The sequence below is a fragment of the Microtus oregoni genome, unplaced genomic scaffold (genome assembly GCF_018167655.1).
Source record: "Microtus oregoni isolate MIOR12 unplaced genomic scaffold, Mior012 000080F_ref0000499, whole genome shotgun sequence".
Taxonomy (NCBI): domain Eukaryota; kingdom Metazoa; phylum Chordata; class Mammalia; order Rodentia; family Cricetidae; genus Microtus; species Microtus oregoni.
Genome location: NW_024544538.1, coordinates 5865750 through 6009928, shown reverse-complemented (window position 1 = coordinate 6009928; position 144179 = coordinate 5865750). Strand labels below are relative to the sequence as shown.

At 43.6% G+C, this 144179-nt stretch overlaps 2 protein-coding genes, 1 long non-coding RNA gene and 1 other non-coding gene across 4 annotated transcripts; 1 reads left to right on the top strand and 3 right to left on the bottom strand.

The window, feature by feature from the left end:
• Positions 1-10459: 10459 nt before the first annotated feature.
• On the bottom strand, positions 10460-13948 carry LOC121441648 (ADP/ATP translocase 2). The gene is made up of 4 exons (XM_041642857.1): positions 13744-13948; positions 12264-12750; positions 11349-11489; positions 10460-10880 (listed from the first exon to the last, which is right to left on the bottom strand). The coding sequence occupies exons 1-4, from the start codon at positions 13852-13854 to the stop codon at positions 10723-10725; spliced, it is 897 nt and encodes a 298-aa protein (XP_041498791.1). The 5' UTR covers positions 13855-13948; the 3' UTR covers positions 10460-10722.
• Positions 13949-29675: 15727 nt separating this feature from the next.
• LOC121441649 (solute carrier family 25 member 43) lies at positions 29676-66893 on the bottom strand. The gene is made up of 5 exons (XM_041642858.1): positions 66619-66893; positions 60026-60267; positions 54646-54818; positions 32340-32474; positions 29676-31132 (listed from the first exon to the last, which is right to left on the bottom strand). The coding sequence occupies exons 1-5, from the start codon at positions 66891-66893 to the stop codon at positions 30932-30934; spliced, it is 1026 nt and encodes a 341-aa protein (XP_041498792.1). The 3' UTR covers positions 29676-30931.
• LOC121441712 lies at positions 31594-31725 on the bottom strand. Its single transcript, XR_005973492.1, has one exon. It is a non-coding gene; the product is annotated as a small nucleolar RNA SNORA36 family (small nucleolar RNA).
• LOC121441651 lies at positions 39024-143148 on the top strand. Its single transcript, XR_005973488.1, has 3 exons — positions 39024-39126; positions 88651-88735; positions 143074-143148. It is a non-coding gene; the product is annotated as an uncharacterized LOC121441651 (long non-coding RNA).
• The last annotated feature ends 1031 nt before the right edge of the window (positions 143149-144179 follow it).

The following is a 144179-nucleotide window of genomic DNA, read 5'->3' as shown; positions in this document are numbered from 1 at the left end:
TTTGTGAGGGTTTAGGAGAGCAAGCGAATGGCTGGAGCAGTGCTGGGAGGCCTCATGGAGGAGGTGGTCGGACGGCAATAGCTGGCAGGCAGCCCTCGTGGGGAACGGGCTGCGTGGCGAAGAAGCGCGCCCTCTGCAGGTAGCTTCGGAAAGGGCGGCTAGGATTCCGCCCGGAGGCGGCCGAAGGGAGGCGGAAGTGACAGGTATTCCGCTGCCGCCGCTGCCGCCGCTCCCACCGGTGCACCACGCTGTGCTGCCGCCCCTTTCTCTGTTCTCTTGTCCTATCCGGCGCTAAGCGGCTTCCAATCCCCACGAGGCCAGAAGCACTTGCGATTTCCGCTCGGGGAGTTCCCAGCCTTCTCCCCTATTCGTCCTTGGTTCTAGGCGTGGCGAGCGGGGCGTTTCCTTCCACTGCTCGCCACTTTCCCAGCGGCGATTGTGTCCGCCACCACGCTGAAAGCTCCCTGACAAAGTCCCCGTTTCTGAAGAGACCAGATGGGCGGATACTGAAGGAACACTTAAGCACTTCGTCTTTTAACAGGCTTCTGGCAAAATACTAACTCGCTTAATCTTGACCACTACACTAGACAGGTGGCAATCGCCATTTTACAACAGAACAAACGAAGTGCTGCTGAGAGTTTAGTGTCTTGTCCAGTGTCTCACATCTGGAAAGGGGCAGAACCACTGCACAAGCACCTCGCCATAGGCAATCCTGATGTATGTTTGGTACCCAAACAGGCCCATGTTTCCTGGTCTGAGCCACTCACTTCTAAGTCCTGGTCATTTTCCAGACACCACCCGATCTCTGTTGAAGTGGACATCTGTGATGATTAGGGTTTTTGTTTATTTGTTTGTTTGTTTTACAAGCTAGGATCATTGGAGAAGGGGAAACCTCAGTTGAGAAAATGCTTTTATCAGATGGGCCTTGTACGTAAACCAGTGGGGCGGTTTTTAAATTGGTGGTTGATGTGGAAGGGCCTAGCCACCTGGTGCCATCCCTGGGCAGTGATCCTAAGGTGTAGAAGAATGTAAACTGAGCAAGCCAGTAAACAGTGTTCCTCAGTAACCTCCTGCATCAGCTTCTGCCTCCAGGTTCCTGCCTTGAGTTCCTAACTCTGACTTCCCTTCTCCGTGGACTTAAACTGTAAACTGAAATAAACCCTGTCTGAAGGTTTTGTTGTTGTTATTTTTGTCATGATTTTTTTTTATTGTAGTGCAATCCTAAATAAAAACCCGGAGTCAAATATCAGGGTGAAAGCGGAAGGATCAGAGAAGCAGAGCAGCAGCCGCTTCTAATGGCTCTAGACTTCTCAGCTCTGCAAATCCTCCGACTGAGCCGGGCGGTGGTGGCACACGCCTTTAATCCCAGCACTTGGGAGGCAGAGACAGGCGGATCTCTGTGAGTTCGAGACCAGCCTGGTCTACAAGAGCTAGTTCCAGGACAGGCTCCAAAACCACAGAGAAACCCTGTCTCGAAAAAGAAAAAAAAACCAAAAAAAAAAAAAATCCTCCCACTGAAAGGCCTGAGCTCCTGGGTACTCCCACCTTACTGTCCTCTCCCCTTCCTGTCTCCACCTCCCCGGGGCAGGGACTGGAGGGATTTTAGACTCGATCAAGGTCGTGTGGCCCAGGGTGACCTTGATCTGAGGTCGCGCTACCTAGAGTGCTGGGATTAAAGGTGTGCACCACCACTGCCTGGCCTCTCTGGCTAACTAATGGCTTAGCTCTGCAATCTGATCTTCAGGCAAGCTTTATTTGTTAGATCACAAACAAAGTATCACCACACTTTATCGCAACAACAAACCTGGCTGATAAACAGTTTGCTTTACCAGCTACCTCAGTTTCCCAATCTGGGAAATGGTGATCACAGAACCTGTATTGTAAGGCTGTGTATGGGGGGATTAAATAGAAGCCACTTCCAATTAGAGGAAGGTTTGTCTTACAGCAAAAACTGAAGAAATGACAAGGCGTGTCATTGCTAGAGGGGACAGCATACAAGAAAGGTCAGCCACAGAGAAACCCTGTCTCGAAAAACCAAAAAAATAAAAAGAAAGAAAGGTCAGACTCTCATGGCTTTTTAAGTAGGTCAGAGCCTCCTATCCACTCTAGGTTTTCATCTGCTTTCTGTGGCTGGGTTTAAGAGTAGGGCACTTTAGGTTCAAGCCTAGGAACATGCCTGCTCTAATAAGGCCTCATCAGTCACATGGGTGTGCATTTGGTATAGCTCTAATGGTCATGTCCTCAGGTGCTTCAATAATATGATTGCTCTTCTCCTCTTGGAGTGGCTTGAATCATCTTATGTGACAGCCCGTGTTCATTACTGTAGCCATCACAACCAGATGCCCATCAAGTCCCACAGGGAGGGCTCTGCGTTAGGAGCTCAGGAAGGAATAGCCAGCATATGTTTAGAGGGTGGTAAAAGCATTTGAAGTGGAGTCATCTGTGGTTCACAGAAGGTATGGGAGGAGGCCGCTTCATCCTCCCGCCTCTCAGATTATCTAGCTTACACAATGCAACAACAGGCCAGAAGCCATGACATTTCCAAACTCCTATTGTACCCAGATCTTCCCGCTAAGCAATCGGCTTAAAAATAGGAGATGCAAGTCAGAAAGGTTCTGAACATTTCCTTGCAGCAGAATTGTTTCCAAATATCAAGGGGCTGGATACTACCGAAACTCATTCATGCCAATCAATAACCAAGGGAACAAAGCACATAGCAATCCATCCATCCATTCATTTATTCATCCATCCATTCTTTCTTTTCTTTCTCCAGGGGACATTTACCACACAGCTACTGTGTGTATTAAGTTCAATGAACATAAAGAGGAACAAGGCAGAACATCTAATGGGGATAGACAAGGAACTATTGTTACCATACAATGAAACAGTTCCAATAATTAATTAGTTGAACAAATGTTTCTTAAATATTTACTACTTGCTAAGTACTGTACTTCCTAGGCATCGAGGATACAACCATGAATGAAACAGACAAAATTCCTACCCTCAAAAGCAAATGCATTCACATATACATGCATACATACATGCTTTAAAAAAAAGAGCTACAGTCAGAGAAAATAGTCCAAAGCCAAAGCCTTAGCATTTTGTTGAGTGTCACCCTGGCTAAAAGGGAAGGGTACCCAAAGTCCTTTGCTCAGTTGCTTACGCTTCTTAATTCGGGCCTCACCCAACAGGCTAATCACTCCTGCCTCAGGCTTGTCTCCAGTCCGCCCTCCAAGAGGTGTTTAGCATTCTGGGTTAAGACCCTTCATTTACAAAGCAAGCCTGGGCCTCTACCTGCTGATGGGTAAAGGTGTTTATCAGCCAAGTCTGCTGACCTGAGTTTCATCCTGGGGACTTGCACACATACAAACAGATAATTTTGAAAGAAAAACCTGTTTGGGAGAAGCTGAAGACATCTGAATAAAATAAAACTTAAATCTAGAGTTCGATGTTTGAGGCGGGCAGTGGTGGTGCACGCCTTTAATCCCAGCACTTGGGAGGCAGAGGCAGGCAGATCTCTGTGAGTTCGAGACCAGCCTGGTCTACAGAGCTAGTTCCAGGACAGGCTCCAAAGCCACAAAGAAACCCTGTCTCGAAAAAAAACAAAAAACAAAACAAAGAAAAAAAAACAAATTAACCCGGGGTGTTAAATTGAGAGTGTAGCCCCCAGGCCTGGGAGTTGTATTGGTCTGGACTCCAAATCCCAGCATGCCAGGGTATTTAGTAAGCTTCCAACTCCTCCCTCCACCCCATTGTTTGCTGCCTCCCAGTTCCCCCTCGAGCGCAGGAATCCCATTAAACCTGGATATTTCTTAATTTGGCTTGTTGTGATTTGGCTTGATTGGGATTTTTGTGTCAGCAGAGACTTTGCATTAGGAAAAGTTCCTAACATGGGGTACATAGCAAGACCCTGCCTCAACCAACCAACTAATAAATCAATCAACCAATATAAAATTTGCCTTCCTGGAAAAAAGTTGCTTTCTTGGGTGTAAACACCACGCACACGCACACGCATGCGTACAAAGCTGGGCTTCCAATTCTCTTGTCAGAAAAACTGATGGAATGTGACCTGACTCAAGACAGACACGGCACCAAGGTAGGATTTTAATTTCTGTGCCTAACTGTCTAACTGGCAAGGAGGGTGCTTTTACCCACACGGCCAAACGACTTTTATCCAGACCTTCATTAGTAGCCTGAAGCTACTTACTACAAGGCTTTTTTAAAAAAAAAAAAAAATATTTTGCAGTGCTGAGGATGGAACCCCAGCCTTGGGCTACCAGGGCCAGAACTCTCCCCTCCGAGCTCCATTGCCACCTCTCCCAGCATTTCGGCTCCTCCAGAGAAAGGACTCCTGAACCCTGAGCTTGCTTGCAAAAGTGAAAGGAGATTATTGCCTTTAAAGGTCCCAGGGGCGGGCTCTGCGCAGTGGCTTCTTTCTCTGGGGAGTGAAATCACACAGGCTTGGGCAATCAGGTGCAGACCTCACAGATTCCTTGAAATACTCTGAGGGCAAAGAGTTCCAAGGGCTCTGGTTGATGGCACTGGGTTGGCCGGTTGAGCAGCACAGCCTGCTTGGACAGCAGGCCGGATATAATTTTGGCCTTTGCTCCCTTTCGTAATCAGTGTTGTAAAAGAAAACCACATGGGCCCCGCTGTTCAGTCCATTCCAGGAATGGCGCTTCTTTCTTTGCAACCTTTGTCTGATTCACTTTCTATCCAACACATGTGGAATTTTCTTGAGACTGGTCTTACAAATGTGCAAATCTGGCTGGGGATGTAGCGTAGCAGAAGAATTCTTGCCTAGCATGGACAAAAACCCTAAGTTCATCTTCGGTACGGCAGGAAAAGAAAAATGTACAGATAAGGATGCATCATTTACACTAGCTTCCCATCAGTGATATGAAAGTAAAATATCTCTTCTTTTTGACACAAAGTTTCTCTGTGGCTTTGGCGCCTGTCCTGGAACTAGCTCTTGTAGGCCAGGCTGGCCTCAAACTCACAGAGATCTGCCTGCCTCTGCCTCCCCAGTGCTGGGATTAAAGGCGTGTGCCACCACCGCCTGTTGAAAATAAAATATCTTGATAAAGCAATTAACAGTTATAATAATACTAAAATTGTACAGAAGCTTACAAGTATAGCCTAGTTAGGTAGCCCGTGTCTAGCATAAGGGAGACCTTGGTTCTGATCCCCAGCATAAATAAACAAACAAACACATACATACACACACACACACACACACACACACACACACACACACACCTAAATAAGACAAATGAATGACCACAAAAATAAAACAAGTTGTTAAACAAGTTGTTCAAAAAATATTTCTCTAGCATTGTTCTAATTACTTTATACATGTTAATTTCTTTAAATCTAAGTTACATATTTTTCCCTAGGTAAGATCTACCATCATTCTTGAATTCCACATGGAGAAACTGAGGTAAACAAGCCCCTAGGTAAAAGCTGAAAAGCAAGTGAAACCCTGTAGCCTTTGAAAAGCCCACAAGTTTGTGAGCAGTCATGAGCAGGAAGCCTAGGAGTGGTATTGGGCTCTGGGAAAGATCAACAAGGAAGTCCCAAGCCTAGATCTGCCACTGCCCGGGTATACCGTGCTGGCTCTAAACCCCTTCATCTCCTCCAACTCTGCAGCAACAATGGATCCAGGTTTTACAGAAATATTATGTCATGGGATTTGACAGCCTCTTTAAAAGAAAATTATGAATATTTTACCAAACCATCTGAGCAAGTGAATGCATTGCCGGTCCTTTTCTAGGGCTTGGAAGGGGACCCTGTAAGGGATGCCTGTGGGGGCGGGGAATGCATCCTTAGCATCCTTAGTACATGCCTGTGGCGCTAACATGTCTTCCTTCTCCACTGCCAGGCATTGACGCTCACTCAGACAGAAGAGTTTTCTTTCCACTCCCAAACGTGGGGCCCTTGGAAGTTAACCTCTCAAGAGCTATTTAGAACAGACTTTGTTTTGGGTATATCCATTCTGGAAGTAAAAGAAGAGGCAGTGAAATGCTTTTAATATGATCAGGTTCTAAATCTAACTAAATGTCTTTCCTGGATTGGCAAATGGCCTAAGGGATCAACTCCTCTGCCCCAACCCCAGGATGGATGTTCAAGACCTGTTTCCATTGTCCATGAGGAAAACCACAGATTAATAGGCTTCTTTAATTCAACTCAGTTTTGTCTCTGAAAAGGGTCCAGTAAAAGCGACTGCCCAATCTGTCTCTTGAATGGTGTTTATAACTGTTGCTGGGATACCGAAGGCTCTTTTGAGCCTTTGGCTAAGAGGGGCACTGTGCCTCTGACCTTGTTCACCTGCGCACACACAGCAAATAATGGCCAGCATGATAGAAAAGCGCCTCCAAACATTTGGAGTGTAACACAAGGCATTCCCAAATTGCAGCATCCAGTATTTGTTGTTTAAATACATTTCAACCTGAATACAGAAGTGAGCATTACACATAATAAGACAAGGCTTTGAAAAGACAGATGTTAATTATTTGGCAGTAAATCGGATCACCTCTGACCTGCATCCCTGAGCTGTAATTCTGTGGGCTCTGCTTCTTGGTCCCGAAATTGATGTAAATCTTTACATTTGTAATTTTGCTTACCCACCCACACAGTCTGTAAAGGACTGCTGTGAGCCAGAAACGATGCAGCTACAATTGTGTTAGGCATTTTCAACTGTGCTCTGCGAGGATTAAATCACCTAACCCAAGTCCTTTCATTGCCTCTGCGTTTTATGTAAAAATGATGGCACGGGAGGACGTCTAAACTAGAAGGGACTTTAGAGTTTGTCTCCTCCCCAGACTCTTTCTCTCATGGATGACAAACTAAGGCGCTGATGTTAGACATGATTTGGTGATTTGCCCCCAGGTTCCTCAGTGATCGTGGTTAAAGCCCCAAAGGAAAGGACTGACTGGACGGGGGTCACACTCAGCAAACAGAACTCAGAGTCTAGAAGCTACCTCTTCCCTGCCCTCTTGCCTCCGACAACTTCTGGGAGTCTTGGCTCTAACTGAATGACACTCTTCTAAAAAAATAAAAAATAAATAAAAAAACAACCCCCAAACTCATGGCATTTTAAAATCTAACTGGTGAGACTATGGTTCCGATAAATCAATTACTGTTGTAAGAATTGGCATCAATTTGGTGAGGATGGATAGACAGACCAGAAACTGCCAATAATGGTGATTTTAAAGGAAGACGCTAGGCATGGAAGAGGCAGATGGATGGAGAGAGGAAGAGGCAGATGGATGGAGAAAGCTTTACTTTGCATTTTATAAGTTGTCTTTACGGTTTGGCTTTGATTACGACGTGCAAACATTAACTACACTGAAAAACTAAAGAGCAACTTACAAACCCATACCCACAAATGTCAAAGGAAAAATAGAATACACTTTAGTAACACTGACGCTTGAAAAGCCATTGCTCGGTCCGTCAAGACTTTGAAAATATTTTTTTTTTTCTCTCTCCCAAAGTATCCGTGACAGCAGAGGAGACTGAATGGACTCCCCCCCAGGAGTCTGGGGAAGAGCCAGCAACGGTCCTTGTTTACAAGAACTCACTTCGCAGTTTAGGTTTACAAAATACTTCCTAATTAATAAACCCTTAGTCTGCATCTCTTTTAATACATCCACATCTCTTTTTTAAAACATCTGCATCTCTTTTAATACAAAAATAATGGCTTAAATGACTTACCCTGCACGAAAGCAGTCCCTCTGGGAAACCAGCCCTTGTCTTCCCCGGCGGTCTGGAGCACCCGCAGCAGCACACCGCTTCCAGAGACTGACTGAGTGGAGAGGCCCTCTGGAATAGGCAGCGCGCTGTTCACGAGCTGACCTGTATTCTGGCTCTCTCACCTGGAATCAGGCTCCACAGATCCTGTTATGCATTGAATAGTAACAAAACAACAGCATAAATTAGGGTGTTGCTAAGATTGTGTACCACCAATGTTTGCATGAGGATAATGGACGTAATGAATTCTATAGCACTAGCCTGCACAGCTTGGAGAGATTAAAATCACTTTGTCTTTAAATTAAATTTCAAAAATCATTGAACAACCAGAATTGCAAGAACAACAACAGAAACCTCCCACCTCATCTGTGTCAGCCACCCCGTGACAGGAGGCAGCACTTCTTGCTTCCTCATCATTAGTGCACGGTCCTACGTTTATTTTAATAGCTAGTAGCTCAGTGAGTACACATCTATTGTAATAACCATAAAGGGGGCTTGGGTCCTCTTGTATTGTGCTTGCAACCCTAAGTGGAGAGCCTCTTATTCCCTTTCAGGAACAAAATTTATAACCGAAAGACCCGGGTTGAAGTTTATTTTCTATCAGTGCTACACAATATGGTATGTCTGGTTTTGTTTTTAAAGGTGAGCTTGGATTTATAACACTGCTCTACTTTGTTCAATAGAAATGGGGGCTGAATGGCAAAAAAGAACTTCATATTGGGATGTTGATTCGACGCCATGTATTATACCTATTACTCAACAGGGCTCTTCGTCCTCCAAGAAATATGGCTAACATCAATATCTGGCCATTTTACTGGTGAGGTAACTGAGGCTCCATCGGGAGCTTAACTGACTTGCCTGAGTTCATACAGTATGAAAATCCAGCTACTTCTGATCATAGAACTCTGGAAGCTCAACTTCCTTCTGATGATCCCAGGTACTATTGGGGGGTGCTTATTACATATGTTCTGGGGCATCTGGTTCACCTTGGCAACTACCCCCTGAAACAGGTGTCATTATCCACATCTTATGTATAAGGAAACGGGGCTTAGAAAAATAAAAGTGCGGGCAGTGGTGGCGCACGCCTTTAATCCCAGCACTCAAGAGGCAGAGGCAGGCGGATCTTTGTGAGTTCGAGGCCAGCCTGGTCTACAAGAGCTAGTTCCAGGACAGGCTCCAAAGTTACAGAGAAACCCTGTCTCGAAAAACTGAAAAAAAAAAAAAGAAAGAAAGAAAAAGAAAAGTAACTTGTCAAACCTAGAGTCCAGATTTTAGCCCGGGCCTCAGTGATCCCAGAACAGCATTTCCTTTAAAATACTTCCCTCTAGAAATGTCTCAGATGACGTTCTTTTTATCTTGTGCCTAAACAAAGAACGACCACTGGAGAGGAATGAATTGAGGCAAAGCAACACCAAGTTCCAGCTTTACACGGGAGAGAACCCTGTCGCCTCCTTGTCATCAATACAGAGCTCTTAACTGAGTTACATTGTGACTCAGGTGCTTGGCCAGTAGGTGCACTGCAAAAGCCCTACTGTCTCCCAGGGACTATTAGTAGGTTCCATTATTGATCTGTGAACAGCCGTAGCACACACCAGTGAGCGGAGTTCACGTTTCTGTGCTTTGTGCACCCATCTTACTTCCCGTACTTGTTGAGACTTAACGGGTTAGGATACTTTATTCTTCCTTTAAATCTCATGGTATCGGCAAAATCCACAATTCCTGAGCCCTAATGAAGAGCTCCTGAAGTTGCTCCCCTGCGGACCCCAAATAAGAGCTTATTCCATAGAAACAAGAACATCTCCCCCCAACCCCCCTGGGGAGAGGCTGTAAGCATGGCAGGCAAGATGCAGTTGCTGGTTCTCTTTTGTAAAAGGAGTTCCGAAGCCGGGCGATGGTGGTGCACGCCTTTAATCCCAGCACTCGGGAGGCAGAGGTAGGCGGATCTCTGTGAGTTCGAGACCAGCCTGGTCTACAGAGCTAGTTCCAGGACAGGCTCCAAAGCCACAGAGAAACCCTGTCTCGAAAAACCAAAAAAAAAAAGGAGTTCCGAAGTTGTGGCTTGCCGTCATCTTGAAGAGCACTGCGATCTCAGCACTACCAGCCTTAATCCTCTGCTTTGAATGGGATTAAATCAAAACGGCTTGAGCCAGGTGAAGAAGAAGGCAATTGGACAAACTGAGAACTGGGATTACCTTAGCTTAAAAAAATTATTAAAATGAGGTGATATTCATTTGACAGTCATTTGAAAGCAAATTTGGCTATGGTTCTTGTTTAATAACCACAGGAGTAGGAAAAGCAGGTACATGATACTTTTGGGAAGAAAACTCAGGCAGCTATGCCAGGCTACAGGCAAGACCCAAGTTTTTGGATACACTGGTCCCAATTTTATTTTGCTAATGAATTGGGAATATTGACAAGTACATGTCCAAGGTATTCCTTGAAAAATTGATTGACAATTTATTTTAGAAGTTATCCAGCTCATCTTAGCTGGGCAGTGGTGGCACACCTTTAATTCCAGCACTTGGGAGGCAGAGGCAGGCAGATCTCAAGAGTTCGAGGCCAGCCTGGTCTACATAGTGAGTTCTAGGACAGCCAGGGCTAGTCTCAACAAAAGATTTCCTCACCTTGGGAGATACTGAACTCTATTCAAATATAGTGCCTATCCACACACAAAGCAGATTTTTATATGGAAAGAGACCACAAACAAAACTGTCTTTAGATATTTTTTATTTCTTCAATTTTTATTATCAGGAGTGACTGAAATAAAAAATATAATTGAGTCCCATCATTATTGTCACTATGGAAATAGCTTTAAGAGAAAACTGGTCAGATGAATATTATTGCTTCCCACTTTTCAACTGGTAAATAGTTGCCACTGATAAAACAGACAAGCCCAGAGAATCTGTCCAGAATGTTCAAGATATGGTGTATTATACAACATGCCTGTTCTCGGGGAGAACACCTACGACATAATTATGTGTACTTCTTAATCTCATCATACAAGACAAGCACAAAGGCACCACCCATGCCCCTGAGAACGTTGGACCATGCACCCTTGAAAAAGGCCTTGCTTCCTTCGTCACGAGCAATCTTCCTCCAGCAGTCGATTGTGCCTGTGTACATGATGTCAGCTGCGAAGAATAAAGACACGGAGTTGATGATTACAGACCAACGAACGCCCCCATGTTCAGAACACTAAAGAAAAACAGCCCCACTTTTAAAAAGCAATTTCAGGCTTTTTTTGGGGGGGAGGGGCATCATGAGGATGGAATTCTGCGCCTTGTGCATACTAGGAAAGCTCTCTACTTTGAGCCATTCCAAGCACTCAGCACCAGTTTTAAACCCAGAATTTCTATAACAGCACAGGCAATGCTTAAGTATTAATGTTGTGACTGGAGAACAGGGATGACCTCTTAATATAATTTAAGCACCCCACGTGACAGGCATCTAAAGGGTTGCTTGCTCCCAAGGCAGTTGTGCAGCCAACATGGCTATTACCTCCATCCCTTCTACACCATCTACAGTGTTTTATGGCACTGGAGATTGAATCCAGGGCAGCCATCACCTGTTTGTGGCCACAACTTTTAATCAGAACTTACTTCCTTTGCGTCCTGACTGCATCATCATACGACGGCGAACCGTGTCAAAGGGATAGGAAGTCAAGCCAGCGACAGCAGTGACAGACTGTGCAATCATCCAGCTGATGAAGATGTGAGTGTTCTTGGGATCTGGAAGCATTCCTGAAAAGATAAATATATATATAGTTAATCAAAATGTAGTTTTGCCGACCTTTTTTACACTCAAACAACACTATTCATCAGAAATTTTATATTGGAAGAATTTGGCTTCTTTCAGGAATTAATAAAAAATATTAGCCTTCTGGAATGTTAGGTAGATGCAATGATCTTTCAAATTATCTCTTAACAGCTTCAGGTCGGGTGGTGGTGGCAGCACATGCCTTAATTCCCAGCACTTGGGAGGCAGAAGCAGGGGGAATCTCTGAGTTTGAGACCAGTCTGGTCTACAAAAGCTAGTTCCAGGACAGCCAGAGCTGTACAGAGAAGCTGTTTCAAAAAAAAAAAAAAAAAAAAAAACCAAACCAATAAATAAATAAATAAGACAATCCCACCTCCAAACAGCTTTATAGCTTAGTGTGATTGTACAACAGTGTAAGCCTGAAATCGGAGGTACTTGGGAAGCTGAGGCAGGAGGACCTTATCAAAGAAACAAATCAGGAGCTAGGTGTGGTAGCCTGCACCCTTTAATCCTAGCACTCAGGAGTCAGAGGCAGGTGGATGCCTGTGAGGTGGAAGCCAGCCTGGTCTACATAGTGAGCTCCAGGCCAGCCAGGGCTACAGTGAGACACCTCAAAGAAAAAAAAGAGAACAAAAGAAACTAGGGCTTGGGGATACAGCTCAGTACTGGATTAGTGTGCACAAGGCCCTTAGGTGGAGTTCCCAGCACTGCAAACATATCCAAAGCTCTCACAACGTCTAAGCATATAGCATACTTACCCTTTGCAGTGTCATAGATGCCAAAGTAGGCAGCTCGGTAGATGATAATGCCCTGGACTGACACATTAAAGCCTTGGTACAGGCCCCTAATCCCATCAGATTTGTAGATCTTAACCAGGCAGTCACCAAGGCCTTTGAATTCCCTTTCAGCTCCAGCTTTGCCCACATCAGCTGCTAGACGGGTACGGGCAAAATCAAGGGGGTACACAAAGCACAAGGATGTGGCCCCAGCGGCACCACCTGATGCCAGGTTCCCTGCAAAGTAGCGCCAAAACTGGGTCCTCTTGTCCACACCACCCAAAAAGATCTGCTTGTATTTATCTTTGAAGGCAAAGTTGAGAGCCTGGGTGGGGAAGTATCTGATGACATTGGCCAGGTTACCACGCCAGAAGGACAGGACTCCCTGTTCCTTGGGGATACGAACCACGCAGTCTATAATGCCCTTGTATTGCTTATCTGCCGTGATTTGCTTGCTGGCATGCTGCACCTGATGGACAGGAAGAAGGCAATAGGGACAGTTACAACCACAGAGAAGGGACAAGGGAAGAACACACACACATAATCTTTAAGGTTGGTTCCCCTTTCCCCAAATCCAGCTTTCAGAATCCTAAGTGCTGACACCATCACAGGGGTAAGCCTCCACCTCTGTGAGTGAGGCGCCCTCAAGCGGACCTATGACCTTTAGACCTGGAAGAAAGGTCATTCCCTCCACGTGAGGTTCAGAGGCACTAGGGTGGGACCTACATAGGACACGTTCACCTTGGTGACCACGGTCAACTTCTCAGGTCTCCTGAGCTGCTTCCTTTCCGCCCCACCCCCACTTTTGTTCTGGGAGGGGGGGGGAGGGTGATTAAATTGCACTCGCGAGTGCCCTCTAGAGGCACAGCTCGGCGAGCGCGCGGCAGGAAGGCCGGCGGCGAGGGGCTGCGCGGGGGCGGACGTAGCAGGCACATGCTCTTCCCGGCGTCCACTTCCGGCCCGCCGGCCGGCGAGGTTAGACCGCGTTGTTCGCAGGCGGCGGCACGGCCGCCGAACCGGTCCGCGTGACCTGCGCCCCGAGCTGTAATCTCCTTGCCGTGACCTTGAGGTTCTCGGTAAGGCCAGGTGTTGTTTGCCAGCGCTTGCTTTCAGGCCTACTGCCCTTCCCCAGAAAGCCGGGGTGGACGGTGTCTCTCGGGCTGCCCTAGCCTAGTTCTCGGTGCCGGGGTGGACGGTGTCTCTCGGGCTGCCCTAGCCTAGTTCTCGGTGCCGGGGACGGCCCCAAGCGCCTCCGCTCCCTCTGGCCCCGACCACTTGCTACACTCAAACTCCCAAGTCCTTATAGACGCCTTCTCCCAGTTTGCTTTTCGGGCTCTGTGGCCAGGCCCGGCCTTCACCTCGCCCCAAGCCTACTGATTGAACCCCACTCTCCCGCTAGGGTACCCCCCTTTCTGTGCAGATCCCCCACTTCCTGCCTGGGCCCCTCGATCTCAGGACGTACCTGCAGCAGCAGCTTGACCCGCTCGATGGGCGCTACCGCCGTCTTGGAGATGGCCGCGGCCACTCCACCTGCCAAGAAGTCCTTGGCGAAGGACACAGCAGCATCTGTCATGTTGAAAGAGAAAGAAAAGGCAGGGGAGCACGGAACGGGACTGGCTTGACAACCGGCTTCGACTCCCGGACTCTGGGGCGGAGCAAAGCAAATGGCCGATTTATATAGTGGCAGCCAGGCGCTGAGCTGCCGGCGTAAGGGGCGGGTCGAGGCAGGCGCCCAGCACAGGCGCGCAGAATGGCTGAGCTGCTGAGTGGCTGGGGACCTGCGGGAGGAGCCCGGGGAGGTCGCCCTCCCAGCCTCGCCTGCCCTTGGCACCTGATCAGGCCCGAGTATGGGGCGGCTGCCGGCAGAACCTACAACTTGGGTGTTCGACCCTGAGAAGGGTCAGGGAAAGGTGAGGAAGGCTGAAGATAATTTTGTATCCAAAGGGGAAAAAACAAACAAACAAAAAAACAAACAAAACCCAAAACCCAGGCCTAGGGCCAGGCCTAGGGTGAAGACGCTCCAGACAGACAAAACTTCCCCAACCTCAGGAATCAAGATAAATATCTAATGGAATATTAAAAGATTTCATTTTGACAAACTAAGGACTGCAGGTCACTCATCCACTTTTGTGGAGAAAATTATTTGGGGACCCAGGACTGGAATTACAGTGAGGCTCCTGATTCAAGGTCATCCTAGTACAGAATGAGAGCCTGTCTTTGTAGAGTTCTGAGCATTCATAACCTAAGGATCTTGCATTGTTTTGTGTTTTAAAACCATTGCACTGAGATTCATTTATCTTGGTTGCTGAGTTGTCCTGTGTCAAGCTCTGTGAATTTCACCTTAGACCTGGCACTACCCTGAAGCTTTGTCCTCGAAGCCAGAGAAAACCTAAGTACCAGCAGGGTGTGATCCTGTCAGCATGCCCCAGACTACAAATAGTGTGACAAAGATCTTTCAGGGAATTGACCTAAGAGAATCCAAAGCACCGGACTCGAGGGGAGGAAATGATTCTAACCGAAAGCCAAATACAGTATCCAGAAGGGTAAGAGGCTTTAAAAGGTTAAGAATGCAGTTGGCATTTGACTCTGGACTCCAGGTAGAAGCGCTCTTGGATTGACTAGACTGCTGAACTCCATCTGTAGTTCCAATGGACCTGCGTTCCCTGAGCCCCTTAATCCACGAACTGAGTAAATATTTGCCACAAATGACCTCAAGATCAGGAGTGCTCCCTCAGGTTCCGAACGGCAACAGGTAATGCGATCACAACCCTGCTTCTAAGTAATCCCTACTGATAGAAATGAAGGTGACAGTTGAAAATTTCACTGCATCTGAGCCTTAGGTGCCCAACCTTCAGAATTTCCACAGCAAAATGCCAACAGGCCTGTCTACACTAAGACATAGTGGGCGTTTTAGTTAGAGTTTCTATTTCTGTGACAAAACACTGTGACCAAAAGCAATTTGAGGAGGAAGTGTTTATTTCATCTTACAGCTTGGAAGTCGGGACAGGAGCTGATGTGCAGAGGCCATGGAGGGGAGCTGCTTACTGGTTTGTGCCTAATGGCTGGCTCAACCTGCTTTCTTATAGAATCTGGGACCACTGGCCCAGGCGTAGCCCCACCCACTATGGGCTGGGCCCTTCCTCATCAATCATCAAACAAGAAAGCACCACAGGCTTGCCTTCAGGCCAGTCTTGTGCGGGCATTTTCTCAGCTAAGGCTTCCTTTTCTCAGATGACTCTGGCTTGGGTCAAGTTGCCTGGAAAGTAGTCAGCATAATGGGTATGTCACTCCCTTTCATGCCTTCTCCCACATCTTCCATGTCTGTGTGGTGCAGCCTCCTCCAGGGGTTTTAGGCCTTTCTCTAAGTAGAGTGTGTTCATTCTTAGCTCCCAAGAAGCCCAGCAATGCAAAATGCTGGGCACAAACTGTAGGCATTTGAAGGAGCGTTGTGGTTTTTTCTTAAAAGATCAGTGATTTCCCTTACTTGAACCCAGTATAGCTACCATATGCATCTGAGACATGTTTTATCACACCATTTGTTGAAGAAACTATCTTTCCTCAAGGTTTGCTTATGGTGCCTGTTTTTTTAAACATCACTTGGCTGTAGCTGTTTGTGCTTCCTTTCGGGTCCTCTATTCTATTCCATTGGTAGATGCACATGCTTTTGTACCATTCTTATGGAGGTTTTGTTACTGTGGCTCTGTAGTTAGCTTAAAATGTAGTATTGTGATCACTCCAGCATTTAGGTTGCTGCTTAGGATTGCTTTGGGCACTTGGAATCTTTTTGGCACTCGTATAAATTTTAGGATTCTTGGAAGAAATGCCACTTTAATCTTTATAGGGCTTGCTTTGACTCTGTGGGTTAGTTTTGTGATATAGCTGTCTTTACAGTGTTAATCCTGGTGATCTTTAGCTTGGGATGGCTTTCTGTGTCTTTTGTTATTGTTGCTTTTGTTTTTCAAGACAGGGTTTCTCGGTAGCTTTGGAGCCTGTCCTGAAACTAGCTCTTGTACGCCAAACTGGCCTCGAACTCAGAGAGATTCCCCCTCCCTCTGCCTCTCGAGTGCTGGGATTAAAAGCGTGCGCCACACCACCCGGCTGATTTCCACCTTTTATATTGAGGCAGAGTCTGAACCAAGAGCTCACTGGTTTGGTTCCCTACTTAGTCCATCTCCTGTCTCCGTTTCCTGAGCACTACATTGCTGTGGGTCGTGGTGATCCTGACTCTAGCCCTTAGGCTTGTTTGGGAAGCATTTTACCCACTGAGCTAGCTACCTAGCCTTCTATTTTTGAGGCTATTGCCAGTGGGATCCCTGGCCCCCAGAGTTCTTACGAAGCTTGCTATTGCTATTTAGAAAAACTTTCTTCTTTTTCTCTGTCTCTGTCTCTCGTGTGTGTGATGTGTGTGTACCCGTGTGTGTGAAGGTACATGTATGTGCACATGCATTTGGCACCCTGAGGTTGATGCTGTGCATCTTCCTCGGTTGCTTATATATCGAGGCAGAGTCTCTTGAACCCTGAGCTCCCTGACCTGGCTAGTCTAGCTGGCCAGATTGGTCTAGGGCAATGATTCTCAACCGTGGGCTGTGGACCCTTTGGGGTCGCATATCAGATAACCTCTATCAGATATTTACATTATGATTCATAGTAGTAACAAAATTACAGTTATGAAGTAGCAATGAAACAATTTCATGGTTGGGGTCACCACAGCAGGAGGAGCTGTATTAAAGGGTAACAGCATTAGGAAGGTTGAGAACCACTGCTCTAGAGATTCCATGGTCTCTGCCTCCTGCAAGGTACAGGTGGGTTGCCACACTGACTACACTCCAGTCCTCATGTACAGTGGACCAAAAGGTACTAATTGACTTTGTGTCCTGAAACTTTGTTGCAAGTGTTTATCCTATGTCAGAATTTTCTGGTGGGGTCTTTAGGTCTTTTAAGAATGGGGCACTATCATCAACAAATAAAGAGATAAATTGACCTCTCCAAAGGGACAATTTTTTTTTGTTTTGTTTTTTGGTTTTTTGAGACAGGGTTTCTCTGTGGCTTTGGAGCCTGTACTGGAACTAGCTCTGTAGACCAGGCTGGTCTCGAACTCACAGAGATCCCCCTGCCTCTGCCTCCCGAGTGCTGGGATTAAAGGCGTGCGCCACCATCGCCCAGCATTGTTGTTTTTTGAGACACGGTTTCTCTGTGTATCTCTGGCTGTTCTGGAATTTACTCTGTAGATGAGGCTGGCCTCGAACTCACAGGCCTCAAACTCACAGAGATCCGACTGCCTCTGCCTCCCTGATGCTGGGATTAAAGGAGTGTGTCACCATTACCCAGGCCAAAGGGGCTATTTTGGATCCAGCTTTGTCCATCCTAAGGAAAATCTGCCATCCTTGTGTGAGATGGGTGCTACAGTGTTTCTTTACTAGCTGACTGTATCCATGTGTGAGACGGGCACTACAGTGTTTCTTTACTAGCTGACTGGATCGTTGATTCAGGTTTAGAAATGAGCATCTTATACTTGTCAAATAATGGTAAGGCAAGTCTTCTGAAAACCATAGTCACCCCTCTGCTGAAACAACAGGTAAAACGGGGTTTAGCTGGTTAAAAATTATTGCTGTGCTGGGGATCAGTGCATACTAGGCAATATAGAGAATTTTATTTCAAGAGTGTGGGTTTTGTTGATGTTCCCCCCCCCCCCCCTCTCTCTCTCTCAGACAGGGTCTCACCATGTAACTCTACTGGTCTGGTAGTTAGTTACCATGTAGGTCAGGCTGGCCTGAATTCACAGATTCATCTGCCCCTGCTTCCTGGGTGCTAGAGTTAAAGATATATACCACTACATCCAGCTAACAATTTTTTAAAAAGACTTATTTATTTATCATTATGTGTATATCTGTGTACCACATATGTGCAGGTGCCCGCAGAGTTCAGAAGAGGATGTCAGATTTCCTGGAACTGGGGTTATAGGCGGTGTGAACTGCCTGAAATGGGTGCTGGGAGCTGAACCTAGGTCTTCTGTAACAGCTGCTAGTGCTCCTAACCACTGGGCAACCTCTGTAGCTCCAGTTCTTGTTTTTTTTCTGTAGTGCTGGGGCTGGAATTCAAGGCCCTGTAGATATTAGACCAGCATTCCACTGTGCAGCTACATTCCTAACCTTTGTTTAGTTTTATTTTTTGTTATTGCAAATGCCAGGATTTCATCATTTGGTTAGCTGAGTAGCATTCTGTTGTGTATATGGTCCACATTTTCTTTGCCTCCTTGTCAGGTGATGGACATCCAGGCTGCGTCTACTTTGGGGTTCTTGTGAATAGTGCAGAAATGAACATGGGAAAGAAGATGTCTCTTCAACATGCCAGACTGCATCTCTTTTGATATATACCTACCAGTGAGATTGCTGAGTTATACAAAACACATACCTTTTGAGGAATCTCCAGAGTACTTCAGGGTGGCATTGTGAATTTGATCCTGACCAATGACATGCAAGGATTCCCTTCTCTCCACTCCCTCACCAGTGCTCCTTCTCTTTTGTCTTTGTGATATGAGCACTTAACACCTCGCTGTGGTTTTCATTTGTACTTCCTTAATAACTAGTGATGTAGGACATCTTTTTTTATGATGATTGACCAATTTACATATCTTTTTTTAGGAAATGTCTGATTAGGTTTATTGCTATCGCTTCTTAGCCTTTTGGCTGAGATCGAGTGTAGGTTAATTGCTCACTTTTAAATTGGGTTATTACAGCGTTTCTGTTGATATTAGGAGTTCCTTGCATTGTGCGCGTCAACCCACTCTCAGGTGGATGCTTTTTGCAAAGTTGGGAATTGAGCCTAGGGACTCATGCTTGCTTGGCAAGCTCTGTACCACTGAACTATATTCCCAGCCCCCTTGTACTATTTTTGCAACATTTTTTTGTTTGTTTTTTGAGACAGGGTTTTTCTGTGTAACAGCCTTGGCTGTCCTGGAACTCACTCTGTAGACCAGGCTGGCCTCACAGAGATCACCTGCCTCAGCCTCCCAAGTGCTGGGATGAAAGGCGCCACTATGACTCAGACTGCAACATTTTTTCTAAGTCGGAAAGTTAAAAATTATCAAAAGAGCCGGGCGGTGGTGGCGCATGCCTTTAATCCCAGCACTCGGGAGGCAGAGGCAGGTGGATCTCTGTGAGTTCGAGACCAGCCTGGTCTACAAGAGCTAGTTCCAGGACAGGCTCCAAAGCTACAGAGAAACCCTGTCTCGAAAAAAACCAAAAAAAAAAAAAAATTATCAAAAGAAAAAAAAAACAGGAACAAGAGGTCAGGAGAACAGAGAATAATATCAGTGATGATGAGTATATTGACGATCTATATTTGGTCAGTTCATTAAAAACTCACTTCTCCAGTGAGACACGGTGGGGTCTATGTTAGTGACTGTTGTGTCTCTGGCAGCTATGGAAAACATAAGTGTGATAAACAGGAACTGAAGCTAAGGCACTGTCTAGTAGTTCTGAAGAAAGGAAAAAGCTCAAGCAATACCGAGCGTGTTGGATTTCTATGTACCAATGCCTAGAAGGCAGGTAATAAAATGAACTTTATACAAACAGAAAACACAATACTATACGCATTGTTCAGACACTGTGGGATGGGGCTTCTGGCTGACGTGGTCAAGGAAAGGGAAACCTGGCTGAGAGATGCCACAGGGAAGTGAAGCACAATGATTTATCAAGAAGGGAGTCATTAGTAATTTAGTGGCTGGAATGTGCAGAGCATTCATCAAGAGGAAGCTGGACGTGGGGTATGTACCTGGAATCCCAGCACTCTGGAGGGTGAGGCAGTAAGCCTGGGAGTCTGAAGCCCGCTGGGACTGCACTGTGAGAAACTCTCAAAATAACTAAACAAGGGCAAGTAAGATGGGGTAGTGGTGTAAACAGACTCCAGTAAGTTATCCTCTGACTTTTATACGTGCACCATGGCACGTATGTCCTTCTATTCACTCTCACACATGATGTGCATACACACACACACAAAGTAATAAAACAAGTTCTTTTTGTTAAGGGGTCCTCACTATGTAGATAAGGCTGGCCTTGAACTCAGAGAGATCCAACTGACTCTGCCTTCCGAGTTCTGGAAGTGTGCCTCTGAATCCAACTAAAATTAATTCTTGAAAAAAGCTACTAAGAAACAGCCCCCCCCCCCCCAGGGGTGGTGGCAATACCAGGTAATCTCAGCATTCAGAAGGCCAAAGAAGGAAGATGGAAGTTTCAGGCTACCTTATGGTAAATAGTAAACTTCAGGCCAGCATGGGCTATACTGGGAGACCCTCCACCTCCAAAATCTGCTGCAAAAATAGAACCAAAGAATGAAAGGGAGATACAAATATGTAGTTGTAGATATGTATAAGACACTGGTCAGCTAGATAAAATATATGAATAATACTGCATATGGCTAGCTGTCAGAGGTAAGACATTGCAACAACAGACAAAGACATCCAAATATTTGATGGATATTTCATTATTTAGATAGCAACATATCTGATAAGTTCTTTTCAGAATTTTGTTACGTTTATTTATTCATTATATGTATGTGCGTATGTTTGTGGGCATATATGTGCTATGATGTATGTGTGTGTAGAGCTCAGAGGACAGCTTGCTGAAGGCTCTTTCCTCCACCATGTTCATCCCAGTGGTTAAAGTCAGATCTGGCTTGGCAGCAAGTGCCTTCACAAGGTCCCACACCTACTAAATTCTTGGCCCATTCCCAGATTACTAATAGTTCTCATACTAATGAGAAGCAACGAGGCATGTTGCTAGGCTGGACTCAATGCTGCCAATGAGTAAAGAAGAGCTGCTGAGTAAGGTGTGAGCTGCAAGGATCTGGAAGAACGCGACTGTGCCATCTGTCTCTCCTAAACAAACAGAGCATGGTCACATAGGCTAGGTAAAATGTGTGCACACGCGTGCGTCTGTGCTTAAGGTAGATTTTAGAGAAAAGATGATGGGATGTCCTGGTCAGATACCAAAAGAGAAAGACAACTCATGAGGGAGAGGAGCCCAAAGAGAAAATTCACATCTGTACAATTTTGAGAAGTTCTGATGAGAAAATACAATGTCCACATAGATTGTTTTCTTCTGATCACAGTTGGACAAAGACCAACGTACCATAGACTTCTGGGAGTTGACTCACAAAAGGCAAAGTTAGGGATAGACACAGGCTTATAAAGTGGGAAGGACCATAATAAAGGATTCTAATATTCTATTTAGAGCAAGACATTTAAGGGTGCAGAGGTAGGCCTTAATGGAAGCGTGTGCAAGAGAGGACTGGGAGTGCTGTATTCAATGCTTCAGCAGTTAAATGCACTTAAGAGCACTTGCTGCTCTTGCAGAGGACCCAGGTTTGATTCGCAACACCCACATGGTGGCTCACAATCACCTGTAGCTCCAGTCCCAGGGGACCCAACACTCATTGTTTTATGTGTCTGGGGGGATGTAGTTCAATTGGAAGGGTACGGGTTAGCATGCACAAAAGCCTGGGTTCAGATCTCAACACTGCATGAGGTAGACTGATGATATATGCCTATCATCCCAGCACTTAAATTGTAAAGGCAGGATCAGATGTTCAATGGTAGCCTAGCCTACATAGTTTGAGGCAAACAAAAGGAAAAGAAGAAATCCATTACTTTTGCACACTAAAATGAATTGAAATACAGAAAGAAATTGCTTTCTAAAATATGAATGAGGCCGGTGGTGATGGCTCACGCCTTTAATCCCAGCACTCGGAGGCAGAGGCAGGTGGATCTCTGTGAGTTCAAGGCCAGCCTGGTCTACAGAGCTAGTTCCAGGACACGCTCCAAAGTTACAGAGAAACCCTGAAAATATTGTTTGATTGCTGATGATGGAACCCAAACCCTGGGCATGCTAGGCAAACACAGCATCACAGAGCTATACCCTTAGCCCTCCAAATTGGAATTTTAGCAAACATTCCAACTTTGCTTAACCAAGGTACTGGTAATGTATTTAATCCAGTTAGTAATAATGTGTAAGATCACATAGCTAGGATTTGAATTGCTAGTTGGCACCCAGAAAAGATGCTGTTCATTTTCAGATCTGGTCACATTTCCAGTGGGAGTGACTGTCACTGTTATGTTTGCAGTGTAATTACTGAGGAAGAATCTCCTTCTGCCTAGTTAGTTGGCATATGGCCTTCTAGAATATTCTTGCTTTTTGCCTAGTTTTGCTCATTTATTATTATTATTTTGAAACAGGATTTCATGTAGCCTAGGCTGGCCTGGAACTTACTATATAGCCGAGGTTGGCTTTGAACTCCTGATCCTCCTGCCCCCATCTGGGATTACTGGCATGTGCCACTATGCCTGGCTTGTATAGTATTTATTTTTTAATATCACATATGCTGCTCCTAAATCTCCTGACTCCCCTTTGCTTATTGGATGAAACCTAAACTCAGATTAGCATTTGAATCCCTTGTTTTCTTTTTCTTCTTCTACCCCAGTAGATTTTGGTTTCTGGAAGGTTGAGCAAGCATTTCATGGATTTCAGCCATGGATGACTGCTCCAGATTAAGCAAATCAAATAAAGTGGGCAAGTTTTACTGCAGTGCTGCTGTCAAACAGTGGAACTGCACATTCTTTTCTTGTTGCATGGCTCAAGCCTACTGCATTCTGCCTACAAGGCGAACAGTGAGCTGCGGCTTCCCAACCTCTGTTTGTCATTGAGACAGGATCCTACTAGGTAGCTCAGGCTTGCCTCGCACTCCTGACTCTCCTGCTTCAGCCTCCCAAATACTGAGATTCCAGGCTTGGGCCATTATATCCATTAAAAATGTGCATATTTGAAGGGCACAATTTGATAATATTTTTGCGTATGTGTACACTTAAGAAACCCCGGCAGTTAACACAGTGAACTGATCCATTACTAAAATTTTTCATGTGTCCCTTGGTAGCCCCTCCGTCCAAGCGAACAGTTTTCAGCATACTGTCACTTTAGCTTAGATTACATTCCCTAGAATTTTGAATAAACGGAACCATGCAGCATATATGCTTTCCTTTGCCCTGGCTTCTCTTGTCATATTATCAGTTGGTAAATATTTGGGTCATTTCTGCTTTTTGCTTATTTTAAGAATAGGTTTCCTCCCTCCCTCCCTCCTTCCCTCCCTCCTTCCCTCCCTCTCTCCCTCCCTCCCTCCCTCCCTCCCTCCCTCCCTCCCTCCCTCCCTCCCTCCCTCCCTTCCTGTCTTAAATCTTCCCCCTTAGAGTTACTGCACCATGCATTATATATCCCTAATAGCAGGGCACATAAATTTCATTTTCTCCATATCTTCAGCTTCTGCCTTCTCAGTTTCATTTTTTGCTTCTTTCCCACTCCAGGAGTTCCTTCCTGTCTCATCTTTTAGTGGTCTTGTTTGATCCCCCTGTTTTAATTTTTAAATTAAATTATCTTAAATGAGCCGGGCGGTGGTGGCGCACGCCTTTAATCCCAGCACTCAGGAGGCAGAGGCTGGCGGATCTCTGTGACTTCGAGGCCAGCCTGGTCTACAAGAGCTAGTTCCAGGACAGGCTCCAAAACCACAGAGAAACCCTGTCTCGAAAAACCAAAAAAAAAAATTATCTTAAATGTTTGAGTATTTTACTTGCATGTGTGTCTGTGCCCTATATGCATGCCTGGTACCTGGAGAGGCCAGAAGTCATCAGATCCCCGGAACCTGAGGTATAGATGGTTGTGAGCCACCATGTGGGTGCTGGGAGCTGAACCTGAACCTGTGTACTCTCAAAGAGCAGCTAGTGCTTTTAACCATTGAGCCAAATCTCCATCCCCTCCCTCTCCCCCTCTTTTTGTTTTTTGAGACAGGGTTCCTCTGTGTAGCTTTGGAGCCTGTCCTGGAACTAGCTCTTGTAGACCAGGCTGGCCTCGAACTCACAGAGATCCTCCTGCCTCTACCTCCTGATGTTTAAAGGTGTGTGCCACCACTGCCTGGTGCAGTCCTGGCTGTCCTGGAAAAGCCCTGAAGACCAGGCTGGCCTTGAACTCAGAGATTTGCTTGCCTCGGCCTCCAGAGTGCTAGATTAAAGGTATCTGCCACCAGAACCAGGCCATCTCTGTTTTAAATGCCCTTTGTTTGTTGACAACAAGCAAGTTTCTGTCTTTTACCATCCTTCTTCTCTGAACTTTTGATCTGTCCCTTTTATCTTAAAACAAATATCATTAGAGTTCTGTTAGTTTCCTGTTGCTGTTGTAATGACTTGCCACAGGCACAGTGTGCTAAACAACGCAGACTTTCTATGCTACAGTTCTGGAAGTCACTACTCTGTTGAACATCTCCATTTTGTAGCTCATTAAAGTTACTGACAAATTTTAGCCCTTTTTGCTTCTAGGACTGAGGTTCTTGTTTCCCTATTGGCTGTCAGCTGAGGGTCATTCGGTCATTCTTAACTTCTTTTTTTTTCTTTTTTTTTTTTTTTTTTTTTTTTTTTGAGACAGGGTTTCTTTGTGGTTTTGGAGCCTGTACTGGAACTAGCTCTGTAGACCAGGTTGGTCTCGAACTCACAGAGATCCGCCTGCCTCTGCCTCCCGAGTGCTGGGATTAAAGGCGTGTGCCACCACCGTCCGGCTCATTCTTAACTTCTAGAAGCCATCTGTTCTTTGGCTCCTGGGCACCTTTGTGTTCAGAGTTAGTCCTTGTCATGTCTCTCTTGTTCTTGCATTTCTAGTTTCCTCCCCACACTCTGAGTCCATCTCCTCAGTATTTGAGGACTCTGAAGAGACTGGGAAGACCCAGACAAGCCAGAACTATCTGTCTCACTGTAGTCACTTGTTCAAGATCTTTTTGTCTCTGGGAATGATGCCTGTAATCACACTACTTGAGAAGCTGAGGCAGGAGGGTTGGTATGGGCTATAATAGGAAGGCCCTGCCTCAAAAAAACAAAATAAAACAAAATAAGCCCAACCCCCAAGTTTATTGTGTTGTGTAGGGGAATACATTAAAAGGTTCTGGGAATTAGTGTATGGGTACTTTGGGGTTATTATTCCCTCTACTACAAATTGGGCAATTATAGGGACAATTTAGGCTCTAGTCAACTATCTATTTCTTCACTTGGATTTATTTTGGGAAGTTTGAATTTAACATATTAGCAATGGAACTTTTCATTTCTTCTCTGGCAAAACTCCTGCCCTCCTCCATTGTTCCTATGTCCACAAATGACAACATCATCTGCTTTGTTAAATTAAAAGCTAAAACCTTAGGTCCCAGCCTCAATGTCCCCATTCTACTTCTTGCATGCAGTTGTTCCGCAAGTCTTTTTAAGTTCAATTGCAAAATATGTCTTAACATTTTTCTTTTTACAAGTATTATTTTTTATGTCTGTACACCACGTGCACGCTGTGCTCAAGGAGGCCAGAAGAGGGCATCAGATTTCCCTGGGGACAGCATTCCAAATGATTTTGAACCACCCTATGGGTGCTGGGAATGGAACCTGGGCCCATGCTCTTAACCACTGAGCAATCTCCCCATCACCTATTTTTGTTATTTTCAACTTGTTTGTGTGTGTGGCCTGTGGGTGTGTGCATGTGAGTGCAGATTCTCTCGGAAGCTAGAAGTGCCAGTTCCCTCTGGAGCTGGAGTTACAGGCAGTTGTGAGCCGCCCAGAGTGGGTGCTAGGGATTATACTCCAACCCTTTATCAGGGCAGCATGTGCGTTAACCATTGAGCCATCTCTCCAGTCCTTGAACCCAGTTTTGTTTCTGCCACCAGTCTAGGCCAAGCTGGCATTTCTTGCTCATAACTCTGGAGTCAACTCTTTCTTGGTCTTCTCCTTTCTAACTATGCCTCCTTGTACTCTGTCCTCCCCATAACAACTAGCATTGTATGTTAAATTGAAAACCAGATCGTGTTGTTTCTTTTTAAAAATCTTCAGTACTTCTCGTAATACATGGCCTATGTGACCATATGAGATTGGGCTTTTAGAGCGGAGGATGTAGCTCAGCGGCAGAGGGCCTGCCTGACATGTGCAAGGCACTGGATTCTGTCTCCAGAGCTGCAATCAAACAGATGCAGATGATGTGCCCCTCTAGTCAAGCTCATCTCATCCCACTCCTTCACCCAGGGACCACACTCTGGCTGCATCCCCTTCCTCTCTGTTCACTAAGTTGTTTTTGGACAACTGGACATTTGCACTTGCTCTTTCCATTTGTTGGAGATGTTCTTCCTGCTTCTCTCTGTGGTTGGCTCATTCTCTTCTTTTAGGTTGTATCTCCAATGTCACCTCTCAGAATGGCCTTCCCTGGACCCCCAATTGAAAGATTTTACCTTTCCCCCACAGAATTCTTTAATTAAAGCACCCTGTTATTCCTCTTCCAACATTACTACCTAGCTTTCTGATCCGTTGGCTTGTCTATTGATCTCTCTGATCACTAGAATGTGATGTCCGGGGTCACATTTGCCTTTCGTATCACTGCATTCACAGTGCCTAATAGTTGTTGAACAAATGGACAAATGCCAGTCTTCTCTCTCTGCCTCCAGCCCTCTTCGCTTGCCTTCATCCCTGTGATCCTGCCTATGTCCTTGTATGAGTTACTGTTTTGTCGCTGTGATAGACACCATGACCAGAAGCAGCTTATAGAAGAGTCTATTTTGCCTTATAGTTCCAGACAGAGGGTCCACGAAGGCAGAGACAGCATGGCAGCAGGTGGGAGGTAGCCAAGAAGCTGAGACTTGGTCTCTTCAACCACGTGCAGAAATCCGAGTGCAAGCGGGACAAAACTACACTTTCCAACTCTGCCCCCAGGGAGGCGCACCCTCCAGCAAGGTTGCTCCTCCTAACGGTTCCATAACATCCTGACCAGCACCATCAGTGCGTAGTGATATATCATTCATATTTTAATAAATAAAACCCTGTCTCAGAAAAAAAAAACATACTCACACTTTTTTGGGGGGGGTGTTCAACCTGAAGATCAGAAAAGCAAAGCACTTGCTCTTACCTCCACCTCAGACCAAAATGGTGAAGCTGTCTCCACAAATTCTCAGAATGAGACTGAGCTGAGACCTGTCTCCTCCCATTTTATATTCCTCTCTAGGGCTGGGATTAAAGGCGTGTACCACTACTACCTGTTTCTATGGCAACTAGTGTGGCTACTGGGATTAAAGGTGTGTGTCACCACTGCCTGGTCTGTGTGGCTGACCAGTGTGGGTGTACTCGCTGATCTTCAGGCAAACTTCATTTATTAAAATACAAATGAAATATCACTAAAGTCAGTGGCAACTGAATATCCAAGTATATGCACCTAATAGGGACATATCCATTCAAATTATTACAGTCCTTTCTTCAAAACGGAGTTCAGAGCCAGGCATGTAAGGGGAAACCTGTCATTTTGTCTATTACAGGAACCTAAGTAAGGTAGATTATGAGTTCAAAGCCAGCCTGGGCTACACAGTGAGATACTTTAAAGTATCAAAACCTAGCAGGCTATGTGGCCCCATACCTTTAATTCCAACAGTCACCAGGCTATGGCAAGAGAATTGTCATGAGTTTGAGGCCACCCTGGAATACACAGTTTCATCCCTGCCCAAATGGATTGCAGAGTGAAATCCTGTCTCAAAACAACTCCTGTGAAAAAGAAAATAAAACAGCAATATAATGAAAGTTTACAAAAAATAAATCCGTTCAAAACTAGGCACAGTATAAAACAAGCGGAATTCTAGCACTCGGCAAACAGAGGTAGGAGAATTGTGAGTTCTAGGCCAGTCTGGGTTACATACTGAATGGCATTCTAGGAAACCCTGTTAACAAAACCCAAACAACCTAAGCCTAATTCAAGACTCATTACCTCAGAGTCCCTACTCATTACTAGCCCCATGGCCGCCCTGTTGGTAGGAGATGCCACTCTGTCATGCTGTGCTTGGCTTTGCTCTGTAGCCCTAGACATTCATGGGTGCAGGTATGTTTTCTTCTTAAGTTCCTCCTGGGTGACTAGCACACCGCACTTCTTTATGATTCTTCTGAGGTTCTTAGTGCTGGGAGGTGCACACTGGCAACCAGAAGTTAGGAAGGCAGAACATCTTGTTTCACCTCTAAGGAAATAAAAATAGCTCTAAGTTCATTTTAGAAACAGAACTAGAATTTTAAGGAGTTGTTCTGAAACTACAGGAAAATGAGACATATTCTTGATTTTATTGAAAAAAAAAACCACAATTCAGTGAGGCTGGAGAGATGGCTCAACTAGTAAGAGCACATACTGATCTAGAAGAGGACCTGAATCTGGTTCCCAGCAACCATGGCCAGCAGCATACAACCACCTGGAAGTCCAGATCCGAGGGATCTGGGCCTCTACAGCACCCGTGCTCACACACACACCCCCTCACTCCATCACACAAATAACTAAGAGTAACTCTTAAAAAACAAGCCAAATCAAAACAACAATGTCCCCCTCAGCTCAAAGAATATCTCTGTGCCAAGTAGCATTTATGTGACATTTGCGGAAGACTGCACGGAAGAAACACTAAGATGAGAACAATCTGAGGCTAGATGGTAACTCTTGTCAAAAACACACTTATAGAATTCAACATTTTCTGAAAGTTTGTTTTGTTGCTTTAAAGAAAATAACAATAAACAAACATGGATTATTGACTGAATGCAGTATTTGCCTTTCCGCAAATACTAACAGATCAGGTAACACATGTCAGCTTCATTCTCAGTAAAACAGACTGCTACAGACGTGGGAAAAATGAGTTATTTTGTAAATTTAAATACGACAAAGGTCTGAGAACTTAAACATAGTTTTATAACTTAGATTAGAAATAAATAACTGATTTTTTCCCTTTTAAAAAATTAAAGAAAAAATTTCAGAGTTATTTCTGTATGTGGGTGTTTTTCTGCATGTATGAATGTGCACCATGTGTGTGTCTGGTGCTTGTGGAGTTCAGAAGAGGGTGTTAGATCCCCTGGGGCTGGAGTTACAGATGGTTGTGAACCATCGTGCAGGTAGGTGCAGGGAATTGAACTCGGGTCCTCTGCGAAGCAAAAGTGTTCTTAACTGCTGAGCCAACTCTCCAGTCACATTTTTTTTCCTTTAGAAAATAAGTTTAATATGGAAAAATACTTTCTTTTTTTTTTCTTTTCTTTTTTTTTTTTTTTTTTTTTTTTGGTTTTTCGAGACAGGGTTTCTCTGTGGTTTTGGAGCCTGTCCTGGAACTAGCTCTTGTAGACCAGGCTGGTCTCGAACTCACAGAGATCCGCCTGCCTCTGCCTCCCGAGTGCTGGGATTAAAGGCATGTGCCACCACCGCCCGGCTGGAAAAATACTTTCAAAATTCTGAAAACCTTCATGTATATGGCAGGGAAGGAACAGAAAACATACGTGAATTCATGTCAGAAATACATTTATTTATTTACTTATTGTTTCCTAAGATAAGATTTTACTATGCACAAGAACAACTTAAACTTACCTACATAGCTAAGGCTGATCTTGAACTCATGATCTTCCTGCCTTAGCCTCCCAAGGGCTATGACTGCAGTGGGCACCAGCACATCGTGTTAACATATTAATGTGTTTAAAATACATGATTGGTACTATTTGGAAAGTACAGCTATATGAATTTTACATGGAATCCTCATTTGATTACATTAAAACAAACAAAAAACAAACAAGCAAAAGTTTCTCCAATGGGTGATTAGCCTAAAAGATTTTTATTTTATGCCAATTAGGGCATCTTGTGAGAATAACAGAAAATGATTGAATAATTTATTTTCAGGGTCGGCTTATAAAAGAAGTTAAAAAGGCAGATAATCAAGGCTGCTGGAACTGTGCATGACGTCAGTCAGGAATGTCAGTGCATCCTTAAGAAGTCATGGGGAAAACTGCCTTCTTGAAATAGAAGCTTCTAGGCTTGGGGTGCTTGAGTTTTCAATAAAGAATAAGGGTTCCGGGGCTGGAGAGATGGCTCAGAGGGTAAGAGCACTGGCTGCTCTTCCAAAGGTCCTGAGTTCAATTCCCAGTAACCACATGGTAGCTCACAGCCATCTGTAATGAGACCTGGTGCCCTCTTCTGGCCGGCAGTACATTGTATGCTTAATAAATAAATCTTAAAAAAAAAGAATTAGGGTTCCAAGGATGAGCATTGCAGTGTACACCTGAAATCTCAGGTGTCTGGGAGTCTAGGCAGGAAGATCATGAATGAGGGCAGCCTGCACTTCATAGCAAGATCATTTGAAAAAAAAAAACACCAAAAACTTTTCATTTAGGATTTTTGCTAAGGCCTAACCTACATGGTGGTTTGTGCTCTCAGAAGCTCACAAAGGTCTAAGTTTAAGGAGGTCTATATGGGGAAGCCACAGGTCACAGTTAGAGAAACTTGGATTACTTCACCTGGACTCTGGGGACTGGGCTTGTGACATGGTCTCTGCTCTGCTACTTCAGCTGCAAGATGCCATATCCTGTGCATCTGATTGCCACTAGGCTTCCGTACAGTCTGGTGGAGCGCCATGTGACAGAGCAGTGTCACAAAAGCTTCTCAAGGCACAGGTATTCACAGGGAAAATTTGGGGTTCTGATGTGATGTATGGCCTCGTGGTCACATCTCCAAGAGCAGCAGGCAGAAGGACCCTCTCATTCCTCCCAATGTGCACAGCTAGGAGGGCATAGTCACTTGCGACTGCTGCACGCCGTCCATTCAGCTCTACAGAGTTGGTTTCTTAGATTCCAGTTTTCTGGGCTTGAAGAACTTCTTTAGTTCCCGTAACTCCTGGGGCTGCAAACTTTGGTCCACCCCTGGGGTCAGTTTGTAGGTCAGTGGGGACAGGATGTAACCATTTTGATAAAGAAAAATTCTTTTGCAGAACTCAAACATGCTAAACATAACTCCAAAATATGGAACGACCTGTTGAACAGAAAATGAAAATTGTGTTAAATTCTTTTTTCAAAAAGACTTACTTTTATTCACCTATCTGTGTGTGTGTGGCTCGGCACCCATGGGGGCCAGAAGAGGGTACTGGGTCACTAGGACATGGAGTTATATGTGGTGTGAGCATCTCAACATGGGTGTGGGGAACTGAGCTCAGGTTCTCTGGAAGATCAGCAAACACTCTTCCTCACTGAGCTATCCCTCCAGCCTACATGTTAAAACAACTTTTTGAAATTACAAAATGAATTTTAATTTAATTTATTGTTTGGTTTTTGGACACAGGGTTTCCCTGTGTAGCCCTGGCTGTCATGGAGTCCTGGAACTTGCTCTGTAGACCAGACTGGCCTTGAACTCATAGAGATCCACCTGCCTCTGTCTCTGAGTGCTGGGATCAAAGGCGTGCGCCACCACTGCCTGGCTAATTTTTATTTTTTTATTGGTGTGCACTAGGAAGTATGGGGAGTAAGAAATGACTCTATTCAGTCATTTCCCTTTAGCCAATTTCAGTGTCTCAAGGTTTAATTAACAGAACAGGGAAGCTGTCCTGAGCTGAACCCAACCCTTTGGAGCCATGAAGTAAGTTATTAAGAAAAGGTGTTTCTGCGGTGGAGCTGCACCAGGGTCAGCTAAGATAATAGCTGTGGACAGCACTACATGGTGATTCTTTTTGGAATCAAAGAACGTAGAAAGAGGAAATCTGGTACAGTGCGGGAGGGGAAGAAGGATGGCAGAGCCCCTTAAGGGCATGCCCTGGGCTAGCACTGGGTCTACATGAATATGCATGTCGTTGATTAGCACTGTTCATCACTATATGCTGGGCTTGACTGCATATTTACATGTGAGCTAGCTAGTTCAGAGTTCTTGTTCTTAATTCTGGTGACAGAAGTCTATGGAAATATAATTCATTTGTGGATTGTATTTGTATTTCTGCAAACAATTTTAGATGGGGACTGTATTCTCCTTAGGGGTCCATGTGTCCGACTGTTGGAAAATTCTAGATCAGACTAAATGCTCAGCTCTTCTAGGATTGGGTGTTAGATTCTCCCCCATTGTATCCATCAGGGTCGATGGGCTGTGTCCATTAGTGGTAGATGGGGTGTTTTCATGTGAATCCTACTAGCATGATAAGGAAGGGAAAGAAGCGGAAGAAGCAGAGAAGCAGGAGACAGGCCACCCTCCTCACCTTCAGTAAGTTAGCTGTCAGTCCGCTCCAGAGGCCCAGGACCCCTTGGGTCTTCACTATCTGCTGGAAGCAGTCCACTGCTCCTGAGAAATGGACATCTACTCCTCCATGATGGGGAAGATAAGGACTCTGAGCCTGGCAGGAAAAGAAAGGTATTAGGGAGTGGTTGAAGTACTCGAAATTTAATATCTGACACAAAATGAGCAGGGTCTCGGGTATGGATCTGTGTCTAGATGGTGGCAAAAAATAGTAACTTCAGAGTTCATCTTCTTCCATGGTCTTAGAATGATGTTGGTGGGTCTTATGTCAATGTGTTATTTTATTGGTTAATAAAGAAACTGCCTTGGCCTTTGATAGGACAGAAAATTAGATAGGCAGAGTAGACAGAAGAGAATGCTGGGAAGAAGGGAAGTGAGACACAGACGCTATAGCTCTCCTCTCTAAGATGGACGCAGGTTAAGATCCTTCCTGGTAAGACATCACCTCGTGGTGCTTCACAGATTATTAGAAATGGGTGAATCTAGATGTGAGAATTAGCCAGTAAGAGGCTAGAGCTAATGGGTCAAGCAGTGTTTAAATGAATACAGTTTCCATGTAATTATTTTGGGTAAGCTAGCTGGGAGCCAGGCAGCGGGAAGCGGCCCGCCACTCCTATTTCTACATTAGAAGGAAAAAAAAAACATTTTTTTGAGATAAGGTTCTCTGTGTAGCCCTGGCTGTCTGCTGTCCTGGAACTTGTTCTGTAGACCAAGCTGGTCTCGAACTCACAGAGATCTGCCTGCCTCTGCCTCCCAAGTGCTGGGGTTAAAGCCACCACCACCTGGCTAGAATAAAAGTTTTTTGAAACAAAGCCTTTCTTATGTAACCCAGTTTGGCTGGGAGTCACCACACTTCTGTTTCAGCCTCTTAAATGCTGAGATCACAGGTATGAGCCACCATGCCTAATTTAGAACAAATAATTGATTTGCTATAGAACCATGATGCCTTGCTCACATATTTGTGGTGTATTTTGCTTAAAAGAAAGCAGGTATTTTGGATAGACTCAATTTTATACCTGCATTCCATCCCAGCCTATGTCCAATGGACCTGTTACATACTTCTATGCCTCTAACCTTTTTGAGATTTATTTATATTTATTTTACCTATATGGGAGATTTGCCTGCATGTATGTCTGCGTACCATGTACATGTGAGGGCATCAGACCCTCTTAGAACTGGAGTTATAGATGGTTGCTAGCTGCAAAGTGAGTACTAGGAATTGAACCTGGGTCCTCGGGAAGAGCAGTCAGTGCTCTTAACCACTGAGCCATCTCCCCAGCCCCAGACTGTAATCTTCTTTTGGTGTCGTCTTGACTCCTTATCTAAACTGATTCCTCTTCTGGGAAGCCACCAAGTAGGGGCTTTTTCCCACAGCACAAACGTCACAGGGTTGAGAACAGGGGGACTGTGGCATTCTTCCGGTTGTCTATTGCTGTCCGCTTCACTCTCATGACAAAAGTGCCCATCTGGGGCCCAGGCTACTCTACATCCTTTTCCTGCTGTCATCTCTGGACCTCCTGGCCATCCTTCTACTTTTACTAGAGACTGGCACCTGGTGGTCAGGTTTAGCCCAGCCTCACCATCATCTTAGGTAACTTTAAGAAGAAAAGGGAAAAAGAAGATGTTGAGTGGGGAAGGGGAGAGATGCTGTGGGGATGGTCCAGGGAGAGTTGGAAGGAGGGAGGGAGGGGTGGATGTGACCACTATACTTGTATATGTGTATAAACTTTTCAAAGAATAAGAGAATGCAAAAAGGACAGTCTATGCCAATTTCAGTCTGGCCCTCATTCTCAGTTTGGTCATCTTTTCTTCGGGCACTCCATGAATTGCATCCCCCCCCCCCCCCCCCGAACTACTCATAAAATTCTGTCCTCATCAAAATTGCTCAATTCCTGAAAGGAACGCTCTTGTCTCTTTAATCATGGTACTTGTGAGGCTGAGGCAAGCTTCCCCCACAGGTGGATATACCCAGCCCCATGTACATAATTTAAATGAAAACAAATCTATAGAAAAAAATAAAGAACAGGCTGGAGGCTGGAGAGATAGCTCAGTGGTTGAGAGCACTTGCTGCTCTTGCAGAGGGCTAAGTTCAGTTCCCAGAACCTTACATCGGGTAGCTCAGAACTGCCTGTAACTCCAGCTCCAGGGAAATCTAATATCTTCTTCTGATCTCCGTAGGCATCCACACTCATGGGTACATAGCCACACGCAGACATACACACACGCATAGAATTAAATAGAAATCCTAAAGCTATCACTGAATACAACAGCATGTATAACTCCAGAGGCACGACACAGAGTGCACTATTTTCAGAAGATAACACCACAGGGATAGAGAATGTTGAAGGAGCTGTGGGCTATGTTCCTGCCATCCAACTCCCGACTGCCTGGCTAGCTTATGCCCCGAAATAACAACACACAAACTGTATTCATTTAAACACTGCCTGGCCCATTTGCTCTGGCTTCTTACTGGCTAATTCTTACATCTTAATTTCCCATTTCTATTAATGTGTGTAGCATCCCACGGGGAAGATTCTAGCCTACATCCAGCCTGGGTTGGAGTTTCATCGTGTCTGCCGGGGAGAGGGGAGCATGGCATCTGAACTCACTTCCTCTCCCAGCATTCTGTTCTGTTTACTCCACCCACCTAAGGGCTGGCCTATCAAATGGGCCAAGGCACTTTCTTTATTAGCCAATGATCTTCCTCCATCAGGAGAACACACGGAATCTTACCATCTTAGGGGTGCTCCTGGAGGCCTTGACTGTAAAGGGAGTGCACGAGAATTTGGGGATTGACTGAACAGTTCTATGTCTTCATTGTGGTGGCAGTCACACAAATCTTTACATCCATCCAAAACTCCGAGAACGCCACACCAAAATAAGCTAATTTGACTGTTTGGGAATAAGGGAGGGGGCAACGCTCTGAAAGGTCAAGTTAGGATTGGAGGAAGAAATTGTGTTTCCCGTGGATGGGACTTGAATGTATTCATCTGTTAAGGAGGAAAGATGCCCAAGAGGAACGTGAGGTGTGACGCCCAGGGCACCACCAGGAAGGAGGGAATAGCACGTAAAGAAGCAAAAGGTTGAGTTTCTTTATCACTCCACTTTCCCCATGAAAGAGCAAACCAGGTTATCTGCCTAGGGAGGAGGTGACAGGTGCGCAGGGAGGAGAGCAGTGCCAGGTTATCCGCGTAGAGAGAAGGTGGCGGGTGCGCAGTGAGGAGTCTGGTAAGATTTGGAAAAGCTGTTATGAAGATGTGCCAAGGACACTTGAAGACTAGCGGTGCAGATTTGAGGCTATGAACTTTCTGTGCACCCCCAGCTGCTCTCCCAGGCATCCATCTTGAGCAGTGTGAATCAGAGGGAGTTTGTGGGGTTGAGGATAAGCTCAGGGGACAAGTGGCATGGATTTCAGAATGGGAGTCAGAAAGCCACAAGAATGAAAACCAGGGGCTGGAGAGATGGCTCAGTGGTTAAGAGCATTGCCTGCTCTTCCAAAGGTCCTGAGTTCAATTCCCAGCAACCACATGGTGGCTCACAACCATCTGTAATGAGGTCTGGTGCCCTCTTCTGGTCTGCAGGCATACACACAGACAGAATATTGTATACATAATAAATAAATAAATAAATAAATATTTTTTTAAAAAAAGAATGAAAACCAAGGGGCCTGGAGTTGTGGCTTAGTTGGTAGAGTCCTTGCTTGGCACTCTAACAATGCTGTGGGCTCCATCTCCGGCACCACATGAACTGGGCATGGGGATACACATCCATAATTCCAGCACTGGGGAGCTGAAGGTAGCAATGTCAAAACTTTAAGGTCATTCCCAGCTAATATCAAGTTCAAAGACCCTGTCAAAGAAAAGAATGATAAGGGGATAGAGATAAGTACAGTCAGTAAGATGCCTGTTGTACAAAGTCTGGTTTCAGTTCCCAGCACCCATAGAAAACGATGGGTGTGGTGATGCATGTTCTTCTAGCACAGCCTACTTGCCTAGTGCAAAGTCCCAGAGAGACTCTCACAGAAAACAAGGTGGATGGCTTCAGAGGAGCAACACCCAACATTGACCTCTGGCCTCCACACACATGGGCCAACATGTGACATGTACCAACACAGACAAACTCACAGAGTGGGGGAAGAGGGAGGGAGGAAGAGACACAGAGAACCTGGGAACAAGGAACCTGAAGCCAACAGGATGCTGGTGGCCTGTACATAAAGGAGCAGGCAAGTGAGCAGAGGCATTAACGATCCGAGGGACTGTGATGAACAGGACCATAAGGCATCTTGGTCCTTGATGTGGTCTTATGCTGATTCTTTGGTACCTTTTTTTCCTGTAGTGCTGGGGATTGATTTCAGGACCTTGTATACACTAAGCAAGTCCTCTTCTGGATTCCTTCAGTCCTTTGCTGTGTTTCCGGTAAATAGCCCCTTCCTTGATTTCATTCAGCTTTCCTGTCCCATCCATCTCCTCATCTACATCCTGACTGTGCCTCCCGACAGGGCTTGCTACCTTCATGTCACACACAAAGCACTGGAGCTAGACAGCTTGCAACAGCTCACTAGCCTATGACCTCCAGCAAATGCCTTGATCTGTCTGAGCCCCCCTCTTTCCCCTGTAAAATGGAGTAATAATAACATGTACCTTATAGGATTGTTATTCATATCAAATAATTTAGCACATGCAAAGTGCTTAGAACTGGACTTGATATAGAGCAGGCACTAAATAAGTAACCACCATCATTAAGGTCATTATTACCATTTCTAAACTTGGAGAAGAGACAAGTATGCTGAAGACCAAACCAACCTGCTAGACTGGAATGCTAGATTGCCTTGTTCTTAAATTATATCCTACTAGCAAAGAGAACAGAACGTAGTAGATGGCTAGTCACAAGGGCCTGAACTTAAGGTTTCTTCTACACAGACCCAGGCAACTCTCTAGGCTAAGTAAGATGTAGCCACCGGCTTCAGGTCCCCAGCCCTCAGGGGGAGCACGCTGGATCCTGCACTATAACATCACCTAAAGAGATCAGGAGAACTAGGCCCTGCTGGCCACTAGTGGTATAACCTTGATAAGTCAGTGACATCTTTGGACCTTAATTTCCTCCTGTGGCTACTAAGGAGACTGAAATGAAATGACCCTGAAGACCCTTTCCAGTTTATGTAATCCTTGCAGCAGGACCAACTCCATGTGTCTTCCTGCCATTTTTCTCTGTCTCATCAAGTTTGTCATAGGGATCAGAAGAACTAGCATTTTCTCAGGGAAATCTCAGATACCTAGACTGAGCTTATCAAACGCTTTTTGGTCACCATGTTCTTCAAGGCACTTGGTAAGGATTTGTAATGATCTGTTGTGTATAATTATTTCTTGTGTTCTCTCGGTAGCTCCCTATCCTGCTGGGACTGCAAATACCACATGGCCAGTGACCACATCTTTCTTGACATGGGTCTTTCCCAAAGTCTACCAACATTTCTTTCACACTGTAGGTACTTACTATATATTGGAAAAAAAGGAAAAAAAAAACCCAAACACTTCAAAGCTAAGCATTTGAAAGTTTCTAAACTTTCTAGACCTTTCAGAAGAGGTAGCACTGGCTAAATATTCTTTCCATGAATACTGAAATGGTTAAGCAATACTTACAAAGATACTGCCTTAGTTAGTGTTCTATTGCTGTGAAGAGACACCATGACCCTGGCAACTCTTATAAAGGAAAACATTTAGTTGGGGCTGGCTTACAGTTACAGAGGTTTAGTCCTTTATCATCAAGGTAGGAAGCATGGTGGCACGCGGGCAGACATGGTGCTGGAGAAGGAGCCGAGTTCTACATTTGAATCCACAGGCAGCAGAAAGTGATAATGAGCCACACTAGGCCTAGTTTGACCTTCTGAGACCTCAAAGCCAACTCCCTAGTGACACTCTTCCTCCAACAAAGCCACACCTACTCCAACAAGGCCACACCTGCTAATAGTGTCACTCTCTAAAGCCTATGGGGGCCATTTTCTTTCAAACCACCACATATACTTGCATGATTTTTGATGACAGGGACTCATGTAACCCAAGCTGGTCTTGAGCTCACTACGTAGTTGAGGATGACCTTGAACTTCTGATTCTCCTGTCTCTATTTCGCGAGTGCTGGGATGGAACCTAGGGCTTTGTGCATGTCAAAGACTCTACAAAATGACTATCTATACCCAGCCCACTATGAACCCTTTTGGCCAAAATACTACTATCTTAAGGAATATATCTGCATATATATGGAACAATGTATGTTACAAGGATATTCGCTACTGCGGTGTTAGTAAGAGCAAAAGACTAGAGATAAGTCTGGATGTTCCCCAGTAGGAAATAAGACATCATGCTATAGAATACTATGCCATAATTAAGAATATGTGGCTGCTCCATCTGGATGGAGAGGCTGTCACTCTTAAGACATATTTTTTAGTGAAAAAGAAAGGGTGTAGATCAGTGGTTCTCAACCTCCCTAATGCTGCAACTCTTTCATCCAGTTCCTCATGTTGTGCTGACCCCCAACCATAAAATCATCATCATTACTGCTTCATAAGTGTAATTCTGCTGCTCTTATGAATTGTAATGTAAGCATCTAATATGCAGGATATCTGCTATGCAACCCGTGTAAGGGTTGTTTGGTGGAGAAGACTACGCACAGTATACTGCTGATTCCCTACAACCAAAAAGACCACAAATCTTCACATTAATGCGACTTTTGCATAAATCATCTTTGGAAAGATACAGGTAAGGACACGGGAACTGTGGTGCTGTGTCTGGGAGGGAACTAGATGGGGAGGGCACAGGGTGAGGATACTTGGTTTCCATTGTGTGTTTATGCTTCCTTTGGATTTTGTGTGCATGCATTTACCTGCTGAAAAGAGAACGTTTCGTGGGCTGGAGAGATGGCTCAGAGGTTAAGAGCACTAACTGCTCTTACAGAGGTCCTGAGTTCAATTCCCAGCAACCACATGGTGGCTCACAGCCATCTTTAATGAGATCTGGTGCCCTTTTCTGGCATGCAAGCATACAGGGAAGGAATGTTGTATACATAATAAATAAATAAATCTTTAAAAAAAAAGAGAGAAAGTTTGGTTGTAGGAGTTTTAAGATAGCAAGACCAAGATATAGTCCCAGCTACTTGGGGGAATGTGGGCAGGAGGATCACTTGAAGCTAGGAGTTCAAGATCAGTGGGTCAGGGAAGAGAAGGGGAAAATAAGTAGGAAAAAGACGGTTTGTCGGTGTAGCAAACAGGAGCTCAGAACTTTTTCACTTGTCACTTGGAAATGCCCTTTGTTTTCTGGAGATGTGTAGGCTCAGCTTGAACGCAAAGCTGTGCAGTTGCATGTGGAAGGCAGTTAATGGTAAAGAGGCCTGAGTCCTTTGGCGAGCAGCACTGTGCTGCTTGGTTTTCACTGGCATTTTGATAGAAACGAGAATCACCTGGGAAGAGAGTCTTACTGAAGCCTTATCTGGGTTACACTGGCCTGTGGGCATCTCTGCAGGGGACTGTCCTGATTGTTGACTGATGTCAGAAGAACCACCCCACCGTGGGCAGCACTATTCCCTAGGCCTGGCCCTGAACTGCACAGAGGTAAAGAAAGCTATCTGACCTCAAATGGAAGGAAGGGAGGGAGGACTGATGGGTTTATCCTCTATGCTCTTGACTGTAGATATGATGCTTGAAGTTCCTGCCTTAGTGTCCTCACAATAACAGACTGGAACTTGGAATTGTAAGCTGAATAATATTCCTGTTCTTCTGAGTTAGTTTTTGTCTGAATATTTTATTATCATTACAAAAATGAAACGAGAATCAATAATTAATCAACAGCAGTAATAGCAAGGCAACCATACTGCAGCAAACGGATCTTTCTGCCTTGTGACCCACATGACTCATATCCCTGTTGGTGTAGCCAGGCTCCATATCATTGTCCTATAGCTGGGAAGCCCTTGCTCTGCAGTAAAGGGAGTCACACAGTGGGCATGGGCAGCTGCCCTGCAGTGTTGTGTCTATGGGCTCATCTCGATTCTGCCAGTATACCTGCCTTGCATTTCAGCATCAGGCCTGAGGGACGATGAGCTGCCCAGAAAGCCTGCCATCATTTTAGGAAAGGCGACAAACACAGCGGATTAGTTTTGTGCTTGGGAAGAGAGGAGAGAAACAGTCAGTGCCCATGTGGCTACTGAGGGCTTGGGATGGGGAAGCCCAGAGCACAGCTGAGCCTCCAAGAGAAAGCATTTGAGATGCGGGCAAGCAGCTTGTGAGAAAGCATGGGTAGACTGTGCAGAGGCCCAGGGGCTTGGGCCAGAGAGGCCCCCACCCCCATCCCAACCAGTAGCTATGGCTTAATTTTCTTTTTTTTTTTAAATATTTATTTATTTATTATGTATACAATGTTCTGTCTGTGTGTCTGCAGGCCAGAAGAGAGCACCAGACCCCATCACAGATGGTTGTGAGCCACCATGTGGTTGCTGGGAATTGAACTCAGGACCTTTGGAAGCGCAGGCAATGCTCTTAACCTCTGAGCCATCTCTCCAGCCCCATGGCTTAATTTTCTAAGAGCAAACTTTGACAGTGACATCCTGCCTGGGAGGGAGAATGTACATGAAAAAGCCAAATTTGGGAGATGGCAATTTCTAGGAGGCTGAGGGGATACAGTTACATGCAGGACTGGCGCTTGGTGGCCTCTCACTTAATGTCTGCTTTTCTGGGGATGGAAATCGGAGCCTTGTGCATGTCAGGCAAGCACTTTTCTACCGAGCTGTATCCCTGACCCCTTTTATTTTGCTTTAAAACCTGATGAGATGGCCCAGCCAGTTAGGGCACAGGACACCCAGCCTAACGGCCTGGAGCCTACATGGTGGAAGGAGAGAACTGAATCCTGTGGGTTGTCCTCTGAGCACCACATGAATGACGTGGTATACACACACACACACACACACACACACACACACACACACACACACAGAGAGAGAGAGAGAGAGAGAGAGAGAGAGAGAGAGAGAGAGAGACAGACAGACAGACAGACAGACAGACAGAATAAGAAAATGCTTTAAAATTTGAGACTGTTTCTCACTAAATTACCTAGGCTGGCTCTGAACTTACTCTTCATGATCTGCCTGCCTCCTGCCTCAGTCTCTGCAGCCTTGCACCACTGGGCCCGATTAATAAACGCTCATTAAACAAACTCAACACAATCATAATGAACTCTTGCCATCACCACTCAGCATTGGCCATCAAGTGGAGGGTTATAAGGTTCTATATGTATTGTCATTTGTATGCATTGACAGTAAGTTCAGAAAACAGAAACACACCTGGGCTGGCTTTGTAGCATTCTCATCAGGCCCCCCTTGCTGTCTCTGCGTAGACTGGGATGAGGCGCTGCAGGCACAACGAGAACTGTATTTGCAATGTGCCTGCTAACGTTCAGTAATGTCATTTAGTCTGTCACCCAGGCACATGAAGAAGGCACAGCTCTCTGCCTCATGCTGGATAGATGGGGCTTAGAGGTCCTGTGACGTATTCCTGTCCACACACAGGATTAGGGGCCATGCTGGGTCTCAATGCCAATGTCATCAACCCCGTGAGCTTATCTGTTAATTGAAGACTCCGGGGGGGGGGGGGGGGGAGGTGGCTCAGAGGGTAAGAGCATTGCCTGCTCTTCCAAAGGTCCTGAGTTCAATTCCCAGCAACCACATGGTGGCTCACAACCATCTGTAATGGGGTCTGGTGCCCTCTTCTGGTCTGCAGGCATACACACAGACAGAACACTGTATACATAATAAATAAATAAATATTAAAAAAAAAGAAAAAAAAAGAAGACTCCAGGGGGGACACAGCCATGCAGATAGGTAACTGACAGCTATATTGGCGGGAAAGTTGGTGAAAATAGGTGCCTCATCTCCAAATCTGCCGCAAGCGAGCAGTGGGGTCAGTCAACTCCATTTTCCATACCCTTGGGATAGCAGAGGCTTCCCAGGTGACTGTTCTTGTTTGGCGGCAGGTGTTTCCTGGCGCCTGTATTCCCTTTGCTCTTTTAGGGGCTGGAGGTGGGAGAGCATCTTTATCTTAGCTGCTGTTACAGTTTAGACAGGGCTTAGCACAGATTGGCTGTTTTGACTCACAGATTTTTTTTTATGCATTCAAAGGAACAAGCCAGCTCAGGTCAGGAGAAAAGGGCAAAGTTCAGTTCAGTGGAACTGGGGAGGCCCTCCCTAGTCTCTTCTTGCCTGCCCTCTAGGAACAGTCTTGTTTCCCCTGATCAACAACCGCTATCCCCAAAGTATTTAGGGCACTGTCTACTTTTCGAGCAGCAGTTTTTCTTTCCTTCACTTTAATAACAACGCTCCCCAAAGCCCATCTCGCCCTCATAGATAGATGCTCAGACATCCATCCACCTGGCTTCACAGCGCATCCGTTGCTTTGAACTGCTAAGGCGGCAACACCTAGGACACTCCAGAGAGCCAGGCATCAGTGAGGCTGCAACAAAGGTAAGGGTCACAGTCTCTCTCACTACCCCGAGAGCTCGGCACTCAGCACTGCACTGTAGGACCGGTCAGTGGGCTGCTAGGAAAGCCTCCTTCTTACTAAGAATAGATACTGTGCCACCCAGGAGACACTCCAGGAGGCAGAACCATAGACTCCACTAGCATCCTCTACTAGTGGCCGCGACAGCAGTTTCCTTACCTTTCCTGGGGTCTTCTCCGGTTCCCTCTAGGATTCTAAGGACTTCCTTTCTGCCCAGTCCTCTGATCAACCATGATCAGTCTCGGTGTGCCTCCGCTCTGTTCCTTCTCATGCTTGGTAACACTGCCAATGGGGCTTCTCATGCTTGCTAACACCGCCAATGGGGCTTCCAGGGCCAGAATAGTACACTTTTCATAAGAATATTTTTTTCCCATTTTAATTTGAGGTAACCAGCTTCTGGCCAAACCCATGCTTTTTACAGGCCAAACATTTGTGTTTCCTTCCAATTTCTGTGTTGAAATCCTGACCCCCCATGTAATGCTTCAGGAGTTGAAGCCTTTGGGAGGTAATAAGATCATGAAGCCAGAGCCCTCAGGAATGAGATTTGTGGTCAGAAAGCCATGCCAAGAGTTGTCCTGCTTCTTCCACCAGGAAGGACACAGGGCAAAGGTGCCATCTAACAATAAGAAGCAGGCACTCACTGGATGTCAAATTTGCCTTGACTTTGAACTTCCCAGCCTGCAGAACTATGAGGAATCCATTTCTATCCTTCAGAGGCCACTTACTGTTGTAGAGCGGCTCGAATGGATTCAGGCTTCCGCCTGTCAGTTTCTGGGTTTTTCAGACTGTTATTTTTCTCAACTGTTCGTGCACTGAAATTTCGAGCTGCCAGTTCTCAAGGTCCAGCTTCCTCCTTCTCAGTAGGTAAGGGAACTAACATCTAAATTAGCTAATTGTTTAGCATTTAGGAAAGAGCTCTGTACTTCCTGGTGGACAAAGGAAAGCCCTGAGGAAGGAGAGAGGCAACTTTAACATATACTAGCTGTGTGACTCCTGGGCAGGCAGCCGCCATTTTCTGGGCCTCATTTCCCCACCCCTGAAATAAGAGTCGTGATGGTATTTGCTCTTGAGGTCGAAAAAGAGGACTAAAGAATTTGCCTGGTAGAGATTAGCTGACCAGCAAATGGTAGGTCGTTATAATTCCTTAATTCAGGGCGGGCTTTTTTACTGTCATTATCTCTGATAAGTCCTCACGTGTCTAGCCCTGACAAAAGCTTCAGCAAAGACACAGATTCAGATACAGCCCTGCATTTCCCGAAAGCCATCAGCCAAGGACTATCAATTGGATCATGCGGTGATAACTCAAGTGCCTCCAGGCCCATGCAAAGTGATGGGAGGCCAGAATGTAGGGAGAGCATCTTTTCTTGTTTGACTGAAAGGGCCTCACTAAATTGCCCAGGCTAGCTTTGAACTTGCTTTGTAGCCCGTGTCTGAGAAGCTTGATCTAAAAAGTTTGATCCTCCTGCCTCTGCTTCCCAGATGTTGGGATTACAAACCTTTGACACTGCCTGGCTCCTCCTTTTAGCACATTTGCCAATCGTGACCAGTTCACAGCTTTTGGCCCTGGGTTGCCCCAAGTAGGGGACTGCATTCTCAGAACGACACATGAAGGTAGTATTAGAGCTAAGAAGGTTTCTTTAGGGAAGCAGGCTGGGGAGAGGGTAGGCTTGGGCGTTCTTGCCTTCAGCTTGTGTAGGGACTAGCACACAGACTTGAGAGTCACTCAGTGGCATAAAGGTTCAACTCTGTACTCACAGGGAGCTCTCCTAAGCCTGCCTTGAGCAGCATTCATTTTTAAACGAGTATCAAGTGCCAGTTATGTGAGGCTACATGCTACAGGGACACACAAAAGTGTAACATCGACTCCCACAGGCAAAGAGAAAAGAAACAGACATTTATAGTATACGGGTTCTTGTGACATGGTCCCTAAGAGCCCTATATACGTTGAGTACCCTTTGTCTAAAAATGATTGGGATAAAAAGGGCCTCAAATTTTGAACATTTCTTAACTTTAGAATAGTTGTTCATAATGAGAGATCTTTGAGTGGGAGCAAAGTTTAAACATGAAATTGACTGTGCTTCATATATACCTTATTAGCATGGAGTTAATTTTATGCAGTCCTATAATTTTTTCTTTTATGCATTAAATTTTAATTTTTATTATTATGTGCATATGTGTATGTATATATGGTGTATGTATGTGTGCTAGTACGTGTGTGCCATGGCTTATATGTGGAGGTCATAGGATAATCTCAGATGTGGTCCTTGCTTCCTTTTTATTTGAGACAGTGTCCCTGTTTACTGCAGTGTGTGCCAGGCTATCTAGGCCATGAGTTTCTGGGGATTCTTTTAATTCTGTCTCCCATGTCAAATAGGAGTGCTAGAATTATGTAGAGGTACACTACCATGCCTAGCTTTATATGGGCTTGGAGAATTCAAACCGAGGCCCTTGTGTGTATGTAGTAACCATCTTCCCAGTCCCATATACAATCTTTTTAGTGTACCTGTATTTTGTTTGCAGTCTTTTATATGCGGTCATTTGTGGAATTTTCCATCATATGGCTTCTCAAAGCTCCTGGTTTTAGAGCATTTTTGGATTTCAGAGTTTCAGAGCTCAGCGTTAAGTGAGCTAAGAACACTGGGATGGAGGACATTACTCCTGCTTGGGAAAATAAGAAGTGATATCAGGAGGTAGCTTTGACAGGGAAGGGACAGCAGAACAGTGATGTTGAGACAGGAGAAAATGCTATGATTTTGGAAATTGTCAGAATCAGGGGACCCATGGATAGGCTAAGAGCATCCTTTAAAAGCAGTTAGACACCCACAAACTTCTTGGAATACAGCTACTATGCCCCTGGACATGGGGGCAGAAGTGTGAGTCTGTGAAAAACAGCATCTACCTTTTCAGAGAAGGTACCCTATAGTTAATTCAGTTTCTTCTTCCCCAGAACTCCCTCCCAGTGGTCTGAAGTACCTGCACTGTGGTTCTCAAAGGGTCAAATAACTGTCATTCCCCTTTATCTGAAAGAAAGTGCCTTAGGGATGGGAAAAGCCAGTAAACAAAAGCAACAGATACTACTCCCAAGGCAAGCTCAGTTGAACCTTTAGAGAGGCAGAGGTAGCTGCGGGAACAAAGGCCTGTTGACCGGAATATAAAATACGTTTGGTCTTCACGGCTTGGGGGAGGGGAACTTCTTCACTATTACAATTGGATGCTTGAATTGCGCAGAGGCCAAAAGAAGGCATGTTTTGCTTTGCCCTGTCAGTATTTTTTTTATTTGCAACCTTGCAAGATATAAAGATTTTTACATCCAAATCTGGATTTAGGGGCTCCCTGGAAAACTGGGATCGCATTTCTAAGTGGCAACCATCCTTTGCAGAAGAGAAGCTTGCAGTTCAGCTGCAGCTCGCGCAGGCTCATTTCACTCTTTTCTGGTATGCATATTTAAATGCTAATCACATTCTGCGAGCACAGAGTTTAGCTCTCCAGAATGCTTTCAAAAGGCACGACGGCTGAGAAAGCATTTGAAGGCTTATTGTTTGGGGGCTGAGTGCCTGTTATCTGGGTTTCCCTAGCTCTCCTGTCTGTGCTGCTTCTGAATTCCTACAGACATTTAATTTTGCAACTCCCTACACAAAGGGCCTCTATACAAAAGCACAGTGAAGTTGGTGAGGGAAACAGGCCAGACTAATGGGCCGTCCTTTATTCTCTAAAGGTGATAGAGAAGGAGCCACACAGACAGGGCTAAAGAACATTTGTTCTGAAAGAAGCCCACGGGCTAGGCTGCTGGGTCCTGGAGGCAAACTGCCTGGCCTTTATCCCAGCACAGCTGCTTAAAGAAGGGTTTGTAAGCTACAGAACCTTTGAGTGCCTTAGTTTCCCCATCTCCATCAGCAAGATGGCTCAGCAGATGAAGGTGCTTGCTGCCAAGACTGATGGCTCCAGTTTAAGCCCCAGAACTTTCATGGTGGACAGGGAGCTCCGACTTCCTCAAGTTCTCCGAGTGCACCGTGGCCCGTAATAAAACAGGTTTAGTAAGAAGAGCTTTCGCTTGGCACTTTGGGAACTCTTAAGGACTGGGTAACATAATGAGCATATACGGCTGGCCGAGTGCCTACTGTATCTTCCTGCTCAGTGCTAACGATCACTGTCCGAATCAATCCTAGAGAACAGCGTGTGCTATAGTATGAGCTGATAAGGGCCTCAATTGGAGTCAGAGCAGGAAGAGAAAGGACCCCTGTGGGGAGAGTCAGGAGCACAAATGAAACTAGGCTTTGGTTTGATTGGATGAGGGGACCCACAGAACCAAACCTAACTTCTGGAAGCTTAGCTTGGCTGTCTGGGACAATGATGGCTCAGAAAGGGAAAACTCTAAGCAGACAGTTTTAGGGGAAGAATAGTAACTTGGTATTCAGTGGGTTGGAAGTGACCACGAAGATGTGATAGCCAGTGGTACTGATCAGCAGGCTGGGAGAAACATGGGCTTAGGACTGAGGGGGAAGGCTGGGACTGAAGACATAGCATGGACCACGAGAGGCTCTGAGTGGATGAAAGAAGTGACCGTGTCCTACTCAGCAAAGCTTGCTCCAGGTGGCGACCATCACCGTCAGATTGGAGTCTGTTTGAGCAGGCTGGGGCCTCTGTTTATTCACGGGCCATGTGTGCTCTGCTCACTCAGCTGTGCCACTTGGGTCCCACCTTTGTCCTCCATTTTCTGCACTTTCGGTTCAAATGCTGACCTGGCCCAATCCTGCTTACCTTGTGAGCTGGGGTGGGGACAAAGTCCACCGGGGTACAAACCAGCAGGCTGACACATGGCTTTGTGTTTGATGAAATGGAGATAACCCAGCATGAGGAACAGAGTGGGCTCTGGGCAGAGTGGAGCCAGGGCAGGTGCACATGGCCCTCCCTCCTGACTCTTTCAGAAAGCCTATCGGACTGCAGGTCCGATGTCGGCAGCTGCTCCCCAGATTCCCAGGACAGTGTTCTCCAGCCTGTCTTACCCTCTCACATACCCTGCCTGTGGAACCATTATGTATTTTCAGAATTCTTTGGTCCTTTGTCTTTTGTTTTGTTTTGTTTTTGAGCTGGCCATCAAGTTTATTAGATAAAGATTATCATTTGGATATTTCTTCCTTTGAACTCAAGGCTCAGTGTTTGCTCCAGGGCACCTTTCCTTCTGTTTCAAGCTCCCCTTCCCTTGGCTGAATCTCGGTCCTGGATGCTCAGAGGTAGGGCAGCCATGTTGCACGGCAAGCCCACACAGCACAAAGTCTCAGGCAGTCTAGAGAAGCTGGGAGAACTGCTTCCATGTAGCTGGCTTGCAGGGCAGACACTGGGAATGCTACTCTAGGCCTCCTCAGCAACCAGCTAGATCCTTTAGGCTTTAATGTGTAAGCACATAAATTAATTTTTGTCAACATTTCTCTTTTCTTAAATCCTTCCCCTTTCTTTCTTCCTTTTTCTTTGAGAGAGAGAGAGAGAGAGGAGAGAGAGGAGAAACAGAGAGGAGAGAGAGAGGAGAAAGAGAGAGGAGGAAAAAGAGAGAGAGGAGAGGAGAGAGAGAGAGAGAGAGAGAGAGAGAGAGAGAGAGAGAGAGAGAGAGAGAGAGAAGAGTCTCATTATGTAGCGCTGGCTGATTTTGAACTTGCTGGGTAGATCAGGCTATTCTCAAACTCACAGAAATCTACCTGCCCCTGCCTCCCAAGTACTGTGATTGAAGGGTCATGCCACTACGCCCAGCATATTGTTTCTTCAATACACTTGGTACTGCCAGTATCTTCTGGCCTGGGCTCTTAGCCAGGTGTAGTCATCCAGACAGAAGGGCTAGGCTGTATCTGGGAAAACTTGGGTTAAAACACCCAGAAGCATGGAGAAGGAGATTTCAGGCAGTGGCATTAGAGTCTAAAACCACACTAGGTAGAGGCACTTCATTCCACTTGGGCATGCAGCTGACCCTTCCTCCCCTCTGCCAGAAACATTCTCTCAAAACATGAACATGCATAAATTATTTACCTCTCCATCCTCTAGCATGCCAAGCAAGAAAAAGAAAAACAGAATAAAGTGACTGTAAGCTCAGGTGGTTAAACAAGACTTGTGATTATTGTCATTAATGTTCAGAAGAGTTCCAGCTTGGAACTCTGTATGAAACAGACAGACTGCATCTGGATAAAAGCCTATTAAGACAACCAGGCACTCAGACAAAGGCGCTAACCTCTGTGGGTGCTGGGAGAAAGTCCCTGTTCAGTTGGCGATCCACCAGACACCTGCTGTTGATTTGCTTCTTGTTGGGCAGTGCCATGGAGAAAACCAATGGAATGCAAATGTTACCATTAACTGTGTTCAGGTCACAGAAGCTGGGTTGTCCTGTACAAGTCCCTTGTGACAAATTAAGTTGGTAAACCCTGCCTAATCTAGTGGGGGCAGATGGTTTTTATGGTGTTCTCTTTTTGATGAATTTTGTATTGTGTGCTTTACAAGAAAAAACACTTGAGGTGTTTCCTGTTGCCTCTGGCTCCTTATCTTCCTAACTAAAAATGATTTCCAGCTGGGATTGTGAGGTTGGAAACTGTCATTGAGCTGCGGGCTCATATACCTTTTTTCCACGGCTCAGATACTCTGCATTTACTGCAGTGACACCTAGTGGTCAGAGACAGTAATGCCTTGTTTGCATTAAAAAGCTCCTGGCTCTGTCCTGGCTATTACATTTTTTAAAAAATAGATAATATGGACAAGGTATTATATTTGTTAACCCATAAAATAACATTCCTGCTAATATACCTGTTAATTGACTTACTATATTTTATGGTATTTACGATGTTATTCATAATTAACTGCCAATCCTGTTTTGAAGCTTGACTACGCTGCATCTTTGAAAACAACCACTATGATTTTGCATTTATCTGAAAACCCTTTTCTCTGTTTTTGTTGTTTTCTTGATGCTATATAGATGAGGATGGCCTTGAAGTTTTGGTCATTTTGGCTCTATCTTGCAAGTACTAAGATTACAGGGATGCACCGCCACACTCAGTAGCATCTGAAGTTCTATGTATGTATGCATTGTCCACGAGGAAAAAATGATTGGGACTGCACTCAAATTTTCACTCCCAGTGTGTCTTGCCATCATTGGTGGCAGACCATTATGGGAATATTCTAGTATACAATGAAGTATTGGTTAGAGTCTTACAGTAACTGGTTTTGTGTCAACTTAACACAACCTGAAGTCATCAGAGAGGAAGAAGCCTCAGTTGAGGCAATGCCTCCATGAGATCCAGCTGTAGGGCATTGTCTTAATTAGTAATTGATGTGGGAGGGCCCAGCCCACTGTAGGTGGTGCCATCCCTGGGCTGGTGGTCCTGCGTTCTATAAGAAAGCAGGCTGAACAAACCACGGGGAGCAAGCTAGTAAGCGGTGCCCCTGCACGGTCTCTGCATCAGCTCCTGTCTCCAGGTTTCCGCTCTGTTTGAGTTCCTGTCCTCACTTCCTTCAGTGATGAACAAGAAATAGAAGTGTACGCCAAATCAACCCTTTCCTCCCCAGCTTACTTTAGTCATGGTGTTTTATTGAAGCAATAGAAACCCTGACTAAGACAAGTCTCCTTGAGGAAGACATTATTTTAGCTCCTAGAAAGAGAAAGTAATGTAAATGTGTTAGAAAATAGAAAATAGTTTAGAGGGCTGGAGAGATGGCTCAGAGGTTAAGAGCATTGCCTGCTCTTCCAAAGGTCCTGAGTTCAATTCCCAGCAACCACATGGGGTGGCTCACAACCATCTGTAATGAGGTCTGGTGCCCTCTTCTGGCCTTCAGGCATACACACAGACAGAATATTGTATACATAATAAATAAATAAATATTAAAAAAAGAAAATTAAAAAAAAAGAAAATAGTTTAGAAAGTAAAGCTGAAGACTTATGGAGAAGACTGAAATCTCACTCCTTCACATCCAGGCATCACTGAACTCCTGAAACCTTTTCTGGTGAATAGTCCTACTCCTAGGTCTCCAGGTTCAGGTCTTAGGTAGGTCCATTACAGATAGGTGGCTAAACTCACCAAATTCTACATAAGCTACACTCGAATCATAAGAGGTGAGAAAGTGAAAGAGATTCTTTTTTCTTTCTTTCTTTCTTTTTTTTTTTTTTTGAAACAGGGTTTCTTTATGTAACCCTGGCTATCCTGGAACTCACTCTGTAGACCATGCTGGCTTTGAACTCACAGAGCTCCGCCTTGAGTGCTGTAAAGGCACGTATTGCCACCACCACCTGTGAGAGAAATTCCTAAAGCCTCTGCATGTGTGTGTTGCTGGAGACTGACTCCAGAACTCTGTACACATTAGGCAAGTGTTTTATCACTACACTTCATCCTTAGCCCTAAATCTAGGATTTTTAATAATGAGGAAAACCTTAGGACATGGCCATACTTTCCATGCTTTCTTCCTGCTTCTTACAAGCTCTTGAGAAAAAAAATTAAGTGGTGTATCTTATAGTTTTGTGTGTACGGCTGCTTTGCCTGCACATATGTGTGTGTGCCACGTGGGTGCTCGGAACCCAAGGAGATAAAAAGAGGGGGCTGCCAACTCTCCAGCCCCTCCTCTGAAGCTTTAAAAAGTATCTTTCCAGCTGTAACTCAGTGGTAGCACATGCACAAGACCCAAGAGTCCATCCTCAGCACTGCAAAAAGCTGTCTTTTCTGGAAAGAATACAAAGATTTTTATGAGGAAAATAACTTCTGAAGAGAAAATCTTTTCCTAAGAGTTGAAACGTTTGGTTACCATTTGAATATGATAGAGAGGTTGGAGAGTGGCAATCTTCTATGATTACACCTTAAAAAAAAGAGATAAGTGAAGCTAAAGGAGGGGTAATACTGTGGTCCTGAAGAGAAGATGGACTGTTTTACACACATCACTGTAGGTTTGCACGGTACTGTCATTCCAGTCCTAAACACTAGGCAATTTGAAGCTTACCAGGGAGGCAAATAAGATCAAGGAATCAAGGAGATGTTGCGAAGAAGGGCAGTGAAGGTAGAGGGTGTTAGAACGCTGTGAGGACTGAAACAGGATGGTGCTGATGCAAGAATGCTCAGCCCTGACATCGGTTGCCACAAGCTTTTTGCCAGCCTGGCTACACAGTGAGTTCCAGACCAGCCTGGGTTATACTGTGAGATTGTATCTCAAAAAAAAAAAAAAAAAAAAGAAAGAAAGAAAAGAAAAAGAAAAAACAAAACAAAACAAAATGCCCCGCATAAGCAGCATTAATCTAAATGTTAGAAGATATGATATGGAAGAGAATGTGCCATGTATGACAAAGGTTAATACCTTTAATATGTAAAGACCTGTTCCCAATCAATAGCAAAATCTAGACATCCCCCCAAAACTGGCAAGGGGCAAATAAAAATTATAAAGAAATGCAAGGGGCAGCACTGAAAACTGTGGAGCCCCACTTATAAACAATGAATTAGAATTAAAGCAATGTAGGCATATTTTCAACTATTGGATTCACAATGGCCTGAGAAATGACAGTTGATGGCAGTGATAGGAGCTGGACCACACTCTCTGGCTGCTGCTGCGGATCAAAGACTCTATTTGGAGTGTAAATTTCATTAAGAGCCTGGGCTTAGTGGCATACGCCTTTAATCCCAGCACTCAGGAGGCAGAGGCAGGCGGATCTCTGTGAGTTCAAGGCCAGCCAGGACTACGCTGTCTTAAAATAAAAACAAACAAAAAACCGAGAGCCTCCCCCCCCCCCCCCCCATCTCTCTCTGTGTGTGTATAGAGCTCATGTTTAAAATCCCAGTAGCCTGCACCCTGGAGGCTGGGACAGGAAGCTCTCAAGTAGTTTGAAGCCTTTCCTTGGTTACATGAGAAGATCAAGGCCAGCCCTGGTAACTTAGGGAGATCTTGGCACACACAAAACATTTAAGGGCAGATGATGTAGCTCAGTAGTAAGAGAATGCCTGCCTAACTCACACATGTCCTTGGGTTCACTCCTCAATACCTAAAAATAGGATGCTTTAGACTTACTCAGGGTTTGTGACCTATAAGTCAATCTCTAGGAATATAACGTGAAAAACACAAAGATTCATTACAGTGTTGTTATACTTAAGAATTAGTAATAGCCTCATTATTTAAAAACTGAGAAATTCGCCGGGCATGGTGGTACACACCTTTAATCCCAGTACCTGGGAAGCAGAGGCAGATGAATCTCTGAATTTGAGGCCAGCCTGGTCTACAAAGTGAGTTCCAGTACAGCCAAAGATACACAGAGAAACCTTGTCTCGGAAAAACAAAAGAATAAATAAATAAATAAACCTGAGAAATTTGAACTATTTCTAACACATTTCTATGGTGAACTAACACTTGATAATTAAACAGTTAATGACTGTAGCTGTATCTGCTATATGATAAGTGAAAACTAACTTTTATTTATGGCCTAAAAACAATTTCCTAAAAAATTGTATATACCAATCTATGAACATATATAAAAGAAGAACTAGTAACTTATAATCTATGGGTGTTGGCCTAAAACTAATTTATTATTTTCCTACTTTATTTCCTAAAATTTCTGCAACATGTACATTACTTTTTATTATGGCCAAACATACATAATGTGAGATCACCGCATTTTAACCATGTTTTAGTATGTGCATTATTATTGAAAACAGAAGTTCTGTTCATTTTAAGTAGCACTAAGGAGACTTCATTGCGTACTTGCACTATAGTCGCACCAATGTGGCAGTGGTTCATCTGGACAAGGACAGGAGAAAGGCAACCCAGGCAGATGAGATGGTTTGTGGATCCGAGGGGCAGAGTGGAGTGTCAGCATGTCTGAAGACAGAGTTAGCAAGTGAAGTACCTTCAGGGTTTTTGGCACTGACCAGACTGGTCAAAGGATACTGTAGCAGGGAAACAGGAAGTGGGGAGGAGCGTTGAAAAACCCGAGGGCCAAGTCAGAGTCACGTGGAGAAACCAACAGGAACCAACTACTGGAACTACTCATTTCAAGTTGCAAATGCAAATGACCCCAAATTCTTTTTCACCCAGAGCTTCAGGGACACACAGATTATCAAAAAGAGGCTAAGGAAGCAGACAAGCTGATGGAGTGAGCAGAGTTAGGGGAAGGGACAAACCCGCCAGTCTTGCTTAGTGTTACATCACTGATCAGGTTTGGTTTGCTGATAACAATTTAGGCTAAGCTGGTTCTTCAGTTTGTATTCTTTACTGTTTTCTTTTGCCTGTGTGCCCTATCGTGACCACGTTCCTTGGGGAATTGTTAGGACAGCGCCCAAGATAGCACCCGTTTGAAATGCAGTTTCTTTCTGCTGTCCCTTGCTGTTTTATGGTTCTTGGTTTATTTTAGTCCTAGCCAGTAGGTTTTACTGAGAGAAGGCACGATGAGAAGAAAGAATGCTACATTCTCCTTATGGTAACATCAGGAGGGCAAGTTAGCAGGTTGCATTCTGCAGTGTCCTCCTTTGCTGGGGTTGCAGGCAAGTAAGTAATGTATTTGGGGGCCAGGAAAGAAAAGGGAGACTCATGGGGAAGCTTTCTAGAAGACACCTAGTCGCCCCGAGGTTAGCAAAAGTGTTAGAGACCACATAGATTTGCATGAGCAGCCCTGAGCTCTTTAGAAACATGGCATCCGTGGTGGGGCTGTTGGGCAGGAGGGGGTGGGTGGAATTGAGCATTTTTTTGTGGCTACGTAAGTGCAAATGCTTCAAGCCCCCTCCCTCCCAGTGCTCCGCACCTGCATCTTTCTCTTCACGGTGTCAAAGGGGAAGGAAAGCGTCTGGCTCACAGCAGCAGCCACGCAGACATTGGCAAAGTTCTGCAGGTGAGAGAAGCGGTCCCGGGGTCCATTCCAGATTTTCTCCAGGTTCATGTAGACTAGAAGGGAACCAGCAGAGAAGGGAACAGCGCCTGGAATCAAGCACAAGGAGAGGTTGCTGTCTGGGGAACCACTGTCTGGAGCAAAGGAATGCCCGAGGGCTGTATGATGGGAATAGCAGGGGTCTGGGGCTGTTTAAAGTCCTGCCAGTTAAGGAGCAACAGGGCATGTTCTGTGGGTGTGGTGACAACACCATATGGTCACCAAAAGCCTGAACTGGTCCACTCAAGGTTGGTGCAGTTTACCATCAATACACTGTACATAAAAGAACTATAAGCCAATCTTGAGAGTTCAGTGTGGTGACACATACCTATAATCCCAGCACCTAGGAGGTGGAGGCAGGAGGATCAGTAGTTCAAGTTCATTCTTACCTACATAGCAATGTTTATTGCCAGCTTGGGCTACTTGACTGCATGAGATACTGCTTCAGGCAGAAGAGAAAAAATACCCAACTAGATGCTGAACTTGGGTTTGTGATACAGATGCTGTAACTTACATTAAAATCGCCAAAGAAGTCAGGTGGTGGCGGTGCACACTTTTAATCCTAGTATTCGGGAGGCAGAGGTAGGTAGAACTCTGTGAGTTCAAGGCCAGCCTGCTGTACAGAGTGAGTTCCAGGACTGCCAAGGCCACACACAGTGAAACAGTCTCAAAAATCAGACAAAAAAAGTCACCAAAAGAAAATATGGACTGGTGAATGGCTCTGAGGGATGCATAGACATGTGACAAAGTTAAAAAAATAATCAACTGGGGTCTTCAGTGAGTATATAGTTATTTACAATTTTTAGGGCTTTACTGTGTTTTTGAAATACAAAAAGGAGAAAAGAATGAAAAGAAACATTGCAAGGAGTCATTTCCATAGCACTGAAGAGATGGCTCATAAGATAAGAACACCTACTGTTCTTGCAGAGGGGCACCTACACCAGGTGGCTCCCGACCACCTGTAACTCCAGCTCCAGGGAATCCTCCATCCTCTAGCCTCCACAGGCACCTGCACTCATGTGCACACACCTACACACACACACACACACACACACACACACACACACACACACACACACACACTTTCAAAGAAAATAAAATCTTTAAAAAAAAATCACTTCCATTAAAGAAGATACTAGGCTGGGCAGTGGTGGTGCACACCTTTAATCCTAGCACTCGGGAGGCAGAAGCAGGCAGATCTCTGTGAGTTCGAGGCCAGCCTGGTCTACAAGAGCTACAACTAGGGATGTTACACAGAGAAACCCTGTCTCGAAAAATAAAAAAGTTAGTAGGCAATACTTAATCCAGTTTGGGAGCCTAGAAAGGGACTGTTCCCTAGTGCAGAAGGAAGCATTCTGTGATAACGGTGGCCATGGAGGTTACCTGACCTTGCTGAGATGTCTTAGGGCCCAGTGAGCATCATACGTAGTGGTACCCTCACCTTCCTAGTAACTAAGATGGCGAATCAGAGGACATACTATTTGGTATTCTCACAAATTTCCAGGAACTTTCCGAACAATCTTTAGTTAACAGATGAACTAATTTGTCCCTCAAAGTGAGATAGAGAGATGGCTCAGTGGTTCAGAGCACTGGCCATTCTTCCAGAGGACCCAGGTTCAATTCCCAGCACCCACACTGTGGCTTGGGACTATTTGTAACTCCAGTTTCCGTGGATCTGACACCTTTTTCTGACCTCCATGGGTACTGCTCACACGTGATACACAGACATGCATGCAGGCAAAACACCCCTACACATAAAGTAAAAAGTGGAAGTACAAAAAGAGATCTACTAGATGGGGTACTGCTGGGGTGTGACTCCGCGGCAGGGTGCTCACAAAGCTCTAGCTTCTGTCCCTAGCACTGCGAAAACGGGAGGCAGAATATAGGTGGGACATCGCTTATCTTTAGGCAAAGGTACTATTTAATAAACAAAATATATTTGAAAAGACTCACCAACTTTCTATTTTCAAAAACGTTTGGGGAAGCTGGAAGTGGTAGCACATGTCTGTAACCCCAACACTAGAGCGGCTGAGGCAAGACGATCTGGAGTTAAAGGCCAGCCTTGCCTACGTAGTGAGCTCAAGCCCAGCCGACATGACATTAGACCTCGTCTCAAAAATAGGAATCGAGAGATCTTTTGCTGTGTGTTGGGCCCTATGTCAAGCGCTGGGACCACAGCTCAGAGCAAGCTAATTTCTATAGATATTTACCATTAAGTGCAGGACATAGCTAGGAACACTTCATATGCCATCCCCGATATGTACATGTAGTGAGCTGTACAAGATGCTTTATGCACACAAGTATCAGAGTGATTGATTTTGCCCAGAAGAACCAGGAAAGAATGAGAGAAAAGAGAATTCTCTCTATCTCTCTGTGTTATGTTAGGGATTGAACATAGAGACCCCGCTCTAGCCACCACCACCTTTTTAACTCTTTGACACAGGTCTCAGTAAATTGCCTGGGCTTTATTTGAATGGTGTAGCCCAAGTGGGCCTTGAACTTTCACTTCCGCCTCCACATCCTGAAGCTAAGGGGGGATTGCAGACCTGGCATGTCTATAGTTGTTTGAGATAGGAACACTGTGTAGCCAAGATTAGCCCAGAACTCCTGATTCTCCGGCTGTAACCTCTAGAGTCCTGGGATTGCATTATAGGCATGTATCACCACACTTGGTTTAGGTTTAGAAGAGAGAACTTTTGAAGTGGGTTGTGAGCAAAGAGTAGGTCCACTAGGCACTGAGAGAGTGGAAAGGCAGTCTGGGCACAGGCTGTGTATACGGTCATGAACAAAGGACAAAGAGCAGCTTCATCAGACACTGAGAGTAGAAAGAAAGGCACTTGGTATCAAGTACGATGAGTGTGTAGCTCTAGGAAGCACATTCTTTCTGCATGACCTGAACATGAGAGCAGGTGGAGGCACGCTACAGGACAGGACTGTAGGGCCGACTAGCAGAGGCCAGCTCTGGAGGATCTGGAGTGCCCCAGAAATGCTGGCTCTCCCTCTTAGCTTTTCAGGATTGCAGTGGAATGAGGACAGAGCATTAGGAAAGATCATCCCAGGCTGGCAGCAGTACACAGGGCGCACTGGGCAGAGGGCCAGAGATAGCAACACGAGTCTTCAGGAGAGTCCGGCTCTCTAGAGTCAGCAGGAAAGATGACGGAGGCATGAGCTAAGGCGGAAGAGGGCGCAGACTTGTGCATTAAAAGAAGTCAAAGTGACAAGGCTTGATGACTAAAGGGGAAACAGGGAGAGGAGGAACCAAGGTGATTCCCAAGTTTCTTTGAGCTTGGGCCACTGGGAGGAAGGAAGGCAGTCTTATTAACTAGGGGATGCATAAAGAAGAGTAAGTTTGAGACTAATGAGGATATCAGATTTTGCACCTCTGGAATATGGAGGTCATCATGCTCAACAGAGGTATGTTCCATTAGGAACTGATCTAAGTCAGTAAGTAGCTAAGGGAGAGGGCCCCAGAATCACATAATCACAGGGCATCCCACTGCCTGTGCTACCTTGAGCCAGTTATGTAGCTAAGCACCTACTTCCTCATATTTAAAATGGTCTAAGAGGTTGTTCAACAGGCAGAAAGTTAGACAGCCCTGGGAAGGTGGTGCACATCTGTAATTCCAGCACTCGGAAGCTAAGGCAGGAGGATCAAGAGTTAAAAGGTAGCCTGGACTACACAGCAAGTTCCAGGCCAGTCTGGGTTACTTAATGTGACCTTGTCTCAAAAAGAAAAATGAAACAAACAATGATATGTCAGAGCTGAAGAATAAATTGTGGTGATCTATTGCTCAGCATGCTGACTATAGTTAGTGACAATGTATTGTACATTTCAGAGTGGCTAGAAAAGAGAGTCTTGATAGGAGAATGGGAGATCTCACAGCAAAGAAGCGATAAAGGTTTGAGGTGATGGATATGCTAACTGCTCTGATTTGATCACTATCGAATATATGCACGTATCAAAATATCAAACGACAGCCTATAAGCGTGTACAAGTATATATCATTAGACGTAAGAGGGCTGGAGAGACATCTCAGCAGTTAGTGTGCTATGTTCTTGCAGAGGACATGAGTTTGTTTCTCAGCACCCATGTGAGAACACGCATCTAATGTCCTCTTCTGGATTTGGTGGGGAACCACATTTCTGACCACACACCTCTGCATTAGATCTGGATATATACATGTGATTAATAAACAATAAGAATGAACTTTTGTGGGGGTGGGAGAGTCTTCAAGAGCGTGGTCCTGCTAGGTTGGCCATGATCCTGTGGATAACCCTATATCCATAAGTATAAATATGGGCAGCACGGATTGGACTGGGCAGGTTATTAGCAAAGAAGACATGAAATTGAGAATGGGGTAGGGAAATGAGGGAACGGATCTTGAAGGAGTTAGGGGAGGAGTGGGGATATGAAATTCTCAGACTTAATAAAATATTATATTAAAAGCTAAGAATAAAGATAAAAAATTTGAATAAGAAATTGTAATAAAAAACTTCTAGAAATGTACTTAGTGCCCAGTGAGCACTCCTAAAAATGTTAGCATTGTTATTAAAGATATTAGGAGTCAAAATATATTCGTGCTTATTGAAGCTACTGGCTTAGGACAGAGTGAGTCATCTAGAGAGGGGATTCAGGGTAAGAAGGCCAATGTAGAAGGCTGGGCATGGTGGTATGTGGTTGTAATCTTAGTATTCAGGAGACAGAGGTACGAGGATCACTGCAGGTTTTAGTCTAGCCTGGTCTACATAGCAAGTTTCAGGTCAGCCAGGGCTACAGAGTGTGACCTTTTCTCTAACAAACAAATAAACATAAACATCAACAAAAAGAAAGCCCATATAGAGGGTAAAAATAAATTTGAGGGGAGTGACCCAAATGAGCCATGTATATTGTATAAGAGAGAGCTGCCAGAGAGGTGTGACGATACCCAGGAGACAGTGGCACCCTAGAAGCCCAGTCTCCAGAAGACAGGGTGACTAACCTCATCTAGTACTACATGATGGACTAAAAATCCTTTTGGATTTGACAACAGAGGCCTCTGTATGTGTAGCGCTGTCAGGCTGTAGATAGCACCAAGATCCTGTTGTGCCTGCTCGTAGATTTCCACACCAAAGACTCATGTCAGCTGGGCATTTTTGAGGGGGGCTTTGAAGCCAGGCTTTTCTGGGTCACTGGAGGCCTCTAAAATCGATTTAAGCATTCACGAAGGTATATAATACCTTCACCTGTGTCAAGAAGGGGTGTCAAGTTCCACCTTACCTAAAACTGTGAGGGATACCCCTCGATAAAGGGCCAGAAACCCTTCTTGGTGATAAATAGTAGAAAAAGCATGGCTGAGCCCCCTGTAAGATGGTTCCAGCATGTTCTGCACAATCAACCGGGTTTTGATGAGGTCCGTAGGGTAGGTGACAATCATGGAGACCATGCCCGCGAGACTTCCGGCCACAATGGAGCTCCACTGGGAAATACGGCCCAGGTCATCCATGAACAGCACAACAAACCTGGGGGAAAACAGAAAAAGCTCAAGATATGAGTGTTGGACTATGCTGGCATGCTTTCCACCACTTCAAATATTTCCTAGCATTTGGAAGTGCTTTACAGTGTGAATTATACTGGGATTACTGGGTAGTAAGTTTAAGTTTCACTATCCTCATATAACGCTAACTAGCTATAAACAAGAGCTGTCCAACCTCTGCTCTATAGCTTCCCCAAACTCTTCCCACTTCATTTCCAGCATTTTCCCCTGTTATCTACGCAACCATCTAACTTGCTGGTGGGCTGTAAAGGCACAGAAAGATTACCTCTCTGGAATGCAATCTTTCCATGCTCTTGAAACTGAAAGGGAATAGAATTTTCTGAAATAACTGCAAAATCCAGAAATTTCACTCTCTTCCAGCACTGGGAATGGAACCCAAAGTCTTCTATGCATTAGGTACACACTTCTGTTTCTGAGCTACATGCCAAGTCCAGCATCCCAGAAACTGAGTTCTGAGCTCAACAGTCCAAGTCAGTATCAACTTTAATCATAGCCACAGGGCTTTGGCTTTCTGCAGAAGGCCCTACATCCAGCTAGCTGATTAAGCTGTAATGATTAACTAGCTAACCTACGACACTGGCTGATTGGATGGCGAGGTTGCCACCAATTAAGTTGTTCTCAAAACCTTGCTCCCCCCACCCAAATCTGTCTTACGGTCATGTGGTGGGTTGGACTTCTTGGAAACTCCTCGGTTCTGGGAGGTATCTGATTGGAGACTTGTGTTTGGTTTGGTTTGCTTTGGTATGGCTCAAATAAGCTTGCTAAACTTAGTATAAAGAATGAGTTTTCCTTTATAATGGAGATTAAAAGTGGAGCTGCTGTTTTACTAGTTATCAGAAAAGTAACAAATACAAACAGTGACGGGATATCCACATCTCATCCAGCAGGCTGGCATCATATCGAATGATGGAGAGAGAATGGATGGTAACTGACTCCCTCGCCCTTTGCTGGAAGGAAGGACCATAAAACCAGTAGGGTCACTTTGCAGTGTCTAGTAAATTTGGAGAAACAAGTTTTTAACCCTGTAACTCCATTTCGCAGTTCATAGTCTAGAGGAACACTCTTAGAGATCTACACATGAAGACACACTACAAACATTTCTTATAAAAATGAAAAGCTCTGCCGGGCGGTGGTGGCGCACGCTTTTAATCCCAGCACTCGGGAGGCAGAAGCAGGTGGATCTCTGTGAGTTCGAGGCTAACCTGGTCTACAAGAGCTAGTTCCAGGACAGGAACCAAAAAGCTACGGAGAAACCCTGTCTCGAAAATTAAAAAAAAAAAAAATGAAAAGCTCCAACAATTTAATGTCAAAATGTAGGGGAATGGAAAAAGTGAAGGCATTGTCATTCAATGGATCCCATCTGGTTAAAATGAATGAGCTTAGACAAATCACAGAAGCACAAGAAATAAGCCGTAAAAGCATGATGATGAATGGGCAAAACAAACTATAGATATGACAACCACAAACAATAAACCCATAAGGATTCTTTAAGGTAAACAGGTACTTAGGAGGAAGTATAAAAGCTTCCCCTGGGAAAGGGAAAATGGACTAGGACCAAGAACGAAAAAGAAGAGGATGCTACCTTCATCCAGGCTTTATTATATTTAAGAGAGATACATGGGTGGCAGGGCTTGGCATACATGCCTGTAGTCATGGTTTCGTGGGAGGCTGTGGCAGAAGAAGCACTTGAGCCCAGTATTTTGAGGCTGCTTGGCCAAGACTTGAACTCAGAAATGAAACAAGGGGGCTGAGGATGGGGTTCAGTGGTAGTATGATTATTTAGCACACTCAAAGTCCTGGGTTTGATGCCCGGCGTTGCAAAAAAAAAAAAAAAAAAAAAAAAAACAGAAACAAAAGCTAACCCCCCCCCCCCCACTTCTCTACATCAACAAAGACATTTTGGGCTTGGTGGTATGGGCTTTGATCCCAGCACTTGGGAGAGTAAGACAGGAGAATCTTGAGTTTGAGGCTAGTCTGGATTACAGAACAAGTTAAAGGTCAATTTAGAATACAAAGAGAGACTCTGTCTAAAAATAGTATGGAAAGTGTGGATGGTAGCTATATGAGTGTTTGACAAACTATTCTTTGTGTCTCTCAGTAGTTTTACAATTCAGTTAAAATTACTTTGCATGGACTTTTCTAAATGCAGACCATAAACTACCCTGTTATAAGCCTTTTTTTGGGGGGGGGCAGGGCATTCTCAGTCATGAGTGCCTCTCCCAGAAGAAATTTTATAAGGGTACTTCTACACAGCACACCCTTCCAGGCTACAGAAAAGTAAGTTAATTCCTTAGTGCTGAGGCTGGGAAACTAGGAGAAATAGTACTTTTGCCATAGAATGGTACAAGGAGGATACCAAGAGTTTGGAATAAAAGTAAGCGAACAGAGCTGGGCTAAAATAATACTTTCATCTTCGTCAAAATGAAAGCATTCCAGGTCATTGGCTCTCAACCTTCCAGTGGAGGGGGAGGTTTCCTGTTGTTCAGATGACAGCTGGCCTGAGGAATAATGAGTGGGCATTCAGGTGGAGCCATCTGAAGTTCATTGGCAACATCTCCTTCAAGGGGTTATTGGTGCATCTCAATTGGCGCCCTGGCTGTGCTCCCAGCACTGAAGGAAAAATGATATACAGACAATTAAAGCTGGCATTCACCAGTGAGCCACTGGCCTGCCTCTGTGTTAATGCCGGCATGCTGTTTCTTTGCCCTGGCCAGTCAAGTTAGAAGGACAGCACACACACGAAATAGAAATGATTGTGTGCAGCAAGCTGGAAAAAAAATACCTGCTTGGAGTTTAGAATACAAAACGCAGCACCATTCTTTTTTATTGTCCCATTCTTATTCCCTATCCCATTCAGCCATTCAAGGACTTAGGCCAATTTATTGCCCATTTGTTGGTCAGCCATAATGCACCAGATACTGAGCATAGATCACATAGGAGAGCTCACCAGTCCTGACAAGGAAATAACTGACAGAAGCATCTAGAGGGAAACAGGCCCTTGGCTTACTCAAGTACTTGGACTAGGAAGAGAAAGCCTATCTTATTATGATGGTTTGTTGTATGAAGTACTCTTAACTATCAAATGTAGAAAATGAAAGAGAAGAACTAAAGGGAGTTCTTTCTTCTATGCCTCTTCACCTCTAATCTTCCCTCAGAATAGTAAAGTCAAGGAGCTGGAGAGATGACTTAGTGGTTGAGAGCACTGGCTGCTCCTGCAGAGAGCCGGGCTTTGGTCTGCACGTGGCAGTCTGTTCCTACGTGGCAGTTCACAAGCATCTGTGTCTCCAGGTCCAGGGGATCTGGTGCTCTGTTCTGACCTCTTTTGGTACTAGGCATGCACACAGTGCACATATGTACATGTAGGCAGACTATTAAAAAATAGTCAATGCAGATAACCCTGTTAGGCTACCAATGGCATCATTGTGGTCCCTATAGATTAAAACTCTGACTGGCTGGGGAGGCAGTGTTCCGGTTTTGCTCTTCCTCATGTACATACAAGCTTTTTTTTTTCTCAGTGAGACTGAGACTGAAGGCCCTGGTGATCTGCAGGAACCCCTTCCTTTCATCTAGTGCAAATTCGACGCACACTCCAGATGTATGCTAACACATGCTCCTGATTGGTTATGAAATAAGGAAATGGGGGTGCTCTGAACAAGTCACAGCTGCAGGGCCCCAAACCAATATATAGTCAGACAAACGAGCAGTTGTGCAATAAAGTTGGAGGAGGACCTTCTTTTTGATGCATTTGAAAGCCACCCCTTGTATCTGCTATCATTTGCATGTGACAGAAACACAGCACCCACCACTCTAACCAGTAATCTCTTTTCATCGTCAGTCCAACTAAGCAGATATTTTAGCTGTGTAGTCGTGGACAGAACCCTGGACTCAGGAGCCAGAGGATGTTTTCAAGTTCTAGCTCTGTCACTGCTATTGTGGAGAATTTTCCAGCCACTTCATTCACTGAGTATGCTGGATGTTCTGTTCCGAGCCGTGGTCAGACTGGGTACCATTAGTCCCTGCTACGTGTTTTGCAAATTCATGGTCAGGAGAGAGTGCAAATGAATTGGTATGATGATAAGCCATGCCTACCATCTTTCTGGAGAAAGGATGACTTCACGGCTGATCAGCCTTTCTAACTATACCCTGTCACTCATGAGAATGCTTCTTTTCAGCTTTCAGAAAGAAAATAGTCTGTCAGAAAATAATATCAGCACACCTAGTCTATGTAAGTCTCTGCCCTTCTCCATCTTTTCTGTCGCCAACCCATTTCAGATACTCCGGGCTGCTGCGTGCTGTGACAGGCTCCTAGCTGCTACTACCACCTTTTATAATTCTTTAAAAAATGCTTCAAGATCCCCGGCGGCAGTAGGCAGCAGAACTGCTGTAGGTCCCAAATGGTGGTAGTGGGCCATGTGGGGGCAGGCAGCGTCCCAGATAGAGACAGCTGCCGGTCCCCGAGCAGTGGCTGGTCCCAGGCAGGGAGACATATGGTGGGCGGCAGAAGACAGAGACATGGATAGACATGACTTGCAGAGTGAGGTTGAACGTTTATTCAGGGGGTTATGAAGGGGAAAGGGTGAAGGGGGGACAGAGAGAGAGAGAGAAGGAGAAAGAGACAGAGAAGGGGGATAACAGAGAAGTGGGGAGAGAGGCAGAAGCGAAACTGCCTCTCCTAGAGGAAGATGGAAAAGAGAGGGCGCTCAGGCAGGAAGCTAAAGATCAGCCTGCCTCAGCTGATGGGGGAGGGAGTGGGCGTGGCTTGTCTCTTAAAGAGACAGAAAACCATAACACCACTCACCACCTTTTTCCTTGTCCACCCTACCGTGCCACTAGGAGACACTCATTCTCCTTGAATTTCTAATCACAGCATTGCCCTGACCCTGCACAAGCATTTCCCACAGCCACCATCACATACCAAGTCCGATTTTCAAGATCTCATTCCAAGACGCTTTTCCAGCCGGTTATACTGCATGCCTTTCCTTTTCCTGGCCTATGTTGACATTACCTGCAATGCCTCGTTTTTTGCCCAGGAGACTCCTACTCATTTTCCCAAGGCCAAACTCAGACAGCTTGTTCTCCTCTGTGAAGCCGTCCCATCTTCTCACCTGAAGTGTACATCACTATCACTCCTGATCCACTGGCAATTTATAGCCACTAAATTCATTGTGATGTCTGTGGACTGAGATATGCCAGCCAGTCTTTTTAAAACTACCTTGTAAACTGAGACGGGGACCACACTGCTTTCATCCTTGCAGCATCGCCAGGATCATGTGTGTTATTCTGCATCCTAACTAATGTCAAGTGAATGCGGAAAGAAAGGTGGCGTGTTGTGACTGAGTAGTTCTTAGGGCTGGGAACACAGTGGCAGGACACCTCACTTGCCTGGGCTTTCACCTCTTGCACTGGAAACAAAACAAAAAGTAGCTTAACCAGCTTGTAGGCTGTTTGTTTAATTCAGAGCCAAGGCCAGTCTTTAGAGCTGGCACCTTGCCTCCCTAATGAGGAACCCAGGGACTGTCTTCCCCAACAGAGAAGTAGCCCCTCCTCTAGAGTTGCCACCACGGGCTGCTTTCTTCTTTTAGGCTTCCTTCCCAGCTCCCATGCAAATCTGTTGAGCTCTGTTAAGGTCACTCCACAGTAGTCATCATTTGCATCTCTAGATCTTTCCCTAGGTAGCAGTGCTTGATGTGGGAGGAGGTGAAAAAAGTCCACAGGAGATCAGTGAGTGGCTGGGGGTGGGGTAAACGGTAGGCTGAGGAGACCGGTCCCTGCTGGGGAAGACGAAACTGCAGGCCCCCTAAGATCCTAAAGCCAAGATAGGCTGCAGCTGGAGCTGGGGATGGACAGGAATCGTCCTGGTCCCTCTTCCTGTCCTGAGCACTTACTCCTTGGTACACTGGGCTCAGACACACCTTCTGGAGCATTCTCTCCTAAGCCAGCAAAAGCAAACATTTCCAATTTACTGGACATTGGTAATGGTCAGATCTCACTTCTTTGGGAAGCTTTTTCGTTTCTTAACCTCCAGATATCATTTGCCAATTCGACCTCCTCTTCTTATTCCCCCCAGAAAAGACTATAAAGATTTCACAAAACTGTAGCTCGCAAGGCAGGAATCTCAAAAGCATGTGAAAAACTGATACTGTGCTTTCAGGGCCACACATACAGCCTTGTGGCCCCAAGACGCCAAGGCACATCGCCCCCGCCCCCCATTATCCGGAAGGAAGGGAGGCTGGGGGCCTTTTCGGATTCCCAGTGCTGGTGGTGGTGGCTCTGCCTCCCCAGTCCGACCTCCCGACCCCGCCCTCCGGACTCTTACTTTCGGTAGGCAGCCAGCTGCACCATGCTGCAGGGGAAGAGGCGCAGGCACGCCACGCCATTCCCCTTCCACAGGGCCCTCGGCCCCTCGGCTAGCCACACTTGGCGTCCAGTGGCCCACAGCCCCTGGGAGTGGCCTCGCGCCACGCCGACCTGGGCCAGCACGGTGGCGAGCTCCAGGGGCGCCGTGAGGCTGAGGCTGAACACTCCCGCCAGCCCTGCACACAGCAGCCGCTGGCTGCCGGTTAGCCGGCCATCCCGCCTCCACGTAGCCATCGGGACCCAGCCCCGCGCGGGCCACCTCGTGGCTGGTGTCCGGGGCTCGCGGGCCACCACGGGTAGAGTGGTCTGGCCAGGCCCCGCCCGGCGTGGGGCGGACTCTTGAGATGAACTAGGGAAGCTGGGCCCACGCCCGAGCTGCACCTCCGGGTTAGGGTGGGATGGAAGGCGGCTTTCTCAGGTATCTGAGGCAAGCCCAGTCATCGTGTATTTGCAATGCTACTGGCAAGACTAGGCTTCCATTTCTGTCTGGAACAGTTCCCCCTGTTCTTTGAAGGCCAAGCCAGCAAGACTTGTTTCCTAGGTATTCACCCGTCCTCTACCTTGCTGCTTCTCTGTTCCTTTTTCACATTCTATCTTCCCCTCCCCTGACTTTCTTCTCTTCCATCAACCTCTTTATTTTAAAAGGTTGTGCAGCGTGCAGAAATGACAGACCTTGGATAACAATACTTGCCTAACACTCGGTGGTGCGTTCAAAACAGCTTTTTAGCAGATCTGGCCTCATTTGCGGAGGCTGTGGGTGTGGGTGTGGTTAGACCACAGGCTCTGGAACCTATCTGCCTTAGAGTCCTTGCAGATGTCACGTGACGGTAGGGCGGTAGGGAGGTCACTGGGTTTCTTTGTGCCTCAGGTGCTTCACCTGTACTGTGGAGTTTGCACTTTCTAGAAGTTACCGCGAGAATTAAATCAACATTGACCGGGACAGGTAACCAATCTCTGTCTGTGTTGCTTCTGATTAAGACATTACCTTATAGAAGCGGAAACTAAGACATGGAGATGCTTAAGGCTGAGTGGCCACTGCAAGGCAGAAGCAGGGTTCCTACATAGGCCAATGGAGGCCTACATCTCCTTAGGGCCACACATAAGGAATGCATAGTAACACTGCAGCGAGAGAACTTGCCTCAAAAATGAAGGTGGTGGTGCCAGAGCCATGGGGAAGAAGACAGGCAGGAGAAAATGTCCGAACGAGACCAAATACTGGGGACGTTCGTTTTTTAAAATCAGTAAGTGAAAACAATGCATTGAAAAAGAATGAGGACCGAGGTGGGGAAGACACTGGATGCCAGCCTCTGGCCTCCACGCGTACAAGCATGCATAAACTCGCTTCCTTCTCCCCCTTGCTCCCCCTTGCTCCCCACCCCTTCTCTCCTCTCTTTGCACACATATGCGCCAAAAGAAGCGAAGGGCCAGAACTGAGCAAACAGAAATTCTGAATCCCTCTTGGCTTTGTCTATGTTAGGGTTACAGTTTATAAAGATGAATCAATGGGCTGGAAATAATGCATATATAAATTTAGCAGTGAGTCCAAGTTACTAGAAGCCAGAGATAAGTCTTTTCTCGTGAGAAACCAGCTTATCCTCTGGTACCAGGGCTCCCGTGGGTGGCTTATCCTCACCCCAGCATGAATTTTCCCAGGGGAAATTCTAATCCTTCGGGCCCCTGTTACATGGATACAATGTACAGTGATCAAATCAAGGCAATTAGCATATCCATCACTTTAAACATTTACAATAATATATTGTAGATTTCAAAATAACCAAAAAGAGGATTTTTGAATGTTTTCAGCACAGAGACAAAGAAACTTGCTAAAAAAAAAAGGAACCATTTCAAGTCGTGCAAGCTATAGGCTAAGAAAGATGAGATCTATTATTTTAACCCCTCATGTGTATTTTTTTCTATGCAGATACACGGAACATTAAAATGACTAGCAGCAAAACATGTCTTCGATGCCTCCTTCTGTGTTGTCATGAGGCAGTACCGACTAGCCGCTTTCTTATTTTCCTCAGCGAGTGTCTTTCTCATCTGTTCAGCTGAGCAAGGCCGGGTTTCCACGGGGAGCACTTCTTTGCCTTGCTGAAGCCTTGCTCTGCTCTCGGCTGGGGAATGCTTATTTGTCTTGCCTTGTAACTTCTTGTGTCTTGTGGTGAGGGAATTTCCTAGCTGTGGAAAGTGGCAGAATGTAGCTCTACAAGTCTGAAGATCAGACGATGTAGGATGGTAAAACGGCAGGAATTGAATTTGGGCTCTGGGTAAGGGTGCGTTCAGGTCCCAGTTCTGCCCTAAGCACTCTGTTGCCAGCAGGATGGGGCCCCAAAGCTTTCATGAAGCATCACCCTGGGACCGCAGCTGCTGCCGCTGTACCACATTGCACAGAGAGCTGGCTCAATTGAGCAGTGCCAACTGAAAAAGAAAACCAGTTTCTTTTGGTGCTGTGGAGTTGAACCTGTGACCTTGTACATACTAGGCAGGTGCTCTACCGTTGAGCTACATCCTTAGCTCAGTTTGTTTGTTTGTTTTTTCCTCAAGTCAGCTTGTATGGGAATTTCTTTTTTTTTATCTTTTTTTTTTTAAATTTATTTATTTATTAAGGATTTCTGCCTCGTCCCCACAACCACTTCCCATTTCCCTCCCCCTCCCCCGATCAAGTCCCCCTCCCTCATCTGCTCGAAGAGCAATCAGGGTTCCCTGACCTGTGGGAAGCCCAAGGACTGCCCACCTCTATCCAGGTCTCGTAAGGTGAGCATTCAAACTGCCTAGGCTCCCACAAAGCCAGTACGTGCAGTAGGATCAAAAACCCACTGCAATTGTTCTTGAATTCTCAGTATTCCTCATTGTCCGCTATGTTCAGCTAGACCGGATTTATCCCATGCTTTTTCAGACCTAGGCCAGCTGGCCTTGGTGAGATCCCAATAGAACATCCCCATTGTCTTAGTGTGTGGGTGCACCCCTCGTGGTCCTGAGTTCCTTGCTCGTGCTCCGTCTCCTTCTGCTCCTGATTTGGACCTTGAGATTTCTGTCCGGTGCTCCCATGTGGGTCTCTGTCTCTGTCTCCTTTCATCGCCTGATGAAGGTTAATATTCATGAGGATGCCTATGTGTTTGTCTTTGGATTCACCTTCTTATTTAGCTTCTCTAGGAACATGAATTATAAGCTCAATGCCCTTTATTTATGGCTAGAAACCAAATATGAGTGAGTACATCCCATGTTCCTCTTTTTGGGTCTGGCTTACCTCATTCAGGATAGTGTTTTCTATTTCCATCCATTTGTATGCAAAATTCAAGAAGTCCTTGTTTTTTACTGCTGAGTAATACTCTAATATGTATATATTCCATACTTTCTTCATCCATTCTTCCGTTGAAGGGCATCTAGGTTGTTTCCAGGTTCTGGCTATTACAAACAATGCTGCCATGAACATAGTTGAGCATATACTTTTGTTGTATGATAGGGCCTCTCTTGGGTATATTCCCAAGAGTGGTATTGCTGGATCCAGGGGTAGGTTGATCCCGAATTTCCTGAGAAACCGAAACACTGCTTTCCAGAGTGGTTGCACAAGATTGCATTCCCACCAGCAATGGGTGAGTGTACCCCTTTCTCCACAACCTCTCCAGCAAAGGCTATCATTGGTGTTTTTTATTTTTGCCATTCTGACAGGTGTAAGGTGGTATCTTAAAGTTGTCTTGATTTGCATTTCCCTGATCGCTAAGGAAGTTGAGCATGACCTTAAGTGTCTTTTGGCCATTTGAAGTTCTTCTGTTGAGAATTCTCTGTTCAGATCAGTGCCCCATTTTATAATTGGGTTGATTAGCCTTTTACGGTCTAGTTTCTTGATTTCTTTATATATTTTGGAGATCAAACCTTTGTCAGTTGCAGGGTTGGTGAAGATCTTCTCCCAGTCAGTGGGTTGTCTTTTTGTCTTAGTGACAGTGTCCTTTGCTTTACAGAAGCTTCTCAGCCTCAGGAAGTCCTTGTATGGGAATTTCTAATGTACCTTCTTGGAACTGTGTATTCTGTTTTTTTTTTTTATTTCTTTTTCTTCATGGTGCTTTTTGTCTTTAGCACCAATAAGATGTTCAGATGAGCCAGAGATGGAAGGATTTTATGTCTAGGAAGCTATAGGCCCAGAAAGATAATGAGGCCTATTTTAACCTCCACAGCACATTTCTCTGCAGTTAACAGTGGACAGTAAAATGACGAGCAGCGAAGTGTGTATTTGACGCCATCTATGTTTTCAAGATAGTGTGCTCACAAGATGTGCTCAGATTTGCCCGAGCTAGAGCCCCGCTCATCTGTTAAGCACATACCAATCTTTTTTTTTTTTTAAATCATGTCCTGGGCATGGAGCCCAGGGTCTCACACATCCTAGGCAAACAGATTGTGACGTGTAGACTCTAACTTTACTTGCTCTTTTTTAATACCTATTTTTTTTTTATTTAAAAAAACCTCTTCAACGATCCTTGCTCGCTCCAGCCTTGGGAAGTGCATAGCACATGAAACTGAGATATTATACTAAAAGCAAACATACAACTAAAAGGAGAGGCAGTCAGTAAAAAGTTGTAGAAGTAAATGTTGTGGCAGGAAGTAGATGGGTGGCCCGCTGATGCCAGTTGGTAGGGAGCCTCCTGTCACCCCAGTCACTCCAACTGTCATCTTTCAGTTTCTCTTCTCTCTGAAGAAAGCCTCCCTCAGCTGCGCTCACGCTCACTAGTAGCTTCTTAGATGATGCTTTGTTTATCTTGCTGTTTGGACCAATACTAGTTGATTCCTGTTCTTCTATGTTTTCTTGCATTCTTCATTCTAGTGGAATTGTGTTGTATAAATTGCAAAAGCGCTATAGAGCTGTTGTCCTAAGACAAATGGGATGGAAGCCTTGATAGGAGGCTGAACTTGTCTGATCTGTGCTCTCAGGGAAGTACAGTTAAGAGGTGTGTGTGTGCTTGTGTACATGCTTGCATGGGTGTCTGCATGTGTCTGTCTGTCTCACTCTCTCTGTATCCTTTCTTGCTTCTTCTGTGTTCAAATATCCATTTATGTGGAGTTGTTTTCTTTGCTATCCCCCTTCCTCCCTTCCTCCCTCTATCCTGCCCTTTCCTCTGCCCCCTTCTTTCCCTTTAATGAGACATAAAATCAGTACTCTGAAATGATTTTTTAAAACCACCCTTTTATAATCAAGTTATCTGTGGAGAAGAAAACCTGTACACTAGAGAACAATTAAATTTGAACTCTGTGCTCTTTTATACTGTTTGCTTTTTTTCTCCTTTCCTTGCACCCTGGGCATGGATTACAAAAAGCATCTCTCCCCCAGTTTTCGTTGAAGCACTCCCATCAAATGCAATGTTCTCTGCAACACCGTCTTGCCCTTGATGAGCTAATTCATTTTTAAATGTCGAACAATTCTCAGTGAAGTTCTGAATGAAACAAGATATAATCTTTCCTAAAGAAATGTGAAGTTTCAGCAACTTGACACAATCACCTAGGAAAAGAATCCCAAGTGGAATTGTCTAGATAAGGTTGGTCTATGGACATGCCTATGAGATTTTAATTGGTTTGATTGACGTGAGAAGACAAACCTTGAATGAGGGTGACAGTTTTTCCTGGGAGAATGGATGGGATGAGCAGGAGAGAGTGAACTGAGCACTGCATGTCCCCTTCACTCTTTGTTTCTGACTATGGATTTGATGTGACCAATTAGCTCCCCTGACCTTCTGTTTCTGGGACTTTCCACCTGTGGTGGACTGGAACCTGGAACTGTGAGGCCAGAGAAACACTTTCTCCCCTAAACTGCTTTCTTCTCTTTTGCTTGCTTGCTTATTTATTTATTTATTTATTTATTTATTTATTTATACTCGCCATTTATTTATTGTTTGTTTGTTTGTTTGTTTTTTCGAGACAGGGTTTCTCTGTGTAGCTTTGGAGCCTGTCCTGGAACTCACTCTATAGACCAGGCTGGCCTCGAACTCACTTCTTTTTTCTTTTAAAGATTTTTGGGCAGTTGAGATGGTTTAGTGGCTGAAGGCACTTGCCAGCCAAACCTGATGACCTGAATTCTATTTCTGGAAGTTCATATGGTTGAAGGAGAGAACCACCTCCCAAAAGTTGTCCTCTGACTTCAACACATACCATGTCACATGAGAGCCAGACAAATGAAACACAATAAATAAAGATAAAATTTAAAAAAATATTACTTTTAATTATGTGTTATGTGAGTGTCTCTATGTGGTTTTGTGCACGTGAATGCAATGACCATGGAGGCTAGAAGAGGGCCTGGAGCTGGAGTTACCGGAAGTTGTGAGCTGCCCAAGCTGAGTGCTAGAAACCAGACTCGGGTCCTCTGGTAGAGCAGCAAGCACTCTTAACCACTGGGCAAACTCTCCAGCTCTCCTGGATTGCTTTTGCTAGGGTATCGTATCACAGCAACGGTTGAGAAACTAAGACAACACACTAGACACACGTAGAAGAACAGGAATACTGAGTGTAGAAACACCCCGTAAGACTTGTTTTATCTTTATGAGCAAAGCAGAGTTAAGCTTTTGATTCAGATCATTGTTGAACAGGTTTTCCTGTTCTTTTTTTTTTTCAGCCGTATTCTAGTTCTTTTATTTTTTTTAATTTATTTATTTATTAAGGATTTCTGCCTCCTCCCCGCAACCGCTTCCCATTTCCCTCCCCCTCCCCCGATCAAGTCCCCCTCCCTCATCTGCTCGAAGAGCAATCAGGGTTCCCTGACCTGTGGGAAGCCCAAGGACCGCCCACCTCTATACAGGTCTAGTAAGGTGAGCATCCAAACTGCCTAGGCTCCCCCAAAGCCAGTACGTGCAGTAGGATCAAAAACCAACTGCGATTGTTCTTGAGATCTCAGTATTCCTCATTGTCCGCTATGTTCAGCTAGTCCGGATTTATCCCATGCTTTTTCAGACCTAGGCCAGCTGGCCTTGGTGAGTTCCCGATAGAACATCCCCATTGTCTCAGTGTGTGGGTGCACCCCTCGTGGTCCTGAGTTCCTTGCTCGTGCTCCGTCTCCTTCTGCTCCTGATTTGGACCTTGAGATTTCTGTCCGGTGCTCCCATGTGGGTCTCTGTCTCTGTCTCCTTTCATCGCCTGATGAAGGTTAATATTCATGAGGATGCCTATGTGTTTGTCTTTGGATTCACCTTCTTATTTAGCTTCTCTAGGAACATGAATTATAAGCTCAATGCCCTTTATTTATGGCTAGAAACCAAATATGAGTGAGTACATCCCATGTTCCTCTTTTTGGGTCTGGCTTACCTCACTCAGGATAGTGTTTTCTATTTCCATCCATTTGTATGCAAAATTCAAGAAGTCCTTGTTTTTTACTGCTGAGTAATACTCTAATATGTATATATTCCATACTTTCTTCATCCATTCTTCCGTTGAAGGGCATCTAGGTTGTTTCCAGGTTCTGGCTATTACAAACAATGCTGCCATGAACATAGTTGAGCATATACTTTTGTTGTATGATAGGGCCTCTCTTGGGTATATTCCCAAGAGTGGTATTGCTGGATCCAGGGGTAGGTTGATCCCGAATTTCCTGAGAAACCGAAACACTGCTTTCCAGAGTGGTTGCACAAGTTTGCATTTCCACCAGCAATGGGTGAGTGTACCCCTTTCTCCACAACCTCTCCAGCAAAGGCTATCATTGGTGTTTTTTATTTTAGCCATTCTGACAGGTATAAGATGGTATCTTAAAGTTGTCTTGATTTGCATTTCCCTGATCGCTAAGGAAGTTGAGCATGACCTTAAGTGTCTTTTGGCCATTTGAAGTTCTTCTGTTGAGAATTCTCTGTTCAGCTCAATGCCCCATTTTATAATTGGGTTGAATAAATAGCCTTTTACGGTCTAGTTTCTTGATTTCTTTATATATTTTGGAGATCAGACCTTTGTCAGTTGCGGGGTTGGTGAAAATCTTCTCCCAGTAAGTGGGTTGCCTTTTTGTCTTAGTGACAGTGTCCTTTGCTTTACAGAAGCTTCTCAGCCTCAGGAGGTCCCATTTATTCAATGATGCCCTTAGTGTCTGTGCTGCTGGGGTTATACATAGGAAGTGGTCTCCTGTGCCCATGTGTTGTAGAGTACTTCCCACTTTCTCTTCTATCAGGTTCAGTGTGTTCGGACTGATATTGAGGTCTTTAATCCATTTGGACTTGAGTTTTGTGCATGGTGATAGATATGGATCTATTTTCATTCTTCTACAGATTGACATCCAGTTTTGCCAGCACAATTTGTTGAAGATGCTCTCTTTTTTCCATTGTATACTTTCAGTTCCTTTATCGAAAATCAGGTGTTCATAGGTTTGTGGGTTAAAGTCAGGGTCTTCTATTCGATTCCATTGGTTGACTTCTCTGTTTTTATGCCAATACCAAGCTGTTTTCAATACTGTAGCTCTGTAATAGAGTTTGAAGTCAGGGATGGTAATGCCTCCAGACAATCCTTTATTGTATAAGATTGTTTTGGCTATCCTGGGTTTTTTGTTTTTCCATATAAAGTTGATTATTGTCTTCTCCAGATCTGTGAAGAATTTTGATGGGATTTTGATGGGGATTGCATTGAATCTATAGATTGCTTTTGGTAGAATTGCCATTTTTACTATGTTGATCCTCCCAATCCAAGAGCAAGGGAGGTCCTTCCATTTTCTGGTGTCTTCTTCAATTTCTTTCTTCAAAGACTTATAGTTCTTGTCAAATAGATCTTTCACTTCCTTGGTCAGAGTTACCCCAAGATATTTTATGCTATTTGTGGCTATCGTGAAAGGTGATGCTTCTCTGATTTCCCTCTCTGCTTCCTTATCCTTAGTGTATAGGAAGGCAACTGATTTTTTGGAGTTGATCTTGTATCCTGCCACATTACTAAAGGTGTTTATCAGCTGTAGGAGTTCTTTGGTAGAATTTTTGGGGTCGCTTATGTATACTATCATATCATCTGCAAATAACGAAAGCTTAACTTCTTCCTTTCCAATACGAATCCCCTTGATCTCCTTATGTCGTCTTATTGCTATTGCTAGAACTTCAAGCACTATATTGAAGAGGTATGGAGAGAGTGGACATCCTTGTCGTGTTCCTGATTTTAGTGGGATGGCTTTGAGTTTTTCTCCGTTTAATTTAATGTTAGCTGTTGGCTTGCTTTTATTAATAGCTTATATTATATTTAGGTAGGACCCTTGTATCCCTATTCTCTCCAAGACCTTTATCATAAAGGGGTGTTGAATTTCGTCGAATGCTTTTTCAGCATCTAATGAAATGATCATATGGTTTTTTTCTTTCAGTTTATTTATATGGTGGAGTACATTGATAGATTTGCGTATGTTGAACCAGCCGTGCATCTCTGGGATGAAGCCTACTTGATCATAATGGATAATTTTTCTTATGTGTTCTTGGATTCGGTTTGCCAGTATTTTATTGAGAATTTTTGCATCGATGTTCATGAGTGAGATAGGTCTGTAATTCTCTTTCTTGGTTGGGTCTTTGTGTGGTTTTGGTATCAGGGTAACTGTAGCTTCATAAAAGGAATTTGGCAATGACTCTTCTGTTTCTATATTGTGAAATATATTAAGGAGTATAGGTATTAGTTCTTCTTGGAAGTTCTGGTAGAATTCTGCATTGAAACCATCTGGTCCTGGGCTTTTTTTCGAAGGGAGATTTTTGAAAACCGTTTCTCATTCTTCACGAGTAACCGGTCTATTTAGATCATTCACCTGGTCTTGGTTTAGCTTTGGTATATGGTACTATTTAAAAAAATGTCCATTTCTTTTATATTTTCCAGTTTTGTGGCATACAGGCTTTTGTAGTAAGATCTAATGATTCTCTGAATTTCTTCTGTGTCTGTGGTTATGTCCCCCTTTTCATTTCTGATCTTATTTATTTGCGTGTTCTCTCTCTGTCGTTTAATTATTTTGGATAGGGGTTTGTCGATCTTGTTGATTTTCTCCAAGAACCAGCTTTTTGTTTCATTGATTCTTTGGACTGTTTTCTGTGTTTCTATTTTATTGATTTCAGCCCTCAGTTTTATTATTTCCAGTCTTCTACTTCTCCTGGGTGCGTCTGCTTCTTTTTTTTTTCTAGGGCTTTCAGGTGTGTTGTTAAATCCCTAATGTATGCTTTCTACGTTTTCTTTAAGTGGGCACTTAGTGCTATGAACTTTCCTCTTAGCACTGCTTTCATTGTGTCCCATAGGTTTGAGTATGTTGTCCCTTTATTTTCATTAAATTCAAGGAAGACTTTAATTTCTTTCTTGATTTCTTCCTTGACCCAGGTGTGGTTCAGTAGTTGACTGTTCAGTTTCCATGAGTTTGTCGGTTTTTTGGGGGTAGCGTGGTTGTTGCCTTCTAACTTTAATCCGTGGTGATCTGATAAGACACAGGTGGACACTGATATTTTTTGTATCTGTGGAGGTTTCCTTTGTTTCCAAGTATGTGGTCAATTTTTGAGAAGGTTCCATGAGCTGCAGAGAAGAAGGTATATTCTTTCCTATTTGGGTGGAATGTTCTATAGATGTCTGTTAAGTCCATTTGCTTCATTACCTCCAATAATTCTCTTAATTCTCTATTAGGTTTCTGTCTGATTGACCTGTCCCTTGGAGAGAGAGGTGTGTTGAAGTCTCCTACTACTAGTGTGTGTGGTTTGATGTCTGCCTTGAGTTCTAGTAACATTTCTTTTACATAAGTAGGTGCTTTTATATTGGGGGACGTAGATATTCAGGATTGAGACGTCATCCTGATGAATTGTTCCTGTTATGAGTATAAAGTGACCATCTCGGTCTCTTCTGATTGATTTTAGTTTGAAGTCAGTTTTGCTAGAAATTAGTATGGCCACACCTGCTTTTTTCTTAGGATGATTTGCTTGAAACACCTTTTCCCAACCCTTTACTCTGAGTAGGTGCCTGTCTTTGTGGTTGAGATGTGTTTCTTGCAAACAGCAGAATGTTGGATCCTGTTTTCGTATCCAATCTTTTAGCCAGTGCCTTTTTATAGGTGAATTGAGCCCATTAATATTAAGTGATATTAAAGACCAGTGGTTGTTTACTCCGGTTATTCTTATTGCTTTTGGTAGTAGAGATTGTGTGTCTCCCTTCTTTGAGATGTGCTGGTGAAGGGTCACTAGATGCCTGGGTTATTGTAGGCAGTGTTGGCAGTGTTGGATTCCTTGGGTTGCGATTTTCCTTCTATTACTTTCTGTAGGGCTGGATTTGTGGCTACATATTGTTTAAATTTGTTCTTATCCTGGAATGTCTTGTTTTCTCCGTTGATAATGAACGATAGCTTGTCTGGGTATAGTAGTTTGGGTTTGCATCCATAGTCTCTTAGCTTCTGCAGTACATCTATCCAGGACCTTCTGGCTTTCATAGTTTCCATAGAGAAGTCAGGTGTAAGTCTGATCGGTTTACCTTTATAAGTTACTTGCCCTTTTTCCTTTGCAGCTCTTAATATTCTTTCTTTAACCTGTATATTTTGTGTTTTGATTATTATATGGCGAGGAGATGTTTTTCTTTGATCCAGTCTGTTTGGTGTTCTGTATGCTTCTTGAATATTTAAATGAATATCTTTCTTTAAGTTGGGAAAGTTTTCTTCCATAATTTTGTTGAAAATATTTTCTGGGCCTTTGAGCTGTGACTTTTCTCCTTCTTCTATTCCTATTATTCTTAGGTTTGTTTGTTTTTATTGTGTCCCATATTTCCTCAATGTTTTGTGTTGAGAATTTGTTGGCTTTGCTGTTTTCTTTGATCTGTTCGTTTATTTTCTCTATGGTGTCCTCAGCATCTGAGATTCTTTCTTCTAGCTCTTGTATTCTATTGATTATGCTTGTTTCTGTAGACTCTGTTCGTTGACCTAGATTTTCCATATCCAGCTGGTCCTCAGTTTGTATTTTCTTCCTTGCCTTCATTTCAGTTTTCAATTCTTGAACTATTTCCATTACCTGTTTGATCGTTTTTTCTTGGTTTCCCAGGGTATCATGTACGTATTTACTCATTTCTTCAAACTTTTTGTTATACTTCTCATCCATTTCTATAAGGGCATTTTTTACATGTTGTTTAAGGGACTCTATTGCTTTCATAAAGTCAATTTTTTCCACTTCTTCTGTGTTAGGTTGTTCAAATACTTCTGTTGTAAGATCATTGGGTTCTGGTGTTTTCATGTTGTTTTTCAGATTATTGGGTGAATTCTTGCCTTGGCGCCTGCCCATCTCCTCCTATTGATCCTATCTAAGGGGTCTTTAAAAAACCGGATCAGGTTTCCCTGCTGGCCATGGGCTCCACTTACAAAATGCCCTTGTTCTGTTTCCTGGTTCCTGCCGCAGGCCAAGAACCCTCTCACCCCTCCGAAGGATCTTCAGGACAGGACCAGGCTCCCTGTGTGCCAGTGACCTGGCCAACCAAAGGCCTACCTCTTTGATTTAATTGTAGTAGGGCGATCTGCTCTCCTTATTGCACGCCTGTCCCCGCCGCTTGGGTGTGCTGCTGCGCCGGTCCCCCAAAGTCTCTTCCTGAATGCGGTTTCGCTCCGCCTCATCTGGCAGTCGCGCCGCTGCCTCTGTGCGTCTGGCCGCTGCGCCGCTGCCTCTGTGCGTCTCGGTTTTCCTGTTCTTTGAAAACCCTGGTTATAGGACTGTCTTGTATGTTACAGGACAGCATTCTGGCCCTTTTCTATTGAGTGCTGGCAGAATGCCCTATCATGGCACCTCCCTTTGAGTTTCCTGAGATGTACCCTTATGAGGCAATGCCATTCCTTTTGAGAACCATTGCTTAAGCTGTTGCCTTTGCTGGGAATGCTCTGTCCACCCGTGTTTGCAGAGCCTGCTCTTTCTTGCTTTCTTTCCGAACTAAGTTGAAATGTCATCTCTTTTCAGAGGACTTGACGGACCACAGTCTCTAAAGTCCCCACTGAGACTACTGCATGGTCCCTTTTCAGCTCACTGCCTAGCTTTTAGTGCACTCTACTCTTCTTGTTCTTTCATTTTCCTTTTCTTCAATGAATTGCTCTAGTTTTATATAACTGACACCCAATTACCCCACCAAATTGACTCCCAATAATCGAGCCGGGAAATCAGCATTTAGCATGTCTCTTCCTTGACAGCCCCTTCTCTGAACTGTTGGTCTTCCTCTCTTGGTTAATCCTTTCTGCCCAGAAGCATTTCTCTTAGTTGATTCCAGATCCTGTCAAGTTGACAGTCAGGGTTAACCTTCATTGCCATTCATTTATTTTGTCTCCATGGACACCAGATGCTATTTACAGCTCTTGACTCCCTGGGGGTCAAGTCTCACACTCCCCCTGAGGTGGTTTGAATCAGGATGGCCCCTATAGGCTCATATATTTGAATACTTGGTTCCCAGGTGATGAAACTCTTTGGGAAAGATGAGGAGGTGTGTCGTTCTTGGAAGAGGTGTGTTACTGGGGACAGACTTTTCCATTCCCAGTTAGCTCTCTCTGCCTAACGGTTGTGTCTCCAGATGTGAGCTCTCAGTTAGGGCTCTGGAAACACGCCTGCCTTCTTGCTGCCATGCTCCGCCAAATATATCAACCAATAAGGCTGGTGAGATGGTTGTGTAGGTAAAGACGCTTTCCACTAAGCCTGGCAACCTGAATTTGATCCCCAGGATGGAAGGAGGGACCGGACTTGTCTGAGTTGATTTTGACCTCCACATACATGTGTGCTCCCCCAAATTAATAAATGTAACTTTAAAAAGTAAATCATTCAGTAGATTGACAAATAAATAAGCCACTATCATTTCTAGATCACTGGTCCTGTAGGTAAATTCTATGAAGCAATCAGGGAACAGTTGTAATATTATATGTGATATTCAGTTAAATATCCATTCAACTCATAAGGCTACTGTGAATCCAGAAAATTATAGATTGTTCTTTGTCATGAGCATACATGGAGAATTCCAAAATAAAATACTTGCAATAGAGTTGCATTTGTTTAGTAATAAAACATAGTTAATATTTGAAAAAAGCTATTAATTTAATAAAGTAGGATAATAGAATGAGGGAGCCCAAACTAGCTCCTCTTTTTATGTAACAATAACTAATGAAAAAAGAGGCCACGAATTTAAAAGAGAGCACGGAGGTGTACATGGAGGGTTTGAAGGGAGGAAGGAAAGGGGAAAATTATAGAATTATGTTATAATCTCAAAAAAGAAAATAATTTTAAAATATCTTAATTTATTTTTAATTTTGCGTGTGTGTATGTGTGTGTGTAGATATCTGCATATAAGTACAGGCGTCTTCAGAGGCCAGAGGGGAGTATCAGGTCCCTTGAAGCTAGAGTTGTAGGGCCCATGGGTCTACCCCTCCTCTCGGGGTTCATCTTGAGGCCAGTTTCTGGCCAGATATCTTGTTGCAGTTTCCAGCTAAACATCCTGTTTGTTCCTGTGCTCCCTCTGCCCCACTGGTGGTTAGCTATAGGGCCATTCTTTACTCCATTTTGGGTGTGGTAATTTCCTACCTGCCTGGGGGGAATTCCATTGTGCAGCAGCTAGATCTGTAAGGTTTTTCCTAAACTTGAATAAACGGCATTTGGCTTATCTCCTCTTGACTGACCTAGGTCTCTTGTGTGTTCTTTTAATCTCCAGGCCCTTGCCCGGCTCATGAACGGTACAGTGGCGTGTGAATTGTACCCAGAGTAACGCAGGCATTACAAGAGTTACATACAGGTGCTCATGAACTGCGTCGTGTGTGTGCTGGGATTTGAACATGGGTGCTTTTTAACCACTGAGCAATCTCTCCAGCTCCCCGGTATCTTTTTTCGATCTTGTTCTGTATTGAGTGGTGTTGGGGGTTGTTTTTTGCACTTTTGCTTTTTGAGGGGTCCACCACCCAGCTCCCAAATAAGTCACACACTTATTTGGCTATTCTTAGTTATGAATGCCCAGCCTTAGTTTGGCTTGTTTCTTGACAGCTTTTCTTAACTTTAAGTTATCCTGTCTACTTTTTGCCTCTGGGCTTTTATCTTTCTCTATTTCTGTATACCACTGTTTACTTCTTTCTCCGTGGCTTGCTGTGTAGAGGTGACTGGCCCCTGATGTCCTCCTCTCTTTGTTCTGTTGCTCCTTTTCTTCCTTGCTTCTCCTTCTATTTATTCTCTCTGCCTGCCAGGCCCTCCTATTCTTGCTCCTGCCTCGCTAATGGCCGTTCAGATCTTTCTTAGGACCAGCAGGTGTTTTAGACAGGCAAAGACTCACATCTTCACAGAGTTAAACAAATGCAGGAGAAACAAAAGCAACACATGTTAAAATAAATTTCTACAACAGAGGGACAGTAATAATAATTGCAACAAGATGGGAAAATAAGTAAAATGTAAGGATTGATCGAAATGACAAATGATGTATCGTCTACATAAAAACCACAAGAGAATATATACTAATGATTGAAAAATAAGGAATTGTTAACGAGGCTTGAGGATACATAGGAGCAATATAAAATATTCAATACTGCAACAACATGAACCTAGAATAGTAACAAAAACTAAACAATATCCAGGAATAACCAGACAAAAGATGTGCAGGTCCTAGATGCAAAAACAATACATTTTCTCTCTGAAAAATATTGGTATTTGTTATTTTTTTGCATTGCTATGGCAAAATATGCAGCAGAATCAACTTAAGAGGGAAAAACTTATTTCCCTTCATGGTTTCAGATGCATTTCCATCCATCATGGTGGGGAAGAGCAGCTTCACGGTGACTAAGGGAGTGGCTTGTTCACATTGCAGCAGGCAAGGATGGAGAGTCAGTGGCTCTCTTGGACTCACCTATTTCTTCTACCCAGACTCTTCCTCCTAAAGTCTTCACCACCTTCAAAGTAGCACCATGGCCTCAGGACCAGCTGTTCACACTATGAGCCTGTGAGGGATGTTTCATATTCAAATCCTAAGAATATTAACGAAAATTTCAGTTAGTGGAGGGGTAAAATATGTTTATGTTTAGGAAAGTCTTACTAATGTAATGGTCTAGAACTCTCTATATTCATTTAGACATTTGATGCAATTCAAGTTGATGTTTCAAATAAGACCAAGAATAGTGAAGACAATATGAAAACAATTTTTTTTCTAGTTTTTCTAGACAGGGTTTCTCTGTGAAACAGTCCTGGCTGTCATGGAACTCGCTTTGTAGACCAGACGGGCCTGGAACTCACAGAGTTCTGCCTGCCTCTGTCTCTTGAGTGCTGGGACTAAAGGCGTGCACCACCAGAACCTGGCTATTTCCTATAAGTTTTAGTAATTAAGTCAGTGCAGAGAAAACGAGGTCTATGAAATATAGAGAGGCCAGAAACAAGCCTGCGCCTAAATAGCAACTTGCTACAGGAGCTGTACAGAAATGAAGAATTATTGAATACTGTTCCTGAAACCATTGGTTATTCCCATGGAAAACCAAAATTCTAATCGTAAATCATTGACATAAGCAAGCACAATGTGATCTAAAAATTTTAAGTGATGTTTTTATGTATCTCTGCTTGTGGGTGTGTAGACTGCCTTGGCAGGTCACTCAGTCTAGGGGCTGTAACCCGCCTGGCAGGTCAGTAATTCCAGGGTCCCGGAGAGGCGCTATCTGAAAGACATGGGCAGGAGAGAGAAAGAAGGCCATGCTAGGTTTGTCAGAGCCTTCGTTTATTAGAGTCATGGTTGCAGCTTATATAGGATGAGGAATTTGGGGGGCAGGGGCATGGGCAGGAAGGAATCTTGCAGCGGTGGTTCCAGCCGGTCGCGAGGTCCTTGGCCAGGAGGTTACGATTGGTCAGGTCACGATTCCTCGGTCAGGAAGTCACAAGTTGACACTTCTAGTCCTCTAGATAATTGGAGTGTGGGGCAGGTTCCGCTAACAGATAGCTCTCTATTAACAGATAATTGGGTGTGGGGTAGGCTCTGCCAATAAAACAATTCTCAATACAACTGGGAAGTGGGGTTCTCTGTAAATTCCTTAGGACAATGGTTCCTGCAATAATTTTGGGGGGAAATTGGCTCCTGACAGTGGATGTGTATGTGGTCCAGCATGCTATGGCACACCTGTGGAGGTCAGAGGCTAACTTGTAGGAGTCAGTGCTCTCCTTTCACCATGTGGGTTCCGGGGGACCAAACTCACGTCATCAGCCTCGGCATCAGGCGCCTGTACCAGCTGGGGTGACAGGCCCCGCAAACTGATTTATTACCTAAATGTGATAACTATTTGTGAACTTTGGAAGACATAAGCAAAGAAACATAAGCAAACCTCTTTATGACCTTGTGTAGTTAGGAAAGGCTTCGTAAAATGCAAACAGATAAAGTAAGCTCTTGAAATATCGTTTAAAAGTTTAAACGTTTGTGTATAAGAAAATAAGTAATGAAGTGATGAAAACAAGCCATAGACGAGGAAGAGACATTTGCAAGATGCTGGCTGCTACCTATAATTCTCTTTTTGTGGTTCTGTGGATGGGACCAAGGGCTTTGTGCCTTCTAAGCAAACACTCTTCCCATTGAGTTACATCCCAAGTGCAAGCCTGTAGACACTCCATCTTCCTCTGCGTAGGACAGTCGGAAGCTAACTATGTATTTGACTTTCCCCTTCAGTCAATTGATATCTCCGTCCAAATGCCAGCTAGGAGAATCCCTCTTCGAGCGAGCAGCCTGTTGATAATGCCGCCATTGCTTCCCTTTCTTCCCCTGCTTTGTCTCCATAGCCCTTATTATGCTAACCGTCTGTAACCTATTTGCTTTTTTATTTATTGTCTGTCTCTTCACTAGAAATCATCCCCTTGAGAGGGAGGGCTTTGTTTTTCTGGCTGCCATATCCTTTGGTTCTCAAATACTGTCCACTACATAGCATATACCAATGAAAACCACACTTGTCACGAGACTGAGTGCATGAATATAAATAATAATAATTAGCATTCAGAATATGTAAAGAGTCTGCATCAATTAAAAGCTAACAAGGGCCTTAAGAGGAAAATTGTCAAGGGCTGTAGGCAAGCTGTTCATGGAAGAGGAAATCTGAAGGGACAGTGAAAATATGGAAACATTTAACATAATTTATAATCAGGAAAAATGAAAATGAAATAATAACGACTACTTCATACCCATGAGATTGGTAAAAATGAAAACCTGATAATGCTTGTTATCTGTAAGAACTTTGGGGACAAGGACACTGTTTCCTGTTAGGTGGAGCATATACTGATACAAGTATCTTGGGGAAGAATTTGGTAGCTGTCAAGGACCACCCTCGACTGGATTCACACGTTTCAGGATAGGAGCGTGAGGATTAGAATTATTAAGCAAAAAGGAACAGAGATAAGAGAGAAATAAGAGACAAAACACAGAACAGCATCGGGAGGGAAATTCAGTGACTACTGAACCACTCCTTTATTTCTCACATGTTTTTTTATACCCCACTCCTAAAGAGGAGGGGGAGGCAACAGACTTCATCAACATGATGAAAGGAATAGACAGAGCATCTCTGACCTTTGGTCAAGATGGAGCTGATGCCCATCAAAATCCCAGCAAAATTCTTCAATGACCTCAAAAAAACGGTACTCAACTTCATATGCAAAAGCAAAAAACCCAGGATAGCCAAAACAGCCCTGTGCAATAAAAGAACTTCTGGAGGCATCGCAATCTCTGACTTCAAACTCTACTACAGAGCTACAGTACTAAAAACAGCCTGGTATTGGCATAAGAACAGACAGCAGGACCAATGGAACTGAATAGAAAACCCAGATATCAATCCACACACCTTCGAACACCTAATCTTTGATAAAGAAGCAAAAAAATCAAATGGAAAAAAGAAAGCATATTTAACAAGTGGTGCTGGCATAACTGGATATCAACATGTAGAAGAATGAAAATAAACCCATATCTAGCACCATGCACAAAACTCAAGTCCAAATGGATCAAAGACTTCAACATAAAGACAGCCACACTGAATCTTATAGAAGAGAAAGTGGTACGTACACTTGAAAGCATTGTTACAGGGAACCACTTCCTAAATAGAACCCCAGCAGCATAGACACTGAGAGAAACAATTAATAAATGGGACCTCCTGAAACAGAAAAGCTTCTCTGTAAAGCAAAGGACATGGTCAACAAGACAAAACGACAGCCTGGGAAAAGATCCCCACATTAGACAGAGGTCTGATCTCCAAAGTATACAAAAGAACTCAGGAAATTGGACACCAAAAGATCACATGAGCCAATAAAAAAATGGAGTACAGACCTAAACAGAGAACTCTCAACAGAGGAATCTAAAATGGCTGAAAGACACTTAAGAAAATGCTCAACATCCTTAGTCATCGGAGAAATGCAAATCAAAACAACTCTGAGATTCCATCTTACACCTGTAAGAATGGCCATGAACAAAAACACTGATGACAGCTTATGCTGGAGAGGTTGTGGGGGAAAGGAAACACTTCTGCATTGCTGGTGGGAGTGTAAGCTGAAACAGCCCTTTTGGATGTCAGTGTGGCGATTTCTCAGAAAATTAGGAAACAGCTTTCCTCAAGACCCAGGAATACCACTTTTGGGTATATATCCAAAGGATGCTCAATTGTGTCACAAGGACATGTGCTCAACTATGTTCATAGCAGCATTGTTTGTCATATCCAGAACCTGGAAACAACCTAAATGCCCCTCGACTGAAGAATGGATAAGGAAAATGTGGTACATTTACACAATGGAGTACTACACAGCAATAAAATAAAATAAAATAAAATAACATCTTGAATTTTGCAGGAAAATTGATGGAACTAGAAAACATTATTTTAAGTGAGGTAACCCAGACACAGAAAGACAATTATCACATGTACTCACTCATAGTTGGTTTTTAAACATAAATCAAAGAAAGCCAGCCTACAAACCACAGTCCCAGAGAACTTAGACAAGAATGCGGACACTAAAAGAGACTTACATAGATCTAATCTACATGGGAATAGAAAGTAGAAAAATACAAGATCTCCTCAATAAATTGGGAGCATGGGGACCTTGGGGGAGGATTGAAGGGGGGAGGGGAGAGGCAGGGAGGGGAGCAGAGAAAAATGTAGAGCTCAATAAATATCAAAAGAGATAATTAATATAAAAAATAAACAAATCTAATATACATAAAAAGATGGAGCTGATACACCTCTGTACTCAAAATCCTGATTAAGCACCCTATGTCAGGGTCTCTTGTTCTGTAGTCACTTGTTGTCAACAGCTTTGAAAGGACAGAGCAAGCTTGAACTCGCTGACCTCACATCTGTGGACCCTGACAGGTAGCATATAATAAAGATGAACTTACATATATTTTCTCAGACTCAGAAATGCTACTTTGAAAGTGGGATATGGAGGCACATGCCTTTAATTTCAGCACTCTGGAGGCAGAATGATCATGAAGGTGAGTTCTAGGTTAGCCTAGACTACAGGGAAAGACTCAGTTTCAAAATAAAGGGAAATGGAAATTGCACTTCCTAGAAAATCTGATAGAGGTATTTTTCCATATCTGAGTGAAGAGAGGAGACAGGATTGTTTAGAGTGGGATTGTTTGTAGTGGCGAATGACTGGGTAGAGCCCTAATGCCCAATAGCAGGAGAATGGAAAAAGGAGTCGTGCTAATCTCATATGGCAGGATACTACATGACAGTAAAAATTATCCCATTTTATATAACTATACACAAAGCGGTGGGAAAAAATCATAAACAGATTGGGCATAAAAATCACATCGCAGAATAAATACTGCCTTCTCTTTAGTGAAGCTTCAAAACACAGCAAACAGATGTCACTGAACAGAGGAATGTGCACTAGAGAAGATAGTGGCTTTCCGTAGAGTGTGACGGAGAGCCGTGAGGTCAGTAGAGGCTCTAATGTGCGTGCTCTTTAGCACTTCAGGAAGAAGGCAGTATTTGAGCTGGACGTGGAACATGCCTGTGTCTCCAGCACGTGAGAAGCAGAAGGAAGACGATGACTAGTTCAAGGCCAGCCTGGGTTACATAGGAGACCATCCCTTAAATCAGGCCTGGGGGACAGATCTCAGGGGTAGGGTGTCTGTCTGGTCAGAGCAAAGTCCTGGCTTTAATCCCTAGCACTTGAAGCGAACAAACAACAGCACTAACAAATAGAAATGACCCAGAGAAGCAAATGTATCACAAGTCAATAAGGATAGCCACAGATTACTTTATACATGGCTTCTTTTTATTATTCCCTTAGTGTGTGCTGGCAATGATTCATTTCAAACGTTTTTATCAGTTCAGTATCATATATTTGGTGTGTGGGTTGTGAAGAGTCTAAATACAGCTAGGTGTGGTAGCACATGCCTCCTAGCTCTTGGGAGGCTGAGTCAGGAGAATCATGAGTTTGAGGTTCGTCTATTTTATCTAATGAGACCCTATTGTGAAATTAAATAAGTATATAAACAAATAAAAATAAAGAAGCTAAGCAGTTTGATACCATTTTCACATTCTTATGCTATCTGCTTTCCGTTACATTATCCTTAGTGTTATTTGCTCAACAGGGATCACACAGTTCTTGAGTTTGAATCTCAGCTTAACTTGGGACAGGGGTCAGAATACATGCTGTAGGTTAGGGGGATGGCTCAGTGAGTAGAGTTGCTTTCTGCCAAGTCTGATGACCCCAGTTCCATCCCTGGTACTCACATGGTGAAAGGAGAACTGTAACTCTTGAGAGTTGTTTTCTGCCCTCCATACAGCTATCATCATCATCATCATCATCATCACACACACACACACACACACACACACACACACACACACACACACCAAAACAAAACAAAATAAACAAGCAACAACAAAAACCCCATGAAGCAGGGGGACATATTTTAAAGAACCAGATAACAAGTAGGCTATATGGACTCTGTGGTGGTTTGAATGAATATCCTTTTGAATACTGATCCCTAGTTAGTAGCACTGGCTGGGAAGGAGGTGTGGCCTTGCTGGAGGAAGTACATTGCTGGGAGGCAGGCTTTGCGAGTTTAAAGACTGTCTATTTCAAATTTACTGTCTGCCTTTTGTTTGTAGATCTCAGCTTCCTGCTGCATCTGCCAGGCCTGCTTGCTGCTATGCTCCCCTACTGTGATGGTGATGGGCTCATCCCTCTGGAACTGTAAGTCCCCCCCCCCCCAAAAAAAATAACCCTTCCTTCTATAAGTTGCCTGGTCATGTGTTTTATCACAACAATAGAAAAGTAACTAATACAGGTTCTACTACACTTGCTCACAACTGTCATTTTATGGTAAAATAACGTGTTATGCAGAATTCTAAGATGATTCCCCAGATTGCTGACCCCTGATGCCTGCATCTTTTATTTTAGTTGTTAAATCAAACTCTAATCTAGGTACTGCTGCACACATTTCGAAGTGTGACTAGGTTCCAAATCAGCTCATCTACATTCTCCTTGGTAGGCTTGATATATTTTAATCTTTAGAGGAAATTAGATTTTCTCTTTCTCCCAAGAAGAGAGATTCAAATTGTTAAAGAATTTTAAAGAAGGTAAAAGTGATGCATGCCAAGGAAGATAGGTGGCTTCCAAGAGTTCGGAGTGGATCTGGGCTGAAGTCCAATTTGAGAACGTACATTTTAATAGTACCAGTGCAAGGTGCTGCTTCCTGGAAACAACTATGTGAACTTCAAAGAAGATTTTGAGGGTGTGCTGGCACATACCTATAATCCCGGCACCGAGGATGGGGGAACGAGGTGAGAAGATTGCTTGTTTAAGGATAGTTTGAGGCCGGGCCTTGGTGGCACATGCCTTTAATCCCAGCACTCGGGAGGCAGAGGCAGGCGGATCTCTGGGAGTTCGAAGCCAGCCTGGTCTACAAGAACTAGTTCCGGGACAGGCACAAAAGCTACAGAGAAAGCCTGTCTTGAAAAACCAAAAATTAAAAGAAAAGGATAGCTTGAGGAAGGTACAGAATGAACCTTGTGCCAAAAAATAAATGAGAAGAAAACAAATAAAAGAAGAGAAAAAGGAGAAAGAAAGAAAGGAGGAAAAAAGGATACACTGAGATTCAGGTGAGATGGCTATTCCAGCGCCAGCTGACACTTCTGAGTTTAGCCTGGTGATACCCTGGGAAGAGTGTTCTGCTAAATCCTGCTGAGACTTGGAGAATCAGTGAGATAATAAAGCCGTGCTGTACTGAGCCACTTAGTTGAGATAATTTGTTACACTATAGGAAGTGGATGAGAATAGATATCAATACATGAGTGAGTAAGGGACAGTCACTTTTATGGAAAATGGATTTTTTCATATTACAATTATGATTTCCCCTCCTGCTGTTCCTCCCAGCTCCTCCCCACCTTCCCTCTCATCTAGATCCACCCTCTTTCTGTCTCTTAGAAAACAAATGGGCTCCTATGGGCTAATAATAAGATATAGTAAGACAAAACAAAAACTTACACATTGGAATTGGACAGAAAAAGAAAACAGTCCAAGAGAAGGCACAAGAAACAGAGATCCACTCGTCTACACATTCAAGAATCCCATAAAGGTGTTGGAGAGATGGCTCAGTGGTTAAGAGCACCAGCTGCTCTTCCATAGGTCCTGAGTTCAATTCCCAGCAACCACATGGTGGCTCACAACCATCTGTACTGAGATCTGGCGCCCTCCTCTGGCCTGCAGGCATACATGCAGGCAGAATGTTGTATGCATAATAAATAAATCTTTTTTAAAAAAGAATCCCATAAAAATGGAGAACTGGAGGACATAATATATATGGGAAGGGTCTTCAGGGTATAAGAGAGAAGAAAAATGTATAAATAAAATAAAAATAGTAAGATAAACAAAAACAAAACACAAAAAGGAAGAGCCCTGACATGACACGAGACATGGAACCTTCGAAGATGTTGTTCAGTTCAATTCTGTTGGCCATCAATTGCTGGGCACGTAGCCTACCCTTAAGAGTAGTTTGTTTCTCCAGCGAGACTTCCTTGGAGAAAACTAATTTTTTCATTTGCATACGGTTATCAACTGGGGATTGCTTCTGGGTTAAGGATGGGAGCATCCACTTCTCCTCTCAACTCTAGGACCCCTGAATCATTAAATACATGTAATGGCTATTCTTGGTTGTCAACTTGACTACATACAGAATTAACTAAAACCCAAATGTCTGGGTACACCTGTGAGGGATTTTTTTCTTAGTTAAATCTTTTGAAGTGGGAAGACCCGCTTCTAATCCAGATCTTTGAGGTGGGAAGATCCACTTTTAATCCAGATCATTTTAGGTGGGAAGAACCACCTGAAATCTTATCCTTCTGGTAATAACGTCTAAAAGGATATGGAAAAAGGAAGCTTTTGCTCTTTGCCTGCTTCCTCGCTCTGCAGGCAAGCCCATTCCTTCACTGGCATTAGAGCCTACTTCATTGGGATTCTGGTGTATATTGAAGTTCGGCTGAGACATCCAGCCTCAACGATTGAACAACCACTGGGTTCTTGGGCTTTCATTCATAGGCGGCCATTGTTGGACTAGCTGAACCACATCGAATAAATCATTCTAATAAACCCCCTTTCTTTTTTTTTAATTTATTTATTTATTAAAGATTTCTGTCTCTTCCCAGCCACTGCCTCCCATTTCCCTCCCCCTCCCCTAATTAAGTACCCCCCCCCCCTCAGCCCGAAAAGCAATCAGGGTTCCCTGTCCTGTGGGAAGTCCAAGGAACCCCCCACCTCCATCCAGGTCTAGTAAGTTGAGCATCCAAACTGCCTAGGCTCCCACAAAGCCAGTACGTGCAGTAGGATCAGAAACCCAGTGCCATTGTTCTTGAGTTCTCAGTAGTCCTCATTGTCCGTTATGTTCAGAGAGTCCGGTTTTATCCCAGGCTTTTCCAGACCCAGGCCAGCTGGTCTTGGTGAGTTCCCAGTAGAACATCCCCATTGTCTCAGTGTGTGGGTGCACCCCTCATGGTCCTGAGTTCCTTGCTCGTGCTCTCTCTCCTTCTGCTCCTGATTTGGACCTTGAGAATTCAGTCCTGTGCTCCAATGTGGGTCTCTGTCTCTGTCTCCTTTCATCGCTTGCTGAAGGTTAATATTCAGGAGGATGCCTATATGTTTTTCTTTGGGTTCTCCTTATTTAGCTTCTCTAGGATCACTAATTATAGGCTCAATGTCCTTGGTTTATGGCTAGAAACCAAATATGAGTGAGTACATCCCATGTTCCTCTTTTTGTGTCTGGCTTACCTCACTCAGGATAGTGTTTTCTATTTCCATCCATTTGTATGCAAAATTCAAGAAGTCCTTGTTTCTTACTGCTGAATAATACTCTAATATGTATATATTCCATACTTTCTTCATCCATTCTTCCATTGAAGGGCATCTAGGTTGTTTCCAGGTTCTGGCTATGACAAACAATGCTGCTATGAACATAGTAGAGCATATACTTTTGTTGTATGATAAGGCCTCTCTTGGGTATATTCCCAAGAGTGGTATTGCGGGGTCCAGGGGTAAGTTGATCCCAAATTTCCTGAGAAACCGCCACACTGCTTTCCAAAGTGGTTGCACAAGTTTGCATTCCCACCAGCAATGGATGAGTGTACCCCTTTCTCCACAACCTCTCCAACAAAGGCTATCATTGGTGTAATAAACCCCCTTTCTATATACATATAGAGTGATTCAATCTATGAGTTCTGTTACTCTAGAAAACCCTGACTAATACATATACAAAAGTTCATTTTAGCTCATGGGCTGAAGAAAAAGCAGCAGTAAAACGGATGCAGACTAGGAGTTGTGCGAATAGTTTTGTTACTCTTGATCTAAGAATTGGTGTGTTTTTCTTTGGTCAAACTCTCTATAAACTTTTGAGAAATTTTCATGTCTCACTAGTCTGGAAATGAGTCTTTCCAAACATTCTCTTCAGAATTTGAAAGGAGTTATGGGTCATTTTCTTCATATAGGACTGTAAGCATCATAGGGCTTTTCCAAACATACATGTGCTTAAAAATTATTGGTGCTGGAGACTAAGAACTGAATCCAGGGCCTGACACATTCTTAGCACCAGCTCTAACACTAGCATCCCCTCCCTGCCACACAGCATATTAGAAAATACTTCTAATGTGCTAAAACTCTCAAATACCAATATGAACCATTTAATTTATACATCAATTGCTAGCACTCAAAGAGGCTCAAAGGAACATTGACAGCTAATGAAAATATTGTAGTTATTTATTTATTTTATATTTCCCAAGGAAGTATTCTTTATTCCTTTGATTATCTAATCCTAACTAGTTGATAAGTATGCTTGGCCTTTCCTAAGACACATCAATTAGTGTGGCTGTTGTTATTAATCTACTGACAATTCATATTTGCAAATATCTGATATATCATGCATTAATTTTTAGAATTTAAATAAATTGCTAAATAAGGAATTCAGAGTGCTGTATCTAAACTTTTTAAATTGGAAATAGACATATGCAAGCGGGTAGGACCCTTAGACACAATAGTTCAGCAGTACAAGGTAGACCTGTGTCCATGGGGTATGACATTCACGAAGAGATGGCCTGGAGCTGTGTTACTATAGGGCAGCATTGCACCTCTGGTCTGCTCTATAGTGTTCCCACTGCTAGGATTGTGAATGAGTCACGGCAACAATATGCTTGGCGTATTCTAGTTATTACAATTAACTCTACTTTCATTCATTTCTTCCCTGCAAATGGTCTCTCTCTGTGTGTGTGTGAATGTGTGTGTGTGTTTGTGTGTGTGTGTGTGTTTGTAGACATCTAGGTTGATTCTGTAGCCTGGGTATTGTAATAGTGCAATAAACATAGATGTGTAACTATCTGAAGTGTGGTGACATAGATTCCTTCTGGCATATATCCAGGAGTGGCATAACTGGATCATATGATAGTTCTAGTGTTAGTTTTTTTTTTAATATTGTTTTTATTTACTGTGTATGTGGTATGTGGTGTGTGTGTGTGTATGATATGTAGTATGCCCTCAGAGTCCAGAAGAAGGGCTTTGGCTCTCACCGAGTGGGAGTTACAGATGATTGTAAGCCACCACGTGGTCCTGGAAACTGACTCCGGGTCCTCTGAAGAGCATCAGGTGCCCTTAGCCACTGAGTGCTCTCTGCGGGAACTATTTTTAGTTGTGTGAGGGAGCTCCGCAGTGGTGTCTGCAGTTGTTGAACTTAGTCTTACCTGCTGTGCTAGTCCACACCTGCCTTCTTTTCATTGGCCCCTTCTCGCAGCCATATCTGATCACACACCTTTTATGCTCTGTCTAGAACCATTTTTGGAGGGTTTTCTAAGTCTGCCTTCTATGACAGGGTCCTGTATTTAGGAATCACTTCTTAGCCTCTGTTGCGGTGATGAAATGTTAAAGAAAGAAATTCACCGGCTGTTTCACAGAGCCTTCCAGGCCTAGAGTCTCTTTGTAAAAGGGTCTAGCGGCTCTCTCATTTGGGGATTTAGAAACTTTGTTTTGTTGGCTTCCCCAGGAGTCATTAGGTCTTAAGAAAGGGATGATCCCAAGGAAATTTGTAAGCAGTTCATTGTTAGTCTGAAATTTTATTGGGGGAATTTGCACTGAGAAAAACCCATGCCAGAGCATTGCGATCAGAGAAAAGTATTGGGAACTGGTAGCAACTTAGAGCCCTGACAGGGAGTCTGTTACTGAGAGTCAAATACCTCTGATTTAGATTTTGGCTTTCCCCGAGTGACCAGAGGGAATGGCTTGTGTCAGGATTTTCCTTATGAAGTGCACGGTAGTAGACCAGACCAGACAAAGGCCTAGGACTCTAGCAGCAAAACCGGAACTGAGTCCATAGTGAAAAGATTGCTTGATTCTTGCTTGCTGTATTAGTTCCTTATTGCGTGGCGGCGGATCTGATGAGCTTAAAGGAGTGACTGGAAAATGTCCCCTAGAGAGGCTAGCATCCGAGAAGGAAGTGGCATCGGGAATGCAGAGCAGGCTCTTTCCATGCTTGGTCTCTGGGAACTGACTTCATTCCTCTTTGAGGATTGGGTTTCTCTGCCACTTGGTCCTGTTGGTGGAGGCTGGTTCTATCACAATCCATCAACTAAAGTTTGCAATTTCTTCCCTCCACGATGCCAGCCCTTCATAAGGGAAGAGACTCTAACTCCTCTAGTTTGAGCCAGGATTTCTCCTCTGATCTAATTGGCGGAGGGTGGGGGACATGAGTCGTTCTGTGCACAGACCCGGAGGAATTGTGCACTCTCCCCTCAAACCCTATAGACAGGCACACGTAGAGGATAGTGGAAGTCTTCTAGAAGGAGTCAGTGGGACACAGTACTGTGCACTCTTTGTTTTAATACATTTGTCTCTGTGTTTGTGCAGATGTGTGTGCGCGTGTGCTTTACACGCCAACTGAGCCGTCCCTCGAGCCCTGCTCTATTCCCATTAAAACTCTATTCCGTTCTCCCAGAGGACTTTCCACAGTGCATTAATTATTGAAGGTAAACAGGGTTCAGTAATTCATGGAGACCACAGAATCCAAAAGGTCATGCTTCCAAATGTGCGGTTTATTTCAGGCTAAAGATACAGTGGGAAGGGGTGCCGTCCAAATGACTTCCTTTATCAAGGCAGTGACAGAAGACACCTCTCTTGTACTAAAAACTAGAGAAATGTCCATGAAACACCTAAGAACTGGAGAGTCTAAGATGGAGTTGCTAAAAAATATTTTGATGGCCACATAGGCATAGTTCAGTCTCAACTGAGAACCCTGAGTGGGGGAGGCGTCCCAGTGACCCAGGTGGAAGTCCTCGATCTCATTGTGGTTACTATACAATAATTACAAGCTGGTGTGGCCCACCACGAGACGTATTGTGACAAAGCAACATTACTAATCCGTATATTTCTTGCCTTGATGAAGGGCCATGAAGGAACCTTAGTAAACTATCCCTGGCTAATTCTAGACCTGTGGGAATGGCCTTCCTGATACTTGCTTTCTCTTCAAGTCCCTGCAACTGCCCCCATAGCTTTTCTCTCGGCTGCCCACATTGTTTCCCAGTTCACTGAGAGAATAGGTAGGTTCAGTTCACCCTTTACCCTAGTGCTTTCGTAAGTCAATGCATTTTATGATAATGGTGTCAAGTTCCTCATGTAGCCCTTCAGAGAATTTCTTTTTGAAATTTGGTTAGGTCTGTATTGGACATATAGATCAATTTGTGAAAACTAGCATCATTATTACATTGAATCTTCCTATTTAAGACTAAGATATGGCATTAACTGGTCCCAGCCACTGGGGAGACTAAGATAGAGGATCTTTTGTGCACAAGAGATTGTTATCAGCTTGGGCAATATAGTGAGAACTTTGTCTCATATAACAACAAATCAACAACCAAAATTATGTCTGTGAGGTATATATTTGTGTAGATGTGTTTTCTGTCTTATAGTAGTGTTATATAGCTGACATGTATAAATACATATGTACACATGGCCAGGATCCATGTAGAATTACAGGGACGCTTTTTTCACAAAGCTTACCAAGTTTATTTTTATTTAGTTCTAGATGTTTAGGGTTCTTTTTTTCCGATTAATTATGCAAGCACACGTCACTCACACAAGCACTCAGACAGCACAGGCACAGAGACAGAGACACACAGACACATGCACACAGGACTCACTTACCTGGGACTCGAACCGGCGACCTTGGGCTCCACGGGCGGCGCTCCATGCCATTGAGCCAGCGCTCAGACCGTTATGTTTATGGTTCTTATGAATGGAATAATTTGTTCTGTCATCAGTTTTGCCTGGTTATCAGTTTTATGCATGATAGTTTGCTAACTTTCCATTTCTGATATTAAGGATAAAGGAAACAATTCTAGTGGCCCACATTGCTCTACTCTTCTACCAGGAATGCTTGAAGTATCTCTGGCTTATTTTTTTTACGTTTATATTTCTCTCTTTTCCTTCTCTCCCTCCCTCTCTCCCTTCTGTCTGTGTACTCGTGTGCCATAGTACACATATGAAGGCCAGAAGACAATTTGTGGGCGTCAGTTCCCTCCTTTCACCACATGGGCCCTGGAGATTGAGCTCAAATTGTGGGAAGCACACTTATTAATTGAGCCATCTTGCTGGCACTGTTTCAGCATTATGATACTTTAACAAACAAATTTTTTAAATTATAAGCTTCTTTTGTAACATTGAAAGCTGGACATGCCATTTTATTTTCCTTGTTTCGGACACTTATTGAATTCAAAATTTATGTATTATAATCTTAACTGCTTTGAGAAAAAAGACTGAGAACTTTATTCCACAGGTAATTGACAACATTTTTTTTTTAAGTTGACATCTTAATCACTAAAAAAGTTACATTCAGTTCACAGCAAAATTCTCTTGGGCATACTTTTTTATTAAAACCTTATTATAAAGAACTTGGAGATAAAAATATTACACAGTGACTCAGTCTCTAAACATCTACAGTGAGAATAGCCATTCTGAAGCTCTGGAGCGTCAGAATAGACTTGATATACACCTGTCCAGCACAACCATCCCCAAATGCATGAGTGAGTTAAAGCCAGAAAAAAAACCTGGACTTTATATCTTCTTTCGTGTCTCAAGCATCTAAAAAAAAACCCTGCATGTTCTCCCTCATAGGGAGATCTCAGTATGTGTATATACATGTCAAAATGCATGTGGGTATGGTATAACACGTAGAAAGGAGAACAGGAACGGGGGAGTAGTGGGTGATGAGGAAGGCCAGAATGCAGGCGATGGACACTCAGGAGCTTTTAGATGAAAGGAAAAATTGACTTGCGATGTGTAATTACTATGGAGTTTACTTCCTTCCATAGATTCCCAGTGACTCAAGCAAGGAAGAAACATCTTACCTAAAGCATTTTGAAAGAACTCATGACTCAAAGTGCTGGGGAAGGTAATTGCTTCATTTCAATACTGCTTTTTAAATGTAATCAACCAAAATGCATTGAAAGCCAGAAAATTGTGCTTCCACCAATTCGTGCATGTCATATGCTGAAAATGCTGTATTTTGCAAAAGACACACACAGTCTCCTATTAGGCGGCCTTCTTCATGTTTGTGCTCATTTCCCTTAGAGAGCACACACAGTCCCATTAGTCCCTGGGCATTGTCAGGCGAATACACAGCAGCACTCACTGAATACACAGACGTCTCAATTAGGTAATGGTTTTTGCCAATAATATAAAGTTGGGGGTAGAGAAAAGCAATTTTGTCCTCTTTGAAGATGCCTGATTAGCTTTGAAAAGAAAACGTGTTCTCTCTAAGCTTTGGGTTAATAATCTTAAAATCCATTTGTATAGCTCTTGTTAAAAAACAATCAGATGGGGCATTGAAGGCATAAACCTTTAAAAGGGACTAATGAAAGCTTAGATCACATTTTAAAAACCCTCTATTAAAAACACCATAATTAATGGTGAAAGCCAAACAATGCATTCAGAGAAAAGACTTGCAACGTATAGAGGATGATTCTGACAAATTGATTAAAATAAAAGGTAGGCACATTTTCAAATGGAAAACTTGGCAAACGATGCAGTTGTCATACAAAAGAAGAAATACAAATGGAAATTAAAAAAAAAAAGCCGGTCTGTTTCTCCAGTCATCAAAGTCATGCAAATTAAGTCGTTATTTTAAAATCTGTCAAATTGGTGAGGACTAAAAGATGATGAGCATCCAGTGCCACAAAGATTTGGGGGTGGGGGATGGAGGGAGAGGCATTTTTGTATATTATCGATGAAAAAATAAATTGAAGGCAATAGAACAATTCCCATCAAAACTGAAAGTGCCCATAGTCTTTATTTAGCAACTCCAGAATTCAGAAACCTAATGTGTATTTTGCACAAAAAGTGTGTTTGGAGATCTTCATCACAGCATTGCTTACAACAGCCTCAGTGTGCACCAAAAGGCACTGGATGCGGGGCTGAGAATACAGCTAAGTGGTACTGTGCTTGCCTAGCGTGTGACTTGATCTCAGTCTATTCCCAGTACTGCAGAAAAAAGGGATTAGTGCTGGTGATTGGGTAAATAAATTATGGCAACACTTACATTCAATCGGTTAAAGCCAGCTTATACAGGGAAGAAGTTCAAGGGCCATAAAGCAGGTTCCAAACCACGAAATGTGATCACTGTTTTCCAGTTCTATTCTTTGTTTTCTTTGATACACATCAGTCGATCCTAATATTCAACTCTCTTTCCTCACACTACTGGAAATAGCTGATCACTCTTTCCACTTTGAAACACCGTTTTTGCTTGGCTTATAGGACATCTGTACCCTCTTGGCTTCTTTTGACTTCATCACTTCCTTTCTTGATCGTCTTTAGCTCCATTTGCAATTCCTAGACCATTTCCCAAGGGCTCTGTCCTGGCCCACTTGTCTTCGCGGCCTCTTTCCTTCATTTGATTAGTTTTGTTTGTTGGTTTGTTGTCCTATATGTGTGTGCACACAGGTGTGTGCACATATGGAGGACAGAGGTTGAGACTGGTGTCTTTTAATATTGTAAGCCACTTTTTTTTTTTCTTGAGACAGGGTCACCCACTGAACCTGGAGGTCCTGGATTTAGCTACACTGATGGGCCATGAGGCCCCAGGGATGATCTTTCTGTCTCTGTCACCCCAGAGCTGGCATTACAGACTTAGACTGTAGTTTCTTGTTTTTTGATGCCAGTGCTGGGAATGGATTGAACTCAGAACCTTGTGTGGCAAATACTTTACCAATTTAATGATCTCCCCAACCTCTTGTGGGGCAATATTAGACAGGCCACCTATTTCTGCACTGTATGGCAGCCAGGCTCTCCAGCCTCAGTCGTACCTGAGGTGGTCACAGCACTTAGAGACAGGCTGCCGCCTGGGTCAGGGCATGCTGATGTTGTTCTGCTCCTTCTTTGTAAATATGGAGATCGCCTGGGAAGAGGTGTTAATCCAAGCTAGTGACAGAGCTGTGGAAGTGACTTTAGTCCTGCTACCCTGGAAACAGAATGCTGATGAACTCCCCCCCCCTCCCCCCAGTTTCCCTTTGGGGATAAAAGCTGTTTGCAGAATAAACGCGGGTGATCTTCAGGATTTGGATGGACCCTGAGACTTCCTTCCGATATTGCTGTGTGAACTGTGTCTCAATTATTCCCACGCCTCCATGCCGGTCCAGAGAGATAATTTATGTTGGGGTTGGACCCCGACAACCTCTTGCCCCACACTTTCTGAGGGTCTCATTCTGTAGTCAGGCTGTGATTCTCCTGCCACTGCAATGCTGGCTTTACAGGTGTGTGCACATCCTCAATTCTGCCATATCTAATTTCATGTTTTCAAAAGCAATTTCCAGCTATGATCCTCCTAGCTTTTTTCCTTTAACCAACTTCTCTCAAACGCATAGCCAGTTACCTACTTGATATTTCCTCGTAGCTGTCTATTGGATGCCTTAGATTTTAAAAACAATTTGTTTATATTTTGTTTATGAGTGTTTTGTCCATGTGCATGTTCATATACCAGGTATGTACAGTGCCTCTGGAGGCCAGAGGACAGGCTGGATCCCTTGGAAACGGAGTTATACATACTCACGTAGGTGCTGGGAATTGAACGTGGGTCCTTTGGAAGAGCAGTCGGTGTTCTTATCTGTAGAACCATCATCTTTCTAGTCCCTACCTTAAGGTTTTTGTTTGTTTGTTTTTTGAGACAGGCTTTCTTGTGTAACCCTGGCTGTCCTAGAACTTACTCTATAGACCACGTTGGCCTCGAACTTACAAATCTGTCTGCCTCTGCCTCCTGAGTGCTGGGATTAAAGGCATGTGCCACCAAGGCTTCCTCATTTTGATCCTGAAGATTTTTTTTCTTAAAAATTAAAAAATAAAATGGACTTGAGGGATGGGTTAGCAATTAAAAGTACTGACTGTTCTTCCAGAGGTCCTGAGTTCAATTCCCAGGGTGACTCACAATCATCCATCATGATATCTGTTACCCTACCTTCTTTTGGCATGCAGGCATACATGCAGATAAAGCACCTATATACAAACTATGTACATATATATATATAAATATATATAAAGATTTTTATTAATAAGTCTTTAGAAAATCAAAAATTTTTCAATTAAAATATAGTTACATCATTTCCCCCTTCCCTGTCCTCGGGCAATCCTTACAGTGTCCTTTCCCTTCAATCCCTCTCAGGCCCCCTTACTCCCTTTCAAATTCACGGCCTCCTTTTCTTTGATTATTGTTACATGTCTTCCTAAATATATAACTATAACCTGCTGAGTCTGTTTAGTGTTGCTTGTGTGTATATGATTTTAGAGCCGACCACTTGGTATTGGACAGCCAATCAGGGGACTCATCCCAGGGAGAAGCGAATTCTCTCTCTCTCTCTCTCTCTCTCTCTCTCTCTCTCTCTCTCTCTCAGCAGTCATTAGTAGCCTGTCATTCTTTGTCTGGGGGTGAGGACCTTGAAATTTCCCCTTGCCACATTAGCATGTCATTGTGTGTTGTCATTGTTCAGGTCTTGTTTAAGGAGCCATATTGCATGATACTTCTTCTAGGAAGATTCAAGCTGGACCTGAACTGAAGACTTTTCTTAATCTTATCCTAGTAAATGGTAACTCCACCCACATAGTTGCACAGGCCCAAAACTTTGGAATTATTATTAACCGCTTCCTTTATTTTTCAATTTGGACTTGGGGATCAAATGCAGAGCTTCACACGCATTAGGCAAGTGCTCTCTACCAGGAAGCCACACCCACCACCTTGCTCTCTTTCTCTCACACACAACCATCGAGCACTGCATTTACTAGGAAGCTGAGGAGTCAAAAGTCCCAGCTCTTTACCTGCAGTGGCTCCCGACAAGGTCCCGGTGGTGCACGAACGTGGTGGTGTGGTTTTGTAAAATCTGCCAAAATAAAAACAGTTTAGTTGAAATCAGTCAAAGCAGAGCCAGAAGTAATGGTGTGCGCCCTTAATCTCAGCCCTTGGGAGCCGGAGACAGGACTTCAAGGTCATTCAGAGTTACAAAGCAAGTTCAAGGTGAGACCAGGCAACCGCGTGAGAGGCTGTTTCAAAAGAAAACCAAAAGATCAACAAAAACAGAATGAAATCAGCCCCCAAATTCTCCTTTCATTCCAACTCTTCCTCTGGTCTTTCCTCATGGTGAGGTTGTCATTAAAGTAGCTGTGGACATTTTTGTGGCCATTCAGAGGACAAACTGAATTGAATTTGCATTTATGAGGGATTTAATGAAATACATTAACATTACAGGCAGTTACTTCTGTACCATGGCCAGCCACTTTAGCATAGAAATGGCTTCCAGAAATACCCCTATTTCTCAGTGTGCTGACTAATGGTGCAGGATGAAAGACCATATCTTGATCTGACAAGTGTATAGCAGCCAGAATTTTGCATTTTCAATGTGTAACTGAAGAGAAATAAGGTCTGGAATCAACACACCCCAAAACTAGCCTGTGAAAAATTATTCACTGGGCCTGTAAAACTATATATGAAGGGTTCAGTATTGCCTAGTAAGAACGAGCATTTTCTCACCATGAGATGTACCCTCTTAAACAGTTTTAAGCATGTAGTATTTACTGTCAAGTTGGGAGTGTAGGCCCCAGCCCCTCGCATCTATCCCAGCTCCCAGGCCTGGTCTGGATTCCCAATCCCAGCAGGCCAGGTCCTGACTCCTCCCTGGGGATGGGGTCAGGACCACTCCCCAGGATATTTAAGTGATCTCCTGAAAGAGGAACACGTGGTCTCCATTTCTTCCTCATGGGAGGGGGGTAGGGGGTGTGGCATTTCCCCCTCAGGGCCACCTGAGAGTGTAGATCTCCCATTAAACCTGGATATTTCTTAATTTGGCTTGTTTGGGAATTTTTGCATCGTCAGGGAGCTCACGTTAGGAAATATTCCTAACGCATACAGTGTTGTAAATTGTGGATATAAGGCCATATAACAAATTTCTATGGCTCAATCATATTTGCAACTTTATAGCCATTGAACAGCACTTCCCCACGTCCTCTGCCCTCTGGTCCCAGGCATCCACTCTTCTTAACCCCTGACATCCATTATTCTAGCCTTTGCTTCTATGCATTTGACTAGTTTGGAGTCCATATATAAGTGGAATCCTGCAGTATTCCCTCTCTGGGTGCTTTATGTATCTTAACTTCAAGCCTGAGTTTATCCATGTTGTCACATATCTGGTGATATCCTCTTTGGTACTAACTAGCATCCCACCATATAAATGCAATACCTTTTCTAAGTCCGTTTATCCACGTTGTTTTCATACTTTAGCTCTTGTGGATGATGCAGAAATGAATATGGGGGGCCAAACATTGCTTTCAGGTCTCAATGTTAGCTGTTTTGGATAAATATGCAGAAAGTTAAATTACTGGTTCATATGATAATTCAAACTCTATACAGTTTTTCATAATGACCTCATAGTTTTTCTAGAAAATTTATGAAATACAATTTATCAGAGACCTTGTGTTTACAGAGCCAAGCCAGGAAGAGTTCTGCAAATAGTAATTTTTGCCTGTCTGTGAATTTGCATGTTTTATGTGTTTGAGCATATTAGGTTATATTTTAGTGTATCTGACTCATCTTATTCTGATGAAGTCTGACAGATTCTGATTAAGTGATAGATGAAATTATCACGGACACAGAAAACTAGTCTGGAAGAACAAATGCTCAAGGCACAAAAAGCCTAAAAATATTATCAACTCGTTGTATGAATTGTTAATAGCAATTTTCTTTTTTTTTTTTTTTTTTTGGTTTTTCGAGGCAGGGTTTCTCTGTAGCTTTGGTGCCCGTCCCGGAACTAGCTCTTGTAGACCAGGCTGGCCTCGAACTCCCAGAGATCCGCCTGCCTTTGCCTCCCGAGTGCTGGGAGCAATTTTCTTATGTTATTGCATGACTTAATGTAATGCAACATTAATTGCTAAATACATCTGCCTATTCTTATGAATGTCTCATTATCAGATCAATTTTGCGTTTTATCTACCAGAATTGTGAGAGGAAAAAGCCAAATATATAAACAAAAAGATGAACCTGTCAAAAGCTTCTTATATCATTGCAGCATTAATTAAAAACTTCATCATAGCAAAGAAGAAAACAAGACCAAAGCATCAATTGTACAAATATGGATAAACTATGACAGAGGAAAAAGTAGAATTAATTTTCTATTCTTTTCATTTAAATATATTATAAAGTCATCATATGGCCAGAGAGACAAATAGTACACATCCCCAAATATAGAAATGTTGGGTTAAGGGTGTGCCAGGACAGTTAAGCCATTCTTCAAGATTTCCTGATATTTGTGGTAGTTGTAAGCTTTTAAAAAAGATTTAATTTTGTGATTTTTATCTATCTGCCTTTTTGTTTATGTCTTTCTCTCTCTCTCTCTCTCTCTCTCTCTCTCTCTCTCTCTCTCTGTGACATACATGTAGGTGTCTACAGAGAGGGTTTTGTATATCTCTCGGAGCTGGAGTTGACAGATGACTTTAGGTTGCCTGGCATGGGTGCTGGAAACTGAACTTAGGCCCTTTTTAAGAGTAGTATTCACACTCTTAACCACTGAGCCATGTCTCTAGACCTATTTGAAGCTTTTATAAATAAATATTATATTCCTGCTTGCCTTTTCCATTTCCACAAGTATCTCCCCACCCTTTTTCTAGTACTGAGACTCAAACTCAGGGCATTATATAAGCTACCCAAATATTCTGCCGCTCACCCCAAATACTCACCTTTGTACTTCATTCTGTAGTCTATTTAACAGAGAACTTGTAAGCTATGTAAGAAGGACACTGATGTGGGATGTCCTTCTGTATATATGTTGCTTTTATTGGTTGATGAAAAAAGCTGTTTTGGCCAATGGCTTAGGAGAGCAAAGCCAGGCAGGAAATTTGAGCCGAGATATGTAGAGAGTAGGCGGAGCCAGAGAGGTACCATGTAGCTGCTGAAGGAGACAGATGCTGCTGCACTCTTACCAGTAAGCCACAGCCTCATGGCAACACACAGATTAATAGAATTGAGTTAATTTAAGATGTAAGAGTTAGTTAATAAGAAGCCTGAGCTAATAGGCCGAACAGTGTTGTAATTAATATAGTTTCTGTGTGATTATTTAGGTCTAGGCAGCTGGGAAACAAACAAGCAATCTTCATCTACAGGACACAACCAACCAAATTCAACCCTTCTCTAAACACGGCTCTTGAGAAAATTACGTTGGCTCCATCTTCAATATATTTACACCATCTTCACTGCTACTACCCTAGTCTCAGCCATCATAATTTTCTGCCTGAGTTAAGTCATGGATACTTTTTCTTTTCTTTGGTGTAACCCTGGCTGTCCTAGAACTCTCTCTGTAGACCAGGCTGGCCTTGAACTCACAGAGATCCACCTGCCTCTGCCTCCCAACTGCTGGGATTAAAGGTGTGCACCACCACTGCCTGGCTTTGTGATGGTTTCTTGATCCTGTTTCTTTCCTTGACCTCCCAACACAGCAGCCAGAGAGATCCTTTTAAACCCATCATTACTTTCTTCCTCTGCTTAAAATGATTCTTTCTGATGATGTCTGCATGGCCTGCTCCTTTTTTTTTGTCCAGAGCTGTATTCAAATGTCCTTTTGTCAATGAATCCTTCCTCATGCTGTCATCCCTTAGTATGCAGTGGGCTGATTGCACAACTCCCCAAGACACCAAAACCCATCCATAACTGAGTCCGTCTTAGGGAGCAACAGTGTCTTCATATAAGTATAGGCATCTTCTTGTGTGCTTCCAAATAATCTCTCAATGACTAATAATTCTCAGTGTAATATAACTGCCAGTTGAAGAGTAGTTATCCTATATTGCTTAGAAAATAACAAAAAAAAGAACTGTACTTTTTGGGTAGCAATGCAACATTCCTCCCATCTTTTCTTGTTTTCCATTTTCTTTCGATCTGTGGTTGATTGATGTTGCAGATATGAAGCCCACAGATATGGGGTACTCCTGGGCTGAGGACATAGCTTACTGTTAGAGCACTTGTCTAGAGTGTCGAGGCCTTTTGATTTGATACCCAGCACTCCAAAAAACCTTACAGCCTCCCCATCACATTCCGTCTCTTTTCTGTCTTCTTTTTCTACATCACTTGTTACTATCTGAGACATTTCATATTTGTCTTTTTCTTTGTATATTTTCTGTTTCTCCCATTAAAACTTAGTTCCAGGGGCTAGAGAGACGACTCAGCATGTGCTGCTCCTGCAAAGGACCCATGTTCAGTTCATAACACCCACACTGGGCGGCTCACAATTACCTGTGACTTTAGCTACAGGGGCCCTGACACTTTTTTCTCCATGGGCACCCACACCCTTTTCCATGCGATAGAGTCACCCAGACATATGCATACACATAAATAAAAAGAAAATAAATCTTTAAAAGGTAAGTAAGCACCAAAAGAGCTTTTTAAAGTTCTATTCTTAGCACCAAGACATAGGCTTTGCATATTGCTGACATTCGATAAATGCCTATTGAATGAATGATTGGAGGGATGGATGAATTCTACATGATAACATATGCAATGGAACCAGACGATGATATTTCTCTCTTTGTCTCTCTTTCTCTTTCTTTGTTCTTTTCCATGCTGAGAGGGTCTGTTTGTCTGTCTTCCTCCTATTTTTCCTCCTTCCTAACTTCAGGGTCTTGCTATATATAGCCTAGACTGGCCTTGAACTTATGATCCTGGTGCTTTAGCTTCCAAACTGTTGGTCCTTTTAAAATAAATGTTTTAAAATTTGTAATAAAATGTGTACTATGAGAATTGACCATTTTATTTACTGTAAGTGCCCCGTTCGGTGACATTAAATATATTTACCTAGTGGTGTAACCATTACCACATCCATAGCACAGAGCCTAGTTTTTGTTGTGTTCTCAGTATTGGTGGCCTTGCACACATTAGGCAAGTGCCTTGTCACTGAGTTGCAACTCATCTCCCTGCTAGAACATTTTTTAATTTTGCAAAATTGAAACTCTGTGTCTCATTTCTCCTTTTCACACTAGGTTAATGCACTAATTTCTTCCAACAAACATTGATTATAATGTCAAAGGGCCATTTCTATTTTGGGAACAGACTAATGAGGTATTTATATTCATTTTAGAAAGCTATAATTGAGAAAAGACAGTGTTCCTATGCCTTGAACAGATTACATACGCAACTGTCCAGCTTTAGAAATGATTCATTAACGCGTTCCTCTGGGAGCCTGAATATTCAGCACCAGCTGTTTGCCCCATTAATATTCGAATTTAATATTTTACTTTGAGAAATTAAATACCAAATGAAGAGTAAATATTTAAGGAATCATGGTAGTCTTTGAGTTCGATAACAGTTTCTTTTACCCAGTTTGTGTAATTGCAGTCCTAGTGCAATTAGGTGGTGTGATCATACACACAAAGCCAGAGGCAAGGTGGCACGGGGCAAGATGAGCGGCGAGCAAGCGGCAGGAGGCAGCAGGTGCTGTGCAGCCTTGGAAAATGCACTCCAGTTCAGCAGCGCCATTCCCTCCAGGCTGACTTCCACTATGCGCGCTTCCTGGAGCAACCACTAATTTCCTTGCCAGTCTCTCAATCCCAACAGTTAAGTCTTTATCCACTTACCCTATACCTGTAGTTGGCACCGATAATCACTTTCTTCTTATCAAAGCCCCTTCTTCTTCCAGAGCACTTGTCCCCTCCCAGCCCATGTCTATGCTGGCAGGTGAGGAGTAGTTTTGATTTGTATTTTGCTGATGATTAACAACAGTAAGCACTTTTGATATGTTTCTTTAGAGAAATATCTATTGAGGTCTGCTACCCATTTTGTGTGTGTGTGTTTCTGAGACTGGATTTCTCTGCATAACGGCTGTCCTGGGACTCACTCTGTAGAGCAGGCTGACCTCATACTCACAGAGATTCTCCTGCCTCTGCCTCCCGAGTGCTGGGATTAAAGGTGTGCGCCACCACCACCCAGCCTGCTACCCAGTTTTTACATCAAGGTATCTGTGCTTTTTTGATACTTAGAGTTTAGAATTCTTTGTGTATTTTGGATATTAATTTCTTATCAAATATTTAATCACAGGTTGTGTCTTTATTATTTTGATTTTTCCTGTATGTAAGGATTTTCAGTTGGATAAAACATGGTACATATATAAAATGGAATATTATTTAACTGCATTCAGTATGACATGAGACATGCTATCATTTGTGACACATGGATAAATCTAGGGGACACTATGTGAAGTAAAATTTAAAAAATTAAAATTATAGAACTCTGAAACATTCTATTTAATGGGATTCCCATCAGAAAAAATTATGCTGCATTTATGGTTGTGTATATTGCATTGCCTAGTGTCTTCTGCATAGGTAAGAAATTCAGTTTATTTAGATATTGATGCACTCTTAACAAAAATTCCAGCCGGGCCATGGTGGCACACGCCTTTAATCCCAGCACTTGGGAGGCAGAGGCAGGCGGGCGGATCTTTGTGAGTTCAAGGCCAGCCTGGTCTACAAGAGCTAGTTCCAGGATAGGCTCCAAAACTACAGAGAAACTCTGTCTCAAAAAAGCAAAAAAAAAAAAAAAAAAAAAAAAAAAAAATTCCCACTCTCTCTTATAAAAGTAAAGTTAACTTAATTAAAATGGCATAAAAATAGTGTTTTAGATGGGCAGTGGTGGCACACGCTTTTAATCCCAGCACTCGGAGGACAGAGGCAGGCGGATCTCTATGAGTTTGAGGCCAGCCTGGTCTGCAAAAAGAGTTCCAGGACAGCTAGGGCTGTTACGCAGAGAAACCCTGTCTTGGAAAAGCAAAAATACCTGAAAGAATAAAAAAGAACTTAATATGCATGGTTATTATATATAAATTAAAAACAATAAATAGGGGCCTGGAGAGATGGCTCTGCAGTTAAGAGTACTGGCTGCTCTTCCAGAGAACTCAGGTTTGATTCCCAGCACCCACATGGCAGCTCACAACTGTTTCTAACATCAGGTCCAGGGGATCCGATGCATTCTTCTGGCCTCTGAGGGCACCAGATGCACGAGCAGTGCACAGCATACATGTAGGCCCAACACTCATACACATAAAAGTTAAATTAAAAAAATGTTTTTAAAGTGCCAATTTCAACTTGCAACCCAACCACCTTCTTTTCAAGGAGACAGCCATTGTATGTGGGTATCTGACACATATTCCATACACTATTCTTGTTTTGTCACATGGAAAATAATTTTTAAACATGCTCAATGATTGAGATTTGATAAAAATTGATTTTCCTCCTTCAGCAAGCTCTTCACGTCCTCTGAAAGTGCGGGAGGATGAATGCAGTGAGTACTTGTATACTCAGCACCACTGTCGGAGTTGATGCAAAGTTTTCTTTTCTTTGTTAGAGTTATTTATTTATAAACATATAAATGTTTATATATAACACATGCCTGTGCACGCGCACACGTGTGTGTACATGACAGCTTGCATTTGGAGGGCAGAGGAGAACCTGGAGGAGCTGGCTCTCTTCTTCCACAATGTCGGTCTCAAAGATGGAAGTCAGGTTGTCAAGTTTGGTGTCAAGTGCCTTTACCTACTGAGCCATCTTCCCAGCCCTAAGTCTATATATCGATCTATTAATTTTTCAAGACATGGTTCTTTTCAGTATATCCCTGGCTGTTCTGGAACTCACTCTGAAGACCAGGCTGGCCTTGAGCTTCTGCCTCTGCCTTCTGAGTGCTGGGATTAAAGATGTGCACCACCACACCTAGCCCCTAAATTTTATTTTATTTTTTTTTATTTTTTATTTTATTTTTTTTTTGGTTTTTCGAGACAGGGTTTCTCTGCGGCTTTGGAGCCTGTCCTGGAACTAGCTCTGTAGACCAGGCTGGTCTCGAACTCACAGAGATCCGCCTGCCTCTGCCTCCCGAGTGCTGGGATTAAAGGCCTAAATTTTATTTTAAACTCTAGTTTTTCTTTAAAGTTTTTTTTCTTTTTGGATAAAGGGTCTCTTTCTCTAACTTAGGCTAGCCTTGGCTAGCTACATAGTACAGGCTGACCTGATATGCCTCAGCCTCCCCAGTCCTGGAATTAGAGATCTGTGCCACCACCATGGCCAGTTCTCCTCTTACTTTGTAACATTCGTAAAAATGTCGCATAGTGAAGAAGGCAGATAACTATTAGTCTCATTATGAAGTCTGTATGATAAAAAGCCCTTTACCATCCACTTTTTTTTTTTTTTTTTTAAAAAGGACAGTTATAATACTCCAGAGACTGAGGCAAGAAGATTGAGGTTGAAGCTAGCTGGGGAATATAGAGTAAACACCATCTTTTTTCAAAAGTGCAAACAACAGCAACAGCAAGAGAAAAACAAAGGAAAACAAAAGAAAACAAAATCTGAAAGCAAATATGTGCAGGTTGCATGACAGCTAAGAGATTAGAATTCTGACCATGCAAAAACCTCTTCAGACTCATGGGAAAAGTTTCCAAAAAGCAAATGCAAAATGGAGAGATTCACAGAAAAGCATGACATATTATCTGTAAACAGCCATTGACCTTTCCACAACTTAAAATTGTGACAATACATTGTTTGGACAAATTCATGGCCATTTAAACACATAATTGATTGATTTCATATACCAGGAGAAGGAAAAATCTTTTTAAAAATTAATTAATTAATTTTGAATTCTGGCCACAGTTTCCCCTCCCTCCTCTCCTTGCAGTCCTTACCCCATTCCCCTCTGTCCCCACCCTCCAAGAAGAAAAACTTTTAAAAATGGTTTAGATTTACTTTATTTATTTATTTATTTTTAGTTTAGTTTTTCGAGACAGGGTTTCTCTGTAGCTTTGGTGCCTGTCCTGGAACTAGCTCTTGTAGACCAGGCTGGCCTCGAACTCACAGAGATCCGCCTGCCTCTGCCCCCCCCCCCCCAGTGCTGGGATTAAAGGAGTGCGCCACCGCCGACCTGCTGATTTACTTTATTTTTATGTGTGTAGGTACATGCAATGCCTAAGGTGGCCAGAAGAGGGCGTCAGATCCCTTTGAGCTGGAGTTAACAGGCCATTCTGAGCCATCCAAAGTGTGTGCTGGTAACCAAACATGGGTCCTCTCCAAGAATACTATGTACTTTTAACTGCTGAGACATCTCACCAGCCCCCTTCAGAAGGAAAACTCTCCCGCACGAGAGATAACTCTTCCACCAATGTACATGGAGGGACAGAAATAGGAAGTCATCATTTCGCAGTAATAATTAACTTAGGTAAGAATTATCAAAGGATTAGTGGGTAAAACACAGTGGAAAAAGTAGGATGTTTGTATAGTCTCAAACTCTCCCAACAAAATAGTAATTCTAGAAGGAAAGTCAGTACATTTTAAGTAGGGAAATGCAGAAAACATCTGTAAGGCCGGTGATGGAAGCCACCACCAACAGCAAAGAGACAAGTTCCACCATGTGCTTCTTGTTGGCAACAGAAGGAAACAGTCATAATTTTCGTGGTTTATCTTCTCCTAACCTGAATTTAATGGGGGAGAAAGCATCACCCTGACACAAGATAAGCATCTTTCTGCAGAACATCTAGAGCTATTACTTTGTAAAAGTGTCAAGGTCAGGAAAAACAAAGGTAGCCTCAGGAACAGTCTGTCTGGAGAACACAGCAACTCAAGACAGTGTGCCTCCCTGGGTTAAAGTTCAGACCATGAAAAGAGCAGACAGGAAGCAAGTGGCCCTTTACCCACACGGACTCACAGGGCTTGGCTTTGCTCCAGGGCCTGGCTCTCTCTCTAGCCGCACATTCGCCTGCACCCTAGTTATTCAGCCTCGCACATTGCTCTGGGCCTTGCATCGAGATGCGTGAAGGTAGGCCATGGCATTTTAAATGCATGTCCCATCAGTGGGGCCACAAATAGGACTCCCTCAGTCTGAAACAGCAGCCGGATCTTCCCCAGTTGATTTCTGTGAAATGCTGGTAAGGCTCTGACTGGATGCTGCAAGCCAGCTACTCCAGGCATCTCTGGGATGTCTATGAGTGCTGGATTTGAGGTTTTCCTATCTATCATCTCTTGCTTCTCCCCCATCTGCTACTTGACATTGGGTTCTTGTTTGTGTTTGTTTTTTAACTTTTTTATATATTTAATAAACTCAGTCAGGCATTTCTAACGGAAAGCATGGCTATCATATTGCATTCTCTGACCATATACGGAAGAACTGCATTTTGCCTCAGCTGGTGAAGTGAAGAGAACATAGTCTTTGGCAAGGGGATTGGAGGTCGCTCTCAGCAGGTGTTGACAATTTCTATGGCGGTGATGAGCCTAGGAAAGTGGGGTTGGGCCTGCCCTTTCTGCCTTTCACTCCCTGCATGCCAAGTCACGTGACACGAGATCAGAACTGGAGTTAGAGCTTGCCCCCAAATCTTCCCTATTGTTTTTGGTTTTCAGTCTCTCATTTGGCAACATTGAATGCTGAGGGCGGAGGTACAAGGTGGGGTGGAGACCAGCTGGGTCGAGTGAGGAGTGGTAATCGAGGTAGACATGCGTGAAAAACAGGGAGTTGGAGGGATGGGGAACTGGGTTCACAGCCTCTGAGAATGTGATTGGTTCAGAGACAAAGTCTCTAAATCTGCATTGGGGCAGGTAGAGGCAGGGAGCTAGATAAAACTCTGGCAAATGTACGTGTCTCAGAGGCCCTTCCTGCAGGAACCTGGCATATTTTTAGTCAGTGATGAAACTTCTATAGGTCTGGTTGGTGCAATCATTCATTGTGCTTGGGAATCTGGATGGGTGCTACAGTGGGAGGTGGACTGAACAAAATACCCGATAAATTTTCTTTGAGACAATGTCTTATTATGCAGCCCAAGGTGGTCTTGAACTCATAATCCCCTTGCTTCTGTTTCCCAAGGGCTGGGACTGCAGGCTTATATTGCTATGCACAGCTCATAAAAAGTCACCATACAGAGAAAGCTAAGTGTGATGGCATTTATTGTAATCCCAGCACTAGTGAGATACAGACAGGACAATCAGAAATTCAAAGTCACCCTAGTCTATAGTGGATTCAAGGCCAGTTGGGGGGCATATGTCCCTGCTTACATAGAATAAAATAAAAAAGAAAAAAATTAAAGAGAAGGTGTGATGGAGGAGCGTCATCTGTCTATTGGTTAATAAAGAAACTGCTTGGCCTTTGAGAGGACAGAAAATTAGGTAGGCGGAGAAAACAGAACAGAATTCAGGGAGAAAGAAACCGAGTCAGGCAGTCACCATGATTCTCTGACCCGAGGCAGATGCAGGTTAAGATCTTTCCGGGTAAGCCACCACCTCATGGTGCTATACAGATTATTAGAAATGGGTTAAGCAAGATATGAGAGTTAGCTAGTAAGAGGCTGAAGCTAATGGGCCAAGCAGTGTTTAAAAAAATACAATTTCTGTGTAATTATTTTGGGTAAAGCTAGCCGGTGGCTGGGAGCCCTCCCGGGCGGTGGGAAGCAGCCCATCACTCCACCTACAGAAGGCTTTGTTGCAGAGGTTTCAGCCTACAAGCCATTCAGCCTGTTGCTTTGTACTGCTGGCTGCACAGAATACCATGCTGTGAGCATGTGGTGGAGGAGGATGCTGCCCTTCTGACATCAGGGAGGTAAAGAGAAGAGGACTCTGGGCCCCAGTATCTCCTTCATGGGCATCCCCCAGTGCTCTAACTTCCTTCCACCAGACCTCACCTCTTAAAGGTTCCATAATCTCTCAGTAGTGCCATAGACTGGTGACCAAGGCTTTGGAATAGAGGCTTTTGGAGTAGCAGTTACAATCTAAGCTATGCTAGGAAATCCAGCCTTCGCTGCATCCCCTGAGCTATGAACACTGGTGCACAGGTGTCAGTCTGCAGCAGGAGTGCTGTGGTGTGGCTATTAGCTCTTAATTGAAACTTTCCCTCAGAGGAAGGAGGGTTATAAGACTCAGGAAGTGCGGTAGGGACATGGATTAGTCAAGAGGACCTGAGTCCAATCCCCACAAATCATGGAATAAAGCCCTTCTAATCTAAGCACTGGGAGGCAGTGACAGAGAGATCCCTGGTGCTCGCTGGCAAGTCACATTGGCCTACTTGGTGATCTCCAGGTTAGTGAGAAAAGCTGTCTCACAAAAAAGGCAAGGTTGACCATTCCTGAGGAACAATAGCTAAAGGTGTCCTTTTGCTTCCACATGTATGTGCACACATGTGCATATACATCTGTACATACGTGTGTACCAACACACACATGCAGGCACACAGAGTCGGGAAGTAAGGGAAACAGACAAGACCAAGGTTGTCAATGAAACTTACAAGACACAGGAAGCCCCTAAAAGTTCCAAGATTTACAAGGCCCCTCCCCAAGGTTATATAAGCAGTAACAGTTGGTGGGGAAGGGTGTGTTCTGACCAGAGAAGCTGCCTTTAAGTCAAGTGGGAGCTCCAGAGATGTAAGTTTCACATGACTTTTCAGTGACGCAGCTGTCTTTGAGTTGTCTATGCTCTTTGTGACTCATTACCAGAACTCCTTTAAGTAACCTCAAGAAACCCAGTCACTCACTAAGCTATTATTAGCGCTTATAAAACCTTGAGAAGGGGGCCTTATTAATTTCGTGACTTTCAGAAAAAAGAACCCTTAAAAAAGAAATCAAAAAGGGAAAAAGTCAAAGAAAAAAGTTTAAGTAGCCTTGGTCTAGGATATAGCCAAACAGGACCTTGAGCTCCGGGTTTCCTTGCCTTCCCCACTGAGTACTGGGATCACAGGTGTGTGCAGCGTGCCCAGTTTATGTGGTGGTGGGGAATGAACCCAGGGATTTGTGCGAGCTAGTCAAGTACTCTACCAGCTGAGTGACAGTCCCAGTCCTTCTAGTTCCATTTTATGTCTATCCATGCTGAAAATGCTACTTTGCATGATTACTTAGTACAAGCTGGTAAAAGTATATTAACAACCATTTTCAGAAGTCATTGGAAACTCTGTCCTAATGCTAACCCAAAGTCCATTTAGCAATATTTTAGCAACTGAAACAATAATTTTAAAAATAAAAAAATATAAAACAATAAAACCCAAAGATATACTCATTGATACCTGTTGATGGAGGTACTGTAGGAAACTATTAAAAGTCTTTGTTTTTCATAATTAGACATATTTTTACAAGAGTAGAAACTTGGCACGTATAGCAAAAACCCTGTCATTTGTAACATTCAGTAGTCTCAAACCTGAGCCGTGGTATTTGAGGCAGCGTTTCTTGGCACTGCATGGTGTGATGCATGCACAGAGCAAGTGCTGCAAAGAGCACACATGTGATCAGAATCAAGCTTGCAGTAAAGTCTTAGAGTACAGCACAGGTGAGCATGGCCAGAAACACCTTCGATTCATTATACATTTGACTCTAAATTAACTTTTTGGCTGTTGAGTGTGCAGAAAACTTTTATTGTTGCCAAACTTTTCAGGAGCCCCATATTCATTTGTGTGACCCCATAAGAAGCTGCAACCCACAATTTTGAGAATCTGTGCAGAGTGCCATAGGCATTGGGGAAGTGTATGGCCCTGTGGTTAATATGGTCAACCTAATGGGATTTGGAGTTGCCATGGATGCAGGCCCCTGGGAATGCCTGGGATGGGTTTTCTAGATTATGCTACCTAAGTGAGGTGGATACAGTCCATGGGCTAAGGTTCAGGGTTGAATCAAAAAGAGAAAGGGAACTAAGAAAAGCATTCATGCCTCTCTCTGCTTTTGGATGCAGTGTGGCCAGCTACCTCAGGCTACCCCAGCACAACTCCCCTGCCACAGTAAACTGTATCTCAAACTTTGAGGCAAAGCAAACCTTTTCCTTCCTTAAGTTGCATTTGTCAGGTGTTTCCCTGGAGCAACAAGACAAGTAACTGATGTAAACTTCCCCCTGGTCCCGCAGTCGTTCAGTCCCAAATAAATACACAGAAGCTTATATTAATTATAAACTTTTGCCTATTAGCTCAGGTTTATTATTACCTAGCTTTTACAACTTAAATTAACCCATAATTCTTGTCTATGTTTACCCACTTGTCTTGATACCTTTTCTCAGTGAGGCATTCTTATCTTGCTTCCTCTGCATCTGGCTGGTGACTCACTCTGTTTTTCTTCTTCCAAGAATTCTCTGAGTCTGGTTGTCTGGCCTATACTTCTTGCCTGACTACTGTCCAAACAGTGTTTTATTAAACTAATATTAGTGACAGATCTTTACAGTGTACAAAAGCATTATCCCATTGCATAGTTTTCTAGGCTACTTCTCGCTGATTGGGGTACTGGTAATCTTATGGGGACCCAAAGAAAATTTAGGATTTATGGTCAAATACTGACTAGAGTCTTCTGTGAGACTTGATCATCTCAGCCAGCAGTCTTAAAGCTATTCTGGATGTAGAACTCAGAGGAACCTGCAACAGAGGTGCTCTGAAACATTGGATCAATTGAGCCATCTGTTCCCATTAGAGATTTTTCAGGGGGTCTTCCTCAATCAAGCCTAATTTTTCTTAACCCAGAATGAATCCACAGTCTCTCATTTCCTGTGGGAAAAAAAGCAAAACTTCTTCTCCAAAATAACATATTGTTTGACTTAAATTTTGAAGTCAAGGCATTTTCAACAAATACAGGTTGAATTAATCCAGCAGTGTTTATAATCAAATGTCTTTTAGCAGCTGTTGCTCCTTCCTCAGCAGTCAAACAAGTCAAATACAACATAATAATATAAAATATCCAGACTCTATGTGTATGTTCCATCTTTACATTGCTTTTTACTCTATTTCTTTTAATCTTAATTTTTTTTGAGACAGGGTTTCTCTGTGTATTTTTGACCTGTCCTGGAACTCACTCTGTAGATCAGTCTAGTCTCAAGGTCACATAGATCCACCTGTCTCTGTCTCCCAAGTGCTGGGGTTAAAGGCATGTGCCATCATGCCTGGCTACTCTATTTCTTTTTTAAAGAACTTTCTCTATCCTTTTTCTTTGCCCTCCCAATCCTATGTATATTTTTAAACACACTGTAAGCCACTTACAGATTTTTTTTGTCTAAATCCGTCTTTCCTGTGTTTCTCTATCTTCTTCTGACCACACGAGTCTTAACTCTGCTAAGCAGCATGACTAGGATTAAAGCTACAGCTTTGGCAGCTGGCTCTGCCCCATTCTTTAGCTTCCTGATAGTGTAGCTTCAAGGTGGAGGTACTGGCAGGAGCCAGACTTATTGCCACACCTCTGTGAAGTTTCTAGGTCCATGCTATCACCAAGAAAGCCTGATATCAGCTGCTCATAAACACCATTTAAATGTTTAGTGGCAGAGCCTCTTAAAAGAGCTGTGAGATTTTTGCTGCTAGTGCTGAGCTAAGAAGCCTCTCTCAAAGAAACCGCATCTCTGCCCGCCTCCAGCAAACAGTATACTGGAGTAAAGATGGTTACCAAGAAGTTGCACTTGACTCTGTTCTTGTCTTTCTAGAATCCTTTTTAAGGCTTTCTCAGACTTTATGTGGAAATTCTTGCCAAACATTTGGGCGCTATTTGTAAAAAGAGACTGCACTTTCATTTCCTGGCCGCCCAGACTTGAATAATCAAACAGAAACTATATTAATCACAACACTGTTTGACCAATGGCTCAGGCGTATTCCTAATTTGTTCTTACACCTCAAATTAACACATTTCTACTAATCTATGTATCACCACAAGGCTGTAGCTTACTGGTAATGTTTTGGTATTTTTCTCCTTTGGAAGCTACCTGGTGTCTCTTTGACTTCACCTACTCTCCCTCTGTATCTCTGAATTTCCCATCTGGCTTTACTCTGCTAAGCCATTGGCCATAACAGCTTTATTCATCAACCAATAAAAGCAACACATATACAGAAGGACATCCCACGTCAAATGGCTATCAGTTTAGTTATAGTATTAGATTGTGAATGGTAAGCAGTAGACTCCCGAAAAATCTGGTGTGCATGTTCCACCTGGCTGCTTTTCTGTTAGCCTGTGGTAGACTGGAGACATGTGGATTTGGATATGGTAGACTGGAAATGTGTTCTGTAGAAGTTTTGCAAAAATTGGGATCTCTAGTCTGACATGATAAAATTAACCCTCTGTGGAAATGTTACAAATGTCTGTGCAGACTGAAATGGGGGGACCTGGGGCTGGAAGTGGTAAAGCTGAAGAAAGAGTCAACATAGAAGTGTTGACTTCAATGCTTAGCGTGTTATGACTGGTTGGGAGATAGTTGGTGAGGAATGTAAGGAATGTTTCCTAGGGATGCTTGGGGATTGGAGAACAAAGGAATTGCTTACTGAATATCCTAACCATTGTTTATTTGCTTTATTGAGGGGGTTTGCACTATGTAACTCAGACTGGTCTTGAACTTTCAGTCTTCCTGGCTCAGCTATCTAAGTAATGGGATTATGTTGGAGGAAGCCACTAGTTAGTTCCCGGCTGCTCAGCCTTGAAATAATCACACAGGAACTGTATTAATTAAATCACTGCTTGGCTCATTAGCTCTAGGTTCTTATTGGCCAACTCTTATATTAATTTAACCCATTTATATTAATCTGTGTATCACTATGTGGCTGTGGTTTACTGGGTAAAGTTCCCAGCATCTGTCTCCAACAGTTCCATGGCTTCTCTCTGATTCTGACCTTCTTTCTCCTAGCATACAATCTAACTTTCCCCACCTAGTTCTGTCATTCCCTGTTATAGGCTCAAAGCAGTTTCTTTATTAACCAATGATATTCACAGCATACAGAGAGGAATCCCACATCAGGATTACAAGCATGTACCACCTTGCAGCACTACTTTAATGCAGCCCAAAGCATGCTTCCTTGTGCTACAAGACATTGAGTAGCTGAGACAAATGCCTGAGAGAAACTTAAAGGAGGAAATATTTGACTCACGTTTTCAGAAGTTCCAACTAGTGGACACCTGGTTCCACTGCTCCTGGGCTCTGGTGAGACAGGGCCTTCTGCTGGGGAGCACATGGTGGAGCATAGCAGCATCAAATCCTATGGCAGACAGGAAGCAGAGAGTTCTAAAGGTGCCAGAGACAACATGCCATTCCAAGCCTCCCCACCGCCATGACCTGCTTCTTTCAACTAGGCCCAACTTCCTCAACTTTCCTCTTCTTCATTACATAGCAGCACCAGGTGGGGAGCACGCCCTCCACAGATGGGCTTGTAGAGGACACTCCATTTGTAGCCATAACCATGATCCACAAATCAGGTGGTCTATTTTTTTTTTTTTGTACTTCAACTATCTATTAAAGCTGGGCATGTTGGCATATACATTTAATCCCAGCACTTTGGAGGTGGAGGCTGTTGGGTCTCTATGAGTTCAAAGCCAGTATGGTCTACAGAGTGCATTCCAGGACAGCTACGGTTGTTACACAGAGAAACCCTGTCTTGAAACACCAAAACCAAACCAAACCAAAACCAAAACCAAAACCAACCAACCAACCAAATGAACCCCCCAAATATCTATTAAAATTAGAGTGGATTTTAAAATTAAAAACACACACATTCCTTGGTTACATTTAGTTACAATTTATTCATATATAATATCCAATATTTTACTCCTAAAATGAACCCACACCGAAACTTGCCATCATACATAAGATCATCTTATACTTAGGAATGTGTATGAGAATGTGTGTTACCTTTAAAGTAAACATCTTCTGTAGAATAAAGACTTTGAGCTTTTTAAAGAGAGGTATTTTAATGCTTAAAATAGTGGCTTGTCTTCTTTCCACAGCTATAAAGAAGTACAAAAGATGACCATATTGTTTCAAATCGCTATGCATAGTATCCTACATGGTAGACTTTGAGCAAAATGGCAATGACTATACTTTTAAATAAGGATATCTGCTTTTTGTTTTGAAACAGATGGCCACCAACACCCAGTGTGATACCATGCAGTTTCTTGCCATTTGGAGCTAGAATTCTGTTGAGTACTATACTCATCTAGGGGCTTTAGACCTTCCCTGCGAGGCTGACATTCATTCAGGTTTAGCATAGAGAACTTCCTGGAATTTGCAGAGGAAGTAATGAGGAGTTGCCTAGTGACAACTCATCACAACGTAGCCCCCAACATTTGAATGCCATCTGAGGTCATTCTTTTTTAATGTTTTAACCGGTACAGTGGTTCACATCTGGAAACCTCACTGGTACCACTCCATAGGCTGAGGCAGGGGAATCGTGATTTCCATGCTAACCAGACCTGCATACTCTATTTCATGCTACATCAAATAAAACACCAAACCAAAAAAGAAAAACCCAAACAAAAGACAGAAACAAAAAGAGTCTTGGTAGCCAGTTACAATAATATTATGGCTTAGACTCAGCCTTTTCTCAGGAAGCAATAGACTTTGGATGGAAGGCTTTTCTCTGGAGTTCTCTGTGTTCTCTGGAGAAGCCCATGACATAAGCCTGGGTCGCTTTGCCATGCTACAGGACACAGGTTAGGGGCGCATCCCTGAATGTTTCCTAGTGACTCACTTTGGAGTGTTTCCTTGTTTGGGAACAGTAACTAGGAAGGTCCTCTGAAGGTCAATAACACCGAGGCAATCATTGCTCTGGGCTCAGGGTTTAGCAAGCCTGTCTGTGGTCTGGTTGTGGCTTCCTCTCCCCAGATCTTTTAGTTTGTTGAACTGATTGCTGGGGAGAGATAGACAGATTTACATAGCAGGTCTGGAGCCTCAGGAAGAAAGAGATCACTTGTCTCTAGCTTTGCTCAAAAGAGTATTTTAGTTCATAGCTCATTTTTCATAGAGGATTTCTTGACCCCTCAAAGCCATTTTTAATCTTGTCTTATAATTTTCTTTGAACATAATATTGTTTATACTTATCTATTTCAAGAAGAGACTTACATGTTTATTTTTTACGTTCCCCCACTAGAATGTGGTTCCTTGAGGGGGGAACATTCTTCGTATTTTCCATCTCTTTATCTCGGTGCTTGAAATCCCACCCGCTATGGTGGGAAGTAGACATACTTCAAGCGTTTGTCAGAGTGAATGACTGAATGAAATAGCCAGAAGGAGGCAACAAGGAAAAGTACAAGGCATCTTCCAACTTCTCTATTGAGAGGGTCATGCGATGATGCTCTTGGAACTCTTGACCTTTGGAATCACGTTGTACGAGGATCTAAGTAAAACAGTGTCTTTCCAGACTGTCTTGACCTGAGAGACTCCATTTGACAAGCAGTTTTGATTCTGAGTGGACATGCGAACAGCACCAGCCATCTGACACTACCTATGTAGCACAGGCTGACGAATGAATTATTCCTGAGATTATGAAGGGTGACACCCTATAAATTTAGCACTGTACATTGGGCCCTATTAAAATCATTTTAGAAAACAAGGCCTAAGAAGCTATTGAGTACTCTAGGCTGAGGAAAATGTGTAACCTCTTCATCTAGACTCCCTAAGGAGGTGAACACACAGCACTATGATGGAAACAGGCCCCCACCCACCTATCGGCTGACCATCTGGTGTGTGCATCAAGGATGGGCAGGCATAGAAGTCCCATCCAGCTGACCCCAGGGATTGCAGATTGGCCTACTCAAGTACCAGCTGGGCACATGTGCCACGGCATAAGCGTGGAGGTCAGAGTTCACCATGTTCATCCTAGGGACTGAGTTTAAGACATCAGCCTCAGAAGCAGTGTCTTTACCAGCCGTTTGGTTGGTATATTTTAACTACCTCTTCAGTTTTGCTAATGACTGTAAGTCTTCCCTTGGTGTTTTAAATAACCCTTTTTTGTGGATAACACACTTGCCTTTATCACTGTATTATTGATGCCTTCCGACCATTTGCATAGACTATTTTTGAATTCTCTGCCATGTACCATTTTTTTTTCTAAGTCTCTCTCTATATAGCTGTCACTTCAGGAATTTTTTCTATTGCAATCTTGGGTGTCATAGATAGGGTTTCAGTTGCTGTAATGAAATACCATGGTCATAAACACCTTGGGGAGGAAAGGATTAATTTCATCTTACATCTCTCAAGTCCCGCTCCCATCACTGAGGGTAGTCAGGACAGGAATTCAAACAGGGCAGGAACCTGGAAGCAGGAGCTGATGCAGAGGCCGTGGAAGAGAGCTGCTCACTGGCTTGCTCCTCAAGGCTTCCACAGCCTGTTCTCTTTTCTTTTTTAAAAACAAGTTATTTAGTTTTTACAATTTCATTTTACATTCCAACTACAGTTTTCCCTCCCACCCCTCTTTCCACCCCCATTACCTCCCCCCAACCCACTCCCCATCCACTCCTCCCAACAGGTAAGGGCTATCATGGGAAGTCAGCAAAGTCTGGCACATTAAGTTGGGGAAGGGCCAAACCTCTCCCCCTGCATTAAGCCTGAGCATGGCCTCCCACCATAGGAAATGAGCTCTAATAAGCTAGCTCATGCACCAGGGATAGATCCTGGTCCTGCTGCCAGGGCCCCCTCAGATAGTCCACGCTTTACCACTGTCTCCCACATGTGGAGGGCCTAGTTCAGTCCCATGGAGGCTCCACAGCTGTCAGTCTAGAGTTCCTGAGTTTCCACAGGCTTGGTTCAGCTGTCTCTGTAGATTTCCCCATCATGATCTTGGCCTCCCTTGCTCATACATTCTCTCCTCCCTCTCTTTGACTGGTTTCCCAGAGCTCGACCTGTTGCTTAGTTGTGGATCTCTGCATCTGGTTCCCTCAGTTACTGGATGAAGACTCTGTAGTGGCATTTCATTTGTATTTTAATAAATAAAGCTTGCCTGAAGATCTGAGAGTAAAACAGTCCCACTAGTCAGCCTTACAGACCAGGCAGTGGTGATATACACACACCTTTAATCCCAGTAGCCACTCTAGTTGCCATAGAAACTGGGCAGAGCATGCTTTTAATTCCAGTCGTGTACGCCTTTAATCCCAGTCTAGAGAGGATTATAAAACGGGAGAAGACAACTCTCACACACAGTCTCATTACGAGATTCCAGGAGGCACGATCACTATTTCAGACTGAGGTCGAGGTAAGAGCCGGTACTTTTCTGACCTTCATGTTGAACCCCAATTTCCCTCTCTGAGTTTTAATTAATCATGCTACAAGGCTTTATGATGACAATTAGGGTAGTTACCAATCTGATTATAGGGGAAAGCCAGTTCAGGCACCCTCTTCATTACTGCAAGGAGTCATTATAGCTAGAGTCATCCTTGTGGATTTTGGGGAATTTCCCTAGAACCAGGTTTCTCTCTTTGCTCTTTTTTTTTTTTTTTTTTTTTTTTTGAGACAGGGTTTGTTTCTCTGTGTAACAGCCCTGACTGTCCTGGGCTCACTTTGTAGGCCAGGCTGACCTTGAATTTACAGAGATTTGCCTGCTGAGTGCTGGGATTAAAGGACTCTAGTTTTTGCCAAGTTGACATAAAATTAGTCAGAACACTGGGTTACGGTTATTTTTCCGAGCCTAGGTCTTATTTGTTGAGTCTTTTATGGTTGCTTGTTAGAGTCCATCTTTAAATCATGTTTTGTTTGTTTTCCAGATCAGATAGCTGTGAGGGAAAAGTCCCAAGTTCTTTCATACCTGATTATGTCTTTTTACTTTTGTTCTTCTGTTTGACTAATATGAAATAGGTTCAGAGTTATTTTCCAACTTTGCAGGTGTTATTCTAGGGTTTCTATTTCTCTGTTGAACTCTTATGCTGCCGATGACTAGTTTCAGTTCTCTGTAGATAAACCTTTCTTCTCTCTCTCTCTCTCTCTCTCTCTCTGCACTTTAAGGATATTTCCTTAGTGTTTGACATTCTAGAATTGCACAAGGATGGTTTTCAGTGTAAGTGTTTATTTTATGCTAGTTACAATTTAGTGATCTTTTCAAATTGGACTCTTTCTTCAATTACAAGAGATTTTGTTCTTTTTTTTTTAAAAAAAAAATAACTCCTTTTCCTCTCTTGTTTCTATCTGGAATTCCATATAAATAGATGTTGATCCCCATAGAGGAATAGTTTATATAAAAACCCTACTCTACTAAGCTTCCTTTTTACTCATTAGCATGGAAGGCCTACGTTAGAAGAAAGACTGAAATTGTGATTTTTAATCCCTGGACACCCATGCCCGGGTATCTGTGGTGGTCCATAGCAGTAAGATTAGGTTGCCACTAGAATCATTTCTACATCAATTCCACCCGAGAACAACCAAGACCTTGAGGATGGGATTTCTTTTTATTGAAGTATTTCCACTAATGGTGAAAAAACAATGATAAAATATTGCCATTTGGAGACCTCCGAGGAAACTGTGAACCTCAGCAATGATCATCAGAAAGAGATAACATCACAAGAAAGAGATGAAATTATCTTGCTCCAAATATAACTGAAGTATTAACAAGCTGGACATAGATAAATATGGTCACAGTATCTGCTAAATATCCCAGACCTGACAGTAAATAACGGAGGTACTCTTAGAGCCATTGCATTCTATATGAAAAGCCAACTCCTTTCTGTAGGGCCCCCAATGAAGATAGTTGAAAGGTACTACTGGGGTACAAGTGGTCAAATTCATAGAGTGTGAAAAACTCTACAGGAAAAACTATCACCTTCATCAATAAATTCCAATGCATAACACAGATGAAGAAAAAAGTCATATAGAAAAAGATACTTAAAAGACATGCTTTAGTTAGGGTCTCTATTGCTGTGAAGAGACACCATGACCACAGCAACTCCTTTAAAGGAAAACATTTAATTGAGGCTGGCTTATAGATCAGAGGTTTAGTCTATTATCACCATGGGAAGCATGGTGGCATGTAGGCAGATGTGGTGCTGGAAAGATAGCGGAGAGTTCTATATCTGGATCAGCAGGCAGCAGGAAGAGACAGAGAGTCATTAGACTGGCTTGAGCTTCTGAGACCTTAAAGCTCACTCCCAGTGACACACTTCCTCTAAAATGGCCACACCTACTCCATCAAGGCCACAGCTCCTAATAATACCGTTCCCTATGAGCCTATGAGGGACATTTTCTTTCAAACCACCACAAGATATGTCAACAAATTGCAATATGAGGGTCTTATTTAGATGCTGATAGGAATAAAAAGCATATAAAATTATGAAACTATCAGATATATTTGAATGCTGGTTATATCTTTGATGATACTAAGGAAGACTTTTTGACACTCTAGGTATATTAACAATATTGGACTTATGAAGTAAAAAGAGTACTTACCACTTACAGAAATACAGTAAAATGTTTATGGATGAAATAATATATTACCTATGGGTTGCTTGAAGATACCCTATGGGTAAGTAATCTGTGTATAGATACACTAAAATTGACATCAAATGAGTTATCAAGCTAAGTGAGGAGCTCATGGGGACTCTTGGTTCATAAACTACTCCTTGGTCTAGTGTCCAGACTCAGGAAGGTAGCTCTTATTACCATGATGACTATTTACATATTTTAATTAATTAATTAATTATTTGTGTGTGGAACATGTGTATACAATGGTACACATGTCCCAGTGCATATATGTATGTTATGATCAATGTGTGTGTACTCCAGACTTGGTGGCCCATGAGCTTCCAGTCAATTCCCTTGTCTCCATCTCTTACCTTGTCTTAAGAACACTGGGATTACAGATGCATCTCACCACATCTGGCTGTTTACACGAGTCCCTGGGATTGAACTGAGTCATCAGGCCTGTGCTGTAAGTGCTTTTCCATGCTGGGTTATCTCCCAGTTCTCCTATTTTCATGATTGTCTGTAACATGAAGGGCCTGCTTGTTGGGGTTTCTGTCCTGCCCAGTTCCCGCAGTCGGCAAGCCCCAAAGAAAATCACACAGAGAGTCTGCATTAATTATAAACTGATTGGCCCATTAGCTCAGTCTTCTTATTAGCTCTTGTAGCTCATATTAACCCATTGTTCTTATCTATGTTAGCCATGTGGCTCAGTACCTTTCATAGCAGGGCAGATCACATGTTGCTTCTTTGGAGTCTGGGCAGGAGTGCGAGGAATGGGCTTCCTTCTTTCCAGCATTCTCCTGTTCTCATCTCCCTGCCTCTACTTCCTGTCTGGTTGATCTGCCTATACTTCTTGCCTGGCCAGTCAGCGTTTATTTAAAACATGATTGACAGAATACATACAATTCTCCCGTACTACTCTCTGTAGTGATATGAGCGGTGGGCCACTTCCTGCAGCCCAGCCCCCAGCTGCCTGGCTAGATAGCTTATGCCCCCCGAAATAACAACACACAAACTGTATTCATTTAAACACTGCCTGGCTCATTATCTCCAGACCCTTATTAGCTAACTCTCACATATTGATTAACCCATTTCTATTAATCTGTGTAGCATCACAAGGTGGTGGCTTACCGGGAAGATTCTAACCTATATCCATCTTGGGCTGGAGCTTCATGGCGTCTGCCTGACTATGCTTTCTTCCTCCCACAATTCTGTTCTGTCTTCCTCACCTACCTATGTTCTGACCTATCAGGCCAAGCAGTTTTCTTTACTAATTAACCAATGAAAGCAACAGATAGATAGAAGACCCTCCTACATCAATTCTCTCTTCAGGGGTTGCACCTAAGAGAATACAGTCATATTATCTGCTAAATGTTCCAGGCCTAGAAGCAGTGACGATGATACTCCTAGAGCCACTGCTTTCTGATGTGAAAAGCTATCATCTTGTTTTGGAGTACTAATCGCTCAATACTATTAACAGCATTCAAATGCCTTTCTGGCTCAAAATTCCAAAGTCTTCAACATCACCCCACCCCCACTCAACTCAATTGGGTGTAGTTTTTCACAGCAATAGCCCAAGATCTGCTACCAACTTCTATCTTAGTTGGCTTTCTATTGTTCTGATAAATACCATGACCCAAGCAATTTGGAGAAGAAATGCTTTTTATTTCATCTTCTAAGTCCCAGATGACAATGTGTCACTGAGGGAAGTCAGAGCAGGAATTTAGAGGCAGGAACTGAAGTAATGCCCATGGAGGAATGCTGCTTCCTGACTTGCTCAGCATGCTTTCATATGCAACCCAAGACCACCTGCCCAGGAGTGGCAATGCCTACAGTGGCTGCTCTCCATCACATCAATCGTTAACCAAGAAGATGCCCCATGGACATGTCCACAGGCCAAGCTGATGAAGGCAGTTCCTCGAGGGAGGTTTATCATCTAGAGAATGGCTTTAGTTTGCATCAGGTGGACAGAACTGCCACAGGGTTAATTCATAAGAAGAAAAAAAGTGTTTAAATGTTTATACCTGACAAAGGAATAACCTTATAAAAAGTACAAAAATCAAGTCAAAACAAACAAACAAACAAACAAACAAACAAACAAACAAACAATAAAACACAGCCAACTAACGAACAAGCAATATCCCCAAATACATGAAACTGAAAGTGGTAGAATTCAAAGAGAAAACAAATAGATTTACAGTTGTATTTGAAAACCTTGACACTATTTTCTTAGTGTTTAGCAGAACATATTGTCAGTTGTTAAGACATCAGCTAACTTGTCCTTCCTGCCATGCATGGCTCTTTCTTACCCAAACCAGCAGATGACTTATAATTCCAAATGCACATGCAACTGTCACCACAGAAAACCATATGCTGTCACATAAAGGAAATGTTAATAAAATTAAATGAATGAAAACTGTAAATATTGTACCCACTGAGCATAAGAAAATGAAAAAAAATGATTAAACAATTAGAAAAATGTCTAATTATTTGAGATAGGTACAGCTTTGCATGCATGTAATTCTAGTACAGAGGATCTAGAAGCAAGCATATCAGAATTTTAAGGTTACCGTGGGCCTACATAGTGAGTCCAGGCCAGCCTGGACCACATAAGACCTTGTTTAAAAAACAGATAGCTAATCTCTAAATGTTTAGAAATTGATTAGTGCAATGGTAACAGTATACTTGACTTAGTTAATAATTGGAACCCAATCATGTTTTTCTTCTTCATCCCATAAACACTCATGTATTGTGTGTGTGTGTGTGTGTGTGTGTGTCATTTGCTTTGCATCAGTGACAGAAGAAAAGAACTTTTTAAAAAGTTATTTATTTGTATTTTATGTACATTGGTGTTTTGCCTACATGTATGTCTGTGTGAGAATGTTGGATCTCTTGGAACAGGAATTACAGACAGTTGTGAGCCACCATGTGGATGCTGGGAATTGAACCAAGGACCTCTGGAAGAGCAGCAAGTGTTTTTAACAGCTGAGCCATCTCTCCAGGCCCGAAAAGAGCTTTTGATGTCAAGAAGGGCTTGCAAAAGCTAAGAGGAACTCTAAAGGAATAATGTGCCATCAATTCCTGTTTGAGATGTTTAACATCTATGGTTCAGCAGATAGAGGCTTTCACTGCTAGAACTTCCTAAAGGGAGCCCTGATGGCGTCAGCAAAAGCACATCAGTTTTCAAATCCATATGGCAGGGAGTTAGGAGGATATACTTCCAACCCAGCACTTATGTGGGCATCCCAAGGACTGCAAGCGTTGGGAAGAGATATGGAAACTACCGTTGCTATGGACTCTGCGTCTCGTGATAGACACTGAACAGTCTGTCAGGCAGCCTTTCAAGCAGAAAAATGGAACAGTATTTTACTAATATCTTAAGAACAGGGTGAGATGACCAGAAATAAGTGGCATGGGGTGGGTCACTTTAAAGTGGTATCTGGTTTCACTACACCATAAATGTTTACCTGCTAACCACATATAAATTATAAGGGCAGAAGTGGAATGGCCTAGAATAAGGATGTCCTGATAACTTAATTGTTTGACAGCCTGTGGGGAGAGAGACATCCCCACACCCCCCCAGAGAGACAGAGATATACACAGAGAAGAGAAACAGAGACAAAGACCTGAGCAGCACACTGCTTGGCCTCCAATACATTTCCCTATATGGAGAATAGCCTTATTGATTCTTACGTGGTAGAACCACTACCTTAATCTTCTAACAGGTAATGTTTGGAAAGGATCTTTAAAGACAAGTGACAAATGCAGGAGGCTGGTATAAACCTGTCTAAACAGTGCCCAGGGGCTCGGGGGAAGGAAGGGAAAATAATGTGATTACATTTTCATTTCAAAAAATTCAAAGCTGTTATGAAAGGGATACAATTGGTGATAACATAATTATGGTTGATAAAGTACAGAACTTCCCTGATCCACTTTCTTACTATATTTTTGGTCAAGAAGAAATTTTTATACTGAAAATTTTGGCTCAGTGTTTGTATAACTTTACCATGTATGTGCCAGACATGGGGATTTGGTGGGTCTGAAGAATTTGCAGTTTTAATAAGCTCGTAGATGACACTGTTGTTGCTGCTGCTGCTCCTGGTGGTGGTGCTGCTGGTGGTTCTTCTTTTTTTTAATTTATTTATTTATTAAGGATTTCTGCCTCCTCCCCGCCACCGCCTCCCATTTCCCTCCCCCTCCCCCGATCAAATCCCCTCCCTCATCTGCTCGAAGAGCAATCAGGGTTCCCTGACCTGTGGGAAGTCCAAGGACCGCCCACCTTTATCCAGGTCTAGTAAGGTGAGCATCCAAACTGCCTAGGCTCCCACAAAGCCAGTACGTGCAGTAGGATCAAAAACCCACTGCCATTGTTCTTGAGTTCTCAGTAGTCCTCATTGTCCACTATGTTCAGCAAGTCCGGATTTATCCCATGCTTTTTCAGACCCAGGCCAGCTGGCCTTGGTGAGTTCCCGATAGAACATCCCCATTGTCTCAGTGTGTGGGTGCACCCCTCGCGGTCCTGAGTTCCTTGCTCGTGCTCCCTCTCCTTCTGCTCCTGATTTGGACCTTGAGATTTCTGTCCGGTGCTCCAATGTGGGTCTCTGTCTTTGTCTCCTTTCATCGCCTGATGAAGGTTAATATTCAGGAGGATGCCTATGTGTTTGTCTGGAAATAGAAAACTCTATCCTGAGTGAGGTAAGCCAGATCCAAAAAGGAACATGGGATGTACTCACTCATATTTGGTTTCTAGCCATAAATAAAGGACATTGAGCTTATAATTCGTGATCCTAGAGAAGCTAAATAAGAAGGTGCTGGTGGTTCTTAACCACACCTTTCCTAGTGAGAGTCTAGGCCAGATACTGATAAAGGAAGAAAAGTCCAGGGTGAGTAAATGCTTTATCAAAAAAGCGTCCCATTGCTCAAAAAAGGTTTGCGTCTATGGTCTGGACGAATTACTTCCATCTCTCAGTATCGAGGAACAAACGAGAAAACTAAATTACTGTTGGACATAATTTTATTTAATCAGTTTGGAGATTAGGAGAAGTGCTAAAAGCTCAAGGGTATACAAGTTTGGGCGCAGATTTTAAAATGGAAAGGAGAGTGTCAATACACTCTAGAACTCCAGGAGACAGTGTAATCAAAGAGCTTATGTACACTGGGACTCCCTGGGAGCAAAAGTTGGCAGACTGGTTTCATTATCTGTCATAGGTTTACTAGCATGCTAGTTCAGGGAAATTGGATAGAGAGCTAGTGACATTTTCTGAGCTTTACCTGAGGACGTTCATACTTTTATTTCTGGTCGTGAGGATAATTAGGGGTGGGGCTGGTGGCTGGTTGCACAAGTGTGCCCAGACAGCTCTGGCTAATGCTGATAAGATCCCAAGGGCCAATCTCCAGCCCTGTTACAAGTCTTCACCCTTGACAATTTTATTGATAACTGAGATTGGAGAATGTCAAAGATTAAGGTATATTAGACTATCTTGGTGGAAAGGGGGTAACTGATAGAAATGTAGGTTTCAAGTCTCTAATCCTTTACTCTCTTTTAGCAGGTTAGGAATAGGGCAATCATTTTTTTTTCTTACAATGCTGGAGAATGAATGTAGTTCCTCGTGCATGCTAGGCAAGTGTTCTACCACAGAGCTTCAGTGTTCTTAGAAATAAGATGCTTTTTATCTTGGTCTGTGTCTATTTTATGTTGGAACAGAGCACCTGATTTGTAAAGAATAGAGGTCGACTGTATCTCACAGTTGTATAGGGTGGGATGTTTAAGAGTGTGCTGTTGGAATCTTCTGGAATTCTGGTGACGGACCGTACTGTTTCAGCTTAAGGAAGCAAGAAGGGGAATCAAATGCATACAGAAGAGAGAGAATGCAGGCAGGTTGTCTTATAGCAACCTACTCTTGTAGTAACTAATCAGTCATGCAACTGAGAACTCGCTCATGCAGGAAGGGTACTAGTGATTCATAAGGTCTTTGGCCCTATGACCCAAATACCTCTCAATAGGCTTCATTCCTCAACATTGCCATATGTGGGCATTAGGTTCCCACACATGAATTTTTAGTGGACACTTTCAAATTACAACAGTCTACATTGTTTTAATTAATTATTTAAAAAGGAAGTTCAGGGAGCAGAGAGATGGCTCGGTGGTTGAGAGTCCTTGCTGTTCTTCCAGAGGACCCGAGTCTGTTGTTCAGCCCCCATGTCAGGCGGCTCACAACTGCCTGTAGCTTTAGCTCCAGGGGATCCAACATGTTCTCATCTTCAGGCGCATGCATGCACATGAATGTGTGCACAAATAAATGAATGAACATTTTTTAAAAGTAGTTTAGAACTTTTGCTTTTGAGGAGGTGGGATGCACACACCTTTCACTATTTCTCCCACAAATGACAACTAAAAACTCTTGCTACTAATAAAGACAAAAATAAGAATACTGTGATATGGTCTCATCTGGGACCAGACTGCTGCTAAGGGCCATGTCAGGGTCCATGGCCCTATAGCTGTCAGGGTACGGATTGATGTATGGGGCACCTGTTGCCACCAAGTGCCATGAGGATGCCCAGGGTCAGATCAACCACCTAAGTCCAGGCTTGTGTCCAAAGGCTAGGAAGCATCCAGATCTGAGTGGCCTGTATTGCTACACAAGGTCATGATGGTGTCTGGGCCAGAGCTGTAGCTGCGGGCCATGTCAGGGTCCATGGCCCTACTGCAGCCAGGGTCTGTCCTAATGCCCAATGACCCTGTTATCATTGAAGGCCATATAGACACCAGAGATCGAGGGCCATATTGGTGTCTCAGGGCCATACTGCCCCTGGGGCAGTGGTGACATCCAGACTCAGTCACTGTTGAGAACCATGTTGGGGTCCATGGTTCTACCATGGTGGGGTCAGTGCCGAAGTCCAGGTCCTGCATTGCCACCAAAGGTCACATAGAGGCCCAAGGTTAGGGCTACAACCATTCCCACCTGAGTGACCAGTCCTTCTACCCAGAGCCAGTATGTCAACCAGGCCCAAGCTGCTGCTGAGGGCCATGTCTGGGTCCATGGTTCAGCTACAGCTGGGGTGGGTGTGGATATCTGTGGTCTGTATCACCTCAGGAGGCCGTAGGACCCATGTGAGATGAAATCAGACGGCCATGTTGAGCTGGCCACACCCTTCTCTGGCCCTAGGAAAGCTGTCCAGGGAGGCAACTCTCCCTGGACACTGCAGCGAGAGAGCTGCCCCTGCATGAGGAGAAGACAGATGGCTCCTACCCCTCACCACAGGCCAGGGTGAACCGACCCTGAGGGCATGAATGTAGGGAAGCTGACTCCATTCACTTGTCCAAGGTGGGTGAGCCCAGGGGCCTGGACTGACCAACTTGACTACTATCCAGGCCCACAGCTGGGCCTTGGGTTGACCCATGCTAGCACCTACCCCATCCATCTAGGACCGGCTGGAGCTGGTGAAGAGACTGGTCCTGTGGAATGATACCCGCAAGATCTCCATACCTGGGGCAGCCACAGGAGTCCCAGAGGAGTTCCGGTGAGGATCCAGTGATGATGGTGTATCAGAAACCAGAGGCCATGAACCAGACCAGTGACTCACTGCAATGAACATTTGCCCGTAAAACTGACGGGACAAAGAGGTGTACTATTGGGCACACTGAAGCCTCCATTGCCCCCAGGAAGGATGAAGAGGTGCTGGAGAAGCAGGAAAGAAGGAGAAGCAAAGAGATTTTTCTATTGTTGTGGATTTTGTTTGGTTTTTGTTGTGGGTTTTTGTTTCTTTGGTTTTGTTTTGCTTTTGTTTGCTTTGATTTGTTTCCTTATATGGGGGTTCATGGAAGGGATGAGAGGAGCATGGCAGGGAGATTGGGAAGTGAATGGAATTGGGGTACATAATGTGAAACTCCCAGAGTCAATAAAGAAGTTATTAAAGAAAAAGATTAAAAAGGAATACTGTGATAAATGGAGAGAAAGTAGACTATTTAGAAATCTTGGAGCCTACAAAATGGCATGATGGTAGATTCCTCGGGTTTTCTCTTTGTATTATCTAGTCTAGAATTGGAGTTACGAAGACACCTATCTGGAATTGCTACTGATTGCAGATGAAGAGAAAAAGGTTCAGGGAAAGTCTGTTCTGTCTAGCCTAAAGATCAGAAAAGGGTAGCCTCAAAAGGCATATTTTTGACATAATTCTACTCCAGCCAAACACTATAGAAACACTCTAGCCAGGAGCCTAGACTTCTACCCACACAAGGTTATAACAACACGTTCCAGTCCTCCCACCAAGTGGTATCAGAAGATGCCTGGAAAAGAGGGCTCTGAGTACTTCCAAGAAGGAAAGAGGTAGCTTCCCCTCATGGTGCCAGAAGACTTTAGGAAGGAGACTTGGAAGCTGTTCTATAAGCGGGGGGTATTGATGGAGCCTGCGTGGGAACCCACAGCCCTCATTCCTACTCAGTAGTCCTTCCTCAGATGTGGAAGGGAGTCAAGGGGGTAACCTGGACTTTCACCACAAACTAACAGTAAAGTACATTTATTTCTCCTTTTCTGTGATCCGACCATCACAAGAAAGCAGTTAAATCCTCAGGCTTAAGTATGGTCAGACATACTCAAAATGTTAAGGCTTCATTAGAAAGCGTTACTGAAAAGTGACTGAAGAAAGATAGTGGAAGTATATTGGTGTTTTAGACAGCGTTACACCACAAGAACAAGGTGCACGGGAATTATCTTATAAAGAGAAAAGATGGGCTGGAGAGATGGCTCAGTGGAAAAGCATTTTATGCTCTTTTAGAGCATCCAAGTTTAGTTTCTGGAATTCATACTGGGAAGCCTCAAACTCCAGTTCCAGCGAATATGACATCCTCTTCTGACTTCTAAGGGCGCCTGCTTACACATGCCATACACACATGAACACACATGCACATGCATGCACACACACACATGCAAGCATGCACACAGACCCATTAACTTGAGAAAATTTAAAAGAAAAAAAGCTTTAGCCAGGTATGGTCATTCAAAGCTGATGTGCCAGCATTTGAAAATGAGGAAGGAGCACTGCCAGAAGCTGGATGCCAGTTTGTGCAACATGCAGGTAGAGAAAGCAAAGGGAGAGCATTTGATTTGCACATATATTTTTGAGCTTCTGGTCCATGACTGGTCAGACCCATTACTGTTATGCATCTCATGGCAGGAAAAACAACTCCTTTTTTTGACCAGTAACTGTTACAATAGGATGGGATCCAACAGTTAAAAAGTAACCAGGGGATAAACTGAACCAAGAACTCAAAGCACCTGCATACTGAAAATGGTAAGAACATTTATAAGGGATAGAGAAGGGGCCAGAGTTCAATTCTCAGCACCCACCTCAGGCAGTCCATAACCACCTGGAAGCCCAGACCCAGGGCCAGGGCATCGAATGCCATCTTCTATCTTTCTGTCCATCTACATTCTCTCTCTCTCTCTCTCTCTCTCTCTCTCTCTCTCTCTCTCTCTCTCTCTCTCTCTCTCTCTCTCTCTCTCTCTCTCATGCAAACATTAAAGAAAAAGCAGGTGGTGCTACATTACTGTCCTACACAGTAGCTATCAGAGTAAAGAAAACTGTAGGGATGTTAACTGACGGGGAAAGGGTCAGTTTACCAAACAGACATCAAAATGTGAGTGTGTATCCTCCAAACAGTAGAGCAAACCATGATAAAATGGAAAGGAGAAATAGATAAATCTATGATGGCAGCAGAGTCACCAATATCCCTTTCCCAACAGTTATTAGAACAACTAGACGGAAAACAAGTAAGGATGTAGGAGAAATTCGCAGTAACACCAACTACAAAACTAAATCGATCTGTATAGATGCCGCTCTCCCCGGAGCACACATTCTTTTAAAGTACTCCAGAACATAAACAAGAAGAGACCACATACCCTGAAATAAAGCTGAACCAGTTGAAAAGAGTTGTATTGTTTTTACCACAGTTTAGCCGGAGTAAAAACTTAGTAATGGAATTTTGATTTCTGTTTCAGATGGGGTTTTGTTATAGAACCCAGGCTTGGTCTTAAATTCACAGTAATTCTCCTGCTATGGCCTCCTGCGTGCTAGAATGGCAGGCATGAGCCAACAAGTCTGGCTTATAATAACAGAATTATAAGAGGAGAGTCTCCAACCACTTAGAAAGTAAACAACATACTTCTAAATAGCCAATGGGTTGTCTGACTTCACTCTTGTTTGCTATGCTAAAACACACTGCCAAAACTAGCTTGAGGGAAGAAAGGGTTTATTTTGCTTCCAGGTACCAGGCCATCCTCAATGGAAGCTAAGGTAAGAACTCAAAGAAGGAACCTGGAGGCAGGAACTGAAGCAGAGACTGCTTACTTACTTGCTCCCCGTGGTTTGTTCAGTTACTTTTCCTACCCAGCCCGTGGCCACCTTCCCAGGGTGGCACCACCCAAAGTGATCTGGGATCTCCCACAGAATCATGAATAAAACAGTGCTCTACAGGTTAGCCTATAGGGCAATCTGGTGGAAGAAACGTCTCAACGGCGGTTCCTTTTCCCAGGTATGTCTAGGTTTGTGACAGGTTGTCCAAAACTAACCAGCATAGGACCAAATTGTAGGGGGAAACTGAAGTGTATGGAATGGCTCTACCTGGCGTTTAGGGTTGCTATGAGACCGTGTGAATCAGGAAGGCATGGTGCAGCTGGAGGGACAATCACAGGCCAGTGGGAGACAACACAAAACCCAGCAAGCATATCAAATGGTTTTGGGCAAAAGTGCAAAGGAAATTTGATGGAGGAAATATTTTTCCATACATGATGATGGAATCAAACACACACACACACACACACGAACAGACAAACTCCCCTTGCTTATATATTATATACTTCATCCTATACAAAAATTAACTCAGAATGGATCATGAACTTAAATGAAAACGTAAAACTAAAGCTTTTAGAATAAAAACAGGATAAAATCTTCAGGATGTTGGGACTTGCGAAGAGTTGCTAGACTTGACATCAGAAACTTGATTCATAAGAAGCATAGCCGAGCTGCATCGGTGGTGTAGTGGTTAGCATAGCTGCCTTTCAACCCCCTCACCTGGACTCAATTCCTGATGGTTAATTTTCTTTCTCAACATTAATCTGAAAGGAAAAGCTGATCCATTGGACGTCTTCAAATCTAGAAGAAAACTCCCCTTTGCTCTGGAAAGGACACTACTAAGAGCATTCAGAGAAAGCAACAACCTGGGAGAATATTTCCAAAGCACAGAAGCCTCTGTGGATTCAGAAAGCACTACTGAGAACTTACAGCCACGGAGAGGCAGCCCAGGTATGAGGAGACGCATTGGCAAGTACGTATAGGAAATGGTGCCTGACATTTCCAAGCAGTGCAAAATAAGACCGGAGTGAGATATCACTACACATTTGTCCGAGTGCAAGGAACAAGGTGACAGCATTAAATGCTGGTAAGGCCCTGGAGAAATAGGATCACTTATACATTTTGGGGGGCTGTTACACAGCACAATTACTCCTGGAAAATTCATGGTCTCCCTTTAGATCACATTTATTTATTTATTTATTCATTCATTCATTTATTAGTGAGTGTGCGCCCCTGTATGTGTGTGGGGGGCATGCACATGCCACAGTGTATGTGTGGAGGTAAGAGAACGACCTGTGGGAGTTGATTCTCTCCTTCCTCCATGTGGGGCTTGGGTATCAAACTTGAGCGAATGATCAGGCTTGGTGGCGAGCACCTTCACTCTCTGAGCCATCTCACCAGCCCTAGGTTTTCTTTTCAATTTCGTCTTGCTGTCTCGTTGTCTGAGAAAAGTCTGTTTGGTTTTTGAATAGCTATGAAGTTTCCATTCAAATCTCCCCATGGTAAAATATTTGGATTGTCTTTTAATCATATTATATAATTTGTAATTTAGGATCTATGCATATATATATATGTATATATACAAAATGTGTGTGAAATGTTTTTATAATCTTAATATAATTCTTTCACCAAATATTTGATTTTAGGATGTTTTTACTCTATATGCTTTGTCTATTTTCTAACTGAATTGCTTTAGTTTTTAGTTTTTCATTTTGTTTGATTTTGCAGTGCTAGGGAATCAAACTCAAAACTTTGAGAATGTTTGACAAGAACTCTGCCACTGAGCTACATTCCCAGCCCTAGTATTTTAAATTGTATTTATGTTTAATTAATGGCATAAGAACATAAAGGTGAGGTCATAAATGTGAGCGAGAGTGGAGGGGTTGGAGGTGAGAGGTTGGATACAATGTAAATACAGTACTTGTGTATGAAAGCCTTTATGAGTAAAAACTAAATGGAAAGGGCATAATGAGTGTACATATAAATGGGGTAAAATGTGATGTTTTGACACGTATACATTGTACAAATTTGGAATCATAGCAACTATACTTATCTGTTCAGACATGTACAATTTCTTTATGGTAAAATATATGAGTCCTGTCTTCTAACTTTTTGAAATATTTAGTTTATTATTATTGTTAAGTAGGGGAGTTTCTTTTAAAAACACGGCCTGCCCCAGCGACTTCACAGAGTAGCCACTTTTCCTGCAATTGTCTTAGACAGTATAAAACAATGGAGGGCCTGTAGTGTAATAGGTTAGCTTGCAACACTTTTACAAAGTGTAAAATATCAAGGCATATGAGCACCTGGAGTTGCCGAATTTCCAGCCAGCTTAATAAATATGTACCCCTTCACCTTGCCTGTCCCTCTAGATAAGCCCCATCTCTCCCCCTAGCAACCTTTGAACTTGAGGAGATGATTCATCGTCTAGGTTCTGTCTAGATTGCCTGGGTCTGGCTCCCTTCAAATCCCCAAGTATGTTATGCAGCTTTTCTCCTCCCCGGGGTTTAGGCAGCATGGTTATACAGGAACCATGAAATCATGAGGGAAGTCGGTAACATCCATTTTCCATTGCTGCCAGTACACTGCCTGAGATCCGGATGGAGGTCAGAAAGCTACGTGAGAGCTTCAGGGGCGAACCGACCTCCTCTACTTTCATGGGTCACATAATGATTTGTGGCTTCTCTCTGTGCTGCGTGGGCTTCTTGGCTTGCTATCAGGGTTAAGAGTCAAAATGAGTCCGCAGCATTTGTTTCTTCTTGGCTAGAGATGAAAGTTCACTTCCTTCCCCGGGGAGTCTTTGCCTCTCATTCTCTTTCAGCTTGTCACATTTACAGCCTCTTTTAGAGTCCTCCTTTTTCCAACCCATGACACCTCTTAGGACTCTTGCTGTCTTATTTCCGACTGATGTTGATGTTTGTGTCATGTGTGAAAACCTTACAGGGACTCCGGCACGTTGTTCAGTTGCAAAGCGTCATGCCTCTTGACTGTTGGTTGGGCATGGCTTTGTGCTGACTCACAGAAGTTGCATACATAAGATGGGAGGATAATTAATGTCAAGACAGACAACACATGCTAAGATCCATAGGAATAGTATAGAAAGTAGCTTATAGCTTTAGATCTCGTCCACTCCTGTGTTCCAGGAATCCAGAGACCAGAGAGAAGTCGAGGACTTTCCCAGGGTCTTCTCCAGCCTTATGCTCAAAGCTGCTGTTGTTTCTCTAGTAATTTTTCATTGCTGCTTTAAGAAATTATCACAAATTCTGTGGCTTAAAACACTGATTCGTTATCTATAGTTTATTTAGAGGCTTGTCAGGATAAAAGGATCTCTCTCTGTCTTCAGTGGTAGTGAGTTCTCCATCTCTAAACAGAGACCAGCATAACCCAGGAGAGGGAACTTCTTCCAGTCCTGAGATACCTGGGCCTGACTGACAGCAGAATTTCAGGAGTAAAGCCAGCTAAATGTATTAGCTTAGATATGCCTGCTCTTAGAGGGCCTCCAGCAGAATCAATGCCTTAATCAGTTTTGCTCAAAGGTCACTTGTAAATAATCTAAAAGCTTTACAGTATCCCTTGTAATTTGGTTAAAATTTTTCTTTTAATTCATTTACAATTTACATTTGGACTATATCCGAAAACCCTGGCTAGGTGTACTGGATATGTTTCCTCATGGTAGGTAATAAAATAAACACGAAGTACTAGAATCTTTTCTACAGTGGTAAAAGCATTTTAGGAGCATACTTTGGGAAACACCTGAAGGAAACCCATACCGACACTCTGGGCAGTATGGAAGAATACAGGAGACAATACAGTAGGCTCTGAAAGAGAGTGTCTAAGGACACAAGTTTTGCAGGCTTTCAGATCACATTTACCCACCTGCCTGCATCTTTGCCCTCTACTGCCCATACTCTGCCCTCTATCACGTTTCCATCTATATCTTGCCTGTACAGCCCTTGCACTTGTATTCTGTATCCTATTCGTTCCTCCCACCCAGTATCATTGCTCCAGCTCCCCACTACCCTTGTCACCAACACACAATTTAAAAATTTCCCTCTTTACCCAAGAGAGGCCCTATCATACAACAAAAGTATATGCTCAACTATGTTCATAGCAGCATTGTTTGTAATAGCTAGAACCTGGAAACAACCTAGATGCCCTTCAATGGAAGAATGGATGAAGAAAGTGTGGAATATATACATATTAGAGTACTACTCAGTGGTAAAAAACAATGACTTCACGAATTTTGCATGCAAATGGATGGAAATAGAAAACACTATCCTGAGTGAGGTATCCCAGACCCAAAAAGAGGAACATGGGATGTACTCGCTCATAATTGGTTTCTAGCCATAAATAAAGGACATTGAGCCTATAATTAGTGATCCTAGAGAAGCTAAATAAGAAGGAGAACCCAAAGAAAAACATATAGGCATCCTCCTGAATATTAACCTTCATCAGGCGATGAAAGGAGACAGAGACAGAGACCCACATGGGAGCACCGGACAGAAATCTCAAGGTCCAAATCAGGAGCAGAAGGAGACGGAGCACGAGCAAGGAACTCAGGACCGCGAGGGGTGCACCCACACACTTAGACAATGGGGATGTTCTATCGGGAACCCACCAAGGCCAGCTGGCCTGGGTCTGGAAAAGCATGGGATAAAACCGGACTAGCTGAACATAGCGGACAATGAGGACTACTGAGAAGTCAATAACAATGGCAATGGGTTTTGATCCTACTGCACGTACTGGCTTTGTGGGAGCCTAGGCAGTTTGGATGCTCACCTTACTAGACCTGGATGGAGGTGAATGGTCCTTGGACTTCCCACAGGGCAGGGAACCCTGATTGCTCTTTGGGCTGACGAGGGAGGGGGACTTGGTTGGGGAGGGAGGGAAATGGGAGGCGGTTGCGGGGAGGAGGCAGAAATCTCTAATAAATAAATAAATTAATTAAAAAAATTCCCTCTTACTGGACAATTTCCATTAGCGTATAAACATGTTATTTCTTCCATCGCAAAAAAATTAGCCTTTTGATCTAACTCCCCTCTTTAACTAATTGCACTTATTTCCTGACTCCTCTCTATAACCAAATTCCTTGAAATACCTGTGTATATTTGACAACTCCAATTTTTTTCTCTTTTCCTTTTTCTCTTCAACACGATCTTTGGAGGCTATTATTGCAAGCACCGCACCTAACTGCTTTTGTAAGGGCTACTTTCATCATCCTCTCCCGTGACTTGGAAGTATCTCACTGTCTGTGGAGTGGTCTCAAACTCACAGAGACCTGCCTGCCTCTGCCTCCTGGGTCCAGGGATTTAAAGATGTGCACCGACTATGGCCCCTCTTGATCACAGGGTTTGTTTTCACTTCAGCTGTTCAAATTTTATACATTGGCATTCTCCAGGGCTCAGCACCCGGAACTCTTTTCTATATCAGTATTCTTCCTTTGAAGGCCTCATCGAATCTCATAGCTTTAAGTACCATCTGCATGTTGATGCTATCTTAACATGCATACCCCATCCAGACCTTCGTTCTGAACTCCAGACTCATATATGTCTGCCTGCTTTATTGACATCTGCTCTTGGAGTGTGTGGTAGACAGAATTCTAACATAGGCCGTGTGATGTTTACCCCTTTGCATCTGTGCCCTGCACAGTCCTTTTCCCTGCAGTAAAAATGGGACCAGTGCATATCCCACCACGTTGTGAGGAGATTAATAATATAGCAAAGTAAAGATATTCTTCAAAGCTAAGAATATTTTTAGCATATAGAGAGAACTGTTAGTAATATTTTGGTAGAATTCCCTGGACTTGGCCCTCTATACATGTCACACACATATAGCACAAGGGATATACTTGTGTCTGTGTGACCCACATGACATATACCTGTTAATCATGTTCTTTTCCTTATTAACAACATGTTAGAGGTGTTTATCATGTCATTAAATTCACGTGGGTGATAGTCTAGAAAGTCTTTCTGCCTTGCAGGGTAGGAGCTTCTTCTGCTCTCCCTGGTCCCTGGTGTTTGTCCCACAACAATCCTGATGACACTAAAGACAGCAAGTTTGCTTGGCTGCTGGCTTCATGATTTCCCATAGGCAGCTGGCTCAGTGGGGACAGAAGCCAAGTTAGCATGCTTCTAATGATTTACTTACTTATTTTTATGTGTAGGTGTCTTTGTGTGCATGTGCACATACCTGTGGTGGCCAGAAGAGGGCATCAGATTTTTCTGGAGCCGAATTTACAGGTAGTTGTGAGCTGCCCAATGTGGGTGCTGGAAACTAAACTTGGGTCCTCTGGAAAAGCAGCAAATGTATTTAATTGCTGGCCATCTCTTAAGCCCATCACAGTTTTGTCTAGATTCCCAGATAAGAGCAGGAGTAAGCGCTTGATGGATGGGTGACCAAAGGAATGATTTACACCTATGATTCTCAAAATGTGCCAGAGTGTGAGACAGGCTTCTTCTTGGGAGTCACCTCCACACGCAGAATAAGAAACTCTGGAGATTGGCACTAGAAAAAAAAATTAAACTCTCAAGTGATTCTTAAGCCTGTGAAAAATGTGCAAACCAGCCAGGGCAGTCACAGACTTCACAGCCTGAAGGAAGACAGTGCTGGACCCAAGGGTAGCTGGAAAGATCAACTGGTATCATTATAGGTGGGTAAATGAAGACAATATTCTATCATCTCACTAGGACTGAGATGTGCCATGAGGCTTTTGTTGAAGAGGGGCCGTTCATGCTCCACTGGATGGTCCTGCACTCATGTAGATATTAGAATCACTAAGTGAACTTCATGGTCTCTTGTTTGTTTTTCAAGACAGGGTTTCTCTGTGTAGCCCTGGCTGTCCTGGAACTCACTCTGTAGACCAGGCTGGCCTTGCACTCACAGAGCTCTTCCTGCCTCTACCTCCTGAGTACTGGGATTAAAGGTGTGTGCCACCACAGCCCAGCCATGTAAGGTCTCCTTCTTAAAGAAAAGAGCACATGAATTTGGGAGGGAATAGTGGTGACGGGGATGGAGGCATGTCTTAGGGTTCCTATTGCTTAAACACCTGACCAAAAGCAACTTGGGTCGGGGAGGGTTCATTTTACATCATCCAAGAAAGTGAATACAGGAACCTGGAAGCAGGAACTGAACAGAGGCCTTGAAGGTACACTAATGACTGGCTTCCTTCTCATGGCTTGCTCAGTCTGATTTCTTACAGCATGAAGAAGACCAGTCAAGGAGTGCCACATCCCATAGTGAGTGTAGTCCTCCCACATCAATCAAGAGTGGAGAAAATACCCTGGCGCTAGCCCATAGGCCAATCTGGTGGGGACATTTTCTCACTTGAGGGTTCATCCTCCTCAATGACTTTAGCTTGTATCAAATTCACCTAAAACACAACGGAGGAATAGAGGGGGGGGGGGGAATGGTAGTGTACTCGATTCAAACTCATTATATGCGTGTATGAAATTCTAAATTAATTTAAGAAACAGCTCAGCACCGGACTGAAATCTCAAGGTCCAAATCAGGAGCAGAAGGAGAGAGAGCACGAGCAAGGAACTCAGGACCACAAGGGGTGCACCCACACACTGAGACAATGGGGATGTTCTATCGGGAACCCACCAAGGCCAGCTGGCCCGGGTCTGAAAAAGCATGGGATAAAACCGGACTTGCTGAACATAGTGGATAATGAGGACTGCTGAGAACTCAAGAACAATGGCAATGGGTTTTGATCCTACTGCACGTACTGGCTTTGTGGGAGCCTAGGCAGTTTGGATGCTCACCTTACTAGACCTGGATGGAGGTGACTTCCCACAGGACAGGGAACCCTGATTGCTCTTTGGGCTGATGAGGGAGGGGGACTTGATTGGGGGAGGGGGAGGGAAATGGAAGGCGGTGGCGGGGAGGAGGCAGAAATCTTTAATAAATAAATAAAGAAAGAAAGAAAGAAACAGTTCAGCACCTTCAGCATCTGGTCCTCTGACTTGACATGGAGAACTCCATGCTGAGGTAGTTAGTGTGTTGAACAATTGACCAAAACGCTTCTTCCATCTATTCAGCAGATTCTTCATGGTTAGTCATGACCTGTCACAAGACCCTCACTGGTGGGATTCCAACGTGAAGGGAACTTCTTCCAACCACTGCTTTCAAGCTGTTGCCATGAGCACCGTTTTGAATTAGCTGGGACAAATGACATGGCCCAGCCCACCCCCACCTCCTGACTGCCTCATCAGGAAACAGGCATGGACAAAAGAACACTCAAGAAATACTTTTAGATACAGTTAGTTAACATAGAGTTAATTTCCACTGGGAAATTATCTGGAGTGAGCCTGACCCGGTGAAGTGAATGAATGATACTTCTTTTAAAAGGGAGTCGGATACTTGAAATTGTCTTTATGGGACCCGACACTAGGTACTGGGTTTATATACCGAACAAACAAGGGAGTTTAGAGAACAGACAGCTTCTTCTCTTTTCTTGGCCTTACAGAAGCATGCTGCCAATGAGTTCTACAGCTGCTAACAGCCATGTGAGGTTGAAAGGAGACCTCCTTCGTAGTGCTATTTGCCATCTGCCATTACTTATCTGTATCTAATTTGTGAATTGTCGGCTTCATTCTGCTTTCTATGGGCGGGGATTTTTTCAACTGTTTTGTTCATTGACAAATCCCTTAGTGCTTCAAGCAGTGATGGCCGCATACCAAGTAGTAATAAATATTTGTCACATGAAGGGGTACATGAATTTGCCTTGTTGAATTTTGTATGTTCCCTCTAACAGAGTTCCCTCAATATTACCATTCCTTTACCCATGTACATCAGAAAATGATACCCCTTTCATTGAAATATGAATTCATTCCACACTCTTGTCTTGTGATGTTTTCCTGGGGAGATGTGAATAAATGTCTGTTTACCCCCAAATGGCAGACCAAAGAAACAGTATATCTGAGTCTAACTTGGTGAACTGATAAATTCCTTGGGCCTACTTACAGGGACATGGGTTAAAGGTTACTTTTAGGAGAGTTAATGACCTAAAACAGCTGTATCACAGGAAAGTCCCAAAAGCTGCATAGATGGAATCTCCACTCCAGTTAATCTCCTAGATTATGTGATGCAAAATTACATATACCTGGGATGGGGGATGCAGGGAGAACTGAGTGGCTGGAATCTC

Coding starts and splice junctions, on each gene's coding strand:
- LOC121441648 (XM_041642857.1), bottom strand. CDS start 13,854: ATGACAGATGCTGCTGTGTCCTTCGCCAAGGACTTCTTGGCAGGTGGA. Junction 12,751..13,743: donor GGGTCAAGCTGCTGCTGCAG/GTACGTCCTGAG, acceptor CCTGTCCATCAG/GTGCAGCATGCCAGCAAGCA. Junction 11,490..12,263: donor CATCTATGACACTGCAAAGG/GTAAGTATGCTA, acceptor TTATCTTTTCAG/GAATGCTTCCAGATCCCAAG.
- LOC121441649 (XM_041642858.1), bottom strand. CDS start 66,893: ATGGCTACGTGGAGGCGGGATGGCCGGCTAACCGGCAGCCAGCGGCTG. Junction 32,475..54,645: donor CCGTGAAGAGAAAGATGCAG/GTGCGGAGCACT, acceptor TTTTCCTGCCAG/GCTCAGAGTCCTTATCTTCC. Junction 31,133..32,339: donor TGACAGCTAACTTACTGAAG/GTGAGGAGGGTG, acceptor TCTGTTCAACAG/GTCGTTCCATATTTTGGAGT.